The sequence below is a fragment of the Lithobates pipiens genome, unplaced genomic scaffold, assembly GCF_037356315.1.
Source record: "Lithobates pipiens isolate NorthernLeopardFrog02 unplaced genomic scaffold, aLitPip1_a1.2 Scaffold_8, whole genome shotgun sequence".
NCBI lineage: Eukaryota > Metazoa > Chordata > Amphibia > Anura > Ranidae > Lithobates > Lithobates pipiens.
Window position 1 is genome coordinate 654772089 of NW_027507903.1, and position 144179 is coordinate 654916267.

General features: G+C 45.6%; 1 protein-coding gene across 1 annotated transcript; it reads left to right on the plus strand.

The window, feature by feature from the left end:
* Positions 1-22968: 22968 nt before the first annotated feature.
* LOC143962474 (asialoglycoprotein receptor 2-like) lies at positions 22969-69560 on the plus strand. Its single transcript, XM_077471748.1, has 8 exons — positions 22969-23002; positions 33356-33436; positions 33778-33888; positions 36320-36358; positions 45147-45230; positions 52443-52594; positions 62692-62798; positions 66347-69560. Exons 1-8 carry the CDS (start codon positions 22969-22971, stop codon positions 66498-66500), a joined length of 762 nt encoding a protein of 253 aa, XP_077327874.1. The 3' UTR covers positions 66501-69560.
* Positions 69561-144179: the final 74619 nt, after the last annotated feature.

Here is a 144179-nt window from a genome sequence, read left to right on the forward strand (position 1 = left end):
ATGATATTGTTCATGGAGCTACTCTTCTAAATGCCGACAAATCTGGTTGCAAACTAGAGAAAGAAGTGGAGGTTATATTTGTAAGATGAGCAGATCATCAGATAAAGTCATTCACGTTTGTTGTGGCATGATCTGCAATGTGTCAGTGTAATATGTTCAGATATGTATCCCCTCCCCCGACAATTCCTTCATCTGCTTTTCCCTCTAGAAGAATATTACCATCAGGCATCATCTAGGGCAGCTTTTCTCAACCTTTTCAACACTGAGGAACCCTTGATATAACTTTATGGTCTCAGGGAACCCCTGCTAACAATGACTATATCTACAACTCATGATACATTAGTGTGATGGTCAGTGGGAAGAATGCTCCTTACACTTGCGGGCACTGAGAAGAATTACCCCTTACAGATAGATAAAAATATCAATGGTGGCAGTAGGAACTTATTTGAGAGGCAGAAATTGCTAATTTTTTTGAGGCACCCCCAGCAACCACTGGAAGAACCCTGGTTGAGAGACCCTGATCTAGTGTCACCATCTACTTCCTAGCTGGAGATGAAAACTCACAGATGACTCTGATTTAAATTTTTTTGAAATATAATAAATTAATAAGCAACTTTCTCAACTATTATGCTTTTTTTACATGTTGTTATTAATTTACTATTAAATACAATTTAAAAATGAAAGCACCTCTCCGTAACTATTTCTTCTCTAGTCCCTGTGCTGGGTTCCCAACCCATATGTTTAGCATCTGATTGGGTGGTTCAAGATGAAGGAGGGTGTGAAAAGAATCTCCTCTCAAACAACTATCCTGTGGTGGTGATAGGCATTGAGTCTTCTTGAATGAACGGTGCCCCAGAAGATGTTGGTGAGACACTCACTAACACTGTCTCACTCTCTTGGAACTTTCACCGGAGAGGCTCCCTATGCTCTGGCCTGACTATGGCAGTGATGCCCTTGCCACTTGTATTGGCTATCAACAGCTTTTTTTCTTTGGGGGCTCTTCATTTCAGCCTAGCCCCCCCCCCCCATTGATTGGCCTGGTGGCCACGCATCCCCCATATTTTTTTTTACAATGATTTTCCCCTCTGATTGGCTGTGGTGCTGAGACATTCCATTTTAGGACCTCAAGCCCAGTACTCTGGGCTTGTGTTAGTGGTTTTTGACCTTGTTTCTGCACCATGGCCTTGCATTGTCCTCTCTGGACCACCCTGCTACTGACCCTTTGCTTAAAAAATTGATTGTTTTTTTTTTCTGATTGCTGCCTGCCATTACCATTTGCCTGGCTACAGCTTACTCTTTGCTGCCTGCCATTACCATTTGCCTGGATACAGCTTACTCTTTGCTGCTTGCCCTGACCTTTTGCCTGGATGCAGCTTACTCTTTTCTGCCTGTCCTGGCCATTTTCCTGGATACAGCTTACTCTTTGCTGCCCACAATGACCTTTTGCCTGGATGCAGATTACTATTTGCTGCCTGCCCTGACCCTTTGTTTGGATATGGGTTGCTCTCCTATTGCTGCCTGCCTTGTCTCTTTGCCCAGATATATATTACTCTCTGATTGCCACCTTTCCTAACTCTTGCTTGAATAATGGACTGCGTAACTATCTGTTGTCTGCTAAGACCTCCATCTGCTTGGGGCACTGCAGTCACCAGTCACGGTTGTTCCTGTACACACCAGCTACCTTGAACTCTACCTTCTTGAAGCCATCAGATACAGTACTCTACACTCTCTCTCTGGGTTGCTGGGGAACATCCCAGTTCTGTAAATATAAATCTTTACTTTGGGGCATTTTAGTACTGATAGGTACACTATTCATAAGGGAAAGGTGGCTTCTATAGGTCATACTGTGCATAAGCCTTGTTATATTTGCAGAACAGGACATGTCCAGGTAAACTATGCAACATAATTAGAGCCACACTATGGAGATGAATCCTATTCAGGCCCAGTTATTTGCAGACAAACTATGTGAGTTGACCCACCAGTTTCGATCCTGAATAGTCCAGTATTCTGTTGCTGCTACGTCAGCAACTTCTTAACCCAAGTAAAAAATTCCTTTACCAGACTAAGAGTAACCAGTAATCACCAGGATTTTCAAGCTTTAAAAATTCCTGCAAGTTGAATTTTCAATATTTCACCCCAGGTCCTTGTCTTCTGAACAACAACAAAGATTGTAATATTGTCACGGTCAGAGACCAGGCTCTGAGACCAGTAGCAGTAGAGAGTCTCCCACCAATCAGCAGGATGGGTATCAGAGCAGGTCACCCTGTCAGATGACACTGGCTCACCGAATGTGCGGGGCCTAAGCACTAACCAGTATTCTCCAAAGCTCGTTATGGTGGAGACAGGACCTGCAACAGGGGGGTGCAGCCAATACACATATATCGGTCCCGAACGTTTGGAGGGGCCCGGCAACCAGGAAGTGTGCAGGAGAGACATAGTGCAGGAGAGGCATCGGTGGAGATATAGTGCAGGAGAGATGCCGGAGGAGAAATAGTGCAGGAGAGGCCCCGGAGGAGAGATAGTGAATGAGAGGAACCTGAGGAGACACAGTGCAGGAGAGAGGATCCGGAGGAGACACAAACATTTTTTTTTGGCCTTGTCTCCCGGATCCTGATGGTGGAATATGGTCTAAAAAATGGTGCTTGTGTAGTCTGTTGACACAATCGGAGCGAATGCTTTCTGGGGAGGATACTTGTTGACAGATATGGGCAGTGACAATGGCTTCAATAAACTTTATGAAGGTGTTGGGTAAGGATGAACACCCCCCGGTTCGGTTCGCACCAGAACCTACGAACAGACCTAAACTTCGTGTGAACTTTAGAACCCTATTAAAGTCTATGGGTCTCGAACGTTCAAAATCTAAAGTGCTCATTTTTAAGGCTAATATGCAAGTTATTGTCCTAAAAAGTGTTTGGGGACTGGGTCCTGCCCCAGGGGACATGTATCAATGCAAAACAAAAGTTTTAAAAAACTGCGTTTTTTTCGGGAGCAGTGATTTTAATAATGCTTAAAATGAAACAATAAAAGTGTAATATTCCTTTAAATTTCGTACCTGGGGGATGTGTATAGTATGACTGTAAAGGGGCGCATGTTTCCTGTGCTTAGAACGGTCCCTGCACAAAGTGTCATTTCTGCAGGAAAAAAAGTCATTTAAAATCACTCGCGGCTATAATGAATTGTCGGCTCCCCATAATACAGAGAAGTCATTGAAAGTCATTGATGATAAAAAAAAAAAAAAGCGTGGGGTTCCCCCAAATTCAATTACCAGGCCCTTCAGGTCTGGTATGGATATTAAGGGGAACCCCTCGTCAAATAAAAAAAAAATGACGTGGGGTTCCCCCTAAAAATCCATACCAGACCCTTTATCCGAGCACGCAACCTGGCATTCCACAGGAAAAGAGGGGGGTGAGAGAGCGCCCCCCTCCTGAACCGTACCAGGCCACATGCACTCAACATTGGGAGGATGCTTTGGGGGTCTGTGACCCCTCAAAGCACCTTGTCCCCATGTTGATGAGGACAAGGGCCTCAACCCACAACCCTGGCCAGTGGTTGTGGGGGTCTACGGGGGGCTTATCAGAATCTGGAAGCCCCCTTTAACAAGGGGACCCCTCTGAGCATTTGAGGGGGCCTGACCCCTGCCAACACATCTGTTGGGGATAGGTCAGGGCTCTCAGAACACTCCAGACAGCTCCTCCTAGACTCCTTCTGACTGCTTCTGGAATCTTCTCCAAGGTTTCAGCCAGCAGGGGGAGTCACCATCGATGCTGCTGATGAGACATCCAGCCTACCTAATCACTCACCCAACCCAGATTAACACAGAGGCTTAGCTGCCAGCCAAGCCCAAATACCTTAACTCTAGCACACTAGCAATACTAGGGGTTGCTTCAATTGTCTTTTCCATTGTGTTGATTCTTCTCCTGATCCTTGTACTTATAGACCCATCAGCACCTTTGAAGATCTTTTCTAGGTCTTTCAGCTTTGCTTTACTTACAACCAAACATCCTATTTTTTGACTCCTGGATCATTTTTCCATAGTTACATAGCTGGTATGATTGAATAAAGACACCCATCCATCCAGTCAAATCTGAGTGTGTCTGTGTGTCAATACAATTTTCAATATTCCTCTTGTGGTTGCTAATAAATACATCAAAAAGTTTTAATTGAACTTATACACATTCCCCACTGAAACCATTAGCTGTGGATAGAGAGTTCCACATCCTTACCGCTCTAACAGTAAAGAACCCCTATGGCATACCACCGCACACTGTATTCAACTCTGATGTGAAGTTAATGATCTAAAAAGACTTCTCATCAAGTCCCTGCCTAACAGTCATGCCCCTCTGACATGATTCACCCACATTGGGCTTAATTGTAGAGCCCAATATGGTTGAAACATGGCAAAGGGGCGTAGTCGGTGGGCAGGGACTTGAGCTGAGCATGCCATAGAGGTTCTATAGTGTGAGAGCAGTATTCCTATGCCATATTGTATCTTGGGACCTGTTCTGTCTCTGCCAGCTTCTATATACAGAGAATATAAACCTGATAGATGGACACTGTGGGCTTGGCGCAGTACAGATCCATTATGGTTTAGTAAAGTACACCTTACATAGTTTAAGATTGAAGTGCCTTTCATCCAAATTCATTGTGTGGCCACACATCTTCTTTATATAATTTAGGTTAAATCGTTTCCTTCCAATGAGTCGCCATTCAAAGATTTGTATATCGCTATCATATGCCATATCAAGCATTTCTTCTCCAGTTAAAATACGTTTAATGTGTGTAGTCATTTCTCTGTGCTGGAGCACACTGGGATCACAAGTCTGGAAACAGGCTGAGGTACACTGGGAACACAAATCTGGAAACAGGCTGACGTACACTGGGAACACAAGGCTGGAATATGGCTGGAACACACTGGAAACACAAGGCTGGAAGCAGGATGGGACACACTGGGAGAACAAGGCTGGAAGCTGGCTAGGTCATTCTGAGAACATAAGGCTGGAACAAGGCTGGGACACACTGAGAATAATAAGCTGGAAGCAGACTGGGATACACTAGGAAAACAAGGCTGGAAGAAGGCTGGGACACACTGGGAGCACAAGGCTGGAAGAAGGGTGGGACACACTGGGAACACAAGGCTGTGACACACTGGGAACACAATGCTGAAAGCAGACTGGGACACAATGGGGACACAAGGCTGGAAGCGTGCTCAAACATTATTATCAAACATATTATTATTTTCATTTTTATTTTTTATTTTTATTTTTCATTATTATTTTCATTTCATTTTCATTTTTATTTTTTAATTTTATTTTTATTTTATTTTATTTTATTTATATTTCATTCTATTGATTTCTTTATATTTTTTATTTTTGTTTTCATTTTTATTTTTATTTTTATTTTTATTTTTATTTTTATTTTGTACTTTTTATTTTATTTTTCTCATATATTTTTCTGTTAGGACAGAGAAGATCTGCGAGATTAGATATTTTATTGTGATAACGTGCAGGTGTATCATGATTAATAGTATTTTATGCATGAATACACTTTATTGTGAGTATATACTTTTTGTGGTGTATACACATTCGGAATGTATGTGATTTTAACACATTGAATTTTCTTTATCCACCGAAGGGAAATATCTGCAATATATTAAGTAACTATGTTTCATATTGGATATGGGATATTCGGTGACCCAATGATATAACTCATGAGAAGGGAATGTTCTTTTGGGTTAATGGGTATCAAGACTCGTTGGCATAGTGACGGCTTGCACGGCGGAGTCTAAATATTTTTCGCATTGAGTACAATCGAGGGAGCTGGATGGGCCGGACGGAGGAGTGTCCATGAGCCGGCTCTCCGCCCCTCTGTATAATTAAGCATTTGAGCTGCGCTGCTTGGCCACGCCCACAGACGTACACGTAATGACGAAACGCGTATGGGCGTGACCAAGCAGCTAATCGTCATCACAGAGCGGTCGTTTTGAATGTTCACCCGGGACCCGCCGTGGAAGCTGAGCCTGTATTCGATCTAAGACGCTCGGAACTGCGGTGAGGCAAATCCGGTCGTTCTGGTAGTGACATCTTTTGTGAATGATTTTATAAGATTATGTACGTATGATTTGTATGTGCATGAGCTTTTTAATCAAGAAGCAGTTTGCACTATGGAATCTATTTTTTGTTGTTCCCTTATGTGAACCTGCTGCTGTAAGTGAAGTATAAAAAACAGGAAATCTTTTACCGTTGGGAGATTAAGGAATCTGAGATTGTGAACCTGTTGATTACTGATGAGACAAGAGGATTCCACAGACCAGTGAAATTGTAATTATTCGTAACGAAGTGCCTGTTAACCCTCAATGTTCTGGAGAGTGTATTACCTTAAAGCGGTTCTTCACCCTAAAGGGGAAGTTCCGCTAGTATTATCCCTCCCCCCCTCCGGTGCCACAATCGGCACCTTTCGGGGGGGAGGGGGGTGCAGTTACCTGGATAATCCAGGTAACTGCACCCACTTCCGGCCAGACCGCCGCATGGCTCCGCCCACCGCCGCATGGCTCCGCCCCCCCCCCCCCGTTGTGTTCTGGGAAACACACAGTTCCCAGAGACACAGCGGGGAACCAGCGCAGCACGACTCGCGCATGCGCAGTAGGGAACCGGGCAGTGAAGCCCTCTTGCTTCACTTCCCGATTCCCTGACAGAGGATGGCGGCGGTGGCTGCAGTGAGACGAGCGATCGCTCGTCATCTGCCGCCGACATCGCTGGAACCTGGGACAGGTAAGTGTGATATTATTAAAAGTCAGCAGCTGCAATATTAGTAGCTGCTGGCTTTTAATATTTTTTTTTTTTGTGCAGCTCCTCTTTAAGGGGTGTCACCGGCTGTCAAGCTCTTTACGCACTGGTGGTGTTATCTTGGAGATGGATTTTCCTTTCTGGTTTTCCAACGTGTGAATGTGACACCTGAAATCTCATCCTCATATGCGTGGGATTTTTTAAGGACATTTCTGTGGTTTGCTTTGTAATCACAGGATTATCACCCTCTTAAAGTTATTATTTTGTTGTTTTTAGCACTGTCAATATAGTATATATGGGACAATTGGTTAGTGAATGCTATATACTATATATTTCCGTGCTCAAACATGCTGGGAATAGCAGGCTGGAAGAAGGCTGGGACACACTGGGAGAACAAGGCTGGAAGCTGGCTAGGTCATGCTGAGAACATAAGGCTGGAAGAAGGCTGGGGCACCCTGGAATACAAGGCTGGAAGCAGGCTGGGATACACTGGGAAAAATAAGCTGTAAGCAGGCTGGGATACACTGGGAAAACAAGGCTGGAAGAAGGCTGGGACACTGGGAATAGTGATGGACGAACTTCCGATGGGACGTTTTGCGAACGCAAACCGCGAACGTGGCCAAAAGTTGTGGTTCGCGGTGGGCCCCTTTGACTTTAATGGCAGGCAAACCTTAAAAACCTCCAGGTCATATTTTCAGCCACAAAATACTTACTAGCCGTGCACACATAGTCCCACAACATGGACACTGGCATAACAAAAGTATTAAGTGAATCTGGGAGCGACAACGACAAGCATTCTTTTTTTATCTGTGAAATTTTGACAATTCAGGACCGCATAAGGACCATGGAGGAGAGGAAAGGTCAGGGCAGGCTATGAAGGGGGTGCAGGAGATGACCAGTACCACAGTCAGGGCAGCGCAGTCCTGTGCCAGTGTCCCAGTGTGCCAACCTGTGCTTGAGCCCCTGACCCCTCCCTCTGCCCGGCCCTTACCCCCACCTATGCAGGGCTCCACTGCGGTGGTCCGGAGGTGCCAGTCCAGTGCTGATCCTCAGCCATGGTGCTGGCACTGCCTGCTGATTGGCTTCTCCGCTGCTATCTCCCTCACTGTCTGAAACCAGCACCGCGATAGAGACTGAGCACTGACACCAGCACCGTGATAGAGAGCACTGACACCAGCACCGAGATAGAGAGCACTGGCACCAGAACCGAGATAGAGAGCACTGACACCAGCACCGTAAGAGCCCTGACACCAGCAGCATGATAGAGAGCACTGACACCACACCAGCACCGAGATAGAGAGCACTGACACCACACCAGCACCAAGATAGAGAGAGAGCACTGACACCAGCACCATGATAGAGACTGAGCACTGACACCAGCACCGAGATAGAGAGCACTGACACCAGCACCGTGATAGAGAGCACTGAGACCACACCAGCACCGTGATAGAGAGCACTGACACCAGCACCGAGATAGAGAGCACTGACACCAGCACCGTGATAGCACTGACACTAGCCCTGAGATAGAGAGCACTGACACCAGCACCAAGATAGAGAGCACTGACACTAGCACCGTGATAGAGAGCACGGAGACCACACCAGCACCAATTGTGTCGCCGCTAAATGTCAGCAAGGCGAGCCATGGCCGTGTAAGATCTTCTGAAATGGGCCGAGATTTTCCTTGCCTGCCGTGAGATGTCCTGGACCCCAGGGTATTTGACAACGAATCGCTGCACGACCAAGTTTAAGACGTGTGCCATGAATGGCACGTGTGTAATTTTGCCCTTTTTCAATGCGCTAAGCAGATTGGCACCATTGTCACACACCACTTTACCAACTGTCAAATCGAGTGGTGTTAGCCACTGATCTGCCTGTGAACGCAAAGCTGAAAGGAGTGCAGGACCAGTGTGGCTCTTGGCTTCCAGGCACAACAGACGCAGCACAGCATGGCAACGTCTCACCTGGCATGTCGAATAGGTTCTGGGGATCTTGGGCGGCGCAGCAGAAGAGATGCTAGCAGGAAAAGGAGGAGTCTGCTGAGGAGGAGAGGGAGGATGGAGTAGGAGGAGGAGAAGAAGAGGCAGGCCTGCATGCAATCCGTGGCGGTAAAACCAAATCTACACGTGTGCCACGGGTTACATGCTTGACGGCCGTCAGAAGGTTCACCCAGTGGGCAGTAAAAGTTATATACCTTCCCTGCCTGTGTTTGCTAGACGATGTGTCTGTGGTCAGATGTATCTGTGTGCCAGAGATACAGTGGTGTGAAAAAGTGTTTGCCCCCTTCCTCATTTCCTGTTTATTTGCATGTTTGTCACACTTAAGTGTTTCGGAACATCAAACCAATTTAAACAATAGTCAAGGACAACACAAGTAAACACAAAATGCAATTTGTAAATGAAGGTGTTTATTATTAAAGGTGAAAAAAAATCCAAACCATCATGGCCCTGTGTGAAAAAGTGATTGCCCCCCTTGTTAAAACATACTATAACTGTGGTTGTCCACACCTGAGTTCAATTTCTCTAGCCACACCCAGGCCTGATTATTGCCACACCTGTTCACAATCAAGGCATCACTTAAATAGGAGCTGCTTGACACAGTAAGGTCCACCAGAAGATCCTTAAAAGCTACACATCATGCCGAGACCCAAAGAAATTCACGAACAATTGAGAAAGAAAGTAATTGAGATCTATCAGTCTGGAAAGGGTTATAAAGCCATTTCCAAAGCTTTGGGAATCCAGCGAACCACAGTGAGAGCCATTATCCACAAATGGCGAAGACATGGAACAGTGGTGAACCTTCCCAGGAGTGGCCGGCCGCCCAAAATTCCCCCAAGAGCGCAGCGACGACTCATCCAAGAGGTCACAAAAGACCCCACAACAACGTCCAAGGAACTGCAGGCCTCACTTGCCTCAGTTAAGGTCAGCGTTCATGCCTCCACCATCAGGAAAAGACTGGGCAAAAATGGCCTGCATGGCAGAGTTCCAAGGAGAAAACCACTGCTGAGCAAAAAGAACATCAAAGCTCGTCTCAATTTATCCACAACACATCTTGATGATCCCCAAGACTTTTGGGACAACATTCTGTGGACCGATGAGACAAAAGTGGAACTCTTTGGAAGGTGTGTGTCCAAGTATATCTGGCGTAGAAGGAACACTGCATTTCATAAAAAGAACATTATACCAACAGTAAAATATGGTGGTGGTAGTGTGATGGTCTGGGGCTGTTTTGCTGCTTCAGGACCTGGAAGACTTGCCGTGATAAAAGGAACTATGAATTCTGCTGTCTACCAAGAGATCCTGAAGGAGAATGTCCGACCATCTGTTCGTGTACTCAAGCTGAAACGAACTTGGGTTCTGCAGCAGGACAATGATCCTAAACACACCAGCAAGTCCACCACCGAATGGCTGAAGAAAAACAAAATGAAGACTTTGGAGTGGCCTAGCCAAAGTCCTGACCTGAATCCTATTGAGATGTTGTGGTATGACCTTAAAAAGGCCGTTCATGCTCCAAAACCCTCTAATGTAACTGAATTAGGACAATTCTGCAAAGATGAGTGGGCCAAAATTCCTCCAGGACGCTGTAAAAGCCTCATTGCACGTTATCGCAAACGCTTGGTTGCAGTTGTTGCTGCTAAGGGTGGCCCAACCAGTTATTAGGTTTAGGGGGCAGTCACTTTTTCACACAGGGCCTTGATGGTTTGGATTTTTTTTCACCTTTAATAATAAACACCTTCATTTACAAATTGCATTTTGTGTTTACTTGTGTTGTCCTTGACTATTGTTTAAATTGGTTTGATGTTCCGAAACACTTAAGTGTGACAAACATGCAATGGAACAGGAAATGAGGAAGGGGGCAAACACTTTTTCACACCACTGTACATTCACTTGCCGCTGAGCATGGCCATATAGCTCTGGGATGCCCTCCTGTGAGAAATACTTCCTTCCTGGGACCTTCCATTGTGCTGTTCCAATGGCCACAAATTTTAGAAAGGCCTCCGAGTCCACCAGTTTATATGGCAGTAGTTGGCGGGCTATCAGTTCGACAAGCCAGCCGTCAACCGTTGGGCAGGAGGGTTATCCGGCATCATCATTTTTTAGAAGTAGAAGACGAGGCTGGACGGTGAGAGCCTGGAGTGTGGCTTTGTGTGTTCCGTTGCTCCCACTAGGCTCGGTGATGGCTGCTCATGTGCCTTCTTAAGGTGGTCGTCACTAGGTGAGTGTTGGGCTTACCGTGACGTATGCGTTGACTGCAAAGGCTGCAGATGGCAACACTATTGTCAGCAGTGGACACGTTAAAAAAAAGCCCACACTGCGGAGCCATGTGCCGGCGTCCTGGGAGTGCCAGACATGACCGTACATGGTTGATGCCTCGCTCCTGATGCATTAGCAGTCTTGTTTGTTCTGTGCAATGTAAGTTCCGTCTGCTTCTCCTCCCTATCTGCTGGTCCATATCTCCCTCTGAACACCCCTCCTCTTCCTCTCTTGTGGGCACCCACGTGACATCACTAGACACGTCATCATCGATGTCACCTTCCCCACCGATATAATTAGAGATCTCGGAGTAGGCAGCAACACCGGGGACCAACCTCCTCTTTCAGCTGATCTGGGTACTGTCGTCAGACTGCTGAGTGGCGGTTGTTGCTACCTCCTCTTCCTGATCCAATGCCAAGAGTGGCTGCGCATTGGCAATGTCTTGTGATGGATCAGAAAATAATTCCTGTGACTCAAGCGGAGGGTATATGGTGGTGGTGGTGTTGGTGGTAGTGTCTTTGGCGGTGCACACAGCAGAGAGTGAAGAAGAGGGTGCAGATCAAGAGGATGAGGAGGGTGCAGAAGAGTAAGGCTGAGTGAGCCACTCAGCCAAGTTTGGTGCATCCTTTGATGTAATTGAACGCACCTTCTGCAATTTGCCACTTTGGCTCAAGCCTGTTGCTCCTGCCCTACCCCTACCACCCCTGCGGAAGGGCCTGCCTCCTCCTCTGCCTGTCATTTTTTAAATGACCCTGTGACAAAAGTCTCTAGAGAAGTGCAGTATGTATGTGGAAGAATGTATATAACATCCCACTTCAACCTGTCATTTTGGGGGGCCACTGGTCTATCACACCAGTAATAATACTTTTTTCTAATTGCGTTTGTCACTCTTTGTAGTATCGCTGCAGAACCGCTCAGCAGTCACAATGCTGCACAGTGGAAATGCACTATACTATGCTTTCTATATTTGCAAGTATTTTATACGTGTATTACACCCCTATGTACTGCACACCAAATAGTACACCTATACCAGTCCTTAAAAGGACCTTTGTGGACCTAGTAGCTAGCTAGTAACTAGTGAATTGCAGACTGTCCCTGCTCCAAACACCAAACTGTCCCTCCCTACACTGAGAAACGACAGCTGCAGAATCGGTCAGCAGCACAGCAGTGCAGTGCACTATAATATGCTTTCTATATTTGAAAGAAAGTATATTATATGTGTATTACAACCCTATATACTGTACACCTATACCAGTCTTTAAAAGGACCTTTGTGGACCTAGAAGTAGCTAGTGAATTGCAGACTATCCCTGCTCCAAACACCAAACTGTCCCTCCCTACACTGAGAAACTACAGCTGTAGAATCGGTCAGCACTCAGCTCAGCAGCACAGCAGTGAAGTATAATATGCTTTCTATATTTGAAAGAAAGTATATTATACGTGTGCAACCCTGTGACGGAAACGATCCCACACTCCAATTGAGTGCTTCCATCGTATACCACGTCCTCCCAGCCTGAATATAGATATCAGATATTCCAACCGCTCACAAGCACAAAACAAGACGAGACTTGCTTTGTGCTTGTGAGCGGTTGGAATGTCTGATATCTATATTCAGACTTAGGAAGCAGTATACTGACGGAAGCACTCAATCGGAGTGTGGGATCGGTTCCGTCACATTGGTGGCAGCAGTGAGATACTTCCTGCAGTCTGGAACAAACCTCCACCTGGATCCAAGGTCTGGATAGCAGAAGAGGAGGAGTACCAGATATCAGCCGCCATGGAAAAGGAATTCAGAAGGAGGTTGCGAGAGATGCAGCTACAGCACAGAGGACCAGTATCAGAGCAGGTCCTGCTGGGATGGTTTGATTCTATTTGCTGCGGACTCTGGAAGGAAGCGCTAGCCCATGAGCAGCGTCACCAGGGTGGAGGAAGCAGTCGTTCCTCTCCAGCAAAGATCCATGCACTTGGAAGACAGTGATAGAGAAATGTCATCCCAGCAGCCAGATGAGGGAACGGAAAAGAATCAGCCGGCTCACTTTCCCAATGGCAGTTACACCATTTGGGAGTGGAGAAAGCCAGCCTCCTGCCACAACAGTTAACCAGAGTGGTGGATGTGGAGTCCCCAGCAGAAGTGCTGGCAACAGGTCAGAGTGCTACCAACCTCTGCCCAGCACCTGCAACTGTGGAGTTACAAGAGACTCCTCCAGCTGAAGTGCTGTTTACCGGACAGAGGGTCCAAGACCTCTGCCCCACACCTGCAGTAGTTCTAGGGGCCCATGGTGAGAAGATGAGGGTCACTCCCCAACTGTTAGCCGGAGTGGATGATGTAGGGTCCTCAGCTGAGGTGCTAACAGGGCAGAATGCTACTGGCCCCTACACACATCTGCAGCTTGAGCTGATATCGGGGTATGAAACTTTGGTCTTCACTGACACAACACCAGAAAATGGCACGGCACTGAGACAGGAGGATGTCAGCCTTGCATTTCAAGAACTGGGGGATTTTCACCTACCAAAAGTAAATGGGACTTCAGTGCCCACTTGTATACCCCAGGGATGCTGGGCAGTCGGCCCAGAGTCCCAACAGCATTACGGAGTGAGCCCAGTCACCCTGTCATCTCTCCAGCATCTGAAAGGACTCCAGGGAGAAGGACCAGTCCAGGCCTCTCCCCAGTGGCAGACGTGTTCTCCGAGAGAGGCAGAGGTTGGCTGGGTAAGTAATCCTCTGTTTGGGACAATTTATTTGGGGTACTGTGTAGATACCGGCATTGAGGGACTGGAACTACTGACTAAATTCGGAGTCAACCCATCAGGGGTCTCCTCCTGTGTTAGTCTCCTGCCGAAAGGGGAGATGTGTGACAGACCAAGCCGGGACACATGCTTTTGGAGAGGACTGAATGCCAGCCTCTTGCCGATTGATTATGGGCCCTGGATTTTAAGGGGCACAGGGTGAATGAGAACCCCACTATAATCTGTGCTAGTCAGATTCAATGCTGTATATATGTATATATAATGTGTGTTGTCTCATGCTGTTGGGACACACACTGTCAGATGCTAATGTCATGAACTCCAGCCACCTGTATGTTGGCTTGTATAATGTAAATGAGTCTAGTCTGGCTTGTAATCTTATTCCACACATTGTTGTTTGGGCTAATTAACCCTGTGTTGATGTTTATGGTAATACCCTGTTTCTCCTAAAATAAGGCCTAGCGTGAGTGTCGGTGATGGCTGCAATATAAGCCCTACCCCCCAAATAAGCCCCACCCTCTTTCCCCCGAAAATAAGCCCTACCCTGAGAATAAGACATAGAAGGACTTTAACTAGGGCTTATTTGGGGGGGTAGGGCTTATATTGCAGCCATCGTCGACAATCATGCTAGGTCTTATTTTAGGGGAAACAGGGTATTTACTGAATTGTTAGTGAGCTAGGAGCCGAAAAGTCTTATCCCTCAGTCAACTAGTCTGAGTGTTGATTTATATAATTAGCTCATGCTAATTAGGTTAGGTTTTAGTCTTCTACTGTACTATAAATACTTGTCATTTTGGTTCTAATAAAGGAGTCCATGTTAGCACTAAGCAAGTCTCATCTTGTTTTGTGCTTGTGAGCGGTTGGAATATCTGATATCTTTATTCAGACTTAGGAAGCGGTATACTGATGGAAGCACTCAATCGGAGTGCGGGATCGGTTCCGTCACAAACTCTATATACTGTACACCTATACCAGTCCTTAAAAGAACCTTTGTGGACCTAGTAGCTAGTGATTTGCAGACTGTCCCTGCTCCAAACACCAAACTGTCCCTCAGTTCCTACACTGATAAAAGACAGCTGCAGAAATGTTCTTTACATGTTCCTTCAGACGAAAAAAGACCCCTTAAGCCCCGTACACACGAGAGGACTTATGTCCGACAGACTTCCGAAGGAGTTCCGTCGGAGTTCTGCTGGAATTCCGACGGAGTTCTGACAGACTTTTCGGCTGAGCGGACTTGGCCACACACGATCACACTAAACTCCGACGGATTCGAACGTGATGACGTACGACTCGGCAGTTCATAGCCAGTAGCCAATAGCTTCCCTAGCGTCGGTTTTAGTCCGTCGGAGTAGCATACACACGAGCGGATTTTTCGAAGGGGACCGGGTCCGGCGGAGTTCCTTCGGAAAAATTTGAAGCATGTTCCATATTCTAAAGTCCTTCGGACTTTGGCGAGTCAAAAGTCCGTTGCAGCCCACACACGATCGGATAGTCTGACGGACTCAGTCCTTCGGACTTTGGATGTTGAAAAGTCCGCTCGTGTGTACGCGGCATTAGAGTTCGTCTGAAGGAACATGTAAAGAACATTTCAAAAGGCTTTGACAAGCATAGTGTATCAAGGCACTTTGCTGCTGTCCATAACAAAGATCCATCCCAACTAAAATTTTGGGGCATAGAACCTTACACCAAACATTGGTGCGGAGGACATAAAGTTAGAACACTAAGCCAATTGGAATCGAAGTGGATTTTTACCTTAGACACTTTTGCTCCTCAAGGGTTAAATATAGAGTTTGACCTGAACTGTTTCATCAGCGATTTTTAACTTACACATGTTTATTTTTATTGGACTCCTCCCATCACATTTTAACTATTGTTTTTTACTTTTGCCTCTTATGAGTGCTTTATCTAATCCCCAAAGTTACTTTATCTTTTAAAAAAAATTTAATATTTAAAAAAAAAATTTTTTTTATATTTTTTAATATTTTTATAAGTAATAATTGATTCGGACAAACCTCTCCTCCTTTAATACATGTGCACACTGATATAAATATATATACACTCTCTCCCCTTAACGCACCTTACAGATTCTACATGTATATAAGTGCACACTGCCGCAAATATATTTATACTCTCTTCTCTCATTTTACCTCGGCGCGTTATACTATTCTCTAGTCTTAAATTTTTTATTTGCATATCCAAATTAGATTTCTTACCCAACATTGTTTCTGCGTTTTAACATATGTTTAATTTTTATTTATTATGCACGCACATCGATAAAAATATATCTATACGCTCTCTCTCACTATATTTTACAGTTTTATATATATCTCGGTGCGGTATATTATTTTCTATTTGTTATACTTTCTATTTCCATATATTTAAATTTGTATTTTACTTCTTAATGTATCTTATATTTTAATATATGAGCCCAATGATATATCTCAACATACTGAAGGTGCTGAATAGTCCCCTGGTGTCACTCTCCCTCTAACTTGAGCTTGGTACAATTACGCTAGATATACCTCCAATTTAATGACTGCTGGCGTATTCCCGGCGACATACCTTACCAAAAATGGCCGCCACGAAACTTCCGGTTCCGGACTACGAGAAAATGGCCGCCGTAATTACGAACGAACAGCATAAAAACACAATCCCTTTCTCTCTATTCATTTCCCTGAAGAAGTCACGTGACGGTGACGAATGCGCAAGGAAGGAAGTGAGAGAGATACCAGGAAGGACACTGGAACGCACCATTCGTTACTCTGCTTGTTGCTCTATTATTGCAGTTTTTATTCACTCAGAATGTGAGTACCCTGTCGCTATATTTAATAAAATTCAACCTGTTTAAACTACTACACTATGGGACAATATCTCTTTATCTTGTGAGGCACACCTATCCCAGGAACAGGAGCAAGCTATCCATCTATATTTTGATTAAGGCTGTAACCTCACAGCCATGAGGCACACCTATCCCAGGAACAGGAGCAAGCTATCCATCTATATTTTGATTAAGGCTGTAACCTCACAGCCGTGAGGTAAGGGCACATCCGTCCACTTACTGGACAATAGGAGGAAAAAGTCACTGCACATGTATGCCTGCATGGGTCACTGAAGTTCAAAGCGAAGTGCTTCCCCTTAGAACACAGCACGCTCACAGGACTGAATAGCTCAGACTGATTACCAGCACCTTATTTTATGTGTTTATCATTTCACCTGTGCTGTTACGTTTTTTATTGCTGCCAGCACTATTTGCACTTTAAAGCACTGCATGGAATATGTATTTTGCTTTATATTGGATTGATTGATATTTGTGTTTTCTCACTTGGCATGTCACATGGGATTGTGCTTATGTGAATATTTTTATTGCACACTTCTAGTCATATATTTTGGATTATCACCTTAAGTTATATATTTATTTACTGTTCACATTTGACATATCTTATTGCAGTTTTGCACAGCATCTATGATTTGTATGTCTATTAACTTAGGCATTTACCCAATATTGTGAGTTTTATTTTTATGGCACTCTATTAGGATCTATATTTGATTGCCACACCATAACATTTCAGTTTAGCACGCACTTTATTAACCGATTAAGGATTTTTTTGCACATTTAGACACTTCCAACTTCGCATTAGCACTCTTTGATCTTGACCCTTCTATCCTTTACCTGTATACTCATCTGTTCCCCTTCCCCCTCCCTCCCCCTTCCTTCTCTTCCCCTTTTCTTTTTCCCCCCTTCCCCCCCTCTTGTTTTTCCCTCTCTACCCACTCCCCACTCTCTCCCCTCTTCTCTTGAATTTTACCATTTGCGCAACACTAAAACCACCTATATTTTACTATATATAATTGTAAATAGGTGATTACAGCAATTATACTGTCATCCAACATAGACCACTTCGTGCCCAGGCCAATTCTGACATTTCTCTCCTACATGTAAAATTCATATTTTTTTGCTAGAAAATTACATAGAACCTAGGGGTGCTGAAATTAATCGTTGCATCGATGCGTCAGGATTCGGGTGTCCCCGATGCGGCATTGATGCATACAGACCGGAAAATCGATTGCAGGTGACATCATAAAAACTTGCCCCGCCCCTCCCAGAAAGGCACTCCGAGCATATTTTTAAAATTACTTTTTTTATATATAAATGCCGACTTACTGTGAATAATATGCCCCACTGTATGTGCTTTTTAAAAAAATGTCACTTGATACTGAAATTCACAGTAAATACATTCAGATCATGTGCCGTGCCAAGCCAGGCCTGCCTCTCACCTCCCTCCTCTCTCCTCTCACGTCTCTCGAGTCCTGACGTCAGTGGGGAATTCTTAGCCCCGCCCGCCTCTCTTCTGATATTATAACTATAGTCAGCGGGCGGGGCTGAGAATTCCCCGCTGACGTCATGACTCGAGAGACGTGAGAGGAGAGAGGAGGGAGGCGAGAGGTGGGCCGGTGTTGTGCCAAAAATGGTTTCCCAGTCAAAATCTGTTCCCCCTGGCTCTCGGCTCATATCGGAACTCCGTCTGTCCAGCCCTCTGCACTGCAGCTCCTCCTCCTCTACCCCGAATGCAAATCACACTTCCACCGTCCCCTGTACAATATTATTAGTCTATTCTATCCATATATATATATATTATCCACATATATATATTATATTATGTGTGGATGGAGCAATACATATAAATATATGTGTGGAAAAAAAAGACACTAGGGGGCCCAAGCAGAAGTGGGAGCTCATCGATAATCGTGATGCATCGTGATGCATCGCGGAATCAAATCGAATCGTTGACCAGATAATTGTAATCAAATCGAATTGTGAGACCAGTGAAGATGCGCACCCCTAATAGAACCCCCAAATATTATATTTTTTTTTTAGCAAAGACCCTAGAGAATACAATGGCGGTTGTTGCAACTTTTTATCTTGCACGGTATTTGCGCAGCAATTTTTTGTACATGTTTTTTTCAGAAAAAAAACTGTTTCATGCTTTAAAAAAAAAAACAGTAAAGTTGCATAATGTGAAAGATGAAGATATTCTGAGTAAATAGATACCCAACATGTGATGCTTCAAAATTGTGCCCGCTCGTGGAATGGCGCCAAACTTTGGTATTTAAAAATCCTCATAGGCAACACTTTAACATTTCTTACTGGTTACATAGTTTGGGTTACAGAGGAGGTCTAGGGCTAGAATTATTGCTTTTGCTCTAACGTTTGTGGCAATACCTCACATGTGTGGTTTGAACACCATTTTCATATGTGGGCGGTTCTTACGTATGCATTCGCTTCTCCATACGAGCTCACAGGGACAGGGGTGCTTTAAATTTTTATTTTTATTGTTAATTTTACTTTAATTTTTTTAGTTTGACACTTTAAAAAAAAAAAAATTGATTACTTTTATTCCTATTACAAGGAATGTAAACATCCCTTGTAATAGGAATATGGCATGATCGGACCTATTTACAGTGAGATATGGGGTCAATAAGACCCCACATCTCACCACTAGGCTGGGAAGCCTAAAATAAAAATAAAAAAATCCTATCACAGCTTCCCAGCCAAGGCGGCGCCGTTATTTGAATGCAGAGGCCGGGCGTGATGTCATAACATCGCGCCCCGGGCTCCAAACGATCATAGCGATTTCGGCGGACCAGTTCTCTATGAATACCACCCGGGAGCCGACTGATCCATTCTCCGACTCAAGCGGTGAGTCGGTAAAAGCACCGGGGGGGATGGGAGTGGGGGGACGTCCCCTCCCGCCACCTGTAAGAACAATCAAGCGGTGGAACAGCCGCTATGATCATTCTTATGGTGCAGGGAATCGCTGGCTGAAAATGCTGATATATGATATCTGAATGATGTCTGTAGCCTCAGGCATCATTGAGATATACCCCCGGAAAGTTGAGGCTGTCCCAGGACGTCCACCCGACACCAAGTGGTTAATAAACTTCGATAAAACAGTTACAAAAGTTATATGTCATAGCAAGGTCATAGCAAGGTTAACTCCATATAAATTTGTAATCCAAGGTTAAAGCAGTTGACGTTGAATTAGAAATGATTCTAGTGTTGTTTCCACAAATATAATACAGTGCCTGAAGTGTGATAGTAAGTAGGCCTTATGCCTGCCCAGCGTCAGTTGCTATACTCCTCCTCCGTGGGACTAAGTATCCCAGTGAGGCCTGTATATAAGTCTGACTAGGTGCAATGGTTTAGAAAATGGTGGGTAGCAACCCGCTCACCAACTGGATCGGAACCTTGGTATGGTAACTTTGGTCCGGTAGCTGCAGCTTGCTTCTGTGTCAGCCGGCTCCGTCACTCCATCCCGTTCTGATGGGTGGACCTGGTCTTCCGATGCTCAAACGAGTGTCTCTGGATCCTCTCAATCCGATCCCTGTGTCGCTGGCACTTCAGGTCCCAGCACGGTTGCGCTCCGCATAGGCAATAGGTTGCTTCCTCCGGGAGGCCTCTGCACAAGTCCTCACAGTCAGGCCATGCGTTCCCAAGAGACCTAAAATGGCTGCTCAGGGTCCTTTTATCTCCTACCCGGCATGCAATGCAGGAGAGGGTTCCATGGGTAGGTCACTCAGCATCCTGGGTAAATGCGTCAACTCTCCAATGTAAATAACAGTCACTTCCTGTAAATAGTTTAATGTTTGAAAGCCAAATATAATTTAAGTTCACTTTCAGTATTTGGCCGCTAGATGGCGCCAAACACTACAACACAACAATACCAGGGTTACAAAAGTTACATTAACTAGTTAACCACTTCAGCCCCTGAAGGATTTACCCCCTTCCTGACAAGGCCATTTTTTGCGTTATGGCACTGCATCACTTTAACTGACAATTGTGTAGTCGTGCGACGTTGTACCAAAACAAAATTGATGTCCTTTTTTTCTCCCCACAAATAGAGCTTTCTTTTGGTGGTATTTGATCACCTCTGCAGTCTTTATTTTTTGTGCTATGTACAAAAAAAAAGAAAAAGAAAAGAAAAGAGAGACAATTTTGAAAAAACAACAATATTATTTACTTTTTGCTATAAAAAAAATCGCCAAAAAAATGTAAAAAAAAAAATTTTCTTCATCAGTTTAGGCCAATATATATATATACATATTTTTGGTAAAAATTGCAATAGGCGTATATTGATTGGTTTTGTGCAAAATATATTGTATCTACAAACTATGGGATAGATTTAGGGACTTATATTTATTTCTATTGTTTTTACTAGTAATTGCGGAGATTTGATGGCATGGTGAGAGCATTTGATGGCACAGTGGGAGCATGTGATGGCACAGTGAGAGCATTTGATGGCACAGTGAGAGCATTTGATGGCACGGTGAGAGCATTTGATGGCACAGTGGGAACATTTGATGGGCATGGTGGGAGCATTTGATGGCACGCCGGGAGCATTTCATGGGCACAGTGGGAGCATTTGATGGGCACAGTGAGAGCATTTGATGGGCACAGTGAGAGCATTTGACGTCACGGTGGGAGCATTTGATGGCACATTGGGAGCATTTGATGGCACGGTGAGAGCATTTGATGACAGAGTGGGAGCATTTGATGGCACAGTGAGAGCATTTGCTGGGCACAGCAGGAGCATTTGATGGGCACGGTGAAAGCATTTGATGGGCACGGTGGCAGCATTTGATGGCACAGTGAGAGCATTTGATGGCGCGGTGAAAGCATTTGATGGGTACGGTGGGAGCATTCGATGGGCACGGTGGGAGCATTTAATGGGCACGATGGAAGCATTTGATGGCACAGTGAGAGCATTTGATGGGCACGACGGGAGCATTTGATGGGCACGGTGGGAGCATTTGATGGGCACAGTGGGAGCATTTGATGGCACGGCGGGAGCATTTAATGGGCACAGTGGGAGCATTTGATGGCACGGCGGGAGCATTTGATGGGCACAGTGGGAGCATTTGATGGGCACGGTGGGAACATTTGATGGCTCAGTGGGAGCGTTTGATGGGTTTTTCTTTTCAGTTTGTTTGCGCCCCCCCCAAAAAAAAAAAATTGTGAGCACCAGCCGCCACTGGTGCCAATACATGAATTATCGTTCTTCTTCAAAAAGTCCAAATAAACTGATCCAGTAAAATGTGACTTGTTTGATCTTCATAAATCCTCACACTGTGAGGTCACACTTCATGAGGGGAGTGCATACCTAATGGGGGAGCACTGAGGGGAACTAATATAAGTACTTTTGAGGATTTATGAAGATCAAGCAAGCCACATTTTACTTAGCTTCATTTGATGGCACTGGATCAGTTTATTTGGACTATTTGAAGAACATGAATTCATTCATTATTTGGCGTCCATAGATACGAAGAATGCCGGACTTGCCCATCGCCTGTCCCCCCCCCCCCCCCCCTCAGCGCCTGCATCATTGAATTTGATTGACAGCAGCGGGAGCCAATGGCTGCTCTGCTACCAATCTATCCAATCAAGAGCCGAGAACACCGAGTAGAGAGGGAAGAGCGCGTTTCTGGCAAAGAAATTTACAGGGGGTCAGGTACGTTTTTTTTTTTAAGGTGCAAAAACACGAGGGGGTTACAACCCCTTTAAGTTTTGACAATAAAACATGGAAGCTGATTGGTTTCTATGCAGAATTGCACCTGATTTTTCACTCTCCAGATTTAGTAAATCCCCCCCATTGAGAGCGATCACAAGGTCCGGGGATCTGCTAAGGGGCTTTGTGTGTGGATTAGGTGGAAGAGAGAAGCCCCGGCACCATTTTTTATTGGACGGTATTTACATCACACGGTGTGGGAGCTCCTAATTAATCTCTTGGATGACATTTTTTTCACTTGGCTCATATTATTATTTTCATTATATGAATGTTTTATAAATATTTATGATTTAAAGGGACAGCGCAACTCTATCTATTTCTTGATTGTTATTTATGATGAGGAGTAATGCACGATCATTTATTATAAACCAATCAGAGTGCAGAACCCGCTGAGATAACATATCATGTTCACGAGCGGAAGACATTTTTCTGCAGTAATATTATACAGAATATTGCAGGAATTCACACACTTCCCCTTTGTTTATTTTTGGCTTTTTTTTTTTTTAAAGTTTGCGAAATTAAAAAAAAAAAAAAAAAAAGCAGGGCAACACCTTCTTTTAAGAAGATTATAAAAAAAACAACATATGTTGAAGACGCAGATCGGAATCGGGTTTGACCGCATCGTACAATGAGAGGAGCTCAGAAACTGGAGATGGAAACAGGTAGGTGGTAGATGTGACCATTGATTAATATTGGGGGGGGGGGGGGGGAGACTCGGCAAAAATAACATGTAATATCCTTAAATATTCCCATGAAATAATTTAAGTCTTTTTAATTAGAGTAAAGAAAAAAAAATCATATTGATGCCATCAGTTACTGTAAATAGTTGGTTAGGTTAAAAGAAAAGTCCATTGAGTTTAACCACTTGACTAGCGGGCACTTTTACCCCCTTCCTGCCAAGGCCATTTTTCGGCTTTCAGCGCTGTCACACTGTGAATGACAATTGCACGGTCGTGCAACACTGTACCCAAATTACATTTTTATTATTTTCTTCATCGAAATAAAGCTTTCTTTTGGTGGTATTTAATCGCTGCCGGGTTTATTATTTTTTACAAAAAAAAGACAGAATATTTTGAATACAATTTTTTTTTCTTAGTTTGTCAGTAAATTTTGTAAATAAGTCATTTTTTCTCCTTCACTGATGTGCACTGATGAGGCGGCACTGATGGGCACTGATAGGCTGAACTGGTGGGCATTGATGACGTAGCACTTATGGGCACTAATAGGTGGCACAGATAGGCAGCACTGATGGGCATTGATGGGTGGCACTGATGGTCAACACTGATGGACATTGATGGGTGGCACTGATGGTCAACACTGATGGGCATTGATGGGTGGCACTGATGGTCAACACTGATGGACATTGATGGGTGGCACTGATGGTCAACACTAATGGGCACTGATTGCTGGCACTTCTTTCTATCCTTTTTTTTCCTCCCTCCACCCCCCTCGCTTTTTTCTATCCTTCTTTCTTTTTTTTTTTTTCATTTCAATACATTTTTATTGAGAAAATTTTGAAGTACATAACACAGACATCTCAAGTCTCCCGCGAGGTGCAGGAGACTCCCGCATTACTGCAGCGAATTCCGCACACCCGCAAGCGCCTCCTGATCTCCCGGGAATGATCAGTGTGGCGGGGAACAGCTGTGAAGACCGACTCTGTCCCCCGCAGACATCTCCACAAACAGCTTCCGCTCCTAGCATCCCCATCAACACTAAACAATCTGGCCTTAGGGCTCCAGCTGGCAGCCATTTTGTGGTGGACCATATTGCATTGGTTTTAATGGGAGAATTCTCAAATGCTAGAGAACAAACACACACACACACACACACAGTTTGTTTATTCCTTATGTTTGTTACTGTATTTCAGAGAAGATCTATATATATATATATATATATATATATATATATATCGGCTTTGAAATAAAAAAAATTAACAAGTGTACATGCTGACATCTCATCAAAGCCCCCCCCCCAAAAAAAACAAAAAACAAAAAAACTACTGACGCCACTCTGCCCTGCCCTACCAACACTGTCCACTGCAACACCCCCCCCCAAAAAAAAAAGAGGCATTGTGAAAAAAAATGAATTATTAAAAATAAAAAAACTACTGGCACCGTCCACTGCCACCTAGCACCCACTCCCTTCCCCAGAAGCACTGTGGAAAAATATTAAAAAAGATGATATAAAAAAATATTTTGCCGTGGGGGGGGGGGGGGGTGTTGCGGGTACGAAGTGCCACCTCCCTGAAATTAGTTTTTGTAGGTTGGGATGTCTGCATAACATAACGGTAAAGCATGGATACACAGAGCAATCCAAAAGGTATGACCACAATGTAGTCGGCATTAGGGATGAGCCGAACACCCCCCTGTTCGGTTCGCACCAGAACCTGCGAACAGACTTCATGTGAACTTTAGAACCCTATTAAAGTCTATGGGACTCGAACGTTCACAATCTAAAGTGCTAATTTTAAAGGCTAATATGCAAGTTACTGTCCTAAAAAGTGTTTGGGGACCCGGGTCCTGCCCCAGGGGACATGGATCAATGCAAAAAAAAGTTTTAAAAACTGCCGTTTTTTCAGGAGCAGTGATTTTAATAATGATTAAAGTGAAACAATAAAATTGTAATATTCCTTTAAATGTGGTACCTGAGGGGTGTCTATAGTATGCCTGTGAAGGGGTGCATGTTTCCCGTGCTTAGAACTGTCCCTGCACAAAGTGTAATTTCTGCAGGAAAAAAGTCTTTTAAAATCACTTGCGGCTATATTGTCGGCTCCTGTAATACAGAGAACACTCAATGAGTGTTCTCTGTATTAGCCGACAATTCATTCATTCATTGATTTAAAAAAAAAAAAAAAAAAAGCGCAGGGGTTCCCTTAAATTCAATTACCAGGCCCTTCAGGTCTGGTATGGATATTAACCACTTCAGCCCCGGACCAATTTTCAGCCTAAGGACCAGAGGTCTTTTTACAATTTTGCACTGCACTGCTTTAACTGGTAATTGCGCGGTCATGCAATGTTGTACCCAAACGAAATTTGCGTCCTTTTCTTCCCACAAATAGAGCTTTCTTTTGATGGTATTTGATTGCCTCTACGATTTTTATTTTTTGTGATATAAATGGAAAAAGACCGAAAATGTTGAGAAAAAAAGATATTTTCTATATTTGTTATAAGAAAAAAACGAATAAACTCAATTTTAGTCATACATTTAGGGCAAAATGTATTCAGCCACAAGTCTTTAGTAAAAAAAAAAATGTCAATAAGTGTATATTTATTGGTTTTCGCAAAATTTATAGCGTCTACAAACTAGAGTACATTTTCTGGAATTTACACAGCTTTTAATTTATGACTGACTATCTCATTTCTTGAGGTGCTAAAATGGCAGGGCAGTACAAACCCCCCCCCCCCCCCCAAATGACCCCATTTTGGAAAGTAGACACCTCAATGAAATTGCTGAGGGGCATGTTGAGCCCATTGAATATTTTTTTTGTCCCAAGTGATTGAATAATGACACAAAAAAAAAAAAAAGGTTTACAAAAAGTTGTCACTAAATGATATATTGCTCACACATGCCATAGTTATATGTGGAACTGCACCCCAAAATATATTTTGCTGCTTCTCCTGAGTACGGGGATACCACATGTGTGGGACTTTTTGGGAGTCTAGCCGTGTACGGCACCCCGAAAACCAATCACTGCCTTCAGGATTTCTAAGAGTGCAAATTTTTGATTTCACTCCTCACTACCTATCACAGTTTCGAAGGCCATAAAATGCCAAAATAACACAAAACCCCCCCAAATGACCCCATTTTGGAAAGCAGACACCCCAAGCTATTTACTGAGAGGCATGTTGAGTCCATGAAATATTTTATATTTTGCCACAAGTTGCAGGAATATTACAATTTTATTTTTTATTTTTTGCACAAAGTTGTCACTAAATAATATATTGCTCACACATACTATGGGCATATGTGAAATTACACCCCAAAATAAATTTTGCTGCTTCTCCCGAGTATGGGGATACCACATGTGGGGGACTTTTTGGGAGCCTAGCCACGTATGGGACCCCGAAAACCAAGCACTGCCTTCCGGATTTAAATATAGAACGCTACCAAAAAAACTGTTAGCGATCGCAGGGATCAGGCCTGACTCTGCAGTTATGTGTTTAGTGTTTTGTAAGTGACAGTGATCGATCGATACTGCACTTGGGTGGGCTGGGCGGAGGGGCAAAATGCAGGTGCTAGCAGGTATCTGGGCTGATCCCGCTACCAATGCGTTTTTTTGGAACCCTAAACTGCTGGGGACGCTAGTATAGATCTGATCAGATCAGATATTGATCTGTTCAGATTCTATACCACTACGGGAGGTGCAAGCTTTGCGCGTGGGTGTTAGCGGTACTGGCACTAACCTAGCGCTGCCTGGGGCGACGCAGACCCTGACCCTAAAACCTAATTGATATCACCCCCCGGGTGATCAGGGGGTTAAACCTTTATTGGGTAATAAATGGTGGGTGCCCTGATGCTATAAAAATCAAACTAACCAGAGTCACCCGTAACACTTATACGGTGATCACTGGTGAAAGGGTTAACTAGGGGCAATCAGGGGGTTCAAATTTTTATTAGGTAGTATATGGGGGTCCCTGGCACTATATAAAAACCTGACGGGGAACCTAAATAACTAACTGGCTAACCAGCGTCACCAGTGACACTTATACTGTGATCGCTGGTGAAAGGGTTAACTAGGGGCAATCAGGGGGTTAAAATCATTATTGGGTAGTATATGGGGGTACCTAGCGCTATAAAAACCTGGCGGTGAACCTAAAAAAATAACTAGCTACCTAGCGACACTAGTGACACAAATGCAGCGATCAGAAAAATGATCGCTTAGTGACACTGGCAAAAGGGGGTGAAAGGGTTAACTAGGGGCAATCAGGGGGTTAAAATCGTTATTGGGTAGTATATGGGGGTACCTAGCGCTATAAAAACCTGGCGGTGAACCTAAAAAAATAACTAGCTACCTAGCGACACTAGTGACACGAATGCAGCGATCAGAAAAATTATTGCTTAGTGACACTGGCAAAAGGGGGTGAAAGGGTTAACTCTAGGGGCAATCAGGGGGTTAAACCTTTATTTGGGGGTGGTAGGGGGCTACCCTGGACCTAACACTAACTGCCCTGAGAGTTTTTACTGTCACAACTGACACTGAATGCAGTGAGCAGTAAATAAATGATCACTGCAATCAGTGACACTGTGACTGGGAGGGGGGGCGGGGGGGATCGGGGGGCGATCGGGGGGTGATGATCGGGGGGGGGTTTGTGTGCCTATGTGTGCCTACATGTTAGTGTAGTGTTGGTGCACACTTACTTTCACTTCTCCTTGTAGTCCGTTCAAAAAGACCGCCCGAGGAGAATGACATCACTTCCTCCCTGCCTGTGTTTACTATACACAGTGGGAGGAAGCTTCTCATTCGCCAGGAGCGATCGAGAGGGGATGGCCAGAAACCAACCAACGGCCATCCCCTCATCCCGGATCGCTCCTGAAGCAAAACAGACCCCCCACCCGCTGGAAGGCAAGCACGTACATGTACATGCTTGTGCCTGTACATGCCATTGTGATGACGTACATTGGCATGCGGCAGTCCTTAAGTGGTTAAGGGGAACCCCGTGTCAAATTAAAAAAAAAAATTGACGTGGGGGTCCCCCTAAATATCCATACCAGACCCTTCTGTTCTGGTATGGATATTAAGGGGAACCCCGCATCAAATTTTTAAAAAAATTTGACGTGGGGGTCCCCCTAAAAATCCATACCAGACCCTTTATCCGAGCACGCAACCTGGCAGGCCGCAGGAAAAGAGGGGGGGAGAGAGCGCCCCCCTCCTCCTGAACCATACCAGGCCACATGCCCTCAACATTGGGAGGATGCTTTTGGGGTCTGTGACCCCTCAAAGCACCTTGTCCCCATGTTGATGTGGAGAAGGGCCTCATCCCCACAACCCTGAGCGGTGGTTGTGGGGGTCTGCGGGCAGGGGGCTTATCAGAATCTGGAAGCCCCCTTTAACAAGGGGACCCCCAGATCCCGCCCCCCCTGTTTGAAATGGTAAGGGGTAACAAAAGTACCCATACCATTTCACAAAGAAAGTGTAAAAATGGTTAAATAAGACAAACACACTTTTGAAAAATTCCTTTATTAAAAATAAAAAAAAATTTAAAAAAGATTCCAGCGGTGCTAATCCACTCTTGCTATCCAGCGATGGATCTCCGGGGTCCAGGGATGGATGATCATATCCAGCGACGGGGGATCTCTCAGTACAGCGCTCTCCATGCATCCGTCTTCTGTCTCCACTGCGGAGACACTGCGGGGATCGCAGCGCTGACATTTCTTATTTTAGGAAGGCGGGGCCACTCGTCACCTGACCCCGCCCCTCTGACACTGGTAAGAGGAGCCAGGGATTCCCTAATGACGTATGGGTGACCTCGCCCCCTCTGATGTAACGGAAACCTGCGTTACATCAGAGGGGGCGGGGTCACCCATACGTCACCGGGTAACCCCTTAGCTTTTCTCAGCAGCGTCAGAGGGGGCGGGTCAGGTGATGGGTGGCCCCGCCCTCCTAATATAAAAAACGTCAGCGCTGGGATCCCCGCAGTGTCTCCGCAGTGGAGACAGAAGGCGGATGCATGGACAGCACTGGACTGAGAGATCCCCCGTCGCTGGATATGATCATCCATCGCTGGACCCTGGAGACCCGTCGCTGGATAGCAAGAGTGGATTAGCACCGCTGGAATCTTTTTTTTATTTTTAATAAAGGAATTTTTCAAAAGTGTGTTTGTCTTATTTAACCATTTTTACACTTTCTTTGTGAAATGGTAGGGGTACTTTTGTACCCCCTTACCATTTCAAACAGGGGGGGCAGGATCTTGGGGTCCCCTTTGTTAAAGGGGGCTTCCAGATTCTGATAAGCCCCCCGTCCGCAGACCCCCACAACCACCGCTCAGGGTTGTGGGGATGAGGCCCTTCTCCACATCAATATGGGGACAAGGTGCTTTGAGGGGTCACAGACCCCCAAAGCACCCTCCCAATGTTGAGGGCATGTGGCCTGGTACAGTTCAGGAGGGGGGGCGCTCTCTAGTCCCCCCTCTTTTTCTGCAGCCTGCCAGGTTGCGTGCTCGGATAAAGGGTCTGGTATGCATTTTTAGGGGGACCCCCACATTAATTTTTTTTTTAATTTTTTTTAATTTGATGCGGGGTTCCCCTTAATATCCATACCAGACCTGAAGGGTCTGGTATGGATATTTAGGGGGACCCCCATGTCAAAAAAAAAATTTCATTTGACACGGGGTTCCCCTTAATATCCATACCAGACCTGAAGGGCCTGGTAATTGAATTCAGGGGAACCCCCACGCTTTTTTTTATTTTTTTAATCAATGAATGAATGAATTGTGGGCTAATACAGAGAACACTCATTGAGTGTTCTCTGTATTACGGGAGCCGACAATATAGCCGCAAGTGATTTTAAAAGACTTTTTTTCCTGCAGAAATTACACTTTGTGCAGGGACAGTTCTAAGCACGGGAAACATGCACCCCTTCACAGGCATACTATAGACACCCCCCAGGTACGAAATTTAAAGGAATATTACACTTTTATTGTTTCACTTTAATCATTATTAAAATCACTGCTCCTGAAAAAACGGCCGTTTTTTTAAAACTTTTTTTTGCATTGATCCATGTCCCCTGGGGCAGGACCTGGGTCCCCAAACACTTTTTAGGACAGTAACTTGCATATTAGCCTTTAAAATTAGCACTGTAGATTTCTCCCATAGACTTGTATAGAGTGTTCCGGCTTTTCGAATTTGCCGCAAACAGCCCAAATTGTTCACTGTTCGCTAAACAGGCGAACAGGCAATGTTCGAGTGGAACATGAGTCCGACTCAAACTCGAAGCTCATCCCTAGTCGGCATATATCAAAAGGAAACAACCAGTGTAACCTGCAATAATCTAAAACCATACTTGAAATAAAGGCTTTGTGAGTGCTCTGAAGTACAAGCAAATAGTACAAGCAGCAAATAGGAAGGGAGAGTAAGAGATGGGAGAACAGTTAAAGTGGGAAGAAGAGTGAAGAGGAGGAATAGTACCTATGGGTATTACTTAGAAGTAATGTATTGGGGAATGGGGAAGTGGTGCGAGTACCAGTCCATCCAAGGAGACCATGCTCTATGGGAGTGGATGTAAGCTGCCCTGGATGGGGACAGTATTGCTTCATATAAATAGTGGGTGTGAGTTAATTGAACCATGGACTCTGTGGATGGTGTATTTCCATAGTCTGGTGATTGCTGGGGTTGGAATTTCCTTTGTTAGATGTGGCTGCCTATCTAGACAGTGGCTAATTTTCAAGTATTGGAACAGGTCTGTGGGGTCCATTAACCAGTCTTGTTGCAGCTGAGGGAAGGATTTAAATTTACCTCTATTATAGAAGGTCAATTATCTATCTATGGGGGACATCCAGCAATGCTGGAAGACATAAGCTGGATATCATCCGCTTTAGTGTTATGGGTATTTTCAGTGAAGATGCGGGAGTCATTTTCCACTGGAAGGTTATGAATTTCCACCAGGTAAGAGTGTCGGCTTTGAGTGTAAGTGGTAGATGTTGTGGGATATTGCCTCTAGGGCCTGTACTATATAGCCAGTTCTTTAGGTTGTGCCCTGGCACCATTGTTTGTTCAGGTTCGCACCAGTGGGTACCTTTAATTTGATGAGAACCAGCTTCTCAACTGTGCTAGGATTGTAGATTGATAGAAGTCTTTGATTTCCACTAGTCCAGAGCCTCTCGCTAACCTGTGTTTGATGAGAATACTGTACGCTCTGCGGGGTGTTTTCCTTTGCCATATATAAGGGTTGAGGTGTTTTTGTAAGGAGGAAAGGTAGGAGAGTGGGATATGAATAGGCAGAGGTCAGAATAAGTACAATAGCTGTGGAACTATTTTCATTTTGAACGCTGCTGGCCTGCCCATAAAAATTCTTATTGGGCTAGGTTATCTAGGTCTCACACAATTTGTCATCTCAAGGGTATATAGTTTTCTTTGTACAGTCCTATGGTGGACTTATTTAGTTAGAGCAGCCTTTCTCAACCTTTTCAACATAGAGGAACCCTTAATAATAGTTCTCTGGTCTCTGGGAACCCCTTCTAAAAATTTGAAATCTACAACTCATGATACATTAGTGTGATGGTCAGTGGGATGAATTGTCCTTATACTTGTGGTCATTGGGAAGAATTACCCCCTTACAGGTAGCTAAAAAGATCAATGAGTGGGAACTTATCTGAGAGGCAGAAATTGCCCAATGCTGAAGCAACCCCTAGCAACCTCTGGAGGAACCCTAGGGTTCCACGCAACCCTGGTTGAAAATCACTGAGTTAGAGTAACATCTAGGTAACCTATGCCTGTATCATTCCACACATATGGGTACTTCAATTGTAACTGGTTGTGTGTTGTACCATCTATGTTGAGGTCCAGCATATGACATTGGGTTGTGTTCACTTTATAATAGGAAACGTTGCCAAACTGTGTCAGCACATCTTGTACCGCAGCCAGGGAAGATGAAGGGTTTGTGAGCATTAAGCCGCGTACACACGTAGCCGTCTGTCCGACATACTTAGTCTGGCGGACTTCCCGCCAGACTGTCCGTCGGACTTTCCGAACGAGCTACTTGCCCACACCTGGCACTTTTTCAGTGGACTAATACGGCGTACTAAGTCCGCCGTACTATCCGCCCTACTTTTGAAATGAACGGACTCGCCCACACACGCGGAGGAAAGTCCGCTCATTTCGAGCGTGTCTCCAGGTAGGTGGGGCCCACGAAGGATACGTCGCTGGCCCCGCCGCCTGGTATGGACTTAAAGGGGAACCCCAACGCCGAAAAAAATCGGCGTGGGGGCCCCCCAGGTCCACATCAGACCCTTGTCCGAGCACACTACCCGGCCACGTGCCCTCAACATGGGGGGTGCCTTGGCCCCCCCACCCCAAAGCACCTTGTCCCCATGTTGATGAGGACAAGGGCCTCTTCCTGACAACCCTGGCCGTTGGTTGTCGGGGTCTGCGGGCGGTGGGCTTATCGGAATCCGGGAGCCCCCTTTAATAAGGGGGCCCCGGATACCGGCCCCCCCACCCTATGTGAATGAGTATGGGGTACAATGTACCCCTACCCATTCACCTGTAAATAAAAGTAAAAAAAAACACAACACACAAGGGTTAAAATAGTTTATTGCACAGCTCCGGGGGTCTTCCGTCTTCGGGGGTCTTCTCACCGGACTCCTCCGCTATCTTCTTCTAGCTCTTTTGCTAGCGGAGGAGCCCGGCTTTCTTCTTCTTCGCCGCCGGCCTCTTCTTCCGACTTCGGGGGTCTTGTCCCCCTCTTCGGTTCTTCTGCCGGGCCACCCGCCTTCATACTCATTCACATAGGGTGGGGGGCCGGTATCCGGGGGATATATGGTAAGATATGGGGCTAGGATTAGTTTGTATTTCTTATAGTAGTCACCTGGCAGCCCATCGGGATCAAGAGTTTTGTTGTTTGGCAGAGATTCAATGGCGGAGTAAATCATCTAGGGTAAAGGGTTTGTTTAACATGGTTAGTCGCTCATTTGGTAGGGATGGAAATTTGGTGTTGTTTTAAGAAGGCATTAATAAGGTCTGGGTCTGGTTGTGTGGTTCCTGCATCTTCTTTCATATTATAAAGGGAATTATAATATGTGCTGAAGGCGTCTGCTTTCTTCTGGTGCTGAGGTATGTCGCTTGCTGTTCGGGTCCGAAGGGCAGAGGCATGAGGAAACTTGCAATCCCACAACAGCTGGATGGCCAAACGTTGAGCACCCATGGCCTAGGATGAGATTTCACCAGTTTGAGGAAAAGGAATATCGAATGGAGAGTATACATCGCTCTCACAGAGCTCCATTATATCTGCATTGCATTGCCTGAATGTTCTCCCTGGAATCTTAGGTTTTCATATGAAGGTCTCTGTTCCTTTATAGATCCACTTAGTGAGGACATTGTATATGCCAACACAGGTGATCGCAATGTACAGAGGACGAGGAATACATCAACATCCAAAGGTTAGTTATTATGATGAGGGGTATCCTCTTCATCCATTATAGCTGAGGACCGGAGTCTACATTTATAGGACATATGTCTACTAATACTGCTGTACTGGAACCAAATGAACCAATCAGATATAACCTCTTGGTTGCCATGCTTCAGTATAAATTCCACACCCAGATATGATATACTGTATGCTGCGTGACATAATATATTGATTGATGTGAGATAACATGATGTGATAGAGATATACTGCATAACACAGATAAATATAAAATGTCTTTATGTGAGATAAGAATTCTGGAGGATCATTATACTGGCTGATATACGCAGGATTTTTTTACTATCCTCTCTGTAGGGATTCCGGCTGCCAGGAGTACAAAGAACCGGGTGATACTGATCCTGGGGGTCCTCCTAATATTGGCCTTCATTACTGTGGTCATCCTCGTGAGTTTCCTCTTCATTTACAGTGAGTATCTCTATTATAATTATCAATTGGGTTATTACATGAAACTAAAAAGAGAAAAAAGGAAAAAACGGTATTACTATTTGAGCATTGGCAGTGCAGGGATGTATTTACCATAATTGCATTCAGGGGTTGGGGGGGCTAGAGGAGGCAGAACCAAACCTGAAAATTTACAAATTGTGATAATGTCTCCTTATTTTTCTTTTCTGTTTTGTTCATCTCTGGACACTGATGATTGTGTAGCGGCCATAACCCATTGCAGGGCGGCCTTGACTTAATGGGCTTACCGGTTACCTTCTCCTGGCCTGCTCCTCTGTGTCTAGGGGTTCCCAGGGTTGATACCCAATGACTTGCACACTGGCACAGATGAAGTGCTTTCAAAAAGGTTTATTTTGCAGTAAAACTTTCACAAACACAGTCTCTTAGGGAACAGAGGGCACAAGTGAAAAACTCAGGTACCTTGAACTGCAGGTTTAACAAAGTCTCTATTTCCACCCAGAGAGTAGCCACTCGCAGCTGGGTACTTCAAGGCTGAACAGACCTCTAGCCAGAGATCATGGCAGTCAGCATGTTGACTCAAAACTTTATCAACCAGCTGAGAGTTTACAGGAACCTTTTTCTAACCGTACCTGGAATGGTTCCCGCTTCCTCCATGGTACTGGAAAAGTGTGAATTCGTCAATGTTCTTCTCAACCCAGTAACCAGGCAATTCTCAGGATGCCACTTGCCGGCCCTCCTCCGAAGAGTCCTCCCCCGGTCACTTCCACGAGCTGACAAGAGCACACCCGGACACTTTGAATCCTCCCTCAGTTACTGCGCCTCGGAACAGCCGGCTCCGAGACTCGGGAACAGACGGATCCCTACCCCAGACCAGATGGGTCTAACAGGGGCCTCTGACAGGAACATGTTGGGGGATGTCGAGCACCCTGTGACCGGGACCCCTCACGGGGCTACCCCAGTCCTGGAACCAGAACAGACCAAATGGGTCTCACAAACAACTCCAGAACCCTGAACACGTGACCCACACCTGTTTAAGTACCCCTCCCAGACTCCTCTGTGGGCCTGGCACTCCCACTGATTGGCTCCGAGAGGGCCGATACCAAAACATCCAACCTGACTTGGTTCTGGCCTGTCATGTGCACCTCACCATTCACATGAACAGGCAGAACTTCTGGTTTTCCAATCATATGTTATAATTATCCCCATATTTGGGGTCACGTTGTGTTCATCTGTTATAGGCGTGTGCACATATTGGTGTTTACTGTTCCCTTGTTTCACTTTTAGTTTAATAACTATATAAGTTTGGCGCTTACACTTTATACCCTAGAACTTCTAAACATGGCCGGGCCAGACTGGTGTTAGGCCTACCTATAATAATTACCCCTCAGAACCTTTAATGTCCTGAGGCTAAAAACTAAATTTACAATGCGAGTGACATTTGATCCCAAATGTCATCCGCTACAATTGTATTCAGGAAGAAAATGTGAAGGTGTGCAGAGGGTGTGTGGGGGCTTGCAGGGGATGTAAGGGAAACGGGTGTAAGAGACGTTAGGGTGAAATACACACAGGAGATGTAGGGTTCAGGAGATGAGTAGTAAAGAGGGAAGTTGAAAGGAATGTAAGAGGAAGGGGCGTGTATGGGATGTAGAAAGAAATACAGGGCCACCACTAAATCATGGGACCCTGTACAGGTCTACTAGCTGTAAGCCAAAAGGTTTAGGTTGTTCATTGTGGATAAACATGACAGCTTCCTGCTATTAATGGTTGCTAGGGGAGCAGCAGCTGCAGGCACCCACCATGAGCATAGCATTTGTGGCCATGTAGATGAATGGACAGGGTGATGCCAATGGTTGCTAAGGATGTGGTTGGGGCAGGCACCCATTGGCATCATACGGTCCCGCTTGCTTACAGATATAAAATATTTCCTCTACCTTTGTTGTGCTTGAACTTGACTCACATCCAGAGAACGCAGCAAAATATCCTCAAAGTGCAAATGTTAATGCACACCCTACTGAAATCATTTTGGAGGTGATTATGAAACTTTTGTTCTAATAGACCCACGATGTCTCCAAAAAGAGAACGTGCCCATGCTATTACATAAGTGGCTTGTTAGCCCCCTTGTGATAATAATAAAGTTAAACAAAAAAAATAAAAAGCATGTTAAAAAAAATATAATAAAATTCTAGGAAATCATTAAAAGCAACGGCATTACCCCATGTACACAGTTTTAAAGCTTGACATGTTGGGTATCCATTTACTAAGCGCAAGCTCATCTTTTATATTTTACGAGGAAAAGATCTACCATATTCAGACTTCGGTGCAATCTGTTGATAATGCCTTTAGATGTTTTTTTTTTTTCTAGCTGCATTTTCTTTTCTGAGCTCCCCAACAGTCAAGGGATCTTTTCTGACATGATTTTCTATTTTCTCATTAGATAAAAGTTTCCAAGAGGAAATTCTACAGCTGAAGAATGGTGAGTGTTTAGGAATTCAGGGTTGCTATTGAGTGGCTTCAGAAGTTGCTTCCAATATATGCAAAAATGTTTTAGTGGAGGAGGAGGTAGTGGAAGGAGATCCTGCATATTGATGGACGAACTTCCGATGGGACGTTTCGCGAACGCGGACCGCGAACGCGGCCGATAGTTCGCAAACAGGAAACGTTCGCGGGGGGCCCCATTGACTTCAATGGGAGGCGAACTTTGCAAACCTACAGGTCAAATTTTCAGCCACAAAATAATTAATAGCTGTGCAAACATAGTCCCACCACATGGCCAATGACATAACACATGTATGAGGTGAATCTGGGATCGACAAATACAAGCATTCTTTTTTTATATGGGAAATTGTTGTGACAATTCAGGACTGTGGAGCGCATGAAGGCAATGGAGGAGAGGGGAGGTCAGGGACCAGGGTAGGCAAAGAAGAGGGTGCAGGAGATGATCACCAGCACCGTGACATACAGCAATGACACCTGCACCGTGATAGAGTCATCTGACACCAGCACCGTGATAGAGAGCACTGACATCAGCAGCGTGACATAAAGCACTAACACCAGCACCGTGAAATACAGCACTGACAGCAGCACCGAGATAGAGAGCACTGACATCAGCAGCGTGACATACAGCAATGACACCAGCACCGTGATAGAGTCATCTGACAGCAGCACCGTGATAGAGAGCACTGACATCAGCAGCGTGATATACAGCAATGACACCTGCACCGTGATAGAGTGATCTGACAACAGCACCGTGATAGAGAGCACTGACATCAGCAGCGTGACATAAAGCACTAACACCAGCACCGTGATATACAGCACTGACAGCAGCACCGTGATAGAGAGTACTGACATCAGCACCGTGATATACATCACTGACACCTGCACCGTAAGCAGCCCCAGGAGGAAGTCAGCATAGCACAGGGATGGTGGGAGCCCCTCATAATATGCACAGCAGAGGTACAGCCCCAGGAGGATGTCAGCATAGCACAGGGATGGTGGGAGCCCCTCATAATAAGCATCCCCAGGAGGAAGTCAGCACAGCACAGGGATGGTGTGAGCCCCTCATAATGAGCATAGCACAGGGATGGTGGGAGCCCCGCATAATGAGCATAGCACAGGGATGGTGGGAGCCCCTCATAATGAGCATAGCACAGGGATGGTGGGAGCCCCTCATAATATGCACAGCAGAGGTACAGCCCCAGGAGGAAGTCAGCACAGCACAGGGATGGTGGGAGCCCCTCATAATAAGCAGGCCCAGGAGGAAGTCAGCACAGCACAGGGATGGTGGGAGCCCCTCATAATAAGCAGCCCCAGTAGAAATATGACCCACTCCTGTATACCACCCCTGCGGAAGGGCCTGCCTCTTCCTTTGCCTGTCATTTTTTAAATGACCCTGTGACAAAACTCTCAGTCCCTATACCGATGAAGGACTGCTGCAGTATAGGGCAGCGGTCAGTAGGGATGAGCCGAACACCCCCCTGTTCGGTTCGCACCAGAACCTGCGAACAGACCTAAACTTCGTGTGAACTTTAAAACCCTATTAAAGTCTATGGGACTCGAACGTTCACAATCTAAAGTGCTCATTTTAAAGGGTAATATGCAAGTTACTGTCCTAAAAAATGTTTGGGGACCCGGGTCCTGCCCCAGGGGACATGGATCAATGCAAAAAAAAGTTCTAAAAACGCCCGTTTTTTCAGGAGCAGTGATTTTAATAATGATTAAAGTGAAACAATAAAAGTGTAATATTCCTTTAAATTTCATAGCTGGGGGGTGTCTATAGTATGCCTGTGAAGGCGCACATGTTTCCCGTGCTTAGAACTGTCCCTGCACAAAGTGTCATTTGTGCAGGAAAAAAAGTATTTTAAAATCACTTGCGGCTATTGTCGGCTCCCCGTAATACAGAGAACACTCAATGAGTGTTCTCTGTATTAGCCGACAATTCATTCATTCATCAACATGGGGGACAAGGTGCTTTGAGGGGTCACAGACCCCCAAAGCATCCTCCCAATGTTTAGGGTATGTGGGTATGTGGCCTGGTACGGTTCAGGAGGGAGGGGGGCCGCTCTCTCGTCCCCCCCTCTTTTCCTGCGGTCTGCCAGGTTGCGTGCTCGGATAAAGGGTCTGATATGGATTTTTAGGGGGACCCCCACGTCAATTTTTTTTTTTAATTTGATGCGGGGTTCCCCTTAATATCCATATCAGACCTGAAGGGTCTGGTATGGATATTTAGGGGGACCCCCACGTCAATTTTTTTTTTTAATTTGACACTGGGTTCCCCTTAATATCCATGTCAGACCTGAAGGGCCTGGTAATTGAATTTAGGGGAACCCCCACGCTTTTTTTTTTATCAATGAATGAATGAATTGTCGGCTAATACAGAGAACACTCATTGAGTGTTCTCTGTATTACGGGACCGACAATATAGCCGCAAGTGATTTTAAAAGACTTTTTTTCCTTCACAAATGACACTTTGTGCAGGGACAGTTCTAAGCACCAGAAACATGTGCCCCTTCACAGGCATACTATAGATACCCCCAGCTACGAAATTTAAAGGAATATTACACTTTTATTGTTTCACTTTAATCATTATTAAAATCACTGCTCCTGAAAAAACGGCCATTTTTAAAACTTTTTTTTGCATTGATCCATGTCCCCTGGGGCAGGACCCGGGTCCCCAAACACTTTTTAGGACAGTAACTTGCATATTACCCTTTAAAATTAGCACTTTAGATTTCTCCCATAGACTTGTATAGCGTGTTCCGACTTTTCGAATTTGCTGTGAACAGCCCAAATTGTTCACTGTTCGCTGAACAGGCGAACAGGCAATGTTCGAGTCGAACATGAGTTCGACTCGAACTCGAAGCTCATCCCTAGCGATCAGCAGTAGTTCACCTCAACCCTATGTATTGTGGACCTATACCAGTCCTTATAGAATAGCAGACTGTACCTCACTCAACCCTATGTACTGTAGTACCCTATACCTTACCAGTCCTTATAAGGACCTTTGTGGAACAAATAGGTTGTGACTGATTAGCAGACTGTCTGTCAGTCCCTAGACCGATGAAGGACTGCTGCAGTATAGAACCCTAGACAGACCAAGTTAACAAGTAGGTTGTGAGTGATTAGCATACTGTACGTCAGTCCCTATACCGATGAATGACTGCTGCAGTATAGGGCAGCGGTCAGCAGTAGTGCACCTCAACCATATGTATTGTGGACCTATACCAGTCCTTATAGAATGGCAGACTGTACCTCACTCAACCCTATGTACTGTAGAACCCTACACCAGGTTATTACCAGTCCTTATAAAGGACCTTTGTGGAACAAGTAGGTTTGAATGATTAGCAGACTGCAGCAGAAGGGCAGCAGTCAAGTATAATATTCTTTCTATATTTGGAAGAAAGAATATTATACATGTACAAGCCTATTACCATACCACTGATACCAGTCCTGAAAAGAACCTTTGTGGACCTAATATAGTAACAGCTACTGATTAAACTGACCCTCACTGCCTCACAAACTGCTTCCTGCCTGTCCCTATATAAACTGACAAAACAGAGGCTACTGGAACAATAACTGGAATAGCACTTTTGTGGACCTGATAGTAACAGCTAATGATGATGACTAAACTGACTGTCCCTACAGCAGACACACCGTCCTGTCCCTTTCTCTAAACTGACAAAAGACGCTCAGGCTGCTGCAACAATCAGTAGCACAGCAAACCTATATACACCTAACACCTATACCAGTCCTGAAAAGAACTTTTGTGTACCAAATAGCTAGCGATTTGGGTCACTGCAATCTCTCCCTGCTCCACACAGCAACCTCTCCCTATAGTGACAGAAGAAAGAATGTAAAATGGCCGCCGGATCGGGTGTATTTATAAGTTAGGCGGAATGTCCAAGTGTCCATGTGCTGTAATGTCTCAATTGGCTGTCCTGTACCCCATGATGGATGTGTCATCATAGGTCAAAGTTCTTTTATACAGTAAAAACACGGAAGTCCGCCGGGCGAACGGCGGCAATAGTCCGCCGATCGGGCGAATCGCGAACAGCCGAAATTCGCCACGAAACGACCGCCGGGCGAACCGTTCGGCCATCACTAATCCTGCATACATAATTCTGTGGAGGAGGAGGTAGTGGAAGGAGATCCTGCATACATAATTCTGTAGAGAAGGAGGTAGAGGAAGGAGATCCTCCATACTTAATTCTGTGGAGGAGGAGGTAGTGAAAAGAGATCCTGCATACATAATTCTGTGGAGAAGGTAGTGGAAGGAGATCCTGCATACATAATTCTGTGGAGAAGGTAGTGGAAGGAGATCCTGCATATATAATTCTGTGGAGAAGGTAGTGGAAGGAGATCCTGCATACATAATTCTGTGAAGGAGGAGGTAGTGGAAAGAGATCCTGCATATATAATTCTGTGGAGGAGGAGGTAGTGGAAGGAGATCCTGCATACATAATTCTGTGGAGGAGGAGGTTGTGGAAGGAGATCCTGCATACATAATTCTGTGGAGGAGGAGGTGGTGGAAGGAGATCCTGCATACATAATTCTGTGGAGGAGGAGGTAGTGGAGGAGATCCTGCATGCATAATTCTGTGGAGGAGGAGGTAGTGGAAGGAGATCCTCCATACATAATTCTGTAGAGGATGAGGTAGTGGAAGGAGATCCTGCATACATAATTCTGTGGAGGAGGAGGTAGTGGAAGGAGATCCTGCATACATAATTCTGTGGAGGAGGAGGTAGTGGAAGGAGATCCTCCATACATAATTCTGTGGAGGAGGAGGTAGTGGAAGGAGATCCTGCATACATAATTCTGTGGAGGAGGAGATAGTGGAAGGAGATCCTGCATACATAATTGTGTGGAGGAGGAGGTAGTGGAAGGAGATCCTGCATACATAATTCTGTGGAGGAGGAGGTAGTGGAAGGAGACCCTGCATACATAATTCTATGGAGGAGGAAACAAAAGGATATTCCCCCATGTGATCCCATCACTAAAACACTCAGCCTCTTACTAGAAGATGTTCATCTCTAATATTTAAAGAGATAAAAAAAAAAAAAAAACGCTCAATGTGTATAGGTCTTTAGTAGTCACTAATGCAAGCTGATGTGGTCCTCAGGAACTCCAACCAGCCCAACACTAAGGGGTAAATAGTGCGGCTTGTGCAGTATATGAATCCCTTAAACAAGTGCCTAAGAAGCCAGCATAGTGTTACTCCACCAAAACAGGTTTATTACAATACTGTAGTGCAATAGGCAAACACCTACTGTACACAAGGGTGGAGACAGAGTTGCACAATCTGAAGCCACCACACCATTCAAACATGGCAGGTCAGGTTTCCCATCTGGCTACAGGACATCAGAGTCCTTTTTCTGCCCTCAGCATTGGGCGGGCCCTGATGTCGTGGACCTTTGAAGTCATGGATCCTCTTCTCTCCTCAGCAGTAGGAGTATTCTGACATCATGGGTCCATTACATCACACGTCCCCTCCTTTTTTCAGAAGTGGGTGGATCCTGACATCATGGGTCCTTTTTTGTCCTCAGCAGTGTATTTTATTAAATTGAAGTTGGGCTTTAAAGCAGAGCTATTATCAGATATGATGTCCACTGCCCAGTACACCATGTTTCATGGTGATCCTAAATGGTAACAATCATGTTCACCGCTTCTCCAAAATTCCATTATGGTCACATGTCTAAGTCCCTAGAATCAGAGTTCAGACTGCTTGATTCTTCTCTTTAGTAGAAGAGTGTGACCCCTGATTGGGGTGAGTAGAGTTGTGGTCAGGGCTTAACGTGCTCCTGGTGCTTGCTAATGCCTGTGCTCACAAGCACAGGCCTTGGTCACTGGAAAACAGTCTTAAGATTGCACTCTAATTTAGAATCAAGCATGTCTGGCTTGCACAGTAAACTCTTTGGGTACGTCACACTCCTTAGTGACCCACACTTCACTTTAACTGTACTCTGACTTCTCCCAATGGATGCTGCAATTCTGAGTGGGTACCGGGGAGCCTGTAACCTACTCACCAGCACAGCCCGATATGTCGCCTCACTCCCACTACGAGGCTTCTCCCCGACACATACAGAGATCATTTCTTTACATGTTTCCAAGCTTCTCCACGCCCAAGGGCCCTCCTTTCCTCTAGTCTTCGGTGACCTCCAGGCTGGGTACATGGGGTACCCTGTGTCGCAATATCAGTCCCTGGATGTGGGCCATAATTCGCTAGGAAGTGGGTTAAACTCACAAACTTCCTCACCACAAGGGACTTCTGTCACCCAAGCCAGGTCACCACCATTTCCTTCTGACTGGCTACTTTATCACCCAACATAACTCCAGTTACACTTGACAGCTGCAATATCACCTTCTCCACTCCACTGCAGAAAAAAAATCATAATGTGTTCACACCAAATTATTTTCAGCCCTGCTCTTTTGATATGCTATGCATGCATTTCTTTTGAATGAGCATCGGGCCAGACACTTTCTTAGAACTTTAGAACTTTTATCGGAAACTTGTGCATGTACAAAACAATATAAAGATCAGTCTTTCACGGATTCTTCCATACACAACTCTAGCTCATCCTAACTTCAGTCTGCCCCAGTTCATACCTTCAAATAAGAACTTTGCTCTGAGTGAAGACCATGAACCCGTCTATGGTACTCCGACTGATTACCCACCAAGGGGGAGCCCCCAAAAGTTATAGCAGACATACAGTACACGTGTCTGCAGTCCCTACAGTGCAATTCCCCATCAAAAGGACTCTGATAGGTTGCCTCCTCTTGTATTTACAGCCCTCCATAAGGGGGCAGAGCCACGATAACACTTGAGAGCGGGCATCTTAACCCCAGCCTGACTTCTAGGCAGCTTAATAGATAAAACCCACTAACCAGAATTGCTCAGTAAAAACAGTACAGAAATACAACATGAGGTAGAACTTGGCAAAGTAGGTGCTCCACAATTAGGCCCCTGCCTACAGGGTAGTGGGTGCGTTTTGAATGAATGTATGTAGAGTATAGAGGGGTGTATAATGATAAACCTGAATATACTAATTGATATTGGTTTTCCTCTCTTTCTCAGAGTCTAACGTGAAGCATAATTTAACAGATCAAATCATGAGTAATTATGTACTACTCATGTATATTAGGAAAGTTTTGGTAGCTGTTATCTAAATATTCTAAATCACCTTCTGTATCCAGTCCCTATTCATGAACCCACAAAGAATGGGGGAGTTTTTCTGAAGCATGTAGAAGATTGGGAGCTTTGGTCATTGCTTCAATGTATTGAGGATTCTTCTTAATGGATAGCGGCGTATTCTTAAACTAGACTCGCCTCTGTTAGCGATAAGCCAAAGACATCTGGGTTTGGTTCTAGCAGGGTCCAAAGCAAGGTTCCAAAGTATGGGAGGTGTGAAGTTTGCAGAACCATCCTGTTCTTGTTGCGTAACCCCATCCTTTGTGTCAGAAAAAGTCAGATACATTCAAATTTCCGAATAAAAAAAAAAAATGTGTCTGAATTTCGATTAAAAATTAAACCAACCACACATGTTTAGGATACCATGCCTGAAAAAGCCTCAGCAACATCTCCTCAACATGGTACTCCGAAGTGTGGTTTAAAATCTCCATCAAAGTCTGCCCTTCGCATTCTTTCCTTACATCAGGGTCTCCATAAGTTTTCCCCATTACATTGGAGTCCCATCAGAGTCCCCTTTACATTACCCCTTATATTAAAGGCCCCGTGAGAGTATCAGATTTTCCCCATATACCAGAGTTTGGCTGAGCCTTTTGGCTAGGACCAGAGGGATTTTTTATTTCTGGCCGAAGTGCCAGTCATTGTACTGCACTATGGCCACTCTTTCGCTTCTCCCACTTCCTTCTACCCACATTCCTATTTATTTTACTCCTGTGTTTGTAACTCTTTTGTATTTTTTGTTTGATGTTACACGTTTGTCACAGTGTGATGAGTAGGGTGTGGGTCCTTGGGCCTACCCTGAAAGTCTTGGGAGAGGGTAGACATGGCCTTCTGGCTTGGTTTGCCCTCTCTCATGGGGTCACCCTTTGGTGGGAGTCCAACTGAGTACTTGGGTGGGTCTGTTTCGGCAGACCTTCCAGAGAAAGGGGGTCCATCTGGTTTTGGCCAGATGGACCCAGTGAAGTACCTCACACCCCGGGGGATCAGGGTAAGGTCCTTCCCAGGGAGGATCAGTGTAACACCCGTTGCACATTTTGTGTCACTCTATGTTTGTGCACTTTTTTTGGCACCAGGTGGAGTTTTTGGGTGTGTTTCACACGCCGCAGGCTTTTTTTTTTTTTAAAAAGTTCCCATTATAGTCCATTTTCCATCAGAATTCCCTCTTACATAAGGGTCCCCATTGGAGTCCTTCCTTACATCAGGATGACCATCAGAGTCTCCCGTACTTTAGAGTCCACCCTTATCTCACATGCTTATAGCATGACTGGGAGCCTAGAGGGCCAGGAGTGTGGCTGTAGCCGCAGGGGGAGCAGGTCTAGATGGAGGAAGTGTGCTCCTGCTGTGAATACTAGCATTTGATTGGTTATTAGGACACAAGCAGTCCTAGCAACTGCAGTCCAGTGCAGCCGAGAGAACCTGCACCGGGGACCGGGATGGGTGGATGTTGGTAAGAAATGAAGACTGTAGGCATGTGAGGGACCGCAAACTCTAGCTACGGGCCAGATTAAATCTTGCAGCAGGCCATAGTTTAGAGACCTCTGGTATAAAGGAAGTAAGTTATTTCCTCTTCTGTGTATTTCAGATTATTCAGCTTTTAACTCCAGCCACAATCAGAGGATTATGGAGTTGCGGGAGAAAGTGGTCGAAGATCTCCAGAACATGAAAAGTATGTTTATCCTAAATTATTTCATCCACAATTTCTTCAAGGGCCCACAAATGATCCACTGAGGGCTGCACCTATGTATTTCCAGATAAATATAAAATCACCAATAATTTATAATTGTATGTTGTACACCACAGAAAGGGACAAGAAAACATTTCCTAAAATATTCAAACTCAAAATGATATGTGGAACCCTGTTTCAGGGGGGTTGTGTGGGGGTGATTCTCACCTTGAAACAATTGCATTCCAATGCTGTAACGCCAGTGCAGAAAGGAAGCTGAGCCTCCTCTAATGCTGTGTACACACGATCAAACTATCCGGCGGACTTTTTTTTACCCAAAAGTCCGGCGGACTTAGAAAGTAGTTTTGACTCAAAAACTGTCTGCCGGACTCGCAGTCCGCCGGACAATACGGCTGTGTGTGTGCTAGTCCGCCGTACTTTTGAAATGAATGTCCATTCATTTTGAGCGTGGCTCCAGGTAGACGGGACTAGTGAAGGAAGTCAATGTCGCCGCCTCAGGCGGCGAGATTGACAAGTAGCTGGCCCCGTCACCTGGAAAAAATGAAAAAATGAAAAAACGGCTTGGGGGTTCCCCCCCCCCCCCGGGTCCATATCAGACCCTTATCCGAGCATGCTACCCGGCCGGTCAGGAAAGGGGGTGGGGACGAGCGAGCGTTAAATTATTTTTAACCCTTGTGTGTTGTGTTTTATTTACATTTTTTTCACAGGTGAAAGGGTAGGGATACATTGTACCCCATACTCATTCACATAGGGTGGGGGACCGGTATCCTGGGGCCCCCTTATTAAAGGGGGCTCCCAGATTTCAATAAGCCCCCTGCCCGCACACCCTGACAACCAACGGCCAGGGTTGTCAGGAAGAGGCCCTTGTCCTAATCAACATGGGGACAAGGTGCTTTGGGGTGGGGCAGCCGCGCGGCCCCCCCTTCCCCAAAGCACCCCCATGTTGAGGGCACGCGGCCTGGTACGGCTCAGGAGGGGGGGAGCGCTCGCTTGTCCCCACCCCTTTCCTGACCAGCCGGGCTGCGTGCTCGGATAATGGTCTTATATGGACCTTGGGAGGACCCCCACACCGTTTTTTCGGCGTAGGGCTTCCCCTTTAAGTCCATACCAGGTGACGGGGCCAGCGATGCGTCAATCTCGCCGCCGAAGGCTTCCTTCGCTAGTCCCGGCTACCTGGAGCCGTGTTCAAAATTTCCTCCGTGTGTGGGCAAGACCATTCATTTCAAAATGTGTGGGCAGGTCCGCTCGTTCGGAAAATTTGGCAGACTTTCCGGCAGTTTGTCCGCCAGACTAAGTCCGCCGGATAGTCTGATCATGTGTACGCGGCATAAGTGAGAGTTCCAGCTACATTTCTGGGTTCTTAAATTAGAGACTGTTACCAATTAAAAAAATAAAATAAAATGCAGGTAAAAGCACAGAAAAAAATTCGTACCTGGGGGGTGTGTATAGTTTCGTACCTGGGGGGTGTGTATAGTATGCCTGTAAAGGGACGCATGTTTCCCGTGCTTAGAACTGTCCCTGCACAAAGTGCAATTTCTGCAGGAAAAAAAAGTAATTTAAAAGCACTTGCAGCTATAATGAACAGTCATTGAAAATCATTAAACCATTTTTTTTTTTTTAAAAGCGTGGTGTTCCCCCAAATTAAATTACCAGGCCCTTCAGGTCTGGTATGGATATTAAGGGGAACCCTGTGTCAAAAAAAAAATGACGTGGGGTCCCCCCCCAAATATCCATACCAGACCCTTTATCCGAGCACGCAACCTGGCAGGCCGCAGGAAAAGAGGTGGGGGACGAGAGAGCGCCCTCCTCCTGAACCATACCAGACCACATGCCCTCAATATTGGGAGGATGCTTTGGGGGTCTGTGACCCCTCAAAGCACCATTTCCCTATGTTGATGGGGACAAGGGCCTCATCCCCACATCCCTGGCCGGGGGTAGTGGGGGTCTGTGGGCGGGGGGCTTATCAGAATCTGGAAGCCCCCTTTAACAAGGGGACCCCCAGATCCCGCCCTCCCTGTTTGAAATGGTAAGGGGGTACAAAAGTACCCCTACCATTTCACAAAGAAAGTGTAAAAAAATTGTTAAAAAACACACACCATTGGGAAAAGTCCTGGGGGGGGCCAGGATCTGGGGGTCCCCTTGTTAAAGGGGGCTTCCAGATTCTGATAAGCCCCCCGCCTGCAGACCCCCACACCCATCAGCCAGGGTTGTGGGGATGAGGCCCTTGTCCTCATCAACATGGGGACATGGTGCTTTGAGGGGTCACAGACCCCCAAAGCATCCTCCCAATGTTGAGGGCATGTGGCCTGGTACGGTTCAGGAGGAGGGGCGCTCTCTCGTCCCCCTTCTTTTCCTGCGGCCTGCCAGGTTGCGTGCTCAGATAAAGGGTCTGGTATGGATTTTTGGGAGGACCTCCACGCCATTTTTTTTAAAATTTGGCTTGGAGTTCCCCTTAAAATCCATACTAGACCTGAAGGGCCTAGTAATTGAATTTGGGGGAACCCCACGCTTTTTTTTTTTTTAATCAATGACTTCTCTGTATTACGGGGAGCCGACAATTTATTATAGCCGCGAGTGATTTTAAATTACTTTTTTTCCTGCAGAAATTATACTTTGTGCAGGGACAGTTTTAAACACAGGAAACATGCGCCCCTTTACAGGCATACTATACACACCCCCCAGGTACGAAATTTAAAGGAATATTACACTTTTATTGTTTCACTTTAAGCATTATTAAAATCACTGCTCCTGAAAAAACTACAGTTTTTTAAAACGTATTTTTGCATTGATCCATATCCCCTGGGGCAGGACCCAGGTTCCCAAAACACTTTTTATGACAATAACTTGCATATTAGCCTTTAAAATTAGCACTTTAGATTGCTCCCATAGACTTTTACAGGGTGTTCCGCGGCTTTTCGAATTTGCCACGAACACTCCAAATTGTTCACTGTTCGGCGAACAGGCAATTTTCGAGTCGAACAGGAGTTCAACTCGAACTCAAAGCTCATCCCTAGTAAGGGCACTAAAGGACTTTGGAAGTGGGGTAGTGGGGCTGACATTTGACACACAGAACAGGATTGACAATAATTCTCAATATCTTTCTGTATCCCAAGCCAGTAAAACCTGCGCAACACCCTTTCCGTGGTTTTCTCAAACCCTAAATGACCTCTTAGCAAGTGCCCATGGACAAGTTCCAACATCACCTGTCTGTATGGCTTAGGGACTACCAATTGTTCAAAAATGTCATCTTTTTTTGCATGCACCATACATTTGAACGCATCGCTGAGAGGGAATGTAGGCCTAAAACCCAGTGGGCAGGTCTGGTCACCCCCTTGCTTTCTGGAGAATAGCAGAAGGCCTACTATGATCTGGAGTCGGCAGAAGCAGGAGACTATGAGAAGGTCAAGCAGGAAATATTGGTGCGACTCGTGTCACATTGGCAGTTCGAGCACAGCAGGTCCACAGCTGTTTCTTTCAAGACGAGAGGTCCCCAAGATTGAAGATGTTCGACCTAATCCACCTGGTGGGGAAACCAGGCAGTGTCCCTGTCTGGGCCACAAATAGTGGAGCGTGCGGTCAACCTAATTTCTGCTGAAATAAGGAAAACAGGGCCTGCCCCCTGGTTCAACAGGTATATCATAATTACTATTACATTTTCCCAGGCCCTGGCAAGGGTAGGGATTTTTCTCTGCTCGGTACCAAAGTTTTCCTTGTGCACATTAAGGTCAGCAAACTCTAATGTAGCCTCAGAGTCAGCAGACGGCTGTCCACTTTCACTGCTTGTGGGGACTTCCTCAGGCTCCTCCAGTTCTCCTGCCATAATTGAGAAAGGAAGACACAGGGAACCCTGAGAGAAGTCTCTTGAACCCACATTGTCAGTGCTGTCCAGGAGTTCTGCCTCTGCTACTGAGTCAGTTACTGTGACCGAGTTGGTACGATCCCAGAGTTCTGAAAACTTAGGGCATTCCCTACCAATGATGTCTTCATGCACCAAGTGGGGCACAAGTCCGACAGGATGTGTCACTGTACCAAAGTCAGTTTTAAAGTTTACAGTGGCTGTAGGATACTCCCAGGTATCCCCATGTACACAGATCACAGAAACTTTTTTTTCGACCATCTTAGCTTTAACCAAAGTCACTAGATTTCCAGAGTCCAGAAATGCCATAATAGGCTTATAATTTATAGTCATTTGGCACATGTGTCTTCCTACACTTGGCACTGCAGCGCATGAAACAGCAGAAAACATAGACTGCCTTCTATAATATACATCACACTGCATAAGTTCATCTGTCAATGGACAGTTTGTTGCAACATGTCCCAGTTCCTGGCAATGGAAACACCTGATGTTGACCCAATTTGATTTGCTGACAGGCCATGGCTTCCCTTGTTTGGGACATCAAACTTCAACTCTGGCACCAAAAATTCTCCCCCCCCCCCCCCCCATCTCCTTGCCATGCTTACCACCCACTCCCCCTGGAACATTCTTACCTGTTGCCTGGTGAGACCGTGGCTTTGGGTGGAAAGTTTGTGTGGCTGTAGGGGGGGGTGACCAGGCTCTCTGCAGCAAAGTATCTCTCCACGAGCTCCACCAGGTTGTTTGCCGACTTGGGGTCTCCTTGACTCACCCACTTCTGCAGGGGAACTGGTAGTGATCTCAGGAATCGGGCCATGGCTACACGCTCCACTATTTGTGGCCCAGACAGGGACACTGCCCGGTTTCCCCACCAGGTGGATTAGGTCGAACATCTTCAATCTTGGGGACCTCTCGTCTTGGAAGAACCAGCTGTGGACCTGCTGTGCTCGAACTGCCAATGTGACACCGAGTCGCACCAATATTTCCTGCTTGACCTTCTCATAGTCTCCTGCTTCTGCCGACTCCAGATCATAGTAGGCCTTCTGCTATTCTCCAGAAAGCAAGGGGGTGACCAGACCTGCCCACTGGGTTTTAGGCCTACGTTCTCTTTCAGCGATGCGTTCAAATGTTAGCAAAAAGGCCTCTGGATCATCATCTTCAGTCATCTTGGAAAGAAATCGACATACATGGATGACTGAGGGCTTGTCTCCAACGTCATCAATTTTAGCAGGTGATCACTGTGCTAGAGTCTCCACAACCTTAGTAAGGGTTTACCTATCTGCTCTTGCTTCAGTGGCTAGCTGTTCAAACAGCCTCTATGATTGCTCCTGTATAATAGATTTAGTTTGCTGTTGTGCAGCATTGGATAGCACCATTTGTTTGAGGATTCCGTGTTTAGTCACTTTAGGTACTGGCCCTTTAAGTAGTAACTTACTAATGCTGGTCGCAGTCTCCACCATATTTAACCTGGGGGACAGGTATCAGGTACAAAGCTCCCTGGGATGAGCAGTCTTTTAGGCACAGATACCAAATCCAATGAGGTAGTGACAAACACTGCAATGTTTATCTGTGATATATACAAGTCTATATACAGGTGCTGTATAGTGTTCCAAAAAAACAAATAGGAACAAAAATAGCCGAACAAAAACCTAGCCGTGTCTCAGCACTAATTACACAATATTTACAGGTCCCAACTACCAGGCCGAGAAAGCCTACAGCTTGTCAGCTTCCACATACGCAGCTTAATAGCTTTTACCAACCTTTTGCTCTCCTAGACAGAAGTTGTCTAAGCCCTTGTACACACGGTCCGACATTCCGACGGAAAATGTCCGATCAGACCGTGTTGTCGGATAATCCGACCATGTGTGGGCTCCATCAGACTGTTTCCGTCGGAATATCCGACAGACCACGTTTTCCAGCTTGGCTGTAAAATTTTCCGACAACGTGAACTTTGTCCGATCGTTTGTAGAGAATTCCGATCGGACAAAGTGCCACGCATGCTCAGATCAAATTCCTACACCAAAGCTATTGGCTACTAGCCTGATCATAGTCCCGTCGTAACGAAATAACGTCATCACATTCTGAACGATCGGATTTTCCGACAACTTTGACCGTGTTTATGCAACAGTTTCGGACAAAATCCGACGGATTTGGTTGTCGGAATTTCCGACCGTGTGTACAAGGGCTAAGGTTCCTAGGCCAAACTGGTTGTCTGTCTCAGGTGACTTTAAATTGGCCTGGGGGAGAGGACTAAGATCCGTAACTGGACCATGGATCAAAAATCCCCGAATGTGTATGAAAGGAGACTGCGAGATGTATAAACCCCGAACAAGACTTCTCTCTGGAACGCTCTGCTACACCCTTTTATGAGTACCTGGGTCTGAGCAACTGATTTGCCCATTATGAGGAGTTCCCACCACTACTGCAGTTAATTCCCAGATTTGTAAAACCTATGTTGTCCATTATGAGAAATTCCCACCATCACGGTGCTGAGTTTATTGGTATGTAGACCTGCAGTGATCATTATAGGTGAGTCCCACCATTTCCTGCTCTGAGTTCCTAAGTCTGCCTGCTGTGCCCATTTTAATGGTCCCCCAGTATTTCTGATGGAATTTGTATGTATTTTATATCATGGAGAATGTAAGAAAAGTTGTGACACATAAAGTTGGGTGGAGACAAAAAACTCCCGGATGTGCAGGATCAGAGCCAATAATTCTAGGCCCCTGTACACACGGTCGGAGATTTCCACAACAAATGCGTCGGATTTTGCCCGTCGCATTTTGTCCGTCGGATCTTGTCTGAAACTGTTGCATACACGCGGTCGGACAAAGTTGGCGAAAAATCCGATCTTTCAGAACGTGATGACGTAATTTCGTTACGACGGGACTACATTCAGGCTAGTAGCCAATAGCTTTGATGTAGGAATTTGATCTGAGCATGCGTGGCACTTGGTCCGATCAAAATTCTCTGCACATGATCGGAGTATGTCCGACCGGCCCAGTTGGTTGGGAAATATTTCCAACATGTTGGAAAATTGGGTCCGACTGATATTCCGACGGAATCAATCCGATGCATACCACACACAGTCGGATTATCCGACGACACGGTCCGATAGGACACATTCCGACGGATTCTCCGACCGTGTGTACAAGGGCTAACGGGGAGATCTCATTGATGGCATTTCTGAGACATATAAGACTCCAGGGTCTGACTCAGGGATGTGATGTCTTTTATCTGTGATTTCCTTTTATTATAATTTTACCCTCTTGGCTGAATGGTCCGGTAATAACCATGACAATCTAGCATGACCCTCATCATAATCCTCTTTCTTGCTCCCTCAGGATTTTATGATCCATTATGCAATGAGGAATGGAGGCGGTATGGAATCAGCTGTTACTACTTGTCTTCAGACTCACGACCATGGAACGTCTCCAAGAAAGACTGTGAGGAGAGGGAGGCCCACCTGATAGTCATTAATAGCGAGGGAGAGATGGTATGAATGCTGAACAGATAGACATGTCCAACTGTGATAGTTCCACTGTCCGATCACATCACTGCCAGCAGTATTTGATTATTATGCTCACAGCCTCACCCTGTGAAGAGATTTTTCAGTTTGCAGGACAACAATTTAAGCAGTGGCAGACTGAGAGTGATTATGACTGAGGAAGGTTTACTGAATAATTAAACCTCTGCTCACACACCGCTATGTGTTTTAACAGAAACCTGCACCTTTTAAAGAATCTGTTGGTGTAACTCTGACATCTAAAAAAAAAAAAAAAAGTATTTATTGCTTGCTGCCTCATCCAGACAGGAATGTAACAGAGTTCACACTGCTATAGATTCTTCACAGAGACAATGTTATTTCATTTCTAATTATTCAGTGGTCCAGCTTCATGATTTTTAAACATTTTTTTACAGTTTAATGAGTGCATTTTCAGGTAATAGCTGCCTCCTTTATTACCTGATTGTTTATTTATCACTTTATTTGATTATTTATTTTGTGGAGAAATATAGGGATTGTTTTGATGAGCGAGGGGGTTTTTCTCCTTCGCTGATTTTTAAACATTTCTTCAGCGAAAATAAAAAAAAGAGGTGCAGAAAAAAAATTACAATATTTAAATAAATGGTAATAATGTAAAAAATATTTGATAATTTATTAAAATATTTACAGAAAATATGTTTAAAAAAAATAGACATAAATAACAGTAAAATAAAGGGTTTAAAAGTGGAAAAATACTTAACCACTTCAGCTCCGGAAGGTTTTACTCCTCCCTTCCTGACCAGGCCATTTTTGCGATACGGCACTGCATGGCTTTAACTGGCAATTGTGTGGACATGCAACACTGTACTCAATATTTTCCCACAAATAGAGCTTTCTTTTGGTGGTATTTGATCACCTCTGTGGTTTTTATTTTTTGCGAAACCAAAAAAAATAGCGTCAATTTTGAAAAAAAAAAAAGATATATATATTTTTACTTTCTGCTATAAAACACATCCAATAAAAAAGAAGTAAATAATCAAATTTCTTCATCAATTTAGGCCAATTTGTACTCTGCTACATACCGTATTTATCGGCGTATAACACGCACTTTTTCCCCCTTAAAATCGGGGGAAAGTTGTGGGTGCGTGTTATACGCCGATCCCCACTGTCTGCGAGTCAAAAATACCGAGCGCAGCCGAAAAATACCGTGCGCGGCCGAAAAATACCGTGGGCGGCCGAAAAATTCCGAGTGCCGCCGAAAAATACCGAGCGCCGCCGAAAAATACCGAGCCGATTGCTCGGCTCCGCTCGTAGTCCCGCCTCCCTGCTGTTTCTCTAGCGAGCGCTGCCGAAAAAGACCGAGCCAACTGTACTGTGTACTCGGCTCGGCTCGGCTTGCAGTCCCGCCCATACTGGGCGGGACTGCGAGCGGAGCCCAGCCGAATACACAGTACAGGCGGCTCGGTCTTTTTCGGCAGCGCTCGCTAGAGAAACAGCAGGGAGGCGGGACTACGAGCGGAGCCGAGCAAGTCGGCTCGGTATTTTTCGGCGGCGCTCGCTCGGTCTGTCTCGGCAGCGGGAAATTTAAACATGGCCAAGCTGCAAATGACACTGCAAAGCTGCAAACAGCGTGGGGCAAGCTGCAAATGACACTGATCATTCTGCAATGATGGACAAGGCTGCAGATGCACACTGATAAGGCTGCATTGACTGGCATTTAAATGTAAGTTTTTTTTTCCTTAAACTTCCCTCCTAAAACTTTTTTCCTTAAAATGCCCTCCTAAACTTGGGGTGCATGTTATACGCCGCTGCGTGTTATACCCCGATACATACGGTATATTTGGTTTAAAAAAAAAAAATCCCAAAAAGCGTATATCGACTGGTTTGTGCTAAAGTTACAGCATCCACAAACTTTGGGATATATTTATGGACTTTTTATTTATTTTTTATTGCTTTTACTAATAATGGCAGCGATCAGCGATTTTTAGCAGGATTGCGACATTGTGGAGGACAAATCTGCCACCACTTTTTGGGAACCAGTGACACCAATACAGTGATCAGTTCTAAAAAAAATGCACTGTCACTGTATAAATGACACTGCCAGGGAAGGGGCTAGCATCAGGGGCGATCAAAGGGTTAAGTGTGCTCCTAGGGAATAATTTCTAACTGTGTGGGGGATGGACTGACTGGAGGAAAAGAGGCATCTGTGTTCCTGATTAGCCGGAGCACAAGATCTCTCTCTTCCTCTCTGACAGAATGGCGGCCTGCCGTCTTTTCATAAGCAGACCGCCGCTCTGCCCCTCTTCAACAATCACGGGTGACCGGAAGCCGCCGCAGCCTCTGGACCCGCTGATTGGCTCCTGCTGTGTCCAATCACAGCGGGAGCACGGCTCCAGCGGCACACGCACGCGCCCCAGAGCCGATCCAAGGAATCACGTACAGGTAAGTGATTTTGCACTTAAGGGCCGCCCTGCCGCAGTATATGTATGTGGGGTCGGTCCTTAAGTGTTTAAACTGGTTGTAAACCCCATTCATGAAATCTGACCTGGGCACATATATCTGCAGTGTTTACTTATCTCTCTCCAAAGCTCTAAGTGCAGTGTCTTTCTGCTGCTCCGTTCCTCTGTTATCAGCATGAGAACTTTTGACAAGTTCTCCAACACACAAGATAAAAGCAGCCTAAAATTTGTGTCACAAGGGAGCTTAGGGATAGATTAGCAGAGAGTTGTCTATTCAGACTGCATATTTGCAAGTTTCATTGTCCCTGCCTATGTGGAGGGGGGATACCTCTCCTCCAATCAGCTCACACACAGAGTATGTCCAGACTCCCCTCCTACTGCTGAAACAGGAAGAAAGATTTGAAACACAATATGCACTTTTTAAAGAATATATAACAGGAAAGACAGCAGATATACATGTAAAACGTATGTAGGAGGATTTGTTTCATCTCTGTGTATCATCTGAGGCTGTTCACTTCACTGGAAAAATAGTGTAATCCCTCGCGCCACTAAGTGAACAAACAAATAAAATCAAATATAAGTGAATAGAATATATGTGAAAGTTGCTGCTAGACCATTAGTGTAGACAGTGCACAAAAAATGGGTATAAATGTAATAGTGATCAGCGCAACTTCCTATAATTGGATTACACTGAAATGATTACTGTGACAAAATCCATCAAAAAATGCACAAAAATTATAATGATAACGATTGTTCAATTGCTGTGAAAGAAAGTCCTTTTCAAACAATGTGACAAAATCCGTATGATCTACAAATCTCGTGAAAAACAATTCTTGTAATGAATGATTCTACTATATGTGATCTTCCTCAATGAGCTCTTACCTCAATGAGGAATATAAACCAATGTTGTAAAGCGCTGCGTAAACTGTCGGCGCTATATAAATCCTGTATAATAATAATAATAAACCGCCTTAACGAGCTCCCTGGGACAGATCACATTTTCTCCATCTCTTGATCCCACAAGGACACTGCGTTTTGGTAATGCTGGACACGGCTACAGGTTTTCCACTAGGGATGAGCTTGGTGTTCGAGTCGAACACTGGCTGTTCACACGTTCGGCGAATACCGAATGTTATGGGCCATTCGCTCCAAATTTGCGTGGCGCTCACAGCCCACAATGCACTTATCATCACAGTGCATTGCTGGCTCATGATTGGCCAAGCATGCACTGTGACCCCGCATTGCTTGGCCAATCACAGCACCGGCAGTGAGGAGAGCCATAATTGGCTGCAGGCAGGATCAGTCCTCTCTGAAACCTGCACTGAGAGGAATGAAGGTGTGGAATTAGGTGTGTCACAGCCAAGTATTTGCAGGCACTCTGCTAGCAGTACACCCACGTCTGATTGTAGCAGGCAAATTTCCCTGCCCCAGCTGCTGGACCGTTAAAAGATGTTCACTCCCAGCCATCCACATGCCCAGTGGTTGAATGCTAGCTTGGCTAAATTGCTAGCACTTCAACTGCTGCCTTTTCAGTTGGTAAACTCCGCCCCTTTCCGTGAGTTTTTGCAATGTGCAATTCCTCAGTGGCAGGTCCCCAAACGCCACTTTTTCTTACGAAAGGCAATTCCGGCTCGGTGGTTTGCAACAATGGCACCAACCTCCTCTCCGCCCTCGGACAAGGACAACTGACCAATGTGCCCTGTGTGGCTCACGTCCTTAACCTGGTGGTGAAGCCGTTCTTGGGCAGGTACACAGGCTTACAGGATGTCCTGAGGTGGGCCAGGAAACTTTGTGTTCATTTCCGTCGATCATTTAATGCCAGTGCTTGGCTGGCTGAGCTCCAAAAGGAGTTGAACCTGCCCAAGAACCGCCTTATATGTGACATGCCCACCAGGTGGAACTCAACGTTGGCCATGCTGCTGCGGCTGCGCACGCAGCAGAGGGCCATCATTGAGTACCTGTGCAACTACGGCACCAGGACAGGGTCAGGGGAGCTTGTTTTTTTTTTCACCACGCCAGTGGGGCATGATCAGGGATGCATGCACTGTCCTGTCACTATTTGAGGAGGCCACAAGGATGGTGAGCAGTGACAGTGCATGCATCAGTGACACTGTACCTCTTGTCCACCTGTTGGAGCATACGCTGCGTGGAATAATGGACAGGCCACTTGAGGCAGAACAGAGGCAGGAAGAGGAGGACTTCCTTGCCTCTCAAGGCCCCCTTTATCTAGACAGTGTTCCTGCTGTCCCACCCATCACACAGGAAGAGGAGGAGGAGGAGGATTTTGTCAGCATGGAGGTGGAGCCTCGCACTCAGCATCAGCAGCAGCAGTCTTTTAGGGACGATTTACACTCCCAAGAAACCTGTGGACTTCTATGTGGCTGAAAATCATTGGCTGGGAGGAGGTGGCTGCAGATCATGTTGTCCTTAGTGACCCAGAGGACTCCAGACCGAATGCCTCAGCTAACCTACGCTGCATGGCCTCCCTGATCCTGCAAAGCCTGCGGAAGGATCCTCGTATTCTTCGGATCAAGGAGAGGGACCATTACTGGCTGGCCACTCTCCTTGATCCACGGTACAAGGGTAAGGTTGCCGACCTTATCTTGCCATCGCAGAGGGAGCAGAGGATGAGACATCTCCGGGAGGCCTTGCAGAAAGGTCTGTGTAACGCGTTCCCAGAGACTGGGAGGTTACAAACTCCTGGTCCTGGACAACATTTTGCTGAGCCTCCAGTCAGTCACAGAAGGAGTGGTGGAGAAGGTGGCTGTCTGACCGATGCGTTCAGACAATTTTTTAGTCCGCAGCCCCAAGGTATGATCGGTTCCAGCAACCATCGCCAGCGTCTGATTTACAGGAGCATGAATACCTAGGGGCAAGGTCAGACTTGGACACCTTTCCCACCGAAAATCCTCTGGCTTACTGGGTCTTGAGGATGGATCACTGGTCAGAGCTTGCACAGTATGCAATTGAGCTACTGGCCTGTCCTGCATCAAGCGTTCTTTCAGAATGCACCTTCAGTGCTGCTGGTGGCTTTGTAACTGATCACAGGGTGCACCTGTCCACTGACTCGGTTGATCGGCTGACCTTCATAAAGATGAATCATTCTTGGATCACCGCTAGGGATGAGCCAAACACCCCCCGGTTCGGTTCGTACCAGAACTTTCTAACGGACCCCATGTTCGTTACGAACGTTAGAACCCCATTGAAGTCTATGGGACTCGAACGTTCAAAATGGAAAGTGCTAATTTTAACGGCTAATATGCAAGATACTGTCCTAAAAAGGGTTTGGGGACCTGCCTCCTGCCCCAGGGGACATGGGTCAATGCCTAAAATGTTTTTAAAAATGGCCGTTTTGGCGGGAGCACTGATTTTACTGACAATGAAAGTGAAAAAAAAAGTGAAATATTCCTTTAAATATGGTGCCTGGGGGGTGTCTGTAGTATGTCTGTGAAGTGCCACGTGTTTCCCGTGTTTAGAACAGTCCCTGCACAAAATGACATTAAACGGAAATAACACCATTTAAAACTGCTTGCGGTTTTAATGTTATATCTGGTTCCTGCAATATGGTTGAAAATCATTGAGAAAAATGGCATGGGTAGCCCTCCCTGCCCATTACCAGCCTATTTGGGTCTTGTACGCATATTAAGGGGAACCCTGTACCCATATTAAAAAAAGGAAATGCGTGTGGCCCCCAGGCCCTATATACTCAGAACAGCAGTATACAGGCGGTGCAAACAAGACAGGGACTGTGTAGGTTTGTTGTGTTAAGTTGAATCTGTTTGTAATTTCAACTGGTACATTTTTAAAGTGTAGCTCCAGTCAAAAAAACTATTTTTAAGCTTTTTGGAAAACATAGGGAAGGGTTATCACCCCTGTATAATTTGTTTTGTCGTCCATCTTTTTTCATCTCACTTGCTGCTGTCTCCTTCCGTTTGCAAGTAGGAGATGTTTGTAAGTTGGATGTTTGAAAGTAGGGGCCTGCCCTATATGCTCTGCAGAAATGGCGGAACAAGGTGTTGGTTTTGCCACAACATTGTAAGCCCTGAAAGTGACTCTTGGTGGGCGCTGGAGCGCCCTGCTGTGAACGATTATATCAAGAATTGTAATTACATGCCATTGTTGAACAGTGGTAGAAAAATTTACCTTTGGTGGTTGTGGTGCTGGTGCCACAACACTATAAGTCCTCACCGTTACTCTGGGTGGGCACAGGAAGGGGCCCTCCTGTGAAATATTATATCAAGAATTGTAATTACATGTCCCTGTTAAACAGGGGCAGAAAAATTTGGCCTTAGGCACTGCTGCTGGTGCCACCACACTGCAACCTCTTCCATATACTCTAGTTTTTTTGCTGGAATTAGCCCTGCTGCAAAGCATTGCATCAAAAATTGTACTTAAACGCCCCTGTTAAACAGGGGAAGAAAAATTGGGCCTTAGGCTGAGGTGAATATTGCGGTGTATACTGCGGTCAGGGCACGCAGACAATAACCAGAAAACAGCAGAGATAAAGGGGTATATACAGATGTATACTGTGCTGTGCTGGAGGCACACACAACTTCCAATAACTCCTGCAGATGGCAATTGGGCTCAAATAGAGAACAGCTATGTAGGTGGATTATAGCGGTATGTACTGGGTACAGAGCACGCAGACAGCACGCACTCTCCTGACACTACTGACTGCAAGCTCTATTATAAAAGATAGATCACTAGCTATATAGGTGAGGTGAATATAGTGGTGTATACTGCGGTCAGGGCACAGACAATAACCACTACACAAGAGCAAGATAGGAAATCAGCCAAAAACGATCGGTGTGTAACTGTGTTGAAGGTACACAGAACACCCACTGCTTCAGATGCCAACACACTACACGAGGCCGCCTCAAAGGCGGCCTTATATAGTGTGGGGCGTGCACTACACAGCCTGAGCTAAGCCTGTGGCCAATCATGGCTCTCCTCGCTGCTGGCGCTGCGATTGGCCAAGCATGCGGGGTCACAGTGCATGCTTGGCCAATCATGAGCCAGCAATGCACTGCGCCATCGCAGTGCATTGTGGGCCGTGAGCGCCACACGAATTTTGATGCGAACGGACCAAGAGTTCGGATTTCGCCGAACGGACGAACAGCCAATGTTCGAGTCGTACGTACGTTCGACTCGAACACGAAGCTCATCCCTAATCACCGCCAGCTACCAAGCACCTGAAGCTGATGAAACTGAATATTTTTTTTTTAAATGTCACATCCCTTCAAGACTGCCTATGCTGATGCTGAGTGACTGTCCTGTTATGTTGACTGACTATCCTCTTCCTCCTCAATGATCCCGCTGATATCTTGGAAGAACATTTTTGGTTCTGGGTGATGCCACCAGCCCAATTTTTCAGCCCCTGTTTAACAGGGGCATGTAATTACATTTTTTGATGCAATACTTTTCAGCAGGGCTAATTCCTGCACTCCAAATAGAGTATATGGGAGAGGTTGCAGTGTCGTGGCACCAGCACCAGTGCCACCAGCCCAATTTTTCAGCCCCTGTTTAACAGGGACGTGTAATTACAATTTTTGATGCAATGCTTTGCAGCAGGGCTCATTCCTGCACTCCAACTAGAGTATATGGCAGAGGTTGCAGTGTCGTGGCACCAGCACCAGTGCCTAAGGCCCAATTTTTCACCCTCTGTTTAACAGGGGCATATAATACAATTTTTGATGCAATGCTTTGCAGCAGGGCTCATTCCTGCACTTCAACTAGAGTATATGGGAGAGGTTGCAGTGTCTTGGCACCAGCACCAGTGCCTAAGGCCCAATTTTTCAGCCTCTGTTTAACAGGGGCATGTAATACAATTTTTGATGCAATGCTTTGCAGCAGGGCTCATTTCTGCACTCCACCTAGAGTATATGGTAGAGGTTGCAGTGTATAGGCCCAATTTTTCAGCCCCTGTTTAACAGGGGCATGTAATTACAATTTTTGATGCAATTCTTTGCAGCAGGGCTCATTCCTGTACTACAACTAGAGTATATGGGAGAGGTTGCAGTGTCGTGGCACCAGCAACCAGTGCCTAAGGCCCTATTTTTCAGCCCCTGTTTAACAGGGGCATGTAATTACAATTCTTGATATAATATTTCACAGCAGGGCCCTTTCCTGCACCCAGCAAGAGTAACTGAGGATTTATAGTGTCGTGGCACCAGCACCACCACCACAACGACCAAAGGCCCAATTTTTCTACCACTGTTCAACAATGGCATGTAATTACAATTCTTGATATAATCGTTCCCAGCAGGGAACTCCAGCGCTCCCCAAAAAGGGTCACTTTGAGGGCTTACAGTGTTGTGGCAACACCAACACCTTAGGCCCCCATTTCTGCAGAGCATATAGGGCAGGCCCTTACTTTCAAACATCCAACTTACAAACGTCTCCTGCTTGCAAACAGAGGGAGACAACAGGAAGTGAGACGAAAAAAGATGGACGGCAAAAAAAATTATACAGGGGTGATAACCCTTCCCATGTTTTCCAAAAAGCTTAAAAATAGATTTTTTGACTGGAGCTCCACTTTCAAAATGTACCAGTTCAAAATTACAAACAGATTCTACTTAACACAACAAACCTACACAGTCCCTGTCTTGTTTGCACCGCCTGTATACTGCTGTTTTGAGTATATAGGGCCTGGGGGCCCCACACCTTTCCTTTTTTTAATTTGGGTACAGGGTTCCCCTTAATATCCATACAAGACCCAAAGGGGCTGGTAATAGGCGGGGGGGGGGGGGGGCTACCCATGCCATTTTTCTCAAGGATTTTCATCCATATTGCTGGAACCAGATATAACATTAAAACTGCAAGCAGTTTTAAATGACTTTTTTTCCGTTAATTGTCATTTTGTGCAGGGACTGTTCTAAACGCGGGAAACACGTGCCACTTCACAGGCATACTATAGACACCCCCCAGGCACCATATTTAAAGGAATATTTAACATTTTTTTTTCACTTTAATAGCCATTAAAATTAGCACTTTTTATTTTAAACGTTCGAGTCCCATAGACTTCATTGGGGTTCTAAAGTTCGCACTAATTTTCGGTCCGTTCGAAAGTTCTGGTGCGAACCGAACCGGGGGGTGTTCGGCTCATCCCTATTGGAGAGTAAGTCCAATCTGGCGTTTCATAGTCACTGATCCTCATAAATGACTCTTCATACTCCTTCATAGTCTCTATGATAAGAGCTCAGAGCTGTGGGGACAGCCATCTTTTCTTGTAACATTAATGGGTGTTGCAGAACAGCCCCACTTACTCAAAGGGCCCCATATTGGTAACTACTGTATCTTAAATACATTTATATTTACATCTGACAAGGGCTTCCCTTACATCTCCTGTCCAATACCCCCTGGAGTTAATGACAGTGTGTAGCCGGATGAGGAGTGGCACAGGTACCTGTGGTAGGTATTGGCCCTGTGGATGGTCAGATGACAGTCTGGATACCACTGAAATGTTGTGAATGCTGGAGCACAGGAACGCTCAGATGCAGGTATTAAAGCTGTAGCCAAAACAAGCCAATGACAGCCGGGCAGCAGAGTTTCTTTAAGTTGGTTTCCTCCTGGTGCCCGTCAAATTGGCTGAAAAGTATATATGCATATTATTTAATATTCACACAACTTCTATCTTTTGTCTTTCTTAAGAATTTTCTGAGTGGGATTGCAAACAAGAGATTTACGTGGCTCGGTCTAACGGATTTGCATGGAACCTGGAAATGGGTGGATGGAACTCCTTATAACAACACTCCAATGTAAGACACCGAAACCTCAAATTTAAGAATCCTTCTCACACATTCCTAAATTTAAGATCTGGCAAAATGATCTGAAAAGGTGGCTAATCCATGAGCTGAAGTGCATTGTTGAGACTTAAATTCACTCCACCTAGCGCTTTACAACACTTTTTCATACAGAAAGCCTTAATGTATGCATGATCTATGAGTTAGTGGGGCTTATCAGAGTCTAGAGGACACCGTTAAAAATATTGGGGCCTACCCATACTGCCCTCCATCCATGTGAATGGGTACATACAGTAGAATTAAAGACATCCACAAATCCACAAGTCCTTTTTTTACCACCACGTCCCCCCAAAAAGAAAAAAACAAAACAAAAAAGCAAGAGTCCATCATTGTAAATCTATAATCAATCATGATGCCCAAAACCTGCCAAATTGCTGGAATTAAAAACTTCACCCAGTGCATATTGCCATTCCCAATGGTACTGCTCACCAAATAACAGCTCCTCATGCTGTCATCAGCTATATATGGGAAGGCGTGGGGAGAGTAATGACATCATTGACCAGTGACCATATTTGGGCAGCGATGTTGCTGCTATCCCCGTCCCTTTGCTTAAGTACCCAGAGATTCCCGCCCATGTAAGTAATGTGTCAGAGGTGGTTTCTAGGGACACAAAGGTTTCACCACTTCCTGCTTCTTTAGGAACCACTGACAGCAGGAAGCTAATATATATATAGAAGTGGTAGAAATACCACTTCTATAGATGATGCTCACCTCCCACCGAACAGGGGGCCAAACCTGCAAAAGTTTGGGCATTCTTTGAAACACTCTAAGGCCGCGTACACACGGGCGGACTGTTCGCCCAACCTTGTCCGCTGAACAGTGTTTGGGCGGACAGTCCGCCCGTGTGTGGGCTTTCAGCGGACAGTTTCAGCGGACAGTTGGACGGACAAAGTCTTTCGGAAATTCCGAAAAACTGTCCGCTGAAACTGTGTTTGAGCGAACAGTCCACCCGTGTGTAGGCCACTTTCGAAATGAGCAAACTGTTCCCGCTCGGAAAGTCCGCCCATTTCGAGCGCGTGTACAGGTAGGCGGGGCCCGCGAAGGAGACGTCGCGGGCTCCGCCGCCTGGAATGGGCTTAAAGGGGAACCCCAACGCCGAAAAAAATCGGCGTGGGGGTTCCCCCAAAGTCCACAACAGACCCTTGTCCGAGCACGCTACCCGGCCGGCCAGGAAAGGGGGGCGAGCGAGCGCGCCTCCCCTCCTGAGCCGTACCAGGCCGCGTGCCCTCAACATGGGGGGTGCCTTGGGGAAGGGGGCCACCGCGCCTTCTTATAGCTCTTTTACAGGCGGTGGCCCGGTCTTCTGTCGCCGCTGCCTTCCGTTCTTCTGTCGCCGCCTTCGGTTCTTCTGCCGGGCCACCGCGCCTTCTTGTAGCTCTTTTACAGGCGGTGGCCCGGTCTTCTGTCGCCGCTGTCGCCGCCGCCGCCTTCCGTTCTTGTTCTTCTTCTTCTTCTCCTGGAGATGTTGACTCGACGAGCTCTCCGGCCGGAATGCCAGAGACACGCTCCGCTGCCACTTATATAGTGACAATGGGGCGGTGTCACATGGTATATGTCACATGGGTTGGTCACATGGTGACATCAACCCATGTGACCAACCCATGTGACATATACCATGTGACACCGCCCCATTGTCACTATATAAGTGACCGCACAGCGCGGCTCTGGCATTCCGGCCGGAGAGAGCGACGTGTCAACATCTCCTGGGGAAGAAGAAGAAGAACAAGAAGAAGAACAAGAACGGAAGGGGGCGACGGCGACAGCGGCGACAGACGACCGGGCCACCGCCTGTAAAAGAGCTACAAGAAGGCGCGGTGGCCCGGCAGAAGAACCGAAGGCGGCGACAGAAGAACGGAAGGCAGCGGCGACAGAAGACCGGGCCACCGCCTGTAAAAGAGCTATAAGAAGGCGCGGTGGCCCGGCAGAAGAACCGAAGAGGGGGACAAGACCCCCAAAGTCGGGAGAAGAGGCCGGCGGTGGGGAGGAAGAAAGCCGGGCTCCTCCGCTAGTAAAAGAGCTACACGAAGATAGCGGAGGAGTCCGGCGAGAAGACCCCCGAAGACGGAAGACCCCCGGAGCTGTGCAATAAAATATTTTTTCCCTGTGTTGTGTTTTTTTTTTGTACTTTATTTCACAGGTGAATGGGTAGGGGTACATTGTACCCCATACTCATTCACATAGGGTGGGGGGCCGGTATCCGGGGGCCCCCTTATTAAAGGGGGCTCCCGGATTCCGATAAGCCCCCCGCCCGCAAACCCCGACAACCAACGGCCAGGGTTGTCGGGAAGAGGCCCTTGTCCTCATCAACATGGGGACAAGGTGCTTTGGGGTGGGGGGGCCGCGCGGCCCCCCCTTCCCCAAGGCACCCCCCATGTTGAGGGCACGCGGCCTGGTACGGCTCAGGAGGGGGGGCGCGCTCGCTCGCCCCCCTTTCCTGGCCGGCCAGGTAGCGTGCTCGGACAAGGGTCTGTTGTGGACTTTGGGGGAACCCCCACGCCGATTTTTTCCGGCGTTGGGGTTCCCCTTTAAGCCCATTCCAGGCGGCGGATCCCGCGACGTCTCCTTCGCGGGCCCCGCCTACCTGTACACGCGCTCGAAATGGGTGGACTTGGCTCCGCCTTACGTGGGCGAGTCCGTTCATTTCAAAAGTTGAGCGAACTGTTTGGCAAACAGTTCGCTGAAACAGTCCGCTCGTGTGTGGGCAAGTCCGCTCATGCAAATTTTGAGCGGACTGTTTGCCGAAACTGTTTGACGAACAAGGTTGGGCGAACAGTCCGCGCGTGTGTACGCGGCCTTAGCCCTTGTACACATGGTCGGGGAATCCGTCGGAATGTGTCCTATCGGACCATGTTGTTGGATAATCCGACTGTGTGTGGTATGCATCGGACTGATTCCGTCGGACCCAATTTTCCAACATGTTGGAAATATTTTCCGACCAACTGGTTCGATCGGACATACTCCGATCATGTGTAGAGAATTTTGATCGGACCAAGTGCCACGCATGCTCAGATCAAATTCCTACATCAAAGCTATTGGCTACTAGCCTGAATGTAGTCCCATCGTAACGAAATTACGTCATCACGTTCTGAATGATCGGATTTTTCGACAACTTAGTCCGACCGTGTGTATGCAACAGTTTCTGACAAGATCCGGCAGGCAAAATCCGACGGACAAAATCCGACAGATTTGGTTTGCAGAATGTCCGCCCGTGTGTACAGGGGGTAACAGCCTAGGTCCAGGCCAAACCATTGGCTCATCCCTACTCCTCACATAGCCAATTAGGGAACGAGGTGAGGGAAATAAATCCTCACGTGTGGTTGGCCCCAACTGATCTAACCTCAGTGGATTGTACGATTAAATTGTAACATGTGGTCAGCTCTCTTACAATCCATCACAATTGTTGGGCTCACAATTTGAAAATCACATTTTAAAGCATTTCTTAGGTCCCAGTTCTGCTCAGTTTCTGCCTTGGTCTAATCACTATTGTCTCTTTTGTCCTTCAGGTTCTGGGGGAAGGGTCAGCCTGATGATTTTAAGGGTCATGCTTACGGAGGAGGGGAAGACTGTGCTGTGTTAAGGCTAGTGAGTAATGATTGGAATGATGTTCATTGTTCCCTGAACAACTCATATGTCTGTGAGAAGAAGATCATCTTCTGATCTGCACTGATGGACTTCAAAGGACACTGATATCTCTGTCCGCCTTTTCTCCTTCTCCATCACAAAGAATCTACTACTGCATAAAATATTGCTGCAGGATATGCTGGGACTTGTTATTCTTCTAGAATGGGAGGATCTCAGAGTGTCCAATCTGCAGATTTCAAGCTGTACTCCAACCTTTTCTTTAGTCTTGCACAGTTTTATAGGGTCCTACATTTCACCGCACACTGTGAGGTGCTTTAGAAGCTACAGAGAGTCAAAAAGAGTCTTCTTAATTTCTTGGCTGGAGGAGGTCCAGTGTCATCTAACCCAACCACAATTAATCTAATAGATTTCCGTTCTTTCAACCATGGAGGCTCAGCATTCCATGTGGGTGTTATCTTAGGTGCTCCGAATGTGAGTCTGTCATGGCAAAGATGAGATTTCACCCATTGTAGCAGGGTCACTATTCTACATTTTTGCCAGTGCTTACTTTAACCACTTCTATACTGGGCACTTTTACCCCCTTCCTGCCCAGGCCAATTTTCGGCACTGTCACACTTTAAATGACAATTGTGCAGTCATGCAACACTGTACACATATAACATTTTTATATATATTTTTTTCACATAAATATTCCAAAAATGTGTTTGTTTTTCTCTTTTTTTTTGTAGTTTTTTTGGGTCATTCATTATGATCGCAATTTGTAATTTTTTAAATTTGTAAATTTGAAAGATTCAAAAATACAAAAATAAGAAAGAAAATACGAAGATTCGAAAGAACGAAAATCCCAAAATTCGAAATAATAACTAACTAATAATAATAATAATTTAAAAGAGCAAACAAAAGTCCTGGATGGCTTAACTCCAATGTAAAAATGCATATAAAAGCAAAACAAAGGAGAAGGCCTTCAAAAAATACAAGGTTGAGGGATCATCATCAGCATTCAGACTTTATAAAAAATTCAACAAGAAATGTAAGGGTGCAATAAGAAAGGCTAAGATAGAACATGAAAGACACATAGCTGAGGAGAGCAATGAAAAAATACCAAGAAATTCTTTAAGTATGTAAACAGTAAAAAAGGGAGGACAGACCATAGTGGCCCCATAAAGAATGAGGAAGGACATCTGGTTACAAAGAATGAGGAGATGGCAAAGGTATTGAATTTATTCTTCTCCTCAGTCTTCACGAGGGAATTGGGGGCTTCAGTAACCAAAACTGCACTGTTTATCCTCATGACACATCACAGGAAGCACCTCCATGATCAACAGAGGACAGAATTAAAATTAGACTTGAGAAACTTAACATTAATAAATCACCGAAACTAGATGGCTTGCACCCAAGGGTACTTGGGGAACTCAGTCAAGTAATTGCCAGACCATTGTTCCTAATTTTTACTGACAGTCTACTGACTGGAATGGTACCAGCTGATTGGAGAAAAGCCAATGTAGCACCAATATTTAAAAAGGGCCCAACATACATAACTGGGAATTACAGACCAGTTAGCCTAACATCAATAGTATGTAAACTCTTGGAGGGGATGATAAGGGACTTTATACAAAATTTTAGTAATGAGAACGGTATCATTAGCAGTAATCAGCATGGATTCATTAAGAATCATTCTTGCCAAATCAATCTACTAACCTTCTATGAGGAGGTGAGTTGCCATCTAGATAAAGGAAGGCCCATAGACGTGGTGTATCTGGATTTTGCAAAAACATTTGACACAGTTCCCCATAAACGTTTACTGTACAAAATAAGGTCTGTTGGCATGGACCATAGGGTGAGTACATGGATTGAAAACTGGCTACACTGGCGAGTTCAGAGAGTGGTGATAAATGGGGAGTACTCTGAATGGTCAGGGGTGGGTAGTGGGGTCCCACAGGGTTCTGTGCTGGGACCAATCCTATTTAATTTATTCATAAACGACCTGGAGGATGGGGATGGGGTAAATAGTTCAATCTCTGAATTTGTGGACAATACTAAGCTAAGCAGGGCAATAACTTCTCCTCAGGATGTGGAAACCTTGCAAAAAGGTCTAAACAAATTAATGGGGTGGGCAACTACATGGCAAATGAGGTTCAATGTAGAAAAATGTAAAATAATGCATTTGGGTGCCCAAAATATGAATGCTATCTATACACTGGGGGGAGAACCTCTGATGGAATCTAGAATGGAAAAGGACCTGGGAGTCCTAGTAGATGATGGGCTCAGCAATGACATACAATGCCAAGCTGCTGCTAACAAAGCAAACAGCATATTGGCATTAAAAAGGGGATCAACTCCAGAGATAAAACAATAATTCTCCCGCGCTGGTCCGGCCGCACCTGGAGTATGTCGTCCAGTTCTGGGCACCAGTCCTCAGGAAGGATGTGCTGGAAATGGAGCGAGTACAAAGAAGGGCAACAAATCTAATAAAGTGTCTGGAGAATATTAGTTATGAGGAAAAGTTGTGAGCTCTGGACTGATGCTTGAGAGGGGATATGATTTCAATTTACAAATACCATACTGGGGACCCCACAATACGGATAAAAACCTTTTTCACAGAAGGCAGTTTAACAAGACTTGTGGCCACTCATTAAAATTAGAAGAAAAGAGGTTTAACCTTAAACTACGTAGAGGGCTTTTTACTGTAAGAGCGTCAAGGATGTGGAATTCCCTTCCACAGGCAGTGGTCTCAGCGGGGAGCATTGATAAGTTTCAAGAAACTATTAGGTAAGCACCTGAATGACCGCAACATACAGAGATATACAATGTAATACTGACATATAGTCATACACATAGGTTGGACTTGATGGACTTTTTTTCAACCTCACCTACTATGTAACTAACTATAAAATTATAGGTATTGGAATCTCCTTTAAAATGTGTCTGTTATTGAACATAACAAATTGATCCAAAGTTACGAATTATCTGAAATAACGAATGCTGCATCTAAATAAATGGAATGGAACAAATTAATAATTAATAATTGTGTCACTTCCGGTTTTTCGCTGACACAGCGTGTATGTTTGGTTTTCGCTTGTATATTTCTCATGGAAATGTGAGTAGACTATTTGTTACAATAAAAATTTGGATTTTAAAACGGAATTATACAATGACCATTCCCTTCTCTTTTATGTGGTGAATATATGAGATCAATACCTAATAGCGCCATTGCATCGAAGTCTGGGAGTCCTTGAATTGCTACACAGTGGCACATACTGTGACTGTGCAATACCCCGGGAGGGCTTAGAGGTTCCCGGTGAGTGTATTGGCAATAGGAGCACGGATCACATCACCACGCACCATTCATATGTGAAAGAATCCTCCCCAAGAAGCTGTTTTTTTTTTTGCTTATGGGACTATTCTTAGAGCACTAAGTCACTTTTTGTTTGTTTATTACATAGAGCACCAGTCACATTTGTGTGAGCACTAGTCACTTTATGGTTTTGTATATGGTATATTTATGTAAGTGTTGAAACATCAGCTGTGTTTTTTCATGGAGGCACGCAGTCACTTTGTCCATTATATCGAAGCATTTGTCATTTTATATATATATGGAGATAGAGTAGCAGAGGTGACACTAATTCACGGCTGTAATTATATATATATTTTAGGACTGTTACTGATTAAAAATTTTGTGTTCGATTAATCAATTTTTTTTTTTTAAATCGATTCATCGACTAATTTCGATTAGTTACAACGCACATACAGATCCAACTACTAGCTGATCTCCTTGCATTGCAACTCTGCATTAGTCAGTGGTAAATGTGGTATACACTATATACAATCACCTGACACTAGTTAGTTTCCACAATCCATGACTTAACTTCACAGTTCACACAAATACGTTTTAAATTCAAACTGTAGCACTGACGTAATTTTTTTTTTTCCCACAGTAGCGTGACAGTCCCTCCACCTCCGGTCTAACTAATCACTCTCACCTTATGGCACGGACCCCTGTGCAAACAGGTGGCCATGCAAGCGGGTATCAAAAGGGTTAACACGGACCATAAACCCTCTCTCACGTCTCCTTAGATCTCAGCAAGGACGCCGGGTCATGGGTAGAAAGAAAAGATCTGAGTGCTCACCGCTTAAGTATAAGATTTCATTTTTGTGTTCAAACACAAAACTACTCACATAAAGGTGATAAAATCACAGCATGTAAAGGCGACAATCGCGTTAGTTCCGTAGGGTAGCAGCGGGTGGCGTCATGCGTAGCTCCTCCCCCGTACGCGTTACATTCAATCAGGACTTCAACGTCACCAGACTCCTCCTCCCTTCCCTTCGTTAGCAGATGGAGGCACTTGGGGAAGGGGGAGGAGTCTGGTCCGTGACGTCACAGGATGTCCGATGGAACTCCCTGAAGACCCGGAAGCCTGTGGAGAGGTGAGTATTTTGATCAATCAAAAAATTAACAATTAATCGAGGAATTCATCTTTAATTTACACAGCCCTAATATAGTTATAATTTTTTCACAAGGTTTGTTAATTTCATCAATCAGATTTTGGCAGGTTTTAGGACCACTTGGTTTATTTGGAGATATTTAGCAGTACAAATCATTTAACCAACATAAAGGGCACATTTAAATATGAAAAAAATAAAAATTGGGGTTTCACATAAAAAACTTCAGAGGTTCTAACACAGATTAATGTCAAAAAGTTTTTTTTTTCCTTTCGAAAACGAAGGAGTATTTGGTGTCATTATTAGGCCGAAATAGGGGAAAGGTTTTAGAAGACCATATGGGTAACAGTTAAATATAGGCCGAGTCTCTAACACACAAATAAAAACAAGAATACGTTCACTTTAGAGTATATATTTTTATTATTTTTTTTATTATAGGAGTAAGATAAAGACATATACAGTCCCAGAGTCAGTAGTTTTGTCCAAGTGATCTTACCTAATTGAATTTAGGGGACTTTTCTTTCCCTCGTATAAGATTATCATTTACAGAGGATATAATACATTTTTACCAGCTATAAGGAGCAGCGCCAAGACCTACTATATCACACTTTTTTTCATTTTTTACTCCACCTTTGAGCCGTAGGAAGTATGGGCGGCAGTTCTGGCTGAACTTTAGACTTTTATTGTTTCTGTACTATAACAGTTCCACTGCGCGGACCGAACCACAATTCTTTATATATTGCAAACAGCAACGGTGCGATCTGCTGCACACATCTCAAAAAGGGCCCACACCAAAGAACTTTTGAAAAAACATGCTGAGTCAGCAGCGCCCTGCACATGCAGAGCTCTGTGGTGTGAGGCAGTCCTTAAGCTGGCCCCTGGAGGGCATCCTGCCTCATTAGACATGTTCCTCCTCCTCCTCTCTTCTATCAGGCACCCATGTAGAGTCAGTAACGTCATCATCCCATCCCTCCTCGCCACTGGAGCAATCCTGGCAGTATGCTGCATCTGGGGGGAACATGACTGCCAGTTTCTTGTCCTTCTTGGGCACCCCCTCTCTCTGGGCTCACATTACTGCCTTCATCCTCAACCTGGGTACCATCATCGGAGCCTTCAAAATGCTGCGCATCCTCCTGCAGCATGTACCCGACACTGTGGTCAAACAGTTCGGGGGACTCCTCAGGACATGATGGTGGGGCTAGCGAAGGAGTGACTGATGCCATTGAGCCGATGGAATAGGCCGCTTTGGCAGCTGCATTGTGGCTTTGTGATCCACTCTACCAACTCTTCTGCATGTTGTGGCTTAACACAGCCAGCTGTCAAAAAAAAGACAAGTGTTCCCCACAGCCATGTGCTGAGGATGCACAGTGTCCATGACCAGCACTGTTGGCTGCAGACACAGAGCCTGCTTGCCCTCTTTTAGTGGCCTGTGAGCATTTGCCTTTCCTTGGTGGCCTTCCTGACATGCTGTAAAATTGGATTAGCAAAACACTGCCTGAAGTTTACTAGAAAATTTACACCAGGAATGTCCTGCAGTCAGGTATAGGCTTGGCTAGACTAGAATGAGGTGGCTATATATGTAGGAGACTTGTGTATATATATATATATATATATATATATATATATATATATATATATATATATATATATATATATGTATATCTTTATGCACTGCAGATCACTGAATCACCTGCTTGAAAGTGTCATTGAAAACATACACCAGGAATGGCCTGCAGTCAGGTATAGGCTTGGCTAGACTAGAATGCAGTGGCTATATATGTAGGAGACTTGTGTATATATATATATATATATATATATATATATATATATATATATATATATATATATATATATATATCTTTATGCACTGCAGATCACTGAATCACCTGCTTGAAAGTGTCATTGAAAACATACACCAGGAATGGCCTATAGGTATAGGTATAGGCTTGGCTAGACTAGAATGAAGTGTATATATATATGTAGGAGACTGTATATATTTACATATATGTATGCACTGCAGATCACTGAATCACCTGCCTGCCTGAAAGTTTCATTGAAAACGTACACCAGGAATGGCCTGTAGTCAGGTATAGGTGTGAGGGCTTACCTAGGTTGGAGTCCGTGGTGCAGAGATGTACGCTCACCCTTGCAAATACACACATCCCACGGTAAAAAAGAGATAAGCTACCTGGGCTGTGAATCTGTGCACGGGGGCTTGACAGGAAAAGCCAAGAGATCGTCGAAGTAAAGCCGTTGTCCGGGATTCCAGAAGTCAGCATAAACGAAATACAAGCCAGGGTCAGAAGCCGGGGTCAGTCTTGGAACACTGTAACTTTGAACACAAAAACATAGGAACCTTTGGTGAAAAGAGAAAATGAACTGACCAAGCCCTCAGAGTGAGGCAGTGTTTTATACCCAGCTGATTAGGTAACCTACCACAGCTGATCCAAGAGTGACAGGTACAAACAGAATTGCCCACAGTACTTTATGCAAAACTAGGCATGGCTGGAAAGCAGGCAGAATAGAACTGAGGGGTGGCTCAGGGGTAAAGAAACCGGAGCAAGAACAAACAGTCATTAGTTCAATACCACCCAGAGCCACTTGGGGCGCGACCATGCCTGGCCGTCTAAAAGACACGGTAGGGACTGTGATAATAGGCTTGGTTAGACGTGAATGCAATGGATATATATGTAGGGGACTGTATATATATATATATATATATATATATATATATATATATATATATATCTTTATGCACTGCAAATCACTGAATCACCTGCCTGGCCTGCCTGCCTGAAAGTGTATTTTAATACATATACCAAGAATGGCCTGTAGTCAGGTATAGGCTTGGTTAGACTAGAATGCAGTGGATATATATGTAGGAGACAGTATATACAGTATATATATATGATGCACTGCAGATCACTGAATCAACTGCCTGCCTGTCTGAAAGTGTATTTGAAAATGTACACCAGCAATGACCTGCAGTCAGATATAGGCTTGGCTACACTAGAATGCAGTGGATATATATATATATATATGTTGGAGACTGTATATATATTTAATGCACAGCAGATCACTGAATCACTTCCCTGCCTGCCTGGAAGTGTATTTGAAAATGTACACAAGCAATGGCCTGCACTCAGATATAGGCTTGGCTAGACTAGAATGCAGTGGATATATATATATATATATATATATATATATATATATATATATATATATGTTGGAGACTGTATATATATATATATATAATGCACTGCGGATCACTGAATCACTTGCCTGCCTGCCTGCCTGAAAGTGTATTTGAAAACATACACCAGCAATGGCCTGAAGTCAGATAAAGGCTTGGCTAGACTGGAATGCAGTGGCTATATATATGTTGGAGACTGTATATATATTTAATGATCTGCGAGTCACTGAGTCACTTGCCTGTCAGCCTGAAAGTGTATTTAAAAACGTACACCAGCAATGGCCTGCAGTCAGATATAAGCTTTGCTAGACTGGACTGCAGTGGATTCATATATGTCGGAGACTGTCATATATTTAATGCACTGTGGATCACGGAATCACTTGCCTGCCTGAAAGTGTATTTGAAAATGTTTACCAGAAATCACCTGCAGTCAGATATAGGCTTGGCTAGTCTAGAATGCAGTGGATATATATATGTTGGAGAATGTATATATATTTAATGCACTGCAGATCACGGAATCGCTTGCCTGCCTGAAATTGTATTTGAAAACGTACATCAGCAATGGCCTGCACTCAGATATATATATATATATAAATATATATATTTCAGATTTTCCAATTTTCTAATTTACGAATTTTCTAATTTACGAATTTATGAATAAAAAAATTGTTAATTCAGATATTTCTGAATTACTGAATTTGTCAAAATTTGTTAAAAAACAAATTTGGAACTAAACGAATTGCACATGTCTAATATATAGAGCTTTCTTTTGGTGGAATTTATTCAGCACTGGGGTTTTCATTTTTTTCTTAAACAATAAAAGTTTGTTATAAAATTTTGCAAATGGGTAATTTTTCTCCTTCACTGATGGACACTGATGAAGCGGCACGAATATGTGGCACTGAAGGCACTGAGAGGCAGCATTGATGGGCACTGAGATGCAGCACTGTTGGGCACTGATAGGCGGCACTGGTGGGCACTGTTGGGACTGCACTGATAATCAGGACTCTGATAATCAATTCCTTGATTATCAGTGTATATGTCCCTTGCACACAAGCCAATTATCGACTATCCTCTTCTCATGCTGTCAGTGTGAGGAAAGGAATGCCAATAATCGGCTTGTGTTTACATCATGATCAGCTGTGATTGGACACAGCTAATCACGTAGTAAAGAGACGCCGATTTACCCCAATCCTTGATCACAGAACGCGCCGCACATGCGTCGCAGCAAGTGCTTGGTGGGCACGATCACGGAAGGACATCATAGGACACCCTCCCAGAACTGGTCGGCCGGCAGTGCTGTAGCCGTCATTAAGATATAGCACGGTCAGCAAGTAGTTAATAAATCAATTGTGGATGATATGGTTCATGGAGCTACTCTTCTAAATGTCGGCAAATCTGGTTGTAAACTAGAGAAAAAAGTGGAGGTTATATTTGTAAAGTGAGCAGATCATCAGATAAAGTGATTCAAGTTTGTTGCAGTATGATGTAGTATGATGTAGTATGATACCACTTCCCAACCCCTTGTCCGGTTCAGCTTTGTTTTAGGGGGTTTGCATGTTTTTTTCTCTGTCTTCGGGGTTGTGCTGTGTAGCAGCTCACCCCCCCACCCCTAGGTGGAGGCAAGGTTTGGCCTCCTGCTCATCAGAGTCAAGCTTCGATGCCGCAACCAGTGGTGTCATTGATGTTGATTTAACATCTTTTTTTTCCATCCTTAGCCACGCACGAGAGGGGTGGGGACCCACTTCTGATGGTACCTCCACATGCAGCTGGGAATACTCTCCCCACCTCTCTTGTGCGGACTTGGCCAATCAGGCATGACGCTAATGGAGCCTCTCCCTGGGAAAGAGAGTATATAGTAGCCTTGGAGCAGTTGGTGATTCATTTGCTTGATTCCATCAGAAGGAAGCACATCCTGATCCCACACACAGGTTATCCTCTTTGCTGGGAGATCAGCCATCCACTTTTGCTATGTTTTTTGTTTTTTGTTATGTTTTTTTCCCCTTACTTGGTTTTATTTCACATACACTCCCTCATGTAGTCCCTTTGCGGGAACACATAGACATTTTTGCCCCATTACTTTTACAACTTTACACATATAACTATGCCATGTCTACTTTTTATTTGTATTGCATGCTATGAGCAGCATATTTAGTGTAAGTCTGGTGACTACCTATCTATTTGATACAAAATATCTGATATATATTCTAGATTCATAAAAAAGTAATACAAACAATTCATCAAGATAAATCTGAGAATATCCGCATTAAAACAGCGCTCTGTAGAAAGTCCTTTACAGAAATAGCAATGTACGAGCAATCACTAAAAAGTTCTTAATGTGCAGATAAGGTGTCTATAGTGATCTAATCAGCATTGCACGGTGATCAAAGTGCTGTCGACCTTTCTTCCACCATAAACCGGGAGTGCGTCACCACATGCGATGCGTACCCCCTAGGGGGTTAAACTCACCAGACACTGCTGAAAACACAAGCCTTAAGGAGTAGTCACTTCCTTGAGTATGGTAATATATCACCTTAGCGTTGCAGTTCCAAACAGTCCTCCAAGTTTGCCATAAAAATAAAACAAAGTGTGCACATAGCATAATACTGTTTTATTTTTTAAAAGATTCGCACAAAATAATAAAATCACCCATTTAAATATCTGCGTACATTGTTTAAAACATCATCAGCATTTCAAAATTGTGTACTTCACCGATTATTCAGATCCCCGAGCCATCCACAAGTGTTCCTCTGTGTACACTGTGCATCACTTCCTGGTCTGTGGTCAGCGGTGGAGCGCACACCTCACTTCCGGTAGCGTCGTGTAGGCCACGCCCTGACGCGTTTCGTCACTTCCGACTTCAACAGAGGGCGTGGCTACACGACGCCGACGGCCAATATATATTCAACAGTCTCACACCCTGTCAACCAATCACGTAGCCCTGCACTATCCAGCCCACATGACGCTGCACATCGTCATGGTAACCGGACGCGGCCAGCTCGGTTCTCAATACAGGGGAGAGATAATTGAATGAACACAAACGATCGCCGAACTACTGGCGACCTCCTTAGCAGAACAGGCAAAATGAACATTACGCCAAAAACAATACATGAAAGAAAGAAACATAGACCTCCTAATTAAAATTACCCTTAATATACACATAAATAAAAATATAAATACAAAATTACATAGTACAGGAAGATAGTGAACTACCCATTAGATCCTCACATGATCCATGTATGTTTGTGTAATATGTGAGCAAGGACCTATATACACATACAAGGTCCATAAGCTGTCTCCCTAAGAAATACATCCTATTTAGAAAAAGCTAGTGTGTATGTCATGTGCATCATCCAAAATATACCTATACTTATACATGTATATATCGCTAATGCATACACTAAATGCACCCCATATAACGCTGAAGTTATAGTGGCAATGAGCAAAGAGTTGTGAATATATACCATATATCCACCACCTCCGAGATTTTTATCTCTATGAGGTGTCATTTCGGTTGAAGGGAGCTTCTTACTAAAATAAAATCACAGGCGAGAACCGACGCAAAAACCTAAAATTATTTAAAATATATAAAAAATATTAAAAATATTCAAAATAACGTAAATATTGTGAGTCAGCACATATTTGAACATGATCCTTCTATAATAGCCTTTATAATAGTATTAGTCAACTCATGTCAAAAATTTAATCATTAGTAGTGTATCAGCCATAGAGTGATTATAATTACCAAACCACTATATGTCTATAGTATTTATATATAAAATTGGTACAGATATGCAATGATGCAAACATCAAAGACCGTACCGTGAATGTCTTCATTACTCCATACACTATATCACCTACATAAGCATCTACCTAGATACTACTTAAAGGATTACTACTTAAAACATTAAAATGTTTAAATATTAAGAGGAAGGGATCGTAAACCAGACAATTTAATAATCACTAATGAAACAATTAATATCTAGGTCCACATTTAACCCCTTTGGTGTTAAAGTGTCAATCAAATATATCCATTCCGTTTCACGTTTGGATAACTCTCGTACCATATTTACCCCTCTCCAGGAGGGTTTCATATGTTCTACACCCCAAAATCTGAGTCCAGAAGGATCCTGATTATGGTAAAGCTTAAAGTGTAGGGATACATTATGATCCTTAAAACCCAGTTTAATATTAGCCACATGTTCCGCTATTCTTATCCTTAGAAGTCTTTTAGTCCGGCCTATATAGATCAACCCACATGGGCATTGTAAAGCATACACAACATACGATGTATTACAGGTAATAAACCCTTTGATTGTAAATTCTTTATTATTCTCTGTTGCTAAAAAGCGTTCCATTGCTCTTATTGGTGTGTTTACTTCTTTACACGCCCTGCAACGTCTACAAGCAAAAAACCCTTCTTTTTCCCACAAAGTGGGAGGATGAGTAGGTGGGTCAATCACTTTTTTAACTATCTTATCAGCATAGTTAGGGGCTCTTCTATATATAAACCCGGGTTTTGCAGGTAGCACTGGTTGTAATGTTTTGTCCATCAAAAGGATGTGCCAGTGTGATAAAAAGATATTCTCCACCTCCCTATATTGTGAGTGGTACCCTGATATAAAATTCCAATCGTGACTGTTGGAGGTGTGATTGCCCTTATTATTATTACTCAAGAGATTATCTCTTGATGTGGATGCTACTCCTTCAATCACTTTGTCCAGTTGTTTATCACTATAGCCCTTTTCTAGGAATTTTTCTTTAATCCTATTCGCCTGGGAGAAGAAATCATTATCATTGGAGCAGTTCCTTCTGATTCTGGTCATTTGACCTTTAGGGATATTCTTTAACCAGACCGGGTGATGCCCACTCTGTATCGGTAAATAACTATTTGCGTCTGTAGGTTTGAAATAAGCCTTGGTACCAAGTCTTTCTCCATGTCTGTAGATGTTAACATCCAAAAAATTGATACTTTCAGTGCTTATTTCACTAGTCAATTTAATGTGACTAGTATTATTATTCAATTCGGCCAGGAAGTCAGTAAGGGAAGATCTTGTTCCAGACCAGATAAAGATCAGGTCATCTATATAACGTCTGTATATCAATAACTCTTGTCTCTTAACAGAAAAGATTTTCTTGTCTTCCCACTCTCCCATAAAAAGGTTCGCTATACTAGGTGCGAACTTAGCGCCCATTGCGACGCCGCGTTTTTGGGAGTAGAACTTTCCGCCATACCAGAAATAGTTATGACCTAAACAGAAATCAAGAGCATTTCTCAAAAAGATTTTTTGATTATGTTTTAGATCATCTCTCCGACTAAGCGCCCAATTAAGGGCCAAAATAGCATCATCATGTTGGATGATAGTATATAAAGACGCGACATCCGCTGTGACCAAGTATAGTGGTTTTAGATTGCAGGATTTAGTTTTAAAAAGGAAACATAGGAAGATGGCGAAACTAGAGGCGAGAATTAATGAGTTAAAAACACAATTAGAACCTATCAAAGACTCACAACAATTGATAGATTTTAATACACGTATTAAAAAGAAATTGGAGAAAGTAGACAAAGACACACAAAGAAAGAAAATTAAGAAATTCCATAGGGATTTGGGTGATTTTCAGACAAATTCCATCTATGTATGGCAACAGGCGAGTGGAAGTTATTTACCGATACAGAGTGGGCATCACCCGGTCTGGTTAAAGAATATCCCTAAAGGTCAAATGACCAGAATCAGAAGGAACTGCTCCAATGATAATGATTTCTTCTCCCAGGCGAATAGGATTAAAGAAAAATTCCTAGAAAAGGGCTATAGTGATAAACAACTGGACAAAGTGATTGAAGGAGTAGCATCCACATCAAGAGATAATCTCTTGAGTAATAATAATAAGGGCAATCACACCTCCAACAGTCACGATTGGAATTTTATATCAGGGTACCACTCACAATATAGGGAGGTGGAGAATATCTTTTTATCACACTGGCACATCCTTTTGATGGACAAAACATTACAACCAGTGCTACCTGCAAAACCCGGGTTTATATATAGAAGAGCCCCTAACTATGCTGATAAGATAGTTAAAAAAGTGATTGACCCACCTACTCATCCTCCCACTTTGTGGGAAAAAGAAGGGTTTTTTGCTTGTAGACGTTGCAGGGCGTGTAAAGAAGTAAACACACCAATAAGAGCAATGGAACGCTTTTTAGCAACAGAGAATAATAAAGAATTTACAATCAAAGGGTTTATTACCTGTAATACATCGTATGTTGTGTATGCTTTACAATGCCCATGTGGGTTGATCTATATAGGCCGGACTAAAAGACTTCTAAGGATAAGAATAGCGGAACATGTGGCTAATATTAAACTGGGTTTTAAGGATCATAATGTATCCCTACACTTTAAGCTTTACCATAATCAGGATCCTTCTGGACTCAGATTTTGGGGTGTAGAACATATGAAACCCTCCTGGAGAGGGGTAAATATGGTACGAGAGTTATCCAAACGTGAAACGGAATGGATATATTTGATTGACACTTTAACACCAAAGGGGTTAAATGTGGACCTAGATATTAATTGTTTCATTAGTGATTATTAAATTGTCTGGTTTACGATCCCTTCCTCTTAATATTTAAACATTTTAATGTTTTAAGTAGTAATCCTTTAAGTAGTATCTAGGTAGATGCTTATGTAGGTGATATAGTGTATGGAGTAATGAAGACATTCACGGTACGGTCTTTGATGTTTGCATCATTGCATATCTGTACCAATTTTATATATAAATACTATAGACATATAGTGGTTTGGTAATTATAATCACTCTATGGCTGATACACTACTAATGATTAAATTTTTGACATGAGTTGACTAATACTATTATAAAGGCTATTATAGAAGGATCATGTTCAAATATGTGCTGACTCACAATATTTACGTTATTTTGAATATTTTTAATATTTTTTATATATTTTAAATAATTTTAGGTTTTTGCGTCGGTTCTCGCCTGTGATTTTATTTTAGTAAGAAGCTCCCTTCAACCGAAATGACACCTCATAGAGATAAAAATCTCGGAGGTGGTGGATATATGGTATATATTCACAACTCTTTGCTCATTGCCACTATAACTTCAGCGTTATATGGGGTGCATTTAGTGTATGCATTAGCGATATATACATGTATAAGTATAGGTATATTTTGGATGATGCACATGACATACACACTAGCTTTTTCTAAATAGGATGTATTTCTTAGGGAGACAGCTTATGGACCTTGTATGTGTATATAGGTCCTTGCTCACATATTACACAAACATACATGGATCATGTGAGGATCTAATGGGTAGTTCACTATCTTCCTGTACTATGTAATTTTGTATTTATATTTTTATTTATGTGTATATTAAGGGTAATTTTAATTAGGAGGTCTATGTTTCTTTCTTTCATGTATTGTTTTTGGCGTAATGTTCATTTTGCCTGTTCTGCTAAGGAGGTCGCCAGTAGTTCGGCGATCGTTTGTGTTCATTCAATTATCTCTCCCCTGTATTGAGAACCGAGCTGGCCGCGTCCGGTTACCATGACGATGTGCAGCGTCATGTGGGCTGGATAGTGCAGGGCTACGTGATTGGTTGACAGGGTGTGAGACTGTTGAATATATATTGGCCGTCGGCGTCGTGTAGCCACGCCCTCTGTTGAAGTCGGAAGTGACGAAACGCGTCAGGGCGTGGCCTACACGACGCTACCGGAAGTGAGGTGTGCGCTCCACCGCTGACCACAGACCAGGAAGTGATGCACAGTGTACACAGAGGAACACTTGTGGATGGCTCGGGGATCTGAATAATCGGTGAAGTACACAATTTTGAAATGCTGATGATGTTTTAAACAATGTACGCAGATATTTAAATGGGTGATTTTATTATTTTGTGCGAATCTTTTAAAAAATAAAACAGTATTATGCTATGTGCACACTTTGTTTTATTTTTATGGCAAACTTGGAGGACTGTTTGGAACTGCAACGCTAAGGTGATATATTACCATACTCAAGGAAGTGACTACTCCTTAAGGCTTGTGTTTTCAGCAGTGTCTGGTGAGTTTAACCCCCTAGGGGGTACGCATCGCATGTGGTGACGCACTCCCGGTTTATGGTGGAAGAAAGGTCGACAGCACTTTGATCACCGTGCAATGCTGATTAGATCACTATAGACACCTTATCTGCACATTAAGAACTTTTTAGTGATTGCTCGTACATTGCTATTTCTGTAAAGGACTTTCTACAGAGCGCTGTTTTAATGCGGATATTCTCAGATTTATCTTGATGAATTGTTTGTATTACTTTTTTATGTATTTGTATGTTAACTTTTTAACGGCTGCTATTTTTGTCCGGACTGTTAGGTTTTAATACACTTAGCAGTCATTATTTAGTTTACTGTGGTTTTATAAGTATTATTATTGCAGGCATCTGCATATAGTAAAATCTTTGTTTTTATATATGTGGGTGCACCATATAGATTGGTGCATATACATATATATATATATTGAGGGAGTGTGTGAAGGTCTTAGTTTGGCGCAGAGAGGTATATGATAGGCCGGTTTTAAAATATACCCTTTTTGTTTTGATATATTCTAGATTGTAGTAAATAAATAATGTACTGTACTTTAACATGAGGTACCCTCAATTAAAGTCCCAAAATTCCTCCCTTTTGTAGTGCACTACTCCCTTGGGAGCTGCTGGGTAGTTCATACAGTACTGCTAACATACCTCCACATACCTCCGTTCTTCCACCCTGTATGATTCACAACAGACACAGTCAATAAAGGTTGAACATATAATATAGTTGGAAATAGACGTAGTAGTTAAAGCTGAAATAAAAATAAAAAAATGCTATTAGGAAAGGAGTCCAATATATCAGAGAAGTAAATAGTATTATCAAAAGAGAAAAGCATCAAATAAAACCCACTAATATGGGTTGGTTCGTAGAGCCATGACTAAAGATATAGAGAGTCAGCTTACCCATAGTTGGCTGTCTAATGTGTGCAAACTATGCATCCAGTTCCATCAATTGCCAAGAGGCAACTGATGGAAATGAAAGGTTTTATGCCTCTCCAGCTCGGCGGCGTCTGACGTCACTGCCGAGCTGCGGGCGGAAACAAAACAGGAGGAAGAAAGGGCTCGTTCCGGTCTTCTTGCGATTAGAGAGAAGTGCGCATGCGCGGACATCGCGTCGCGGCTCCGTGCATAGGACGCATTGCGTGCCGAAGCTTCGGTGGCCATTTTGGAAACTACAGGACAATAAGCTCGTACGGTTACACAGCAGTGTTCCGCACGGCGTGCGAAGCCAGAGCGGCCATTTACAAAAAGGCAAATGATCTACTCAAGACAGGCAAATTGATAGGGAGCAGATGTCACCAATGTGAAAGGCACATATCTCCAAAGGAGTAATGTTATCGTACGCCTGTTCTTGGGCTCCTAATAGGGAGCCAGTAACCTGCCTAAATCAAACAGATCAATAAAATGCGGCCAACATGAAAAAATGCATATCTCAAATAACATATTATACATGTTCATTACCTATGACTATTCACCGGAGTACTGAATAGATGAAGGCAATCAAAGCAAAAAAGCCGCTCGCAAACACTGGTTTGCATCTTGGCAACAAAGCCAAAGAATATCATTGTCATGTCAAAAAATACTTGTTAGAAGAAATATAAGTCAAGCATATGAATAGCCAGCAAAAATTGTAAACCTGGAACTATAGCTATAATGAAAACAAATGTTGATGAAAAAAGGAGTAATAAATAAATAAAATACAAGAGAACAGTGAACAGCCCAAACACAGTCCCATTGATAAGGGGAACCTAAAGGGTTGAGACGCTGATTGATTGACAGGTCACAACAGAAATATTTCTAGTTCCCCGGGGCGCCCATACAGAGACCCAGTTCAAAATATAGGCGGCAAACTTCCAGTTGCAGGTTGAGTAATTGATAGAATAGTTTTATTCAAAAATCTTTTAGTGGGTGGAGCTGTTGGCAAGTTCGGAGAGATTTACAGACAAAAACATGAAGACACAAAAAAAAAAAACCCTTATAAAAAGGGTTTGAAACTAAAGGCTTCATTGAGGCCCGGTGCATCTGTGGCCCTAAGGTCAAAGAACCAGAGGGCCTCTCATTGCAGAAGAATCTGATTATAGTTGCCCCCTCTGTCACCTGGACCGACGTGTTCCAGAGCAAAAAAAATGCATTTTGGTGTCGTCAAAGTTATGGAAGAGGCCCATATGGCGACTGATGGGGGTCTCCATTTTCTTTCCACGCACCAGGGAAACATGGTCCCTGATGCGGTGAAAGAAAGGCCTCTTTGTCTTGCCTACATAGTAGGCACCGCATTCACACATCATAATGTATACGATGCCCACCGATATACAAGTGACAGAGAATTTGGGTTTATACACTCGACCATTCCGTAACAAAATTGAGTCAGAGGCAAAAATGTGCCGACAGAAACTACATTTATGGCACGGCCTGGACCCCAAAGTTAATTTAGAAGGTATAGAGGTTGGAGGTACATAATGGCTCCTGACCAGTGTGTCTCTAATTGATCGCGATTTCCTAAAGGTTATTTCTGGATAAGCCTTTAAGAATTTTGAAGTCTTTGGGTCACCCAATAAAAGATGCCAGTATTTACTTAAAATCTCACGTATCTGGGAATGCTGAGTGCAGTAGCGAGTGATCAATCTCACTCCTTCATTTAATTGGATAGGTTTGTTGTCATGTAGAAGAGAGGATCTAACATGTTTATTGGCTCTAGCATAAGCTTTTTTCAAACACTTATTGCTGTAACCACGCTGCTGTAAGCGCTTTTTTAGTTGTTTGGCCTCATGTTCAAAATCAGCTGCGCTGCTGCAATTACGTTTGAGACGGAGATATTGTCCATAGGGAATACTGGTCACCAATGGTTTTGGGTGCGAACTAGAAGCATGCAAGACGGTGTTCGCAGCCGAGGGTTTCCTGAAAAGAGTAGAGCCAATTTCCCCTTTCTCATTGGCGTAAATTTGAATGTCCAGAAAGTCCAGTAATGGACGTCTTGCTTTTTTCCATAGTGAATTTCAAATTATAAGTATTAATTTTGAGCGCTTCCATAAAATTGGATAGCTCAACTTCAGTTCCTGTCCAAATGAGGAAAATATCGTCTATATACCTGCGCCAGACCGGAATCTGGCAGAGATATTCAGCTAAGTCCTCACGATGGAAAATGTGGCGCTCCCACCCCTCCAGGTACAGGTTACCATAGGAGGGGGCACATTTGGTCCCCATAGCCACCCCCTGCACCTGGAGGTAGTGGGAGCCCCCAAAAATGAAAATGTTGTTGTTCAAAATGAAAGAAAGCAATTTTAAAACCAACTGATTGTAGTTGGTTTGTACCTCACCAGTCTCGGAAAGGAAGCCCTCAACAACTCTTAAACCAAGGTCATTAGGTATAGAGTTGTAGAGGGCCTCCACATCGAGAGTGACGAGCAAAGAGTTCTCAGGAATACACATTCCGTCTAGTGCTCTAAGTAGATCTCTAGTATCTTGTAAATAAGAGGATAAACTCTCCACAAAAGGGCGAAGGTAATCATCCACAAGAGCACTAGCGGGTTCAGTGAGGCACCCATTGCCCGAGACTATGGGGCGACCTGGTGGATTTTTGGCGTTTTTGTGGATTTTCGGTAACGCATATAGAGTAGGGGTCTTTGGATCAATTACATTTAAATATTCCCATGTTTTTTTATTTATAACTCCCTGATGGTAAAATGTTCCAATTAATTTTCGAAATTGAATGATGATGTAATTTACATGACTCTCTGGGATTCTTCTATACCACTCCTTATTAAGAAGTATATTATTAACCATTTGTTAATATTGGACTGTGTCCATGACCACCAAATTACCTCCCTTATCAGAGGGTTTAATAATTAGATGGGACTGATTTTGTAAAGCAGTCAAAGCTGCCTTCTGTTGGATAGATAAATTGGATTTTTTTGAGGGCAACCATTGAGTTTTACAGATCTCATTTGTTACCTGCTGCGTAAAGGCCCATATATTAGGGTTCCCTTGCAGAGAAGGGAACTTAGTTGACTTGGGTCTATAATCTTTAGGGCGTGGTGCAGCTAACAAGGGAGATGGTAAAGTGAGACGGTGTGGGTCAGAGCCATCACGGGCTAAAGTATCCGCCTCCTCTAGATCTGTCTCATCGATGTGTCCCTCCATCCACAGTTCCATCAGATCTTCCATAGCCTTAATATCTTTAAGGGTAGGTACCGGAGTGGAAGGTGGAAAAGTGGAATGTTGTGGTAAAGAATTGGATGGTCCTGATTGATCATAAAGGACACGGAAAGTCAATTTGCGAGCGAAAAGATTAAGATCCTTTACTAATTCAAACTTATCAATATTTTGAGTAGGACAAAAAGTTAATCCTAATTGCAGTACAGAAGTTTGGGCATTTGTTAAGGGAGTAGAGGATAAGTTAATTATTTCAAGATGGCTTTGGGTTGTTTGGGGACAGTCCCCATTAGGTCTTTTTTTGGATCGTGTACCGGTTGAGTAAATATTGGAGCTGTACGAAAACCCAGGTCAGCGGTAGCCGCGGTTCTATCGGGCGGAGTCGCAGATAGCGCCGAATCAAGTGTACCGATAGATGTGTCAAGTGAAGTGTGTGTTTTCACGTTACCGGTCGATTTAGCGAGTGCGGCACGGGTGTTCATAGGCATGCGATTCTGAATAGGCCTTGGCTTGCCACTTAGATCTTTTCCAGTGCCGTTCGTGCGATTGTGAATATGGGGTACATGTTGACGAGATGTACCGGATTGCTCCGTAGCCTGTGAAAAGGAAACAGAAACAGATGATTGAGATGATGTGTCCGAGTCCGAAAAATCGGACCTACCAGATTTTGAATTAGAAGATCTTTTGGGAAACAAAGTTTTCTTTGGTTTATTGCGTGGTGTCCAATTGTAGGCTTGATGATTATCATAAGCCAGTTTATCCCTCATAAATTTATTTTCTTTGGTTTTCAAAAGATCTGCGACATACTAAATTGATTCTTAATGTATTTTCCCGTTCAATAAAAAGTGTTTCATTAGTGATAGACTGATTCTCCTCATATCATTTCTTAATTTCTGCGTCCACTATTCCCAACTCCAGGGAGTAGTGGGTGCAGAGTAATTGCATCATAACTGTTGAGCAGTGTTGTAAATTTGCTTCCCACTGCATCTTAATGTCTGCTTCCAATTTATGAATGGTAGGGAAAATTTGAATCCTCAAACCCCAAGGAGTCATGTGATCATCTATGTATTTGAGGAAATATTGTTTGTTCCAATAAATGCGAGATTTTTTTTCCAGCATTCGCTGGAGTCTTTGAAAGAAACGATCCATCGACAGACCCCCCATTGTGGCATTTTGAGACTGTTGAAAGGAGTCCATTAAGCCGGCAAAGGCGCTTCCACAATATTGAGCCATACTGAAAGAGAAAAAAAAAAAAAACCACAGTAGGTCTGTAAACAGGTATATAGATAATCATGCATATATATAAATCAAATTGTATCTGTTAATCAAGTTATTATATATATGTAGATCATAATACAGTAAAAGAAGTTAACTGAAAGAGTCCCACTCTCTACTAAGGTGAAGGGTGGATAACACCCAAAGTTTAACAGACATTAACCACTTTCAGACCGGACCATTTTGCTGGTAAATGACCAGAGGTCTTTTTACACTTTGGCACTGCGCTGCTTTAACTGGTAATTGCGCGGTCATGCAATGTTGTACCCAAACAAAATTTGCGTCCTTTTCTTCCCACAAATAGAGCTTTCTTTTGATGGTATTTGATTGCCTCTGCGATTTTTATTTTTTGCGATATAAACGTAAAAAGACCGCAAATTTTGAAAAAAAATGATATTTTCTACTTTTTGTTATTAGAAAAATCCAATAAACTCAATTTTAGTCATACATTTAGGACAAAATGTATTCAGCCACATGTCTTTGGTAAAAAAAAAGTCAATAATTGTATATTTATTGGTTTGCGCAAAAGTTGTCACATCTACAAACTAAGGTACGTTTTCTGGAATTTACGCAGCTTTTAGTTTACGACTGCCTATCTCATTTCTTGAGGTGCTAAAATGACAGGGCAGTACAAAACCCCCCCAAATGACCCCATTTTGGAAAGTAGACCCCCTAAGGAAATTGATAAGAGGCATGTTGAGCCCATTGAATATTTTATTTTTTTGCCTCAAGCGATTGAATAATGACAAAAAAAAAATTTTTTTTTTTTTTTTACACAAAGTTGTCACTAAATGATATATTGCTCACACATGCTATGGGCGTATGTGAAATGACACCCCAAAATAAATTCTGCTGCTTCTCCTGAGTACGGGGATACCACATATGTGGGACTTTTTGGGAGCCTAGCCGCGTACAGGGCCCCGAAAACCAAGCACCGCCTTCAGGCTTTCTAAGGGCGTCAATTTTTGATTTCACGCCTCACTACCTATTACAGTTTTGAAGGCCATAAAATGCCAAGATGGCACAAAACCCCCACAAATGACCCCATTTTAGAAAGTAGACACCCCAAGCTATTTGCTGAGAGGCATGTTGAGTCCATGGAATATTTTATATTTTGCCACAAGTTGCGGGAAAATTACAAACTTTTTTTTTTTTTTTTTTTTTTTCACAAAGTTGTCACTAAATGATATATTGCTCATGCATGCCATGGGCATATGTGAAATGACACCCCAAAATAAATTCTGCTGCTTCTCCTGAGTACGGGGATACCACATATGTGGGACTTTTTGGGAGCCTAGCCGCGTACGGGGCCCCGAAAACCAAGCACCGCCTTCAGGCTTTCTAAGGGCGTAATTTTTTGAGTTCACTTCTCACTACCTATTACAGTTTTGAAGGCCATAAAATGCCAAGATGGCACAAAACCCCCACAAATGACCCCATTTTAGAAAGTAGACACCCCAAGCTATTTGCTGAGAGGCATGTTGAGTCCATGGAATATTTTATATTTTGCCACAAGTTGCGGGAAAATTACAAACTTTTTTTTTTTTTCACAAAGTTGTCACTAAATGATATATTGCTCACGCATGCCATGGGCATATGTGAAATGACACCCCAAAATAAATTCTGCTGCTTCTCCTGAGTACGGGGATACCACATATGTGGGACTTTTTGGGAGCCTAGCCGCGTACGGGGCCCCAAAAACCAAGCACCGCCTTCAGGCTTTCTAAGGGCGTTACAGTTTTGAAGGCCATAAAATGCCAAGATGGCACAAACCCCCCCCCCCCAAATGACCCCATTTTAGAAAGTAGACACCCCTAAATTTAGGGGTACACTAGTGAGACTAGGTAATAAATGGCGGGTGCCCTGAAACTATAAAAAAATAACTAACCAACCAGCGTCACCTGTAACAGTTATATGGTGATCACTGGTGAAAGGGTTAACTAGGGGGCAATCAGGGGGCTTTATGCGGTAGTATATGGGGGTCCCTGGCGCTATAAAAAGCTGCGGCGAACCTAAATACCTACCTGCCTAACTAGCGTCACCTGTGACACTAATACAGCGATCAGAAAAACGATCGCTTATTAGGCTGGGTTCACACTGGAGCGATGCGGGAACGCCACGAATGCGCGGCGGGTTCCCGCATCGCATGCCTCCCGGCGGCAGTTCACACTGCCCTATGCGAACTGCTGGGAGTGTCAGTGAAATGTTAATGACACCCCCAGATCAGTTCGCATATCGCAGTGCGATCTGCAAACTTGGATCGCATGGTGTGAACACCCATGCGATCCGATTCTGCTGCGGACCAAAAAAAGGGTCCCGTGCGAGTTTGCGGCGGGTGCGACACGAATTCAGCCATACTATCTGTATAGCTGAACTCGAATCGCACAGAGATCGGATGTGATTTGCACTGCAGTGCGGTGCGAATCACATCCGTTCTCATAAACCGCTGCAATGTGAACCCAGCCTTAGTGACACTGGCGACGGGGGGTGATCACGGGGTTAAACCTTTATTGGGGGGGTTAGGGGGGTACCTTAGAACTAAAGGGGGCTAACCCTAACTGCCCTAACAGTTATTAGTCACAAATGACACCTGCCGGGTGATCAGGGGGTTAAACCTTTATTAGGTAATAAATGGCGGGTGCCCTGAAACTATAAAAAAATAACTAACCAACCAGCGTCACCTGTAACAGTTATATGGTGATCACTGGTGAAAGGGTTAACTAGGGGGCAATCAGGGGGCTTTATGCGGTAGTATATGGGGGTCCCTAGCGCTATAAAAAGCTGCGGCGAACCTAAATACCTACCTGCCTAACTAGCGTCACCTGTGACACTAATACGGCGATCAGAAAAATGATCGCTTATTAGGCTGGGTTCACACTGGAGCGATGCGGAAACGCCGCGAATCCGCGGCGGGTTCCCGCATCGCATGCCTCCCGGCGGCAGTTCACACTGCCCTATGCGAACTGCTGGGAGTGTCAGTGAAATGTTACTGACACCCCCAGATCAGTTCGCATATCGCAGTGCGATCTGCAAACTCGGATCGCATGGTGTGAACACCCATGCGATCCGATTCTGCTGCGGGCCAAAAAAAGGGTCCCGTGCGAATTTGCGGCGGGTGCGGCGGGTGTGGCGGGTGCGGCGGGTGCGGCGAATGGCTGAACTCGAATCGCACAGAGATCGGATGTGATTTGCACTGCAGTGCGGTGCGAATCACATTCGTTCTCATAAACCGCTGCAATGTGAACCCAGCCTTAGTGACACTGGCGACGGGGGGTGATCACGGGGTTAAACCTTTATTGGGGGGGTTAGGGGGGTACATTAGAACTAAAGGGGGCTAACCCTAACTGCCCTAACAGTTATTACAGTCACAAATGACACCAATGCAAAAAAAAAAAAAAAAAAAAAAAAAATGACATTGGTGTCACTGTGACTGGGGGGCAGGGGTAATTGGGGGGGTGATCGGGGGGTAAAGGGGGGGTGTGAGTGTGCCTGGCATGTTCTACTGTGTGTGGGATGTGTTGGTGCAACTCACTGATCCGCTCTCCTCCGTGTCGGAACGAAAAATACCGACACGGAGGAGAGAATACATCACTTCCTCTCCTGTGTTTACATTACAGGAGAGGAAGTGATGTCACCGGGGATTTCCATTCGTCGGGAGCGATCGCGAGGGGGTGGCCATGAATGAATGGCCGTCCCCTCGTCCGGGATCGCTCCCGAACGAAAACCGACCGCCGCAGGCACCGGGCGGGGGCCCGATCGGGCCCCCGACCCGCGGGAGGCAAAGGACGTACATATATGTGCTTATGCCTGCCCGTGCCATTCTGATGACGTACATCGGCGTGAGGCGGTCGGCAAGTGGTTAAGAGAAAAAAAATTTTGAGAGAGAGGGAATCTTAACAGATTAAAGATACCACGTCCCCATGTTAATGAATACAACAAGAAAAAAGGGAGGCCAAAAGAGGGCTGGGGAATCACCAACCCCTGGGACTTTAACGGTATCAAATCAAAGAGTATTTGCAGAGAAAAAATCTTAATGTATAAAATATTACAATTTTATTCAAGCTATACACAATTTTAGACATTCATAAAAACGATGATTTGACATCAATTTGCCAGAAAGAGCATATTCATATTTAATCCCATTTTTCACCAAACAAGAGGAGTGAAGAAAAGGCAAGCTGCAATCATTCTCGACATGTTTCGCCCAGAGTGGGCTTCTTCAGGAAAAACTGATTGAGCAGCCAACAGAGCTAAAGTAATAGATAATAAAGAATGAATGTTACTATCAATTAGTGCATAGAATAACAACAGTCAATAAAGTAAATGACAATGAATTGATATAAATAGTCTTTACATAAGTCGAATTATAAAAACAGATACATAATATATTTTGAATAATTGGATTATGGATTACAATAAATAAGTATCTCACCGGAATTGCCAATGCTCCAAAGAATTCGAAGTCTTAGACAAAAGTCAATATAAGACAGTGTTAAAAAATCTATATTTGTTATAGCGAAAAAACGCACAAATCAGGGTGAAGTTTGACGCCTAATGGGAATCTGCAGAGAGAAATAAAACATTCAGAAGATATAAAAGAATAAGGGAACTCCAATTGGACCCTTTAACAAAAAAGGGCCAATTATGAGAATTAAAATTAAAATGAATGTGTCATGAATATGATGAATTACCATGATAGTGATGTTGAATCAATGAAAATTACTAACAGAGATTATGTAAATTTCCAAAGTAGGTCAAAGTCACAGTCCACATAATATAGCATATAACATAATATTGTTTGGTGAAAAATGGGATTAAATATGAATATGCTCTTTCTGGAAAATTGATGTCAAATCATCGTTTTTATGAATGTCTAAAATTGTGTATACCGTATATACTCGAGTATAGGCCGACCCGAATATAAGCCGAGGCCCCCAATTTACCCCCAAAAAAACTGGCAAACTTATTGACTCGTGTATAAGCCGAGGGTGAGACATGCCTGTCCATCCCTGTGTGTGTGTCCGTCCATCCCTGTGTGTCCGTCCATCCCTGTGTGTCCGTCCATCCCTGTGTGTCCGTCCATCCCTGTGTGTCCGTCCATCCATCCCTGTGTGTGTGTGTGTCCATCCATCCATCCATCCCTGTGTGTGTGTGTCTCCATCCATCCATCCATCCATCCCTGTGTGTGTGTGTCTCCATCCATCCATCCATCCATCCCTGTGTGTGTGTGTCTCCATCCATCCATCCCTGTGTGTGTCTCCATCCATGTGTGTGTGTGTGTGTGTGTGTGTGTGTGTGTGTGTGTGTCCAGCCTACCTTTGTCCCGAGCCTCCGTCCCGTGCCTTGCCTCCTTGCCTCCGTCCCGTGCCGTGCCTTGCCTCCTTGCATCCGTCCCGTGTCGTGCCTTGCCTTGCCCCCGTCCCGTCCCGTCCCGTGCCGTGCTGTCCCGTGCCCTCTTCGTCGGCGGCCATTGTAAAGTTCAAAAGCTGCGCCGCCGCCTTCGCCTGTGATAGGCGGAACACTGAATTTCCCAGCAGCCTGTGTTCCGCCTATCACAGACGTCGTATCATCCTCGTCCGTAGTACGAGGATGATACGATGTCCGTGATAGGCGGAACACAGGCTGCTGGGAAATTCAGTGTTCCGCCTATCACAGGCGAAGGCGGAGCCGGAGGCGCGGCTTTTGAATAGAATGGCCGCTGTCTGTCTGCTCGACACGCTGATCGAGCGGGCAGACAGCGATGACTCGAGTATAAGCCGAGGGGGGCACTTTCAGCCTCAAAAAAGAGGCTGAAAATCTCGGCTTATACTCGAGTATATACGGTAGCTTGAATAAAATTGTAATATTTTATACATTAAGATTTTTTCTCTGCAAATACTCTTTGATTTGATACTGTTAAAGTCCCGGGGGTTGGTGATTCCCCAGCCCTCTTTTGGCCTCCCTTTTTTCTTGTTGTAGCTGTCTTTTGGTTATAGCGCAAGTGGTTAATGTGAATGGATAATTAGGGGTACTACTGTATGTACCTCTTACTCATTCACTTAGGGAGGGGAAGATATCTGGAGTCCCCTTTATTTTAAGGGGCTTCCAGATTGCAAAAAGTCACCCTTCACAGATGCCCATAGCCACCACTGCATGAATATGAGGAAGAGGCCCCTGTCCCCATAATCATGAGGACAAGTTGCTTTGCCCTGTGAAGAGAGGGAGAGCACGTTCCTGCCGAAGAGATGAAGGGGCTCAGGTAAGTAAAACGGGGGGATGGGATTTCACTCTGCTAAAAGGACAGCAATAGGGCTGGCAATACAGTGATTTTGTTAACAGGGGGCTGTACATGTCTTCTAGCAGCTAGAGCAGTGTACAGAGTTCAGGATTATGTACAGCAGTATACAGAGGTCAGTAGGATGTAGGGCAGTGTACAGAGGTCAGTAGGATGTAAGGCAGTGTACAGAGGTCAGTAGTGTGTAGAACAGTGTACATAGGTCAGTAGTATGTAGAGCAGTGTACAGAGGTTAGTAGGATGTAGGGCAGTGTACAGAGATCAGTAGTATGTAGGGCAGTGTACAGAGGTCAGTAGGATGTAGAGCAGTGTACAGAGGTCAGTAGGATGTAGGGCAGTGTACAGAGGTCAGTAGGATGTAGGGCAGTGTACAGAGATCAGTAGTATATAGAGCAGTGTACAGAGGTCAGTAGTATGTAGAGCAGTGTACAGAGGTCAGTAGGATGTAGGGCAGTGTACAGACATAAGTAGTATGTAGAGCAGTGTACAGAGGTCAGTAGTATGTAGATCAGTGTACAGAGGTCAGTAGTATGTAGGGCAGTGTACAGAGGTCAGTAGTATGTAGAGCAGTGTACAGAGGTCAGTAGGATGTAGGGCAGGGTACAGAGGTCAGTAGGATGTAGGGCAGGGTACAGAGGTCAGTAGGATTTAGAGCAGTGTACAGAGGTCAGTAGGATGTAGGGCAGTGTACAGAGGTCAAGTGGATGTAGGGCAGAGTACAGTGGTCAGTAGGATGGTGTACAGAGGTCAGAGAATAGGGGGTAAGTATGGCGGAGGACAGGGGGCAACAGGACAATGTACAGGGGTCAGTGGAATGAAGAGCAGTGTACAGAGATCATTAGAATGTAGGACAGTTTCACCAGGGGGGTCAGGACAGCACACACTGGGGGGTCAGAATGGCACAAACCAGGGAGCTGGGAATGCACACACTGAGGGGGCAGGAGGGCACACTTCAGGGGGTCAGGAGGGCACACACCAGGGGGCTTGGAGGGCATACACCAGGGGGCTGGGAAGGCAGGAGGACACATGTCAGGAGGGCATACACTGGGGGAATCGGGAGGGCACACACCAGGGGGCAGTCACAATGATTTAATGAGCCCAATTTCTCACTGTGCTATATTAAGAGGAGATGCAATCACATTTGTCAGCTAGCACCTCTATGCTATCCACCTCCCCCTGGATCCGCCCCTGGCCTGACCATTGCCATAAACACAGCCTGACCTGATGTCATCCCATTCACCTGACAGAAGACAGAGCAGCCCGATCGGCTGAATTCTCTGTCTTCTGTCTCAGGAACAGTGTCAGGCCCAGCTGGGAGATTGCCCGGTGCCCACAGGGAAGTTTGGATTTCCGTCCTTCTCTCTCCTGCCTTTATTCCTGCAGTGGCAGCAGGGGGCGTTGCCAGTGGTGGCAGGGGGTGGTGCCTGTCGTAAATTCGCACCATAAGATGCAAAAACATTTTCCCCCATATTTCTGGTGGAAAAAAAAGTGCATCTTATGGTGCGGAAAATAGGGTATTCCTTGAAAAAAGGTAGAAGCAGTGTCCATCCCCGCTCCAAGGTCTTTTACAATCCTATTGTCTATAGTGTATGATAAAAAAATGCTGTGCGTCAGTCAAGTGTTCGGCTAGGTTACGCTGAGAAGACAAGGCTGGGAGAAGGATAGGTCACGCTGAGAACACAGGGCCAGAAGAAGGCTGGAATACACTGGGAACAAAAACTAGGCTGGAATTAGTCTAGGATACACTGGGAACACAAGGCTGGAAGAAGGCTGGGATACACTGGGAACACAAGGTTGGAAGAAGGCTGGGATACATTGGGAACACAAGGCTGGAAGTAGTCTAGGATACACTAGGAATACAAGGGTGGAAGAAGGCTATGATACACTGGGAACACAAGGGTGGAAGAAGGGTGGGATACATTGGGAACACAAGGTTGGAAGAAGGCTGGGATACACTGGTTACACAAGGCTGGAAGAAGGCTGGGATACACTGGGAATAAAAGGCTGAAAGAAGGCTGGGATACACTGGGAACACAAGGCTGGAAGAAGGCTGGGAAACACTGGGAACACAAGGCTGGAAGAATGCTGGGATACATTGAGAACACAAGGCTGGAACAAGGCTGGGATACATTGGGAACACAAGGCTGGAAGAAGGCTGGGATACACTGGGAACACAAGGCTGAAAGAAGGCTGGGATACACTGGGAACACAAGGCTGGGGTACACTGGGAACACAAGGCTGGAAGTAGTCTAGGATACACTGGGAACACAAGGGTGGAAGAAGGGTGGGATACATTGGGAACACAAGGGTGGAAGAAGGGTGGGATACACTGGGAACACAAGGCTGAAAGAAGGCTGGGATACACTGGGAACACAAGACTGGAAGAAGGCTGTGATACACTGGGAACACAAGGCTGGAAGTAGTCTAGGATACACTGGGAACACAAGGGTGGAAGAAGGGTGGGATACACTGGGAACACAAGGCTGGAAGAAGGCTGGGATACACTGGGAACACAAGGCTGGAAGTAGTCTAGGATACACTGGGAACACAAGGGTGGGAGAAGGTGGGATACACTGGGAACACAAGGCTGGAAGAAGGCTGGGATACACTGGGAACACAAAGCTGGAAGAAGGCTGGGATACACTAGGAACACAAGGCTGGAAAAGGCTTGGATACACTGGGAACACAAGGCTGGAAGAAGGCTGGGATACACTGGGAACACAAGGCTGGAAAAAGGCTTGGATACACTGGGAACACAAGGCTGGAAGAAGGCTGGGATACACTGGGAACACAAGGCTGGAAGAAGGCTGGGATACACTGGGAACACAAGGCTGGAAGAAGGCTGGGATACACTGGGAACACAAGGCTGGAAGAAGGCTGGGATACACTGGGAACACAAGGCTGGAAGAAGGCTGGGATACACTGGGAACACAAGGCTGGAAGAAGGCTGGGATGCACTGGGAACACAAAGCTGGAAGAAGGCTGGGATACACTGGGAACACAAGGCTGGAAGTAGTCTAGGATACACTGGGAAGTAGGGATGAGCCGAACACCCCTGGTTCGGTTTGCACCAGAACTTTCGAATGGACCGAAAATTCGTACGAACTTTAGAACCCCATTGAAGTCCATGGGACTCGAACGTTCGAAATTAAAAGTGCTAGTTTTAATGGCTAATATGCAAGATACTGTCCTAAAAAGGGTTTGGGGACCTGGCTCCTGCCCCAGGGGACATGGGTCAATGCCTAAAATGTTTTTAAAAATGGCCGGTTTGGCGGAAGCACTGATTTTAATGACGATTTAAGTGGGGAAAAAAAGTAAAATATTCCTTTTAAATATCGTGCCTGGGGGGTGTCTATATTTTACTTGTGAAGTGCCACGAGTTTCCCGTGTTTAGAACAGTCCCTGCACAAAATGACATTTAACGGAAATAACGTAATTTATAACTGCTTGTGGTTTTAATGTTATATCTGGTTCCGGCAATATGGATGAAAATCATTGAGAAAAATGGCATGGGTAGCTCCCCTGCCCATTACCAGCCCCTTTGGGTCTTGTACGGATATTAAGGGGAACCCTGTACCCATATTAAAAAAAAGGAAAGACGTGGGGCCCCCAGGCCCTATATACTCAGAACAGCAGTATACAGGCGGTGCAAACAAGACAGGGACTGTGTAGGTTTGTTGTGTTAAGTAGAATCTGTTTGTAATATTCAACTGGTACATTTTTAATGTGTAGCTCCAGTCAAAAAATCTATTTTTAAGCTTTTTGGAAAACATAGGGAAGGGTTATCACCCCTGTATAATTTGTTTTGCCGTCCGTCTTTTTTCATCTCACTTCCTGTTGTCTCCTTCCGTTTGCAAGTAGGAGACGTTTGTAAGTTGGATGTTTAAAAGTATGCCCTATATGCCCTATATGCGCTGCAGAAATGGCGGAACAAGATGTTGGTTTTGCCACAACATTGTAAGCCCTCAAAGTGACTCTTGGTGGGCGCTGGAGCGCCCTGCTGTGAATGATTATATCAAGAATTGTAATTACATGCCATTGTTGAACAGTGGTAGAAAAATTGGGCCTTTGGTGGCTGTGGTGCTGGTGCCACAACACAATAAGTCCTCACAGTTACTCTCAGTGGGCACAGGAACGGGCCCTGCAGTGAAATATTATATCAAGAATTGTAATTACATGCCCCTTTTAAACAGGGGCTGAAAAATTGGGCCTTAGGCACTGGTGCTGGTGCCACAACAATGCAACCTCTCCCATATACTCTAGTTGTAACAAAAAAGAGACATTCGCCCTTTAGATGAGGTGAGCACCACTAAGCCAATAAAAGTAACAAGAGTAAGTACAGTATATGTTTTTATTCAGTAAAAATATTACAAGCATATTGTCATCAAAGAAAGCCACTTAGTACAAGGTACACAAAAACTGGATTGAATACAATTGGTAGTAGTATAGTACAATTGTGTATGCACAGTCACATAACATACAAACATCAGGTGTACCCGACATGTTTTGCGCGTCCCAGCTCGCTCTTCAGGGGTAGATGTGTATGAATTGTACCTAAGGTGAAAGGATACAATTTGGTATATGGTAAATACTTGGTATTTTAAAGGCAGAGGGTAAGATATATATTCTAGCTGTGGTGCAGGAATGAGCCCTGCTACAAAGCATTGCATCAAAAAATTGTAATTAAATGCCCCTGTTAAACAGGGGCAGAAAAATTGGGCTGCTGGCACTGGTGCTGGTGCCACGACACTGCAACCTCTCCCATATACTCTAGTTGTGGTGCAGGAATGAGCCCTGCTGCAAAGCATTGCATCAAAAATTGTAATTAAACGCCCCTGTTAAACAGGGTCTGAAAAATTGGGCTGGTGGCATCACCCAGAACCAAAAATGTTCTTCCAACATATCAGCAGAGGAGGAAGAGGATGGACAATCAACATAACAGGACAGTCACTCAGCATCAGCATAGGCAGTCTTGAAGGGATGTGATATTTCAAAAAAAAATATTCGGTTACCTCAGCTTCAGGTGCTTGGTAGCTGTGGGTGATCCAAGACTGATTCATCTTGATGAAGGTCAGTCGATCAACTGAGTCGGTGGACGGGCGCACCCTATGATCGGTAACAAAGCCACCAGCAGCACTGAAGGTGCATTCCGAAAGAACGCTGGATGCAGGACAGGCCAGTAGCTCTATTGCATACTGTGCAAGCTCTGGCCAGTGATCCATCCTCAAGACCCAGTAAGCCAGAGGAATTTCGGTAGGGAAGGTGTCCAAGTCTGACCTTGCCCCTAGGTATTCCTGCACCAAATAAATCAGATTCTGGTGATGGTTGCTGGAACCGATCATACCTTGGGGCTGCGGACTAAAAAATTGTCTGAACGCATCGGTCAGACGGCCACCTTCTCCACCGCTCCTTTTGACCGATGCCTCAGCAACACGTTGTCCAGGACCAGGAGTTTGTAACCTCCCAGTCTCTGGGAACGCGTTGCACAGACCTTTCTGCAAGGCCTCCCGGAGATGTCTCATCCTCTGCTCCCTCTGTGACGGCAAGATAAGGTCAGCAACCTTACCCTTGTACCGTGGATCAAGGAGAGTGGCCAGCGAGTAATGGTCCCTCTCTTTGATCCGAAGAATACAAGGATCCTTCCGCAGGCTTTGCAGGATCAGGGAGGCCATGCAGCGTAGGTTAGCTGAGGCATTCGATCCGGAGTCCTCTGGGTCACTAAGGACAACATGATCCGCAGCTACCTCCTCCCAGCCACATACAAGTCCACGGGTTTCTTGGGACTGTAAATCATCCCTACAAGACTGCTGCTGCTGCTGATGCTGAGTGCCAGCCTCCACCTCCATGCTGACACAATCATCCTCTTCCTCCTCCTCCTCCTCCTCATCTTCTTCCTGTGTGATGGGTGGCACAGCAGGAACACTGTCTGGATAAAGGGGGCCTTGAGAGGCAAGGAAGTCCTCCTCTTTCTGCCTCTGTTCTACCTCAAGTGCCCTGTCCATTATTCCACGCAGCGTATGCTCCAAGAGGTGGACAAGAGGTACAGTGTCACTGATGCATGCACTGTCACTGCTCACCATCCTTGTGGCCTCCTCAAACGGTGACAGGACAGTGCATGCATCCCTGATCATGCCCCACTGGCGTGGTGAGAAAAAACCGAGCTCCCCTGACCCTGTCCTGGTGCCGTAGTCGCACAGGTACTCATTGATGGCCCTCTGCTGCATGTGCAGCCGCTGCAGCATGGCCAACGTTGAGTTCCACCTGGTGGGCATGTCACATATACGGCGGTTCTTGGGCAGGTTCAACTCCTTTTGGAGCTCAGTCAGCCGAGCACAGGCATTAAATGATCGGCTGAAATGCACACAGACTTTCCTGGCCTGCTTCAGGACATCCTGTAAGCCTGGGTACCTGCCCAAGAACCGCTGCACTGTCAGGTTAAGGACGTGAGCCACACAGGGCACATGGGTCAGTTGTCCCTGTCGGAGGGCGGAGAGGAGGCTGATGCCATTGTGGCAAACCACCATTCCTGGCTTAAGCTGGCATGGCGTCAACCACCTCTCGGCCTGCCCCTGCAGAGCTGACAAAACATCTGCCCCAGTGTGGCTCCTGTCCCCCAAACAAACCAGCGCAAGCATGGCATGGCATCGTTTTGCCTGCATACTTGCGTAGCCCCTGGAACGCCTACAGAGCACCGCCTGGTTCTGAGGACAGAGCACTGGAAGAGGCCATGGAGGAAGAAGAAGAGGAGGGGGTGGAGGAGAGAGGTGTGTCACAACCAATAGTAGCATTTTGGTGGCGGAACAACCTCCAACACTACTGCACCTTGTCCTGCATCCTTCCCAGCTGCCAGAAGAATGACCCAATGGGCCGTGAAAGACAGGTAATGTCCCTGTCCATGCCTGCTGGACCATGAGTCAGCGGTAATATGCACCTTACTGCTGACCGCCCTGTCCAGCGAGGCAAGGACATTGCCTTCCACATGCCGGTAGAGAGCCGGAATCGCCTTCCATGAGAAAAAGTGGCGTTTGGGGACCTGCCACTGAGGAACCGCACATTGTACAAACTCACAGAAGGGGGCCGAGTCTACCAACTGAAAAGGCAGCAGTTGAAGTGCTAGCAATTTAGCCAAGCTAGCATTCAACCTCTGGGCATGTGGATGGCTGGGAGTGAACTTCTTTTGGCGGTCCAGCAGCTGGGGCATGGACATTTGCCTGCTATAATTGGACGTGGGTGTACTGCTAGCAGAGTGCCCGGAAGCACTTGGCTGTGACACTCCTAATTCTACGCCTTCATTACTCTCAGAGCAGGTTTCAGAGAGGACTGAAGGTCTAGTGGGGTTGGAGATCACAGCTGATGAAGAGCAAGGAGAGGTCCGCTTTGTTCTTTGGTGTGGGTCTTTGAGGTACGTTTGCCAACGAGCTGCATGGCAGGTCAACAAATGTCTGGTCAAGCATGTGGTGCTCAAGCAGCTGATGTTTTTGCCACACGAGATATGCTTGAGACATATGTTGCAAATAGCAGCGGTGCGATCTGATGCACTCGTCTCAAAAAAGGCCCACACCAAAGAACTTTTAGAATAACGCGCAGAGGCAGCACCTAGCTGGCCCCCGGAGGCATCCTGCCTCGTTGGACATGTGCCTCCTCCTCCTCTCTCCTACCAGGCATCATGAGCACGTGGCCATGGGACACGCTTGTCCTTCTTTTCGGCAGCTGGACATGTTGAGCCGCAACATGCCGAAGACTTGGAAGATGATGCGTTGGCAGCTGCTTTGCTAGTACCCTGAGCCTGGGTGAGAGAGGATGAGGAGGTTGAAGAGGGCTTAGTCATCCACTCTACCAAGTCTTCGGCATGTTGTGGCTCAACATGTCCAGCTGCCGAAAAGAAGGACAAGCGTGTCCCATGGCCACGTGCTCATGATGACGATGCACCACGTCCACGACCAGCACTGTTGTCTCTAGACACAGAGCCTGCTTGCTCTCTTTTATCAGCTCGCGCCTGTCTACCTCTCCTTGCTGGCCTTCCAGACATGGCAATGGCATGAAGGGAGATGAGAAAACCAGCAATTGGGCAGTGTACTGTATATTGTGCTGGAGGCAAACACAACACCCACTAACTCTTGCAGATGGCAGATGGCTCAATTAGAGAAGAGCTATGCAGGTGGATATAACGGTGTATACTGTGGTCAGGGCACGCAGACAGCACGCACAATCTCCTACAACTGACTGCAAGCTCTATTTAAAAAGAGCAATACAGCTAGCTATATAGGTGGATATAGCGGTGTATACTGCGGTCAGGGCACGCAGACAGCACGCACAATCTCCTACAACTGACTGCAAGCTCTATTTAAAAAGAGCAATATAGCTAGCTATATAGGTGGATATAGCGGTGTATACTGCAGTCAGGGCACACAGACAGCACGCACAATCTCCTACAACTGACTGCAAGCTCTATTTAAAAAGAGCAATATAGCTAGCTATATAGGTGGATATAGCGGTGTATACTGCAGTCAGGGCACACAGACAGCACGCACAATCTCCTACAACTGACTGAAAGCTCTATTTAAAAAGAGCAAGATAGCTAGCTATATAGGTGGATATAGCGGTGTATACTGCGGTCAGGGCACGCAGACAGCACGCACAATCTCCTACAACTGACTGCAAGCTCTATTAAAAAAGAGAAATATAGCTAGCTATATAGGTGGATATAATGGTGTATACTGCACTACAGAAGAGCAAGAACGCAAAATCGGCCAATAACGAACGGAGTATACTGTGTTGAAGGTACACAGAACACCCACTAACTCCTACAGACGCCAACACACTACACAAGGCCGCCGCGCTGGCGTCCTTATATAGTGTGGGGCGTGTACTACACAGCCTGAGCTATGATTGGCCACAGGCAGGATGCCTGTGGCTAATCATGGCTTTCCTCGCTGCCGGCACTGTGATTGGCCAAGCATGCGGGGTCACAGTGCATGCTTGGCCAATCATGAGCCAGCAATGCACTGCGATGGCGCAGTGCATTATGGGCCGTGAGCTCCACACGAATTTGGCGCGAACGGCCCATAACGTTCAGTATTCGCCGAACGGGCGAACAGCCAATGTTCGAGTTGAACACGAAGCTCATCCCTACTGGGAACACAAGGGTGGAAGAAGGGTGGGATACACTGGGAACACAAGGGTGGAAGAAGGCTGGGATACACTGTGAACACAAGGCTGGAAGTAGTCTAGGATACACTGGGAACACAAGGTTGGAAGAAGGCTGGGATACACTGGGAACACAAGGCTGGAAGAAGGCTGGCATACACTGGGAACACAAGGCTGGAAGAAGGCTGGGATACACTGGGAACTCAAGGCTGGAAGAAGGCTGGGATACACTGGGAACACAAGGCTGGAAGAAGGCTGGGATACACTGGGAACACAAGGCTGGAAGAAGGCTGGGATACATTGGGAACACAAGGCTGAAAGAAGGTTTGGAAACACTGGGAACACAAGGCTGGAAGAAGGTTGGGATGCACAGAAAAACACAGGTAAAGAACACAGGGGTTCTAGTTGTTTGCATGTGGACATATTGCTTGAACAGTAAGCAACCTACACACTAGCCCTTTAAGCCAGTGTTTGCCCAGCAACTAGGAACCACTAAACTTCTGCATAACACTGATAAACTGGGCAATCGCTACAGTGAATCTATATTTACACAGATCCGTGCAAGCGATTAACCAGAAACTAAAAACCACAGATCTTTTGTGTAACACTGATAAATTTGGCAATCACTCGCATGGATCTTTGTAATTTGAGATATGCAATACCGATTCCCCAGCAACAAAGAATCCCTGAACTTCTGTGTAACACTGATAAACTGATGAAATGGTATATCAGACACAAAAGGTGTATTTTTTATGTAATAAATACATTTGTAATCACTACCCAAGCTATGATGACTCCGTACCCTCTTTGACAAACACATAAACCATGAATGCCTCTGCCACACAAGTGCTTGATGTTTTGTTTTTTACACTCATAAGCTCTCCAAACATCCTGATTAGTGATGGACGCATTTCCAACGGGATGTTTCGCGAACGCGAACCGCGGACAGCGAACGCGGGCGATAGTTTGCGAACCGGAACGTTCGCGGTGGGCCCCATTTACTTCAATGGGAGGCGAACTTTGCAAACCTACAGGTCAAATTTGCAGCCACAAAATAATTAATAGCTGTGCAAACATAGTCCCACCACATGGCCAATGACATAACACATGTATGAGGTGAATCTGGGATCGACAACTACAAGCATTTTTTTTTTATATGGGAAATTGTTGTGATAATTCAGGACTGTGGAGAGCATGAAGGCAATAGAGGAGAGGGAAGGTCAGGGATCAGGGTAGGCAAAGAAGAGGGTGCGGGAGATGATCACCAGCAGCGTGACATACAGCAATGACACCTGCACCGTGATAGAGTCATCTGACAACAGCATCGTGATAGAGAGCACTGACATCAGCAGCGTGACATAAAGCACTAACACCAGCACTGTGATATACAGCACTGACAGCAGCACCGTGATAGAGAGCACTGACATCAGCAGCGTGACATACAGCAATGACACCTGCACCGTGATAGAGTGATCTGACACCAGCACCGTGATACAGAGCACTGACATCAGCAGCGTGACATAAAGCACTAACAGCAGCACCGTGATAGAGAGTACTGACATCAGCACCGTGATATACAGCACTGACACCTGCACCGTAAGCAGCCCCAGGAAGAAGTCAGCATAGCACAGGGATGGTGGGAGCCCCTCATAATGAGCATAGCACAGGGATGGTGGGAGCCCCTCATAATGAGCATAGCACAGGGATGGTGGGAGACCCTCATAATGAGCATAGCACAGGTATGGTGGGAGCCCCTTATAATATGCACAGCAGAGGTACAGCCCCAGGAGGACGTCAGCACAGCACAGGGATGGTGAGAGCCCCTCATAATAAGCAGCCCCAGGAGGATGTCAGCATAGCACAGGGATGGTGGGAGCCCCTCATAATAAGCAGCCCCAGGAGGAAGTCAGCACAGCACAGGGATGGTGGAAGCCCTTCATAATGAGCAGCCCCAGTAGAAATATGACACCGCTTAACCTCTTCAAAGAGGAGGGTACAGGCATATATTACGGTGTGCTTTTTTTGGACAAGGAAGTGAGCCAAATGAAGAAAGAAGGTCTGTGTGCTCGATTAAAAAAATTGTTTATCGACATATACATGGTCTACTGGTCACATGTGTTGAATTCCTCCGAGATCCATGCCTCATTCATTTTTAGAAATGTGAGGTAGTTAACACTGTCGTGAGCTAGGTGAGTACGCTTATCGGTCACGATCCCCCCTGCTGCGCTGAACGTCCTTTCGGACAGGACACTGGAAGAGGGTCAAGCCAACAGTTCGATTGCAAATTGGGCAAGCTCTGGCCAGAGGTCAAGCCTGCCCACCCAGTAGTCCAGGGGTTCATCACTCCTCAGAGCATCCACATCGTCCGTTAACCCGATGTAGTCGGACACCTGGCGGTCTAGGCGTTCCCTGATGCTGGATCCGGATGACACCTGTCGATGGGTCGGCTGAAAGAATGACCTCATATTCAAAGTCACCAACACATCTTCAAACCGGCCTCTTCTTGCAGGCACTGTTGGATTGGTACCCGCAACTCCTTCTCTGGGAGTGGAAATTGCTCCTCTGCCAGCGCACGCAAAATCAGAATGCAGCATTTCTCGAAGCAAGGCCTGGAAGTGCTCCATTCTGACAGCCTTCTGTGACGGCGGTAACATTTCCGCCATTTTGTGTTTGTACCGGGGGTCTAAGTACGTTGCCACCCAGTACTGGTCCTTGACCCTTACGCTTTTTATACGGGGGTCCCTATTAAAACACTGGAGCATGAAGGCCCCCATTTGCACTAAACTGGAAGCGGTGTGGTGGCCTGGCTCCTGCTCATTATCCAGGATAATGTCGTCCTCTTCATTCTCCTCTCCCCATCCACGCATAACAGGGATCCCAGAAAGGTTTAAAGCATGCTCTTCTTGCTCCTCCTCATCCACCCCGGCACAATCCTCCTCTGACTCCTCTTCAGACTCCTGTTGTTCACTTGTCTCAAATAGAGTAGCCCCCCCTGGGAATTCATCCAGCATTGCGACTTCCTCATCTTCCCGCTCCTGCTCCTCCACAGCTTGATCAATGACACGCCGCAATGCACGCTCCATAATGAAGGCATAAGGTACCATGTCACTGATGGCGCCATGGCTGCGACTGACCAGTTTGGTGATCTCCTCAAATGGCCGCAGAAGTCTGCATGCGTTGCGCATGAGCAGCCACTGGCACGGTGAAAAAACCCCCAGCTCCCCAGAACCTGTTCTGCCGCAGAGTTCATACAGGTAGACGTTAACTGCACGTTTCTGTTGGAGCAGCCTATCAAGCATATAGAAGTTTGAGTTCCATCGCGTCGGGCAATCGCAAATAAGACGTCTGACCGGCAGATTGTGTCGCCGCTGAATGTCAGCAAGGTGAGCCACGGCCGTGTAAGATCTTCTGAAATGGGCCGAGATTTTCCTTGCCTGCCGCAAGACGTTCTGGACCCAGGGTATTTGACAACGAATCGCTGCACGGCCAAGTTTAAGACGTGTGCCATGCATGGCACGTGCGTGATTTTGCCCTGTTTCAATGCGCTAAGCAGATTGGCACCGCTAGCAGCGGAAAAGGAGGAGTCAGCCGAGGAGGAGGGGATAGAGGATGGAGTAGGAGGAGGAGGAGAAGAAGGGCCAGGCCTGCATGCAATCTGTAGCGGTAAAACCAAATCTACACGGGTGCCATGGGTTACATGCTTGACGACCGTCAGAAGGTTCACCCAGTGGGCAGTAAAAGTGATATATCTTCCCTGCCCATGTTTGCTAGACCACGTGTATGTGGTCAGATGTATCTTGGCACCGACACTGTGTGCGAGAGATACATTCACTTGCCACTGAACATGGCCATATAGCTCTGGGATGCCCTTGTGTGAGAAATACTTCCTTCCTGGGACCTTCCATTGTTGTGTTCCAATGGCCACAAATTTGCAAAAGGCCTCCAAGTCCACCAGTTTATATGGCAGTAGTTGGCGGGCTATGAGTTCTGACAAGCCAGCCGTCAACTGTTGGGCAAGAGGGTTATCCAGCATCATAATTTTTTTTACGCTCGAACATTAGGCCCACGGAAGCCTGCCTTTTTGCAGAAAAACGTGAGCTTGGCGTGATGGAAGGTGGAGTGGAGGACAATTGTGAGGAGAGAGGAGAAGGAGAAGTAGAAGACGAGGCTGGACGGTGAGAGACTGCAGTGTTGCTTTGTGTGTTCCGTTGCTCCCACTGGGCTCTGTGATGGCTGCTCATGTGCCTTCTTAAGGCGGTCGTCCCTAGGTGAGTGTTGGGCTTACCACGACTAATGCGTTGACTGCAAAGATTGCAGATGGCAACGCTATTGTCATCAGCGGACACGTTAAAAAAAGCCCACACTGCGGAGCCATGTGCCGGTTAGTGATGGGCGAACGGTTTGCCCGGCGGTCGTTTCGCGGCGAATTTCGGTCGTTCGCGGTCCGCTCGTTCGCTCGCCTTTTCCCGTCGTTCGCCCCGGCGGACTTACGTGTTTAATGTGTAAAAGAACTTTGACCTGTGATGACACATCCATCATGGGGTACAGGACAGCCAATTGAGATATGACAGCACATGGACACTTGGACATTCCCCCTAACCTATAAATATACCCGATCCGGTGGCCATTTTACATTCTTTCTTCTGTCACTATAGGGAAAGGTTGCTGTGTGGAGTAGGGACAGATAAAACGCTAGCTATTTGGTACACAAAAGTTCTTTTCAGGACTGGTATAGGTGTTAGGTGTATATAGGTTTGCTGTGCTACTGATTCTTGCAGCAGCCTGAGTGTCTTTTGTCAGTTTAGAGAAAGGGAAAGGACGGTGTGTGCTACAGGGAGAGTCAGTTTAGTCGTCATCATCATCATCATCATTAGCTGTTACTATCAGGTCCACAAAAGAGCTATTCCAGTAACCAGTAATTGTTCCAGGCTCCTCTTTTTGGCCACTTTCTATAGGGACAGGAAGGAAGCAGTGTGTCAGGCAGTGAGGGTCAGTTTAAAGACTTGCTGTTACTATTAGTTCCACAAAGGTTCTTTTCAGGACTGGTATCAGTGGTATGGTAATAGGCTTGTACACGTATAATATTCTTTCTTCCAAATATAGAAAGAATATTATACTTGACTGCTGCCCTTCTGCTGCAGTCTGCTAATCATTCACAACTCACTTGTTCCACAAAGCTCTTTATCAGGACTGGTAACTTGGTCTGTCTAGGGTGCTACAGTACATAGGGTTGAGTGAGGTACAGTCTGCTGTTCTGTAAGGACCGCTATCGGTCCACAATAGATAGGATTGAGGTGCACCACTGCTGACCGCTGCCCTATACTGCAGCAGTCCTTCATTGGTATAGGGACTGACGTACAGTCTGCTAATCACTAACACACAACCTGCTTGGTCCACAAAAGTTCTTATAAGGACTGGTAACTTGGTCTAGGGTGCTACAGTACATAGGGTTGAGTGCGGTACAGTCTGCTGTTCTGTAAGGACCGCTATCGGTCCACAATAGATAGGATTGAGGTGCACCACTGCTGACCGCTGCCCTATACTGCAGCAGTCCTTCATTGGTATAGGGACTGACGTACAGTCTGCTAATCACTAACACACAACCTGCTTGGTCCACAAAAGTTCTTATAAGGACTGGTAACTTGGTCTAGGGTGCTACAGTACATAGGGTTGAGTGCGGTACAGTCTGCTGTTCTGTAAGGACCGCTATCGGTCCACAATAGATAGGGTTGAGGTGCACTACTGCTGGCCGCTGCCCTATACTGCAGCAGTCCTTCATTGGTATAGGGACTGACGTACAGTCTGCTAATCACTAACACACAACCTGCTTGGTCCACAAAAGTTCTTATAAGGACTGGTAACTTGGTCTAGGGTGCTACAGTACATAGGGTTGAGTGCGGTACAGTCTGCTGTTCTGTAAGGACCGCTATCGGTCCACAATAGATAGGGTTGAGGTGCACTACTGCTGGCCACTGCCCTATACTGCAGCAGTCCTTCATTGGTATAGGGACTGACATACAGTCTGCTAATCACTAACACACAACCTGCTTGGTCCACAAAAGTTCTTATAAGGACTGGTAACTTGGTCTAGGGTGCTACAGTACATAGGGTTGAGTGCGGTACAGTCTGCTGTTCTGTAAGGACCGTTATTGGTCCACAATAGATAGGGTTGAGGTGCACTACTGCTGACCGCTGCCCTATACTGCAGCAGTCCTTCATTGGTATAGGGACTGACATACAGTCTGCTAATCACTAACACACAACCTGCTTGGTCCACAAAAGTTCTTATAAGGACTGGTAACTTGGTCTAGGGTGCTACAGTACATAGGGTTGAGTGCGGTACAGTCTGCTGTTCTGTAAGGACCGTTATCGGTCCACAATAGATAGGGTTGAGGTGCACTACTGCTGACCGCTGCCCTATACTGCAGCAGTCCTTCATTGGTATAGGGACTGATGTACAGTCTGCTAATCACTAACACACAACCTGCTTGGTCCACAAAAGTTCTTATAAGGACTGGTAACTTGGTCTAGGGTGCTACAGTACATAGGGTTGAGTGCGGTACAGTCTGCTGTTCTGTAAGGACCGTTATCGGTCCACAATAGATAGGGTTGAGGTGCACTACTGCTGACCGCTGCCCTATACTGCAGCAGTCCTTCATTGGTATAGGGACTGACGTACAGTCTGCTAATCACTAACACACAACCTGCTTGGTCCACAAAAGTTCTTATAAGGACTGGTAACTTGGTCTAGGGTGCTACAGTACATAGGGTTGAGTGCGGTACAGTCTGCTGTTCTGTAAGGACCGCTATCGGTCCACAATAGATAGGGTTGAGGTGCACTACTGCTGACCGCTGCCCTATACTGCAGCAGTCCTTCATTGGTATAGGGACTGACGTACAGTCTGCTAATCACTAACACACAACCTGCTTGGTCCACAAAAGTTCTTATAAGGACTGGTAACTTGGTCTAGGGTGCTACAGTACATAGGGTTGAGTGCGGTACAGTCTGCTGTTCTGTAAGGACCGCTATCGGTCCACAATAGATAGGGTTGAGGTGCACCACTGCTGACCGCTGCCCTATACTGCAGCAGTCCTTCATTGGTATAGGGACTGAGAGCTTTGTCACAGGGTCATTTAAAAAATGACAGGCAGAGGAAGAGGCAGGCCCTTCCGCAGGGGTGGTAGGGGTAGGGCAGGAGCAACAGGCTTGAGCCAAAGTGGGAAGTTGCAGAAGGTGCGTTCAATTACTTTAAAGGACGCACCAGACTTGGTTGAATGGCTCGCTCAGCCTTACTCTTCTGCACCCTCCTCATCCTCTCGATCTGCACCCTCTTCTTCACTCTCTGCTATGTGCACCCCCAAAGACACTACCACCAACAACACCACCACCCCCACCACATACCTTCCGCTTGAGTCACTGGAATTATTTTCCGATCCATATCAAGAGGACATTTCTGATGCGCAGCCACTCTTGGTATTGGATCAGGAAGAGGAGGTAGCAACAACCGCTACTCAGCAGTCTGACGACAGTACCCAGATCAGCCCGAGGAGGAGGTTGGTCCCCGGTGTTGCTGCCTACTCCGAGATCTCTACTTATAGCGGTGGGGAAGGTGACGTTGATGATGACGTGTCTAGTGATGTCACGTGGGTGCCCACAAGAGAGGAAGAGGAGGGGAGTTCAGAGGGAGATATGGACCAGCAGATAGGGAGGAGAAGCAGGAATAACTTACATTGCACAGGAGGGACAAAGCAGACTGCAAATGTATCAGGAGCGAGTCATCGACCATGTACGGTCACATCTGGCGCTCCCAGGACACCAGCACATGGCTCCGCAGTGTGGGCTTTTTTTAACGTGTCCGCTGCTGACAATAGCGTTGCCATCTGCAATCTTTGCAGTCAACGCGTTAGTCGCGGTAAGCCCAACACTCACCTAGGGACGACCGCCTTAAGAAGGCACATGAGCAGCCATCACCGAGCCCAGTGGGAGCAACGGAACACACAAAGCCACACTGCAGTCTCTCACCGTCCAGCCTCATCTTCTACTTCTCCTTCTCCTCTCTCCTCACAATTGTCCTCCACTCCACCTTCCATCACGCCAAGCTCACGTTTTTCTGCAAAAAGGCAGGCTTCCGTGGGCCTAATGTTCCAGCGTAAAAGAATGATGACGCCGGATAACCCTCTTGCCCAGCGGTTGATGGCTGGCTTGTCAGAACTGATAGCCCGCCAACTACTGCCATATAAACTGGTGGACTCGGAGGCCTTTTGCAAATTTGTGGCCATTGGAACACCACAATGGAAGGTCCCAGGAAGGAAGTATTTCTCAGAGAAGGGCATCCCAGAGCTATATGGCCATGTTCAGCGGCAAGTGAATGTATCTCTGGCACACAGTGTCGGTGCCAAGATACATCTGACCACAGACACGTGGTCTAGCAAACACGGGCAGGGAAGGTATATCACTTTTACTGCCCACTGGGTGAACCTTCTGACGGCCGTCAAGCATGTAACCCGTGGCACCCATGTAGATTTGGTTTTACCGCCACGGATTGCATGCAGGCCTGACTCTTCTTCTCCTCCTACTCCATCCTCCTCCCTCTCCTCCTCAGCTGCCTCCTCCTTTTCCGCTGCTAGCGTCTCTTCCGCTGCACCGCCCAAGCTCCCCAGAACCTATTCCACATGCCAGGTGAGACGTTGCCATGCCGTGCTGCGTCTGTTGTGCCTGGAAGCCAAGAGCCACACTGGCCCGGCACTCCTTTCAGCTTTGCGTTCACAGGCAGATCAGTGGCTAACACCGCTCAATTTGGCAGTTGGTAAAGTGGTGTGTGACAACGGTGCCAATCTGCTTAGCGCATTGAAACAGGGCAAAATCACGCACGTGCCATGCATGGCACACGTCTTAAACTTGGTCGTGCAGCGATTCCTTGTCAAATACCCTGGGGTCCAGGACATCTTGCGGCAGGCAAGGAAAATCTCGGCCCATTTCAGAAGATCTTACATGGCCATGGCTCGCCTTGCTGACATTCAGCGGCGACACCATCTGCCGGTCAGACGTCTTATTTGCGATTGCCCGACGCGATGGAACTCAACCTTCTATATGCTTGATAGGCTGCTCCAGCAGAAACATGCAGTTAACGTCTACCTGTATGAACTCTGTGAAAGAAACGGTTCTGGGGAGCTGGGTTTTTTTTCACCGCGCCAGTGGCTGCTCATGCGCGACGCATGCAGACTTCTGCGGCCATTTGAGGAGATCACCAAACTGGTCAGTCGCAGCCATGGCGCCATCAGTGACATGGTACCTTATGCCTTCTTTATGGAGCGTGCATTGCGTCGTGTCATTGATCAGGCTGTGGAGGAGCAGGAGCGGGAAGATGAGGAAGTCGCAATGCTGGATGAATTCCCAGGGGGGGCTACTCTATCTGAGACAAGTCAACAACAGAAGTCTGAAGAGGAGTCAGAGGAGGATGGTGCCGGGGCGGATGAGGAGGAGCAAGAAGAGCGTGCTTTAAACCTTTCTGGGATCCCTGTTGTGCGTGGATGGGGAGAGGAGAATGAAGAGGACGACATTATCCTGGATGATGAGCAGGAGCCAGGCCACCACACCGCTTCCACTTTAGTGCAAATGGGGGCCTTCATGCTCCAGTGTTTTAATAGGGACCCCCGTATAAAAAGCATAAGGGTCAAGGACCAGTACTGGGTGGCAACGTACTTAGACCCCCGGTACAAACACAAAATGGCGGAAATGTTACCGCCGTCGCAGAGGGCTGTCAGAATGCAGCACTTCCAGGCCTTGCTTCGAGAAATGCTGCATTCTGCTTTTGCGTGCGCTGGCAGAGGAGCAATTCCCACTCCCAGAGAAGGATTTGCGGGTACCAATCCAACAGCGCCTGCAAGAAGAGGCCGGTTTGAAGATGTGTTGGTAACTTCGGATATGAGGTCATTCTTTCAGCTGACCCATCGACAGGTGTCATCCGGATCCAGCATCAGGGAACGCCTAGACCGTCAGGTGTCCGACTACATTGGGTTAACGGCCGATGTGGACGCTCTGAGGAGTGATGAACCCCTGGACTACTGGGTGGGCAGGCTTGACCTCTGGCCAGAGCTTGCCCAATTTGCAATCGAACTGTTGGCTTGCCCCTCATCCAGTGTCCTGTCCGAAAGGACGTTCAGCGCAGCAGGGGGGATCGTGACCGATAAGCGTACTCGCCTAGCTCACGACAGTGTTAACTACCTCACATTTATAAAAATGAATGAGGCATGGATCTCGGAGGAATTCAACACATGTGACCAGTAGACCATGTATATGTCTATAAACTATTTTTTTTAATCAAGCACACAGACCTTCTTTCTTCATTTGGCTCACTTCCTTGTCCCAAAAAAGCACACCGTACTATATGCCCCTACCCTCCTCTTTGAAGAGGTTGAGCGGTGTCATATTTCTACTGGGGCTGCTTATGATATCCCTGTGCTGTGCTGACTTCCTTCTGGGGGTTCTTATTATGAGGGGATCACACCATCCCTGTGCTGTGCTGAGTTTCTCCTGGGCCTGCTTACTATGAGGGGATCACACCATCTCTGTGCTGTGCTGACTTCCTCCTGGGGGTTCTTATTATGAGGGGATCACACCATCCCTGTGCTGTGCTGACTTTCTCCTGGGCCTGCTTACTATGAGGGGATCACACCATCCCTGTGCTGTGCTGACTTCCTCCTGGGGGTTCTTATTATGAGGGGATCACGCCATCCCTGTGCTGTGCTGACTTACTCCTGGGGCTGCTTACGGTGCTGCTGTCAGTGCTGTATATCACGATGCTGGTGTGAGTGCTTAATGTCACGGTGCTGCTGTCAGTGCTGTATATCACGGTGCTGATGTCAGTGCTGTATGTCACGCTTCTGATGTCAGTGCCCTCTATCACGGTGCTGCTGTCAGTGCTGTATATCACGGTGCTGATGTCAGTGCTGTATGTCACGCTTCTGATGTCAGTACTCTCTATCACGGTGTTACTGTCAATGATGTATGTCACGGTGCTGGTGTTAATGCTTTATGTCACGCTTCTGATGTCAGTACTCTCTATCACGGTGCTGCTGTCAGTGCTGTATATCACTGTGCTGATGTCAGTGCTGTATGTCACGCTTCTGATGTCAGTGCTCTCTATCACGGTGCTGCTGTCAGTGCTGTATATCACTGTGCTGATGTCAGTGCTGTATGTCACGCTTCTGATGTCAGTGCCCTCTATCATGGTGCTGCTGTCAGATGCCTCTATCATGGTGCATGTGTCATTGCTGTATGTCACGCTTCTGGTGATCATCTCCTGCACCCTCTTCTTTGCCTACCCTGGTCCCTGACCTTCCCTCTCCTCCATTGCCTTCATGCGCTCCACAGTCCTGAATTGTCAGAACAATTTCCCATATAAAAAAAGAATGCTTGTAGTTATCGATCCCAAATTCACCTCATACATGTATTATGTCATTGGCCATATGGTGGGACTATGTTTTCCCTGCTAATAATTACCTCGTGGCTGCAAATTTGACCTAAAGGTTTGAAACGTTCGCATCCCATTGAAGTCGGCCTCGTTCGCGGTCCGCGTTCACGAAACGTTCCGTCGGAGGTTTGGGCCATCACTAGTGCCGGTGTCCTGGGAGCGCCAGATGTGACCGTACATGGTCGATGACTCGCTCCTGATACATTTGTAGTCTGCTTTGTCCCTCCTGTGCAATGTAAGTTATTCCTGCTTCTCCTCCCTATCTGCTGGTCCATATCTCCCTCTGAACTCCCCTCCTCTTCCTCTCTTGTGGGCACCCACGTGACATCACTAGACAAGTCATCATCGATGTCACCTTCCCCACCGCTATAAGTAGAGATCTCGGAGTAGGAAGCAACACCGGGGACCAACCTCCTCCTTGGGCTGATTTGGGTACTGTCATCAGACTGCTGAGTAGCGGTTGTTGCTACCTCCTCTTCCTGATCCAATACCAAGAGTGGCTGCGCATCAGAAATGTCTTGATATGGATCGGAAAATAATTCCTGTGACTCAAGCGGAAGGTATGTGGTGGTGGTGGTGTTGTTGGTGGTAGTGTCTTTGGGGGTGCACATAGCAGAGAGTGAAGAAGAGGGTGCAGATCGAGAGGATGAGGAGGGTGCAGAAGAGTAAGGCTGAGTGAGCCACTCAACCAAGTCTGGTGCATCCCTTAAATGAATTGAACGCACCTTCTGCAACTTCCCACTTTGGCTCAAGCCTGTTGCTCCTGCCCTACCCCTACCACCCCTGCGGAAGGGCCTGCCTCTTCCTCTGCCTGTCATTTTTAAATGACCCTGTGACAAAACTCTCAGTCCCTATACTGATAAAGGACTGCTGCAGTTTAGGGCAGCGGTCAGCAGTAGTGCACCTCAACCCTATGTATTGTGGACATATACCAGTCCTTATAGAACAGCAGACTGTACCTCACTCAACCCTATGTACTGTAGCACCCTAGACCAGGTTACCAGTCCTTATAAGGACCTTTGTGGAACAAGTAGGTTGTGTGTGACTGATTAGCAGATTGTACGTCAGTCCCTATACTGATGAAGGACTGCTGCAGTATAGGGCAGCGGTCAGCAGTAGTGCACCTCAACCCTATGTATTGTGGACCTATACCAGTCCTTATAGAATAGCAGACTGTAGCTCACTCAACCCTATGTACTGTAGCACCCTAGACCTTACCAGTCCTTATAAGGACCTTTGTGGAACAAGTAGGTTGTGTGTGACTGATTAGCAGACTGTACGTCAGTCCCTAAACTGATGAAGGACTGCTGCAGTATAGGGCAACGGTCAGCAGTAGTGCACTTCAACCCTATGTATTGTGGACCTATTCCAGTCCTTACGGAATAGCAGACTGTACCTCACTCAATCCTATGTACTGTAGCACCCTAGACCTTACCAGTCCTTATAAAGACCTTTGTGGAACAAGTAGGTTGTGACTGATTAGCAGACTGCAGCAGAAGGGCAACAGTCAAGTATAATATTCGTTCTATATTTGGAAGAAAGAATATTATACGTGTACAAGCCTATTACCATACCACTGATACCAGTCCTGAAAAGAACCTTTGTGGACCTAATATAGTAACAGCTACTGATTAAACTGACCCTCACTGCCTCACACACAGCTTCCTGCTTGTCCCTATATAAACTGACAAAACAGAGGCTGCTGGAACAATAACTTGAATAGCACTTTTGTGGACCTGATAGTAACAGCTAATGACTAAACTGACTGTCCCTGCCTGCAGCACACACCGTACTGTCCATTTCTCTAAACTGACAAACGACACTCAGGCTGCTGCAACAATCAGTAGCACAGCAGTGCCTCAAACCTATATCCTGAACTACACCTAACACCTATACCAGTCCTGAAAAGAACTTTTGTGTACCAAATAGCTAGCGATTTGGGTCACTGTAATCTCTCCCTGCTCTACACAGCAACCTCTCCCTATAGTGACAGAAGAAAGAATGTAAAATGGCCGCCGGATCGGGTCTATTTATAAGTTAGGGGGAATGTCCAAGTGTCCATGTGCTGTAATGTGTCAATTGGCTGTCCTGTACCCCATGATGGATGTGTCATCGTAGGTCAAAGTTCTTTTACACAGTAAACACGGAAGTCCGCCGGGCAAACAGCGGCAATAGTCCGCCGATCGGGCGGACCGCGAACAGCCGAAATTCGCCACGAAACGACCGCCGGGCGAACTGTTCGGCCATCACTAATCCTGATGTTCCTGTGTTTAAATATTGTTTATTTCGTTTTCCACATTTACAAAAAGAACAGTACAAAATATTCCTTATACATACTTTTAAAAATCACTTTGACTAACATTCATGTTATTTCAGAGTTTTCAACATTCACATAAAAACAAACAGTCAAAAAAAAGTACACATTGGGTGCCCGACCGGATCGATCTTAAATATCCCAAGAGGGAAGAAGAAGAGGAAGAGAGAGGGAGAGGGAGAGAGGAGAAAAAAAAAAAAAAAAAAAAAAAAATATAAAGCACACCCCCTCCCCCTCTCTTCATGTGTTTAAAATTATCCTTTTGTGATTTTATCTTACCCATATTTATTACCCCCCCCCCCCCACGTAACGCTTTTTCTTAATTCCAATTTGTGGTTTGTGTAAGGTGGGGATTCCTCTCCTTCCATCCCCACTCCCTTCTACAAAAAAAAAAAAAAAAAAAAAAAAAAAACCCCGACTAACCCCCTAAAGGGCCCCAGAACATCCCCTCCCCCACACAAAAAAAAAAAAAAAAAAAAAAACCAACCAAGGGGGGGAAAGGAATCCTTTCCCCTTCTCCTCCCTTCCTCCCTCCCCTCCTCCTCCCTCTTTTATAAAAAAGAAATAAAAAATTTATAAGGGGTTATGAAGTATATGCATCCTATCTCCCTCCCCTAGACGCCCTCTCCATCCCCCATAATTCCAAGATATATTGAGGATTTTCTAAATTCCATCCAGTTCCTCCAAGTCGCCTGGAATCTAATTTCGGCTCCCCGTTGAAGGTGTATTAGTTCTTCCATAATCCTCAATCTGTCTATTTCCCTAAACCAATCTCTTATCCCTGGTGTTTCCTTTACTTTCCAGTATCTCGGGATCAGTACTTTCGCTGCGTTTAGCAAAAATGGAGTTAATGCTCTTCTATATTTTTCCCTAGGGCCCTCGGCCGCGTGAAACAAACATTTCCAGGGATCCAATTCTATTTCCTTCCCATCGATCTCTTTAATTAAACCCACCACCTTTTCCCAGTATAGCTGGATTGCACTGCATTGCCACCATATATGGGCGTGGGTTCCCTCCCTCCCACACTCTCTCCAACAGAGGGGTGATAAGTCTTTGTTAATCTTATGCATTTTCGATGGGACATAATACCATCTAACCAATAATTTATAGTTCATTTCTTGGATCTTCGTATCTATTGACGTGGAGTGGGTATAGTCTATAACTTTCCCTTTCAGTTTTTCTGGGATTGGTTGATTCAATTCCCCTTCCCACCTCCCTAAAGCAGGTATCGCCTCGTCTTCCATTAAAGATATTAAGGTCCTATATATCTTAGAGATCCCCTGTCTGCCCACTCCTCCTCGGTCAATCAATTTCTCCCAAGGGTTTAAATTGTCACCAGAGCGGAGAGGTTTTGGAAGGGACTCAACAAAATGTTGGAGTTGTCTGTATCTCCATCCATCCCATGGTGTTCTTCCGTATTTCTCTCGTATCTCCTCCAATGAGCATAAGCTATTTACTTTTAACACATCCCTTAACCTTAATATGTCCCTATGCGTCCACTTCTGGAACATTTTGTTTTCTTTCCCTGGAGGAAAATAGTTATTTCCTGACAGGGGCATTAGAGGGCTATTGTTGTTTTGTCCTTCTGTACCTTTGAGTACCCCATCCCATGTTCTTAATGTTTCCATTGTAATCGGGGATATTCTTCTAGAGAGACCCCTAAACTTCATTGGAATCCAAATGGTCTGACTCAGGGCAACATTACTCATATTATCTTCCAGTGATACCCACTTTTTATATGGGGCGTTGTAAACCCAATCCAAAATCCTCCTCATTACCGCTGCTGAATGATATTTTTGAAAATCTGGGAGAGATACCCCTCCCTTATCCTTAGGCCTATTCATTACCTTATAAGAGACGCGACTTCCTCTTTTGTTCCATATAAATTTCTGAATCAGGGATTTAATAATTTTAAAATAGGCCCCTGGGATATTTATCGGGAGGCTCTGAAAGACATATAGAGCCTTTGGCAGAATCATCATTTTAATTACGTTTATCCTGCCGAACCATGACAGTCTATGTGCAGGGTAACCTTTAAGATCTTGTTTAATTTTATTTAAAAGAGGGAGATAATTATCTTGATATAAATCTGTAACTGATGTCGATAAGTATATTCCTAAGTATTTCAGGCCCTTCTCTTTCCACACAAAGGGGAAAAGAGCTCTAAGTTCTCTTCTCTCCTCTGGGGGAGAATGGACATTTAATATCTCAGTTTTCTCTCTATTGATCTTAAAGTTCGAAACATTCCCGTATTCCTCCAGCTCCTGCAAAATCCTAGGAAGGGACTGTTTGGGATTCGTTATATAGAGCATAATATCATCTGCAAATGCAGATATCTTATGCTCATTCTCTGATACTTTTATTCCCTCAATACCTTGGTTCGCTCTTATAGAAACCAAAAGAGGTTCTAAGGAGAATACAAAAAGTAAGGGAGATAGTGGACATCCCTGACGTGTACCATTATAAAGCCCAAAAGAGTTTGATAGGGTCCCATTCACCTGAATCTGAGCTGTAGGGTTAGAGTATAAGGCCTCTATCCACCGCAGCATTCTTGGGCCTAGACCAAATTTATGTAATGTCTGCAGCATGTATTCCCATTCTAACCTATCAAATGCCTTTTCTGCATCAACCGATAGGAAAAGGGAAGACTGCTTCTTCTTCTTCTTAACTTCCTGCATTAAAAGGGTTGTCCTCAGTATATTGTCCCTCGCCTCCCTTCCAGGTACAAAGCCTGCCTGATCTCCTTCTATACAATCTGGCATATATTGTTTCAGCCTCTCAGCTAAAATCCTTGCGTAATTTTTTACATCCTCATTAATCAGAGAAATAGGTCTAAAACTAGAGCACAATGTTGGATCTTTCCCTTCCTTTGCTAATATAGTTATAAAGGCCCCCAAAGCTTCCTTCCGTATCTCCCTTCCTTCCCCTATTGAGTTCATGTACTGATGAAAATAAGGTGTTAAAGGTCCCAGAAACTTTTTAAAGTATAATGACGTGTATCCATCGGGCCCTGGGCTCTTCCCATTCTTACTATCCTTGATTGCTCTCTCTATTTCCTCCTTAGAGATATCCCTATCGAGCATACCAGCATCCTCCTCTGCTATCCTCGGTAGATCTATCTTCCGGAGATATTGTTCAATTTTTCCCTTCTCTTTTGTTTATCCTTGGGGTCCTGGTCACCATTCACCTTATACAGTAGTTGGTAGTATTCTGAGAAGGTGTTACTAATATCTCTTGTCGCATATTTCATTACTCCCTTCTTATCTTTAATTTTTGCAATATAATTAAAATTTCTTCTAGGTTTAATTACCCCTGCCAGGATTCTCCCCGGTTTATTACCAAATTCATATTGTCTTTTAGCGGACTTTAAAAAGGCCTGCCTGGTTTCCTGTTCCAATATGTCTCTCAGTGCCTCCCTTTTTCCCATAAGTTCGTCCATTATTTTATGGTCATTTAACCCTTTATGTAACTGTTCCAACACCTGGATTTCCTGTAAGATTAGTGATTTTTGCGTTGACCTTATTTTCCTCCTCTTAACTGCTTCTGCTATCAATCTCCCTCTCATATATACCTTATGGGTCTCCCACAACACAGTTGGTGCAATATTTTCTACATTATTTTCTTTAAAAAATAAATTCATATCTCTTTCCAAAGCTTCAAATATTTTATGGTCATGCAGGAGGGATTCATCCAACCTCCATACTCTTTGTCTAATCGGTATATCCTCCAGGTCCAAAACAGCCACAACAGGGGCATGATCGGAGAGAGTTATTGATTTTACTTCTACTTTCTTTAACCCCTCCAAAAGCTGATGGTCCAAGAGGATATAATCGATTCTTGAGTAAGAGTGATGTACCTGGGAGTAATATGTAAAATCCTTTCCCCCCGGATGCGCAACTCTCCACACCTCCACTAGTTGCTGTCGATGTAATTTTTGTTTAATTATCTTTAGGTATTTTCCTTCTGAGCGTAGGGATGGGGGTTGGGCATCCAGGGTTGGATCAAATACAAAGTTAAAATCCCCTGCCATAATCACCCCCCCTTCCTTAAAACATTCTAATTTATTCAACACTTTCCCCAAGAAGGGACAGGGGAGATAATTAGGGCAGTAGATACAAGCCAACGTATACATTTTATTAAAAATCAAACCTTTGATAAATAGATATCTCCCTTCAGAATCCGATTCCATAGCCTTTAAAGTAAAGGGGGTATTTCTGTCAAACCCAATAGCAATTCCTCTTGCCCTTTTGCTAGAGGAATATCCGTGAAACCAAGTTGGATAATTTTTAGACTTCAGACCACTATTATGGGACCATTTAAAATGAGTTTCCTGTAGGAAAGCAATATTTGATGACCATTTTTTCAACTCCTGCAAAATCTGATATCTCTTATTGGGACTATTTAACCCTCTAACATTATATGTAACAATCTTCAACGGGGCCATCTTTCATGGAGATTGGTTATAGCCCACCATAAACATTCCATCATGTAGTCAAAAACAAAAATAAACGTATATTTTTTACCTAGATCGATCCAGTCGGTATACCCTTCATTAATAAATGTGAAACAACAACATATTCTCCCCCCCCAATATTTTCCTCCCTCCCTTCCCACCCCCCCACCCTTTACACATTGAATATCAATGTTATCGTCCTCCATGCTAGTGCCTATTTACTAGACCCCAGCCCTGGTTGGACCTTCCTTGAGGGAGTATAAGTGCCCGCGTGAGCCCCCGAGCCTCACCCCACCTTGGGGGTGGTCTCGGGGGGGCACGCGGGCACCGCCCTGCCCCTGGCGCATACTTCCCCCCCATGCGAGCCTACTCAAAATCATCCTTGTCTAGTACCTCTCTTTATTTTTTACTTTTCCTTCCCTTTTCTTTCTCCTCCCTTTCCTTCTCCTCCCCCTTCCCCTCTCTTCCCCCTTCCCTCCCCTTTACTATTCTTCCCCAAATCCTTCCCATTAACCTGTTGTCATTTATTTACCCCACTATTTGCCTCTTCCACCCCCCTCTCCTCTCCCCTAATCCAGCGAAAGAGGAAGGGAGAGGAAAAAGAGGGAGAGAGGCCCTACACTCTATTCCAAGGTTGTTCTCTTAATTTCGTCCAATCTAGGGGTTTTTTCTCCCAGTTTTCTAGATTAACACATGGTATATTCAGTTTATTGCAAAATTCTTTCAGGTCCTCTGGGAATCTTAAAATGGCTGTTATCCCTTGGTTTTTAGCTATCAGACATGCGGGGAAACCCCATCTGTAAGTAATCTTCTTCTCTTGTAGTTGATTTATTAGGGGTTTCAATGCCCTTCTCCGGCTCAGTGTCTCTTGTGAGAGGTCCGAAAAGAAGAGCAACGTAGCTCCCTCATATTTAATAGTATCAGAGCTTCTTGCATCTTGCTGAATTTGTTGTTTTGTTTCGTATTGAGTAAACCTCACAATCACATCTCTCTCTATCTCAGGTCTTGGCTTCTCTTTTGTTTGAATTCTATGTATTCTATCAAAAGCTATATGGGATGTTACTTCTTTTTTCATTATTTTATTAAAGACTTCTCGAAGCACGGTCTCCAACTCAATGTTTTTCACGGATTCTGGTAGGCCGCGAATTCTTAAATTATTGCGCCTATTTCTGTTTTCCTGGTCTTCTAATTTATATCTAATGTTTCTCATTTCTAACCAGTCCATATCCGCTCTTTTTTGTAATTCCGAAATAGCTTTTTTATGCTCTTCTAATTGTGTTTCCGATTCTTCTACCCTTTTTAATACGTTTTGAATATCTGCCCGGGTTGCCTTTAGTTCTCCTTTGATCATCCCTTCCAGATGTGACATCATTTCTGCCATGTCCTGTTTAGTAGGGAGTGATTGGGGATTAGTTCCTTCTTTTTCTAGTTCCCACATTTTTCCTGATTCTTTTTGTTGATGTCGTTCTTTCAAGCTTTTCTGTGGAGTTGTACCTTCCTCTATATTAGGTTTTTTATTCATCTGTTTTTCACAGGAAGGTGATGTTCCTTCTCCCCTTTCAGCCTCCCTTTCTTCCCTCTGATCTATTCTGCCCTGGGCCATATAAGTTTTTATAGAGTTCCCCTTCCCGCTTTCTGTTTGTCCTGCTTTAGCTCCCCTCCTTACCATGATCCTTTCTTACCCCCTTCCCCTTCGGTTTAGTCTTTCAAGTTTATGCAACTAAGCATTAATATTATTTAACTCTATTACCGGCCTAATCTTCCCCAGATTATAGCTCCTCCTGGGGAGCAGACACTCTTTCCTTGTTTATTCCCTTCTTCTTTTCCTTTCCCCCTTCCCTCTTCACTTCCCCCAATCTATTTGTGTACAAATCCGTCTTCAATTACTATACAATTACAGTACGTCCTCATTATTATGCAATTTTTATACAATTTTTCCAAAACTATATAATATATATATTATGTATCCGAAAGGGGGGATATAGAAGAGCTTTCCTTCCCCCCTTTCTTTTCTCCTTTTGAGTTAAATACAAAAAGTGCATAAAGTGCAAAAAAAAAAAAAAAAAAAAAAAAAAAAAAAGGGGGGAAAGGATGCACACAGTGCAAAAAGTGTTAAAGGTAGTGAAGTTTTGCCAAAAAAGTGCAAAAAACACAAAGTGTAGAGGTGCTTAAAAAAAAAAAAAAAAAAAAAATAAAAAAATTTTTTTGAATAAGTAAGTGCAGTTAATGCAGCAGGTGCCAAAAAAAAAAAAAAAAAAAAAAAAAAAAAAAAAAAAGGGGATAATAATAAAAAAGGGGAGGGGAAAGGGGGGGAGGGGAGAGTCCAAGTGCAAAAAGTGCAAAAAAGTGCAAAAAAGTGCAAAAAAGTGCAAAATTGTCAAAAAGTGCATAGAGTGCCAAAATTACAAAGAGAGGGGAATGAAGGGGAAATGGAAAACTCCCGAGAACAGGAATAGGGGGGGAGGGGGGTACTTTTTATTTCTTAGTTTGTCTATTTTTTTCCAGAATATTTTTTAATCCAATCCTTATATCCTTTTTATTTACCCTCCATCAAAAAAAAAAAAAAAAAAAAAGGGGGGGGGGGTGCAAATAACAATGTGGGAGGGGGGGAAAAGAGGCAAGTTGTTGTGTTAGGTATACTAAATGTATAAATGTATGCTCTAGTCCTAGTCTCTTAATCTTTGCGCAGGAAGAGAAGTAACTTTTGATTTCAGCTATGTCAGAAGGAGAAAGGGGATTCCAGCACATATATCTTGATATCCATTCAACTTAATATCCAGAGTAAAATATCCGGAAAAAGACAAAAGAAAGAGGAAATTGGGGGGGGGGAGGGGGAATTACAAAATACAGTCCAATAACTCCTCCAGGGTCACACTTTCTCTATTTATAGTTAGTTTGATGGTATTAATTTCTTTTCAAATAGAGTCCATATTTCAGATTCCCCCAAAACCTCAAGTATCCTATCGTCCGAGACCTTCGTTCAGTCTATTGAGATAAATATTTTGTCTGGGGCAGTCCACTCCACTTCAACCATACGATCGGATTCTCCTCTCAGCCCCTGTGCATCAGCCAGTTCGTAGGTCTTACATCCAGTTTGATATTTAAAGGGGCTAGTTTATATAAACCTAGGCATAAACTGGTCTCTATACCCGTCAGAGACCCAAGGCAGTTCCTGAAGGGAAAATCCAATATAACAGTCCTCTCAAAGCAGCCCGCAGGACATGGGGGGGACAGGGGGGAGAGAAATTTCAGTTTAACAGTCTATCACTCTGCATAGCCACAAGATTGCAGCCGCTCTCTCTTTCTTACCCCCTCCAGAGCCCCCTCGCCGTCAGCCGCATCAGCGTCCTCTCAGTGTCACAGGATCTCCACACTCCGCTCTCTCTCTAGGGGGAGGTCTCTGCAAGCAATCGCCTCCGCAGTCAGTGATCCACGTCCTGGGTCAAAGGCTCCAGGAGCGGACCTCCGCTGATCTCCTTCACTCCTTCTCCCCACTCGTCCGAGTCTAACAAGCTCCTTATCGTGAGGGGGTACGTATATTTCTGTATCTGGCTCCACCGACGGCAGGATACTTGAGCTCCCCGCGATCGTAGCTTCAGTTACTCAGTGGCTCAGCATATGTTTAGGCTCAGGCATAGGCATAGGCACAGGTGGTATCGTTAGTTAAGACAGCATGCTTTTTCAGCTCGCCGGGGAGGTGCGCCTTCGGCTGCGGCGTTCAGCTAGTGAGTGGCGCCATCTTCTGTAGCTCCACCTCCCTCTGCCTGATCCTGATGTTCCTTACGAGGACAAAAGATTAGGTTTCCAAGGCATTGAGAAGGGTCACCAGACATTTTCTCCACAAGCATGCCCGTAAGTGTCAACCAATGCATTAGGTAATTCGGAACTTCACCGCAAACTACAAACAGGCCCTTGATTATGATGGGGGGTGTGTACACCCGCACACTCAGCCAGCTGGTTTCTGGTATGACCTGGACAAGGGGGTAGAGGCTTCTTCCCATCCAAAGCACTTTGAAGTATCTAGACTCCAGACCCTCATCTGAGAATTACAAAACCCAGAGAAAACCAAAAGCTTAGTTTTCCCTCCTCTGAATTGAACCTCTGAAGCCCATCACTCTGAATTTTTAAGAAGCCCGTGTTGTCTTCAATACTCCTAATTCAGTAGCAGGGCCTTGCATTCTCTTTCTCTCTCTCATATATATATATATATATATATATATATATATATATATATATATATATATATATATATATATATATATATATATTACACTGTATATACAGTGCCTTGAAAAAGTATTCACACTCCTTGAAATTGTCCACATGTTGCCATGTCACAACCAAAAACATAAATGTATTTTATTGGGATTTTATAGACAAACACAAATTGGCACATAATTGTGAATTGGTAGAAAAATGATAAATGGTTTTCAATATTTTTTACAAATAAATATCTGAAAAGTGTGGGGGGGGGGCATTTGTATTCAGCCCCCCTGAATCAATACTTTGTAGAATGTCCTTTCTCTACAATTACAGCTGAAAGTCTTTTTGACGATGTCTCTACGAGCTTTGCACATCTAGAGAGGGACATTTTGACCTATTCTTCTTTGCAAAATAGCTCAAGCTCTTTCAGGTTGGATAGAGAGCATCTGAGAACAGCAATTTTCAAGTCTTGCCACAGATTCTCAGTTGGATTTAGGTCTGGACTGTGACTGGGCCATTCTAACACATGGATATGCTTTGATCTAAACCATTGCATTGTAGCTCTGGCTGTATGTTTAGGGTCGTTGTCCTGCTGGAAGGTGAACCTCCGCCCCGGTCTCAAGTCTTTTGCAGACTCTTAGCCCTTGTACACACAGTCGGAAATTCAGACGGAAAATGTCCGATCGCACCATGTTGTCAGATAATCCGTGTGTGGGCTCCATCTGACTTTTTTCCGTCGAAATGTCCGACCAACAAAGTTTGAGAGCTGGATCTAAAAATTTTCCGACAACATGATCCGATGCGCATCAATTCCGATCGTGTGTAGCCTAGTCCAACGGACAAGGTGCCACGCATGCTCAGAATAAATTCTGAGACGGAAGCGCTCGGTCAGGTAAAACTACTGTTCGTAATGGATATAGCACATTCGTCAGGCTGCAACGTTAAAAATTGTTTAATGCAGCGCATTCTCTTTTTCTTTATAATGCAACAAGAATGAAGTTGTTTCGCTGCTCATATTCACACACACTTCTCCCAAACTTATTTCTTTATTCTTTTTCCTCATTTCATGAATACAATATTTTAATTTGTCACATCTCCCCAATCATTTTTTTTTTGTTTAAATTTTGTGGTTTCTTTTTTAATCAAGATCTCCTTTTTTTGGACATTTTGCTCATCTTCGCAATTTTTTTGGTGTGTTTTGTGTGTCAACTTACCACAACACCATTATTATCTTTTTAATTTTATTGTTTTCTTTTTTTTAATCTCTAGGAGGTTGTTTGGTGTTGGTGCTCCTTGTTAATTTGACTTTGTATTTTTTAAATGTACCTGCCTACTCAAAAATAAACTGTCCTTTTTTAAGTAAAACACATAGGCAAGTATTTCTTCAACCAAAAAAAAAAACCTTTATTAGGTGTCATAAACAAATAAACAGCAAGGCCCGAAAGAACGAACTGAAAACCAGAAACGAGTGGACAATAAGAACTGAAAATAAAAGCGTACTATACCAAGATATAGTCCGCAATGACCAACAAACGTGAACTGACTACACGCACTGATAAGCACAAACTGTAGAGCAGTAACGATCTGAAGCACAAATCTGAAAAATGCAAATCGTCTCTCACCAAATTTCTACTAACACGCGATAAACACGAGATCAGCAGAAGGAGTCCAAAGGGTGCCACACGTGGTGGTTTACGTCACCGCAATTCTTGACGACCGGAAATTCCGACAACTTTGTCCAACCATGTGTAGGCAACACCAGTTCCGGACTAAATCCGTTGGAAATTATCCAACGGATTTGGTGATCAGAATGTCCGACCGTGTGTACAAGGGCTAACAGGTTTTCTTCTAAGATTACCTTGTACTTAGCTCCATCCATCTTCCCATCAACTCCGACCAGCTTCCCTGTCCCTGCTGAAGAAAAGCATCCCCACAACATGATGCCGCCACAACACCATGTTTCATGGTGGGGATGGTGTGTTCAGAGAAATGTGCAGTGTAAGTTTTCTGCCACACATTTGCTTTTAGCCCAAAAAGTTACATTTTGGTCATATCTGATCAGAGCACCTTCTTCCACATGTTTGCTGTGTCCCCCATAGGGATGAGCTTCGAGTTAGAGTCGAACTCATGTTCGAGTCGAACATTGCCTGTTTGCGTGTTCGGTGAACAGTGAACAATTTGGGGTGTTTGCGGCAAATTCGAAAAGCCACAGAACACCCTGTGCAAGTCTATGGGAGAAATCTAAAGTGCTAATTTTAAAGGCTAATATGCAAGTTATTGTCCTAAAAGGTGTTTGGGGACCCGGGTCCTGCCCCAGGGGACATGTATCAATGCAAAAAAAAAAGTTTTAAAAACGGACGTTTTTTCAGGAGCTTAAAGTGAAACAATAAAAGTGTAATATTCCTTTAAATTTCTTACCTGGGGGGTGTGTATATTATATGCCTGTAAAGGGGCGGTTTCCCATGCTTAGAACTATCCCTGCACAAAGTGTCATTTCTGCAGGAAAAAAAGTAATTTAAAATCACTCGCGGCTATAATGAATTGTCGGCTCCCGTAATACAGATAACAGTCATTGAAAGTCATTAAAAATCATTGATAAAAAAAAAAAGCGTTGGGTTCCCCTAAATTCATTTACCAGGCCCTTCAGGTCTGAAAAAATGACGTGGGGTTCCCCCTAAATATCCATACCAGACCCTTCAGGTCTGGTATGGATTTTAAAGGGAACTCCTAAAGTTCCCCCTAATAATCCATACCAGACTTTTTATCCGAGCATGCGACCTGGCAGGCCGCAGGAAAAGAGGGGGGGACAAGAGAGTGCCCCCCTCCTGAACCGTACAAGACCACATGCCCTCAACATTGGAAGGATGCTTTGGGGGTCTGTGACCCCTCAAAGCACCATGTCCCCATGTTGATGGGGACAAGGGCCTCATCCCCACAACCCTGGCTGTTGGTTGTGGGGGTCTGGGGGCAGGGGGATTATCAGAATCTGGAAGTCCCCTTTAACAAGGGGACCCCCAGATCCCACCTCCCCGTTTGAAATGGTAAGGGGGTACCCCTACCATTTCACAAAGAAAGTGTAAAAGAATGTTAAAAAACACACGGACACCATTGAAAAAGTCCTTTATTAAAAATAAAAAACATTAAAAAAAGATTCCAGCAGTGCTAATCCACTCTTGCTATCCAGCGACGGATGATCATCTCTCCGGGGTCCAGCGATGGCTGATCTGATCCAGCGACGGGTGATCTCTCTTTCTAGCGCAGCACAGTCCATCCATCCTCTGTCTCCACTGGCGGAGACACTGCGGGGATTCCGACAGCCTGACATTTCTTATATGAGGAGGGCAGGGCCACCCGTCACCCGCCCCCGCCCCCCTCTGACGCAAGTGGGGAGGCCCGGCTTCCCCAATAACGCGTGGTTGACCCCGCCCCCTCTGATGTAACGCAGGTTTCTGTGGCCCAGTCCACGAGGTAGGCCCTTGGTAATGCGACTGACTGCTCCACTTTAAATGCGTACTCTCCACACCTTCTGCATCTGGCAAACGGTCAAGGGTTGGTGATCAGGCCGTCATAACATGCCAAGGCCCTCGATATCTCCGGCGGCCATTACACATGCGGTGGCGGGGGGGCCTGTAGAGGGGGGGGATGCCACACCACGCGCTCGGCGGTCCAGGCCACCGGAGCGCTTCTCTCCTGGCCCCTTCACCAGAGTCCAGCGCCCTACCAGGAGCCCGATAGCGGACCCGCCGCCCCCCCCGCAAAACGGTCGTCTGCGGGGGCTCGGGGGGGGTCCGGGCGGAATCCTCTTCATGGGCGGGGCTCGGGAAGTGGGGGATTGGAGCCTGCGGTCACCCCCTCCCCACCGGCGCGGTCAGGTAACGGAAGGAGCACGGTTCCCCTTGCGGCCGCGGTGCTGCCGCCGCAGGGGGAGACACGGCGGAGGAGTTCCAGGGACACACCTGCGCGTCCGCTACCAGACGCGGCGGGCAGGTCGGAGAGGAGTGGAAGTGGAGCCGTGAGGGTGGACGGGGACAGGCCTACGGGGCCCGCACGGGTTCGCGGTGCGGGTGTCTTGCTCGGCAGGAAGGTTGGTCGGGCCTATTGCGACGACGGAGCGTCTACCAGCACCGCTGCCACACCCCCGGGCTGCCCTGCGGCCGGAGGGTCTGCGACGCCTATGCCATCCGCGGCAGATGTGCGTTCCGAGGGGGAGCTGTCGGGTTCCGAAGAGGAGGTCCTTGGTCGAGTGGAGGCGGCTGGAGGTTCCGGAGGGTCGGCTGACGGGAGGGGACCCACGCAGCCAGGTAAGGGGCTTCACTTTCATCCTAATGTTTTGCCTGATGATGTGGGGTGTCTGTCAGGGGGAGTGGTTGGGGGCGGGGCGTGGGGCCGCGTGGGGGTGGTGCCGCGGGAGGCGGGCGGGTTGCCTGCCTCCGGCGGGACCCAGGAATCGTTGCAGGCGTTGTTGGGGGGTTTAAAGGATCTGCTGCAGAGGTTTGCTGATGGGGCTTCTGGGGGCCCCCCGCAGGTGGCGCCTTGGGTGGGTGGTCTGGGGTCTGGGTCCAGTTCGGGTTCACTTCTGGGGGGTGGGGTGCCCCAGGGAGGGGGTGCCTTACTAGGGCCAGGGGATGGGGCATTCGGGTCGCTGGATTTGGGCTCACCCTCAGGGTTGCAGGCGCCGGTGGCCGGGACTGTGGAGGTAAGTTCGCGACAGGAGACGCCGGTGGCAGGAGCATCCTCGGTAAGTACGGGGGATGAGGTGGCAGCGAAAGAGGCCGCGGCTCGGGTTGATTTGGTTCGGCTTGCCGACGCGGCTAAGTGTGAGGTTTATGTCTGTTATGAAGGGCCATTGGGGGCGCATCTCAAGCAGGAGGTAAGGGACAAGATCAAGAAGGGTGAGTATGTGGAGATCTTTTCGTTGCTTCCCCTGGAGAAGTTCAATTTGGACAGGGTCAAGCCTGATAGCTCTAAGAAGGATGATGAGGAGAAGAGGCGGTATCGCCTGATACCGCGGACTTTCCCTAATTGGCTGCAGGCGTTTGCCATTCTGGCCAGCGTGATTGGCGAGACGGCGCCGGAGCATTGCTCGGCTCTGTTTTGTTACATGGACGCTATTGGGGAAGCGCATAGGGTGTATGGGGGTACGGCTTGGCTGCGGTACGACGAGCAGTTTAGGCAACGGCGGGCGGTGCGGCCTGATATTCGGTGGGACCACAAGGATATCAGCCTTTGGATGCGGTTGATGGCGTTGGCGCGGACGTCTTCGCAGTTTTTTCAGGGGGGGGCCGGGGGAACCCCCGCCTCTGGACTTCCGGCCGGGAAAACGATGGGCGTGTGCTGGCAATTTAACGAAGGGGCCTGCAAGTTCGGGGGGGTCCTGTCGATTTAAACATGAGTGTTCCGGTTGCAGAGGCACTCACTCCCTCTCCCGTTGTTTTAAGAAGGGCAAGTGTGCCGGGGACCCTGCGTTCAAGGGGAGCAACCCCGGTGAGGGTGGAAAGGATGCGTCCTTTTCTAAATAGGTACCCGGACAAGGGGGCTGCGCGGGTGCTGGGGGAGGGGTTTGCGGTGGGTTTTCGGATTCCGTGTTCGTTGGAAGTAGCTCCCCAGGTGGCTAGGAACTTGAGGTCCGCCTTGCGGCATCCGGGGGTGGTCAGCGACAAATTGGCTAAGGAGGTTTCCTTGGGGAGGATGTGTGGACCGTTCGTGGAGCAGCCGTTGCCGGTTTTGGTGGTGTCGCCGTTAGGGGTGGTGCCTAAGAAGGAGCCTAACAAGTTCCGGCTTATCCATCATCTGTCCTTCCCAAAAGGGGGTTCGGTGAACGATGCCATCGATCCCGAGGCTTGCACGGTGTCTTACACGTCATTCGACGCGGCGGTAGGATGGGTGCGGCGGTACGGTAAGGGGGCCCTTATGGCGAAGTCTGACATTGAGGCGGCGTTTCGGCTGTTGCCCGTGCACCCGGAGAGCTTTTGGCTCTTGGGGTGTTATTGGCAGGACCGGTTTTACGTGGACAAGTGCTTGCCCATGGGCTGTTCCGTGTCCTGTGCCTTGTTTGAACTGTTTAGTTCATTCTTGGAATGGGTGGTACGCGATGTGTCGGGCTGGGCGTCGCTGATTCATTACCTCGATGACTTTCTTGTCGTGGGCCCCCCGTCCTCCAATGTGTGTGCGATCCTTTTGGCCACGTTGCAACACATTGCGGATCGCTTTGGGGTGCCGTTGGCGGCCGATAAAACGGAGGGGCCGGCCACGGTCTTGAGTTTTTTGGGCATTGAAATAGACACGGAGGTAATGTAGTGCCGCTTGCCGGAGGACAAAGTCGAGGGACTGAAGCAGGAGCTGCGGGAGTTGGTCGGCGTGCGGAAAGTGCAACTGCGGAAATTGCAGTCGGTCCTGGGTAAGTTAAATTTTGCTTGCCGGATCATTCCGATGGGGCGGATATTTTGCCGCCGGCTGTCGGGGGCTACGGCAGGTGTTCTGGTTCCAACCCACTTCATTCGGTTGACGAGGGCACTTAGGGAGGACTTGCGGATTTGGCAGACCTTTTTGGAAGACTTCAATGGACAGTCGGTGTGGATGAAGGGGCCGGTGAGTAATTTTGACGTGGAGTTGGTGACGGATGCGGCGGGGTCCGCGGGCTATGGGGCCTTTTTTCGGGGACAATGGAGCGCGGAGGCTTGGCCCAGGTCGTGGGTGGAGGCGGGGTATGCGAAGAACTTGGTGCTGCTGGAATTGTTTCCGGTGGTGCTGGCGATGGAGCTTTGGGGGGGGGTCGTGCCGGGATCTGAAGATCAGGTTGCACTGCGACAACATGGGAGTGGTGCAGGTGATCAATCGGATGTCGGCGTCCTCGCAGCCGGTGATCCGGCTGCTGCGCCACCTGGTGCTGAGGTGTTTGCAGGCGAACATATTTTTGTATGCCGTTCATGTGCCAGGGGTGGACAATAACGTGGCTGATGCCTTATCTCGATTCCAGTGGGAGAGGTTTCGGGCGTTGGCTCCGGAGGCGGCGAGAGATGGGATCCCCTGCCCGGGGTGGCTCTGGGAGGTTGCGTTGGACTCGCCAAGGACTGGATCAGGAGGTCGGTGAGCAGTGCGACATGGGCGGCGTACAGTAAAGTGTGGAAGAAATGGCTGGATTTTACACGGCTAGCGGACGCTGAGCTGGGTGGGAGTGGTGAGCAGGGGCTTTTGGTGTTGTGCTTTGTGTCTAGGGTGATGGAACGCGCGGGGTCGGTGTCCTTGATTGAGCGCAAGCTTGCGGCACTGGCGTTTTGGTTTAAATTGCGTGGGGAGGTTGATCACACAAAAGGTTTTTGGGTCAAGCAGGCGGTTAAGGGGTACAAGAAGGGCAATCCGCGGAGGGATATGCGGAGGCCGGTGACCTTCCAGGTTCTGCAGGTTGTCTGCGGGCGATTGGGGGAACAGTGCACTTCGGGTTATGAGGTGCGGTTGTTCCGAGCGGCCTTTTCGTTGGCCTTCTTTGGGGCTTTCCGGGTTGGGGAGTTGGTTAGTCCAGCAAAGACTGTTGGGGGGGGGTTTGTTGGGTCAGGATGTGACCTTGGGGGCTGATAGGGTGCGTTTGCGGCTGCGGAGGTCCAAGACAGATCAGACTGGGACTGGGGTGGATGTATGGTTGTTCGCGCTGCCGGGGTCGGGGTTATGCCCGGTGAGGGTGGTTTCGGAGTTTCTGGGGGTTCGGCCGCAAGGGGCGGGCCCGTTGCTGGTGCATCAAGACGGCACCTTTTTATCCCGTTTTCAGTTTGTGGCGGTGTTTCGGAGGTGTCTGCGGGCTGGGGGTTTGGATTTCACTCAGTTCGCCTCCCACTCCTTCCGCATCGGGGCAGCCACTGAGGCGGCCAGGTGCGGGTTGGACGAGGCGGTGGTCAAGAGGATTGGGCGTGGGGAATCACGGCGTTCTAGGTCGTACGTGCGGTCACATTTGACGTAAGCGGAGTTAGGGGTTTGGGTTCATGTTTTACAGAAGGCGGGGGGGGGTGGATGTTTTGTGGGGTCGTGGTTGGGATTGGTATAGTTGCTTTAGTGTTTTGTTTTTCCTTTCAGATGGAGGTCGCGAACGCCTCGTCTGGATATTGGGGCACTCCTATGTTTTTTGGGGTGCCAGGAGAGCAGATGTCAGGCCGGAGGGAAGGCAGCTGGGGATTTCCCGGGGGGAGGCGAGTGTACGTTGGTTGGGGATTCCCGGGCTTAAATGGAACAGGGTGGTGCCGGAATTTCTTCGGTACGCCAGGCTTGATAGGCCCCCGGATGTGTTGGTGCTGCATGTGGGGGGGTAACGATTTGGGGGTCCGGTCCACCAGGGACATTGTTTCGGATGTAAAACTGGATTTTCTCATGCTTCGGAGAGATTTTCCGAGCATGGTGGTGATCTGGTCGGACATTGTTGCACGGACCGCGTGGCGTATGGCTCGCTCTGTGGTTCGAATTAATAAGGCTAGAATTAAGGTTAATAAGGCCCTGGGGAGGTTTGTGTCCCGGAATGGGGGGTTGGTGATACGGCACACGGAGTTGGAGGTGAATGTGGGCATGTACCTTAGGGGGGATGGTGTGCATCTCACGGCGGTGGGTACTGACCTGTGGACTCTGGGGGTGCAGGAGGGGATTGAGCGGGCTCTTCGGGTGTGGAGTGGCCCTTAAGGCTAAGGGGTCATCCTTGCGGGCGGTGGCGGTGTCTTTGGTCTTTGACGGGGTAAAGCAAATTAGGTGATGGAACGGTGTGGGGGGCTCATAGGTCGTATGTGCCCCTTTTTGGTGTATCCCAGCGGAAGGGTAGGCTGGGATACAGGTTTGGTTACACTGCGGGAAGGTGGGGTTGTCTCCGGGCTGTTAAACGACCAGAGGCCTTGTATGGTACAAATTTGGTCCCGCAGTGGGTTTTGGTTTTGGAAAATGGTAACGTTAAATGGAACCGAGGTACCGTCAAAGACCAAACGACTGGGAGTTGTAATTGCTGTTGCAATATATATATAAGTATGTTTCTATTATAACATTAAAGTTATTTATTTTATTTTGGTTAAAGTTCTGGTTAAATAAAAGGCTGCTATGGCCAATTTATACTCCAAACTCCGGTGTGGTCTATTTATTGGGAATGGGAAAGGTAAAATGGTAATGATACAGGTATGGGTAGGAAAGACTTACGGAAGGGGTAATTACCGAATGCATAGGTCATGCTCTCCAGCTATATATATATATATATATATATATATATATATATATATATATAATACTAACTAATTTAATACCAGCCGCCACTGGTAATCATCATTTATATTCAGTATGCATGTGGCTATGCACAGGGGACAAGAAATTAACAACATCCCTTGTGATAGCATGGGCTGTGACAGGTCCTCCTCATGGAGACATCTGGAGTCTCTCCTCTGGCCTTCAATGCAGCTAATCAGACACAGATAGGTCTGATTGGCTGCTTTACTGACCAGTAAGCAAAGAACCAAAACCAGAAGTGACAAACTCCTTGTCCCTTATGGTTTCTCACATCACAGAGAGGAACAACATCTCTTTGTTCGCTCCAGATGATTCCACCACACGGAACAGTCCTGGACTCCCCGATCGACCTTGGTGGTGTGGGGGGGGGGGGGGGACACAGTCTTCAACAGCCTATAGAAGTGATCAAATGGCTGAAAAGCCACTCAAATCACTTCTACAACAAAAGGGATCATGGGCTACACATTTTGATACTGGGAGGATGCCTGCAGCTACAGTGCAACCTTTACCGTATTTTTCGCTTCATAAGACGCACCTAGGTTTTAGAGAAGGAAAGCAAGAAAAAAAATATTCTGAACCAAATGGTGTACTAAAATATTTGCCAGTGTCCATAAAATGTAGCCTGACCTGTGGCAAAGAAATGCAGCCTTATCAGTGCCATAAATGCAGCCTTACCAGTGCCATAAATGCAGCCTGACTATTGCCATAAATGCAGCCTGACCATTGCTATCGCTCAGGCTGCTCTGTCTTCTGTCTCAGCAACAGTGTCAGTCTTCCGGTACTAACAGGACGGTGGTGGCAGAGGGCAGTGCCGGTGGTGGTGGTGGGGGGGGGGGGGGGGCAGTGCCTGGTGTATATTCACTCCATAAGACGCAGAGACATTTTTCCCCCATATTTTTGGGGGAAAAAAGTGCGTCTTATGGGGCAGAAAATACGGTAAGCCCCAAAACGTCATATGAAATCCACCAGGGGAAAGTGGTTACACCAAAACATGGGACTGGCCAGCCTCCACAATCTGCCCGCATCCTCCACTAATTGTGGGGATTGGCATAAATCTGGTGTCAGAAATACAATCTTGTGAAATCAAAGTCAGTTTTCTTTAAAAAAGACATATACAAATTTCTCACTTAAGCAGAGGGCAAAACAAAACAACTGTTTTTCCCTAGCACGCAATGCAAAAAAAGGTAGTCCCAAAAGAAAACTGCACTGCTCTATGCATGCCAAGGTGTTCCCCAGCTTACTCTGGTTGTCTACACAGTGCTCCATCTTCTCTCTACATCAACTCTGTGAGCTTGGCTGTCTTTAATAGGCAAGACTGAAGGGCAAGTAGCTGTCTTCCCAAATGAACCCCGTGCCTCAAGTCTCCCTTCTAAATAATTATTTTGTTGTCAGGTTGTTATTGCTGTCTCTGTCACCTCTCCTTTTGGCCATTGTCATATAGACTGAAAGTATTCAACATTTGGAGTTGTCACTGATTAGCACCCTCCTAGTTCAGTGTAGGTTACTCTCTCTCGGTGCTCTATGACCATTTACCTTTCCTCTGTCCACTCCAACCTCCACCATGATCAGTGTCTGCTCTGCTCCTCACCCTGATAAGTTTACACTTCTCCACCAAAGTGACCAGATAAAATGATGGTCCACGCTTAAAAAAAACAAAAACTTGTTCATCTCAAATTTTATTTTTGATGGAGAATAATGCAACCAATGTATTAAAAACCAATCTGAGTCCATAAACCACGGAGATTAAATATCATTTTCATTAGTAGGCACACTTTAGTCTGCAGTAGTAATACTGTATACAGAATATTACAGAACTCCGCACATTTCCCCTTTATTGCGGCATTTTTAAGTTCCTAAAACTGAAATAGAGTAAGGAGGGGGGGGAGTAACACCTTCTAAGAAGATTATAAAGATGACAACAACAGATATTGAAGACGCAGATCATACAACGTGCAGAATCCTGCTTATGTGCAATGTAGAGGGTTCAAAATCTGGAGATGGAGCCAGATAGGTCATAGATAATTCATGAATATTGGGGGATGCAGGAATTCTAACAAAATAACATCAAAGGGTGTGTAATCAATGAGCCCCTCTTATTGACATCCTTTTGATCAGTTAAATACATCATTGAAAGTGTTTTGAGATATCGGATTCATTGGGGCAAAAACATTCCAGCTGATTCTGCCAGAAATCTTGTCAGCTGATATCTGCTATCTTCTACTTTCAGTTTGTGGTGTATCTGGTCTACAGAACAGCTCTGAGTTTTGACAGTAAATAGGGGGGTGTTCTGTAGTAGAGCGTAGAGTGTGCATACGTATTATGTATGTAGCGACGGCTCCTGAAGAGCACGCGATATGTGTTTTTCCAAAGTTAAAGTTTGCCTAAACTGCAGTTTGGTTTGCGTACAATTGTCTAAATTAGACTTCAGCATCAGTCTGACTGGACCGTGAGATGTTCAGCCTGGCCACAGTGGGCACTGTCTCTTCTGTCAGGCATGGAACTATGGTCTGGTTAGGTACTTAGTTACTCTCTTGAAGTCCACCCAGGGGGAGTGGCGCTCTCGCTGTGCTTTCTGGTAGAGGGTATTTAAGATACGGACGTCACGTGGTTCGGGGTTCCGGTCCAGAATGATGTATTGACTTCATGGTCCTGGTCCTCCTGACCAGCCCCCAGGAAGGCTATGGCCTGGGGTGCAGATCTACCCGACTTTGATGTCTCGGGGCTGGCTGGCCGGAGGCAAGGAAACAAAAGGAAGGATTCTGAGGTGGTTGGGTGCCATCTCTGGTTCGGGAGAGACCCAGTGTATTTCAAGCATTCCAGGGGAGGACTCTTCAGAAGAACACCACGTACGGGCTGGTTTTCTTAGCAAGAGCCTGGAAGGGCTGAAGTAACCAAGAGAATCTGATCTTGTGGATATCACCAAGTTGGCTGAGAGATCCAGGTATCCTACACGTGTTTTCAAGCTAAGTTCCCCTATATGTTCTAGAACGTCTGTGGCAGAGACATTATCTTGTATGTTCTACAACAACGTCTGTGGCAGAGACTTGTTCCTGAGTAAGCACCTTGTTGGCTGCTAGGCCTTGTGAGAGAAGGACTGACCAACCTGAGTGATCATCCAATTGCGAATGGCTATTCTCTGGATGCAGTCGAAGTAAGCAAGTTCTTCAACATTTTTCACTTTGACACTAAGAGTACCTGAATTTAATTTCCAACTCTCTGATCCCAATTTAAGAGACTGTTCATTGTCTATGTTTTTGCAAATAAATACATTCAAGTGGATCTGTTGTCAGTCTCCAAGTTACTGGGCCATTTACCATGGGACATTCCCTAGACATGCCACAAGGAAAACAGAAGGTAATGGTAAGCCCAAATCTAACCAGCAGCTCCTTAGGGGTTAGTGCTACATGTGGGGGCTCGCAGTCCAGGATTTACCATTACCCTGCAAAGAACTGTACACGTGGTAAAGCATAGGACAGAGGGTTGTGTTTTGAACTGTGCCATCTTTACTCGGACTTTCACTGAGGTGCGTAAGAGTGGGAGCCCTTGCCGAAAAGCCTGCAAAGTTATGCAGCCCAAGCGTTCCAGTGGGAGGAGTCTGAGTTTTTTCTTTTCAGCACGAGGGTGTTGCGGAAGGAGAGGAGACCGGTTGATTTTTTTCTCTTGGAGTGTTGGAAAGAAGATTCTTTCCTCTATATGCGACCCCCCTGCCAATCCTCCTATCCAGGCACACAGGGCGGGCTGTACAGGCGGGCATCTCCTCCTGTGTATCACAGAGCTGGCTGGGTCTGTGTTCAGCAGCGGCGCTGTAACATGGTCCCGCCCCCCTAGATCGGCTCGTGTGATAGGCGGAACACTGATTCTATCTACCATCACACAAGCCGGTCTAGAGGGGCAGGACCATGTTACAGAACCGCCGCTGAACACAGACCCAGCCAGATCCGTGATCCGCAGGAGAGAGGGGAGCAATGCAGCCACAACTAAAAGCGGCCCCAGGGCAGGCGGCCTACCGGGAAACCTCCCGGTGTCCCGGTAGGCCAGTCTGGCCCTGGACCCATACCACCGATGTGTCCCGAACTCTTCCTTCCGAGGTGTCTTCATTTACCCGCAAAGACCAACACCCGCCAACTGCCACAACTTCCCGAGGACATACTGGAAAAAGAACATATCGAACAAAACAACAAACAAAAGGAAGAAGGGATGGGAAGCTTGTTCCTGTACGCTGTGGTGACGCTGGGGAGGGGCCAGCTCTTTTTACTAACTCTGTCCCCTCCTCCCCCAAGGCTATCCCAATCAAGTGAGCCCTCTTACTTTTCAATGTACCCTGTTTCCCCTGTCATGCCAGCCCTCCGCTATTTTTTATTTTATTATTTTTTCCTTGTATGCGTCAGAATTGGCCCGGTAGGGAAACAGTTAAAAAAATAAATAAAAAAATAAGCCTCATGGTGTAAATCCATCATAATTCCCATTATCCAGCGATGCAGATCTATGTGAATCGGGCAACAATGCTTGTAAACCCCCCAAAACAAAATATGCTGGCTGCTTCTCATTCCCGGCAGCTGAGTGTATTTCGGCCACTTACATTACCTGGTATATCCCTACCTTTCTGTTTACATTCAGCTCCTGTTTTTTCTTGCAGGAGGTCGTCATTTTGTTGAAGCCCAGAGCAGTCACTTCTCTCCAACTCCCCTTGGTCCCCAAAACTACAGTATATGCTACTCTGGGGTTAAGAGTTAAATAATGGCTAATAAAATGCAGTAAAATATGCGATAACAATTGTGCAAGTATTCAATTCACAAAGAATTTGTGTTAAATACCAAAAGTGGTATTTATTTGATTCTATTATTTAACCACTTGCCTACTGGGCACTTAAACAACTTTTTGTCCTCTTTTCCCCACAAATAGAGCTTTCTTTTGGTGGTATTTGATCACCTCTGGGTTTTTTTATTTTTTGCATTATAAATGAGAAAAGACCGAAAATTTTGAAAAAAAAGAAGGCATTTTTTAATTTTTCTTCATAAATTTTGACCACTAGTTATACTGCTACATATCTTCGGTAAAAATAACCCAAATTAGTGGATATTATTTGGTCTTTGTGAAAGTTAGAGAGTCTACAAGCTGTGGTGCAAATCACACAAAATTGATCAAACCTGATGCACTGGTGGCCTATTTCATTTCTTGCGACCCGAACAAGTCAGGAAAGTGCAAATACCCCCCAAATGACCCCTTTTTTGAAAGTAGACATTCCAAGGTATTTAGTAAGAGGCATGGTGAGATTTTTGATGTAATTTTTTCCCACAATTCTTTAAAAAATTAAGATTTATTTTTTATTTTTTATTTTTTCCACAAAATTGTCATTGTAATAGGTTATTTCTCTCACTTGGCATGTGTATACCTCAAATGATGCCCCAAAATAAATTCTGCTATTCATCCCGAGTATTATGATACCACATGTGTGGGACTTTTCCACAGCCTGGCCACTTAGAGAGGCCCAACATGCAGGGAGCACATCAGGTGATCTAGGAGCATAAATAACACATCTAACTTGTTGACTACCTATTACACTTTTGAAGGCCCTGGAGCACCAGGACAATGACATGTGACACTGACGTGGCACTGATGACAGATGACACTGATACGTGACACTGATGACACGTGACACTGATGACAGATGCCACTAATATGTGGCACTGATGAAAGATGGCACTAATATGTGGCACCGATGACACGTGGCACTAATATGTGGCATTGATGACAGATGGCACTAATATGTGGCACCAATGACACGTGACACTGATGACAGATGGCACTGATACCTGGCATTGATGACACGTGACACTGATAACAGAGGGCACTGATGACAGGTGGCACTGATGACAGATGGCACTAATATATGGCACTGATGACACGTGACACTGATATGGCACTGATGACAGATGGCACTATGTGGCACTGACGACACATGGCACTGATGTGGCACTGATGACAGATAGCACTTATATATGGCACTGATGACAGATGGCACTTATACGTGGCACTGGGGACAGGTGGCACTGGGGACAGATGGCACTGCCATGTACTGTGGCACTTTATTTTCCTTTTTTTTTTTTTACTCGCAGCTGCAGACATTCATCTCTCCCTCCTCACATGCTGTCTCTGTGAGAGGAGGGAGAGCCGGCGATGAGAGATGATCTTGTATGTTTACATATGAGATCATCTCTCATTGGGCACGCCGATCGTGCTGTAAATGGCCGCTGTGATTGGCCATTTACAGCGATCTGTGACTGGCTGTGTCCAAGGGAGACGGCCAGCACAGAACTTCCCCGATGCGCACTCCCGGGAGCGCGCATTGCGGAAGTAAACAGGAGGATGTCCAGGGACACCCTCCCGGCAGTTAGCGTCGTCTGCGCTGTAGCCATCTTTTGGGCGCGAAGTGGTTAATGCAGTAATTTACCGCATTGAGCTGGCTGCTATAGGAGCAGGCCAGCCGCTGCATCCTTAACAATGAATAACTAGTGAGCTGCAATCACTGAAAAAAAAACAACAACGTGGGGTCCCCCCAATGCATACCAGGCTCTTTGGGTCTTAAGGGGACCCCCCACGCCAACATTTTAAAAAGGTGCCCCCCAAAATCCATACCAGCACCCCCTCCCTGAACCATACCAGGCCACATGCCCTCAAAATGGGGGGGGGGGGGTGGGAGCTTTTCATATTGTGTGTATTGGCAATAGGAGCACGGATAACAATCACAGCACCACGCACCATCCATACGAGAAGGAATTTTTCCCGAAAAAGTTGTCTGATCACGGGACTATTTTAGAGCGCAAAGTCACTTTGCTTGTTTATTATATTGAGCACTAGTCACTTTTTGTGTATGGTATATGTGTATGGAGTATATCCTATCAAGCATCAGTCACTTTTGGAATGCACAGAGCCACTTTGCTCACTATATTAAGCACTAGTCGCTTTATGTATACGGAGAAAGGGTTGTACAGGGGATATATATATATAGGTGTACACACTTGTCTATCTCTTGTACACACACGTGTATATAGCATTATTGTTAGTATTCTGATTAATTATTTACTGCTGTAATTATTTTTAATTTATTTATTTATTTTCATAAATTTTGTCTCAGCAATTTTGGTTTGTGTTGTTTTTTTGTTTTTTTTTCTCTGGAGGTATTTGGAATTCCAGGAGCATAAATCACTTAATTGGCACAATATTTCACTTTCACTAGAACACGGGAAATCATTTTTAATTTAGCTTCATATTGTTGTATTATTATTTTTTATTTTTTTCTCACTAACTTGTTTTTTTTTTTTTTTTTTAAACCCAGAGGGTCTAAGCCCTTGTACACACAGTCGGACATTCCGACAACAAAATCCGTTGGAATTTTTCAGACGGATTTTGTCCGAAACTGGTGTTGCATACACACGGTCGGACAAAGTTGTCGGAAAATATTTCGTTACGATGGGACTATGTTCAGGCTAGTAGTAGCCAATAGCTTTGGTCTTGGAATTCGATCTGAGCATGCACGGCACTTTGTCCGATCGGAATTCTCTACACACGATTGGACGAAGTCAGATCGGATCATGTTGTCGTAAAATTTTTATATCCAGCTCTCAAACTTTGTTGGCCGGACATTCCGGCGGAAAAAGTCTGATGTAGCCCACGTACGGTCAGATTGTCTGACAACACGATCTGATCGGGCATTTTCCGTTGGAATGTCAGACCGTTTGTAAGGGCTAACGCAGGTTAATTTAAAAAATCTTTTTTTACACCTGAGTGAAAAATCTTGTGAGCACCCAGGCCCAATTAACCAAGGAAAATACTCCAAAGGGTCATACAAAGTTGACAGATAGTAGTTAAGCACAGGCTGAGCTTCAAAAACACATAAAAGTATTTAGGCCAGAGTGTATCTCACTATGGGGTGGGGCAGGTTAAAGGGACATATACCCCGAGCCCCATTTGGGTCGTTCAAGTGAATTTGTTTAATTAACCTCGGGGCTTCTTCCACATATAAGGTTATAACCGGCAGAGGATATAACACAGTATTATTGGCCAAAGGAACAGCGGCAAAACCTACTGCAACACTCCTTTTCTCTATCTTCGCTTCACCTCTTGGTGTTAGTGATAAGTAGGGGCAGCAGATTCAATTCTTCCCTGTACTGTACTAGTCCCACTGGGCGGATCAAACTACAACTTTTCATACCTTGTCCCCATGTTGATGGAGACATTGCCTAATCCCCACAACCTTGGCTTGGTGGTTGTGGGGGTGTGCGGGTTGGGGGCTTTTTTTTTGGAAGGCAGTGTTTGACAAATCCTTTATTAAAAAACAAAAAATAAATGTCCCCCAATGTAGATCCGCCATCAATCACGACGCCCGCCTTAGCGCCAAACCGAAAGAAGAAAAAAAAGTCCGCTCCTCACGAATACTCCCGCGGTCTGCCTGCTCCGTTGTGTGAAAGTTCTTACATAGGGAAGGGGTGGGGCCACCCGGTGACATCGCCAGGTGGCCCCTTCCCCTTGTGACGTCACCGACCAGTGCACCGACCAAATGTCACATGGGGGGGCAGGATCTGGGGTCCCCCTTGTTAAAGGGGGCTTCTAGATTCTGATAGCCCACACCTGAAGACCCCCACAACCATTGACCAGGGTTGTGGGGATGAGGCCTTTGTCCCCATCAACATGAGGACAAGCATCCCCCACTATGTCGAGGGCATGTGGCCTGGTATGGTTGAGGAGGGGGGGTTCTCGCTCATCCCCCCCTTTTCTGACCTGCCAGGCTGCATACTCGGATAAGGGCCTGGTATGGATTTTGGGGGGGGGGCACATGCTGTTTTGTTTTTTTATTTGGGCATGGGGTTCCCTTTAAAATCCATACCAGATCCAAAGGGCCTGGTATGCACTGGGGGGGGCACACCGTTTTTTTCCCTCAGTTTTAATTGTCTGCTTTTTTTTTTACATTCAGCTGTCAGCGGGGGAACCTGCTGATGATTTTGACAGCTGAGTCATCTGTTGTTAAGGACACAGCTGCCGGTGTCCCGGGCTGCTCCTTAGAAACCAGCTATTTGTCAAGAAAACAGCATAGGGATCCCGTCACCCCCCCCCCCCACCATGCTGTTTTTTGACAAATACCGCACGTGATACTGCCACTAAAACCAATCAAAAAAATATTGCACATTTTTTTGCTCTCTGGTTCATTTGTGAATTGGACTTTTTTAAAGCGATATTTACTGGCACATTTCTTTTCCCAGTAAATACCGGTATTTTTTTTTAAATGAATTGGACTTAATTTACTGCATGCGATAATTTATGCAAATGGGTAACATGATGCCCTTAACGTATGCGGTAAAGCTTAGTGAATTGACCCATTTCTGTAATTAAAATGTGTGCATGTCTTGGCTCGGCTAGAGAGGAAAGCTGACAGAGGCTTTACAGTGCAGATGTTCTCAGAGCTGCCTCTGCCCAGGGAGAAAGGAGAGAATAT

Excerpts from the sequence above, each read along its gene's own strand:
- LOC143962474 (XM_077471748.1), top strand. The coding sequence starts at position 22,969 with ATGAGAGGAGCTCAGAAACTGGAGATGGAAACAG. Across the intron at positions 23,003-33,355 it reads GAAACTGGAGATGGAAACAG|ATCCACTTAGTGAGGACATT; the intron begins GTAGGTGGTAGA and ends GTTCCTTTATAG. Across the intron at positions 52,595-62,691 it reads TTAATAGCGAGGGAGAGATG|AATTTTCTGAGTGGGATTGC; the intron begins GTATGAATGCTG and ends GTCTTTCTTAAG.